General features: G+C 48.7%; 4 protein-coding genes and 2 non-coding genes across 9 annotated transcripts; 5 read left to right on the forward strand and 1 right to left on the reverse strand.

Annotated features, from left to right (window-relative positions):
• The first annotated feature begins 13,151 nt into the window (after positions 1-13,151).
• LOC128416716 (boophilin-H2-like) lies at positions 13,152-21,487 on the forward strand. Its single transcript, XM_053394771.1, has 5 exons — positions 13,152-13,271; positions 16,100-16,276; positions 17,062-17,202; positions 20,328-20,495; positions 21,108-21,487. Exons 1-5 carry the CDS (start codon positions 13,187-13,189, stop codon positions 21,116-21,118), a joined length of 582 nt encoding a protein of 193 aa, XP_053250746.1. The 5' UTR covers positions 13,152-13,186; the 3' UTR covers positions 21,119-21,487.
• Positions 21,488-59,478: 37,991 nt separating this feature from the next.
• Positions 59,479-59,696, forward strand: LOC128416771 (small nucleolar RNA U3). Its single transcript, XR_008331291.1, has one exon. It is a non-coding gene; the product is annotated as a small nucleolar RNA U3 (small nucleolar RNA).
• Positions 59,697-64,192: 4,496 nt separating this feature from the next.
• On the forward strand, positions 64,193-64,410 carry LOC128416770 (small nucleolar RNA U3). The gene has a single exon (XR_008331290.1). It is a non-coding gene; the product is annotated as a small nucleolar RNA U3 (small nucleolar RNA).
• A 35,385-nt stretch (positions 64,411-99,795) lies between these two features.
• On the forward strand, positions 99,796-109,663 carry DNTTIP1 (deoxynucleotidyltransferase terminal interacting protein 1). Of its 3 annotated transcripts, none has more exons than XR_008331280.1 (13): positions 99,798-99,976; positions 100,073-100,143; positions 101,710-101,806; positions 102,077-102,175; positions 103,636-103,704; positions 103,947-104,003; positions 104,815-104,890; positions 105,420-105,465; positions 106,215-106,273; positions 106,635-106,695; positions 107,986-108,057; positions 108,967-109,022; positions 109,293-109,345. XR_008331280.1 is itself a non-coding variant. In XM_053394772.1 (13 exons), the coding sequence occupies exons 1-13, from the start codon at positions 99,833-99,835 to the stop codon at positions 109,429-109,431; spliced, it is 1,032 nt and encodes a 343-aa protein (XP_053250747.1). In that variant the 5' UTR covers positions 99,801-99,832; the 3' UTR covers positions 109,432-109,663. The 3 variants fall into 3 exon arrangements, 2 of the variants coding, with proteins under 2 accessions (XP_053250748.1, XP_053250747.1); XM_053394772.1 differs by having other exon boundaries at positions 99,801-99,976; positions 104,829-104,890; positions 109,293-109,663; XM_053394773.1 differs by lacking the exons at positions 104,815-104,890; positions 106,635-106,695 and having other exon boundaries at positions 99,796-99,976; positions 109,293-109,663.
• Positions 109,664-116,350: 6,687 nt separating this feature from the next.
• UBE2C (ubiquitin conjugating enzyme E2 C) lies at positions 116,351-121,072 on the forward strand. The gene is made up of 6 exons (XM_053394774.1): positions 116,351-116,455; positions 117,346-117,373; positions 118,553-118,639; positions 119,490-119,694; positions 120,210-120,269; positions 120,837-121,072. Exons 1-6 carry the CDS (start codon positions 116,352-116,354, stop codon positions 120,893-120,895), a joined length of 543 nt encoding a protein of 180 aa, XP_053250749.1. The 5' UTR covers position 116,351; the 3' UTR covers positions 120,896-121,072.
• Positions 121,073-122,535: 1,463 nt separating this feature from the next.
• TNNC2 (troponin C2, fast skeletal type) lies at positions 122,536-130,241 on the reverse strand. 2 transcript variants are annotated; one of them, XM_053394777.1, is made up of 6 exons: positions 130,114-130,241; positions 128,661-128,712; positions 127,025-127,168; positions 126,816-126,930; positions 124,238-124,374; positions 122,536-122,817 (listed from the first exon to the last, which is right to left on the reverse strand). In XM_053394777.1, the coding sequence occupies exons 1-6, from the start codon at positions 130,114-130,116 to the stop codon at positions 122,786-122,788; spliced, it is 483 nt and encodes a 160-aa protein (XP_053250752.1). In that variant the 5' UTR covers positions 130,117-130,241; the 3' UTR covers positions 122,536-122,785. The 2 variants fall into 2 exon arrangements, with proteins under 2 accessions (XP_053250752.1, XP_053250751.1); XM_053394776.1 differs by having other exon boundaries at positions 130,105-130,228.
• Positions 130,242-141,270: the final 11,029 nt, after the last annotated feature.

The raw sequence follows: 141,270 nt of genomic DNA on the forward strand, positions 1-141,270 counted from the left end.
GACCAATGCCAGGTTCTGCACTTAGGCAAGAAGAAACAGGTGCACAAATATAAGATGGGGGACACCTGGCTTGCAAGCAGTACATGTGAAAAGGATGCAGTGGTCTTGGTGGACCACAAGCTTAGCATGAGTCCACAGTGTGACGCAGCAGCAAAAAAAACCAATGCTATTCTAGGCTACATGAATAGAAGTATAGTGTCCAGATCAAGGGAAGTAAAAGTACCACTCTTTTCTACCAAGTTGATGAGAAGCCTTACAGAAAGCATGAAATGAAGGCATCTAGAAGGACTGTCATGTATGGAAGTGAGAGCTGGACCATAAAGAGGGCTGATCGCCGAAGAATGGATGCTTTTGAATTCTGGTGCTGGAGGAGACTCTTGAGAGTCCCATGGACTGCAAGAAGATCCAACCTCTCCATTCTGAAGGAAATCAGTGCCCTGAGTGCTCACTGGAAGGACAGATCCTGAAGCTGAGGCTCCAATACTTGAGAAGACTCATGAGAAGAGAAGACTCCCTGGAAAAGACCCTGATGTTGTGAAAGATGGAGGGCACAAGGAGAAGGGGATGACAGGGGACGAGATGGTGGGACAGTGTTCTCGAGGCTCCCAACATAAGGGAGGCAGTGGAAGACAGGAGTGCCTGGCATGCTCTGGTCCAGGGGGTCACGAAGAGTCGGACACGACTAAACAACTAAACAACAACAACAAAGCGCCTTTCTGGAAGTTGCCCGGTGACAGGCAGCCAAAGCGGTGCCTTCAGCGCGGCAGCGGAGGAAGAGGCAAAGGAACGGGGATGCGGGGGGAGGGAGCGGGGGTCAGGCAAGCGAGGTGGCGGTACGGCGCACCGGCACGCACCGTCTCAGAGAAAGCTCTGGCTGTGGGGACGTGGTTTCTGTGACAAGGCGCTGGCTCCCCCAACAAGGCGCGCTGTGGGTTTTCTGATCTCCACATTCAAGCTTAGGCACATAGCTGTCAGCTTTTCCCTTTTCTTGCAAGGAATCCTATTTGGAATAAGGGAATTTTCCTTAAAAAGGGGAAACGTTGACAGCTATGCTTAGGCAACTATAGGAAGTTGAGGACCTTAAGTCCTCAGAACCTCCTCATTGGGGCAAGAGCTGCTGTGGATGCTCAGGTTGAGAACGTGATCCGTGCGGGATGCACCTTCACAACCCGCAGCGTTCGCAACATCTGTGCATGCGCGGGTTGCGATTCAGCTCTTATGCGCATGCTCAAAGCACAATTTAGCGCTCGCTTCTGCACATGCGCGACCACCAAAACCCAGAAGAAACCCGTTCCAGTACTTCCGGGTTTCGGCGGTCCGTAACCTGAAAAAACGCAACCTGAAGCGGCTGTAACCCGAGGTATGACTGTATTGGGAAAATGTGCTCCCTAGGCCTGGCCTTCTGAGGCGTTTGCTTCTTGGAATAAAGAGATAACATCACGGACACTGTGACTTATTCCTGACCTGCTCCAGGCACCCACCCTGGCATCTCCTTTCCCACTCCCTGCACTCCTACCGCACGTAGCCAAGATTGCAGGCGCAATGCAGGTGACGTGGTTTGAATGTCCGACGTGCCGCACCCCACCCTCGGCCACAACATGACACCCACATGACATTTCCCCCTCTCCGCACTCGGGCCTTGACTTGCATCTCACACGCACCAATGCCTTCAGCTAGAAAAGCTGGAATGATGCACTAATTCAGTTAGACAATGATGGCCTGATTCTGGCAACAAAGCACCCAGAGTGCTGCCAACTTAGTTAAAAGGTATTCATCAGATTCATCAGATAAAACAGCAACATCCGCATCTGAAACTGCAAGGCAAATTCCACTTGCCTATCAAGATCTCTGCCCATCACAACGTCTAACTGTCGCATCTGGCGATGGGCACAAAGGAGGCGGGCAGAGGCCCAACTGGGAGCCACGCCAACAGTGTCACCCCAGGAGAAGACAGGCACTGGGTGGGTCTTCCCAAAACTTCTCTTTTCCTAACTTCATTATTAGTATTTAAACTCTCACGAATTATGAAGGATTCCTGAACCAACACAGGCCACTTCCTGGGACCGCCACTTCAGCCCTGACTTCCTCATGATGACGATGATGATGATGATGATGATGGGAAAAAAATCTATCATTGTTTCCCTTCCCCTGCCCTCCCATCATTATCATCACTATTTTTTACTTCTAACATCACCTTACTGTTATTGCTATCGCTATGGCTAGTGTTATTTTTCTTTTCTTTTTTGCTTTTCTGTTTGTTTTTTGTTTTTAAAGGAAAATACACACAGAGAGACTCTTAATGGCCCTACTCTTTTCACCCCATGCCCCTCCTTCTTCTCTTTTTCTTTTTTCTCCTCCCCACAAAACAAAAGAATAAACATTACAAACCTATATGCATGTATCACTTCATCCACTTTCAACAGTGAATCCCCCCTTTTATTTTATTTTCCTTTCCTTTTGGTGGTCTTTTACCTCACACTATAACTTGAATACCCATGGGACGTGGGTGGCTCTGTGGTCTAAACCACAGAGCCTAGGACTTGCCGGTCAGAAGGTCGACGGTTCGAATCCCCGCGACGGGGTGAGCTCCCGTTGCTCGGTCCCTGCTCCTGCCAACCTAGCAGTTCGAAAGCACGTCAAAGTGCAGGTAGATAAATAGGTACCGCTCCAGCGGGAAGGTAAACGGCGTTTCTATGCGCTGCTCTGGTTCGCCAGAAGCGGCTTAGTCATGCTGGCCACATGACCCGGAAGATGTACACCAGCTTCCTCGGCCAATAAAGCGAGATGAGCGCCGCAACCCCAGAGTCGGCCACGAATGGACCTAATGGTCAGGGGTCTCTTTACCTTTTCATAACTTGAATCACCACCACAATTTTTTTATCATTATTACTACTACTTTTTTCCCTTTTAAAAAATCTATTTTTTAATTTCTATACTTTTTATTTTATTTTTTATTTTATTTATCTTGTTTTTTGTTTGTTTTTTAAATATAACATCCAACTGTCACAAATACAGAGCAAGTATTTGCAAATACATCCACGCCAAAAGTAACCGAAGAGAATTTACAACTCCTTAAGGTACCTATATAAGAAGAGCAAGCAAAAGATACCATCACCAACCTTTGAAAAAGGATGGATTTATGGCTCCCTGTTTTAAACTCTGCAACAACAACACCACAATTATGCCACAGGGATAAACCACTCACTGCAACTGAAATGCCTTCTGGCTAAATGGTCAGACGTCAGCCTAACAGTCATTCTAAACCCAAATAACAATCCATCTATAATGCATTCTTACGAATTTTGTAATTAAATCAGAAGAGTTTTACATCTATTCTTGCTACAAGGTAAGATACAAAAATTCCAATATCCATACACGAAGACCAAAAAATAAAAATCCATCAACTTCAAACAGATCTTTTTAAAAATAAAAACGAAAAGAGCAGATTGCCTAGAAATGAGTAAAAACAAACCAATTCAGCAAGCCAGCCATTTGTCTCACTTTGAAACTGGAGAAAGCTTCTCCCTGAGTACAGTGAAGTTTGCTCAGAAAGGCCATTCAAGAACTAAAACGTGGATTGGGCTTCTTTGTAAAGTCCTGAAGTCTTAAATCTATCTATCCAGTCCAGGGTGGCCCATCAAGGTACATTATGCATTTTATTTTTTAAGTGTCCGAACCCAAAGAGTACTCATTAATGGTTTCTCTTTATCCTGGAAAAAGTGACAAGCTGCAGGGTTCTGTCCTGGGCCTGTTGTTGTTTAAACGTCTTTATAAGTGCCTTGGATGAAGGAATTGAGGAGATGCTCATCCAATTTGCAGATGACAACAAACTGGGAGGGGTAGCTAATGCTGCAGAAGACAGAATCAGAATTCAATATTGCCTTAACAGATTGGAGAACTGGGTGCAAGCTAACAGAATGCATTTCAACAGGCAGAAATGTCAGGTTCTGCACTTAGGCAGGAAGAACCAGATTCACAAAGATAGGATGGGGGACACCTGACTTACTAGCAGTACATGTGAAAAGGATCCAGGGGTCTTGGTGGACTACAAGCTGAACATGAGTCAACAGTGTGATGCAGCAGGAGAAAAAGCTAATGCTATTCTAGGCTGCACCAACAGAAGTCTAGAGTCCAGGTCATGGGAAGAAGTCATAGTCCCGCTCTAGTCTGCCTTGGTCAGACCACACCTGGAATACTGTGTCCAATTCTGGACACCACAATTTAAGAAGGATGTTGACAAGCTGGAATGGGTACAGAGGAGGCCAACCAAGACGATCACTGGTCTGGAAACCAAACGTGATGAGGAACGGTTGAAGGAGCTGGGTTTGTTTAGTTTGAAAAAGAGGAGACTGAGAGGAGATATGATGGCCATCTTCAAATATCTTAATGGCTGTTCACATGGAAGATGGAGGAAGCTTCTTTTCTCCTGCTCCAGGAGGAAACTTTCTCCAGAAGAACTTTCTGACAGTAAAAACTGTTTGACAGTGGAACAGACTCCCTCTGTGGTGGACTCTCCTTCATTGGCAGTTTTTAAGCAGAGGCCGAATGGTCATCTGTCATGGATGCCTAAAGTGAGGTTCTTGCATGGATGACCCTTGCATAGATGACCCTTGGACCACGTCCAACTCTACCATTCCATGCTTCTGTGATTCTATAAGGGCTGCTTACTGGTTCCTGTTGCTGGACCAATGGCTACCAGGCGCAACATCTATGCTTTGTCTCCACAGTTGGAGGCAGCAATGTTTCAGAAACCAGGGGCTGGAAAACACAGCAGAGGAGAGTATTGCTCTTCTGCCCAGATCCTGGTTGGACACTTTGAGAAGATGGCCATTGGGTTGATCCAGCAGATGCTTCTTGTGTTATTTTTGATTGATTATCACGGGGAAATTATCTGGACCAGGGAGCCAGCTGGACCCACACACTCAAATCCGCTTGGCTTCTGTCCCAGCCCAACCCAGGAGAGGAGGGGGGAGGGAGCAGAGAGGAGGATATATGGCTGCCAATCTGAGCCTTGAGCACCATTCAGAGCTGCCTCCCAGCGTGAGGTCCACCAGGTTCTCCTTCTTCTTTGCAATGGGTCCCTCGCTCATCCTCTGGGCTCTGCTGCCATCCATACTATGTAAGTTTGGGGATTGCTTGGAGGGGCAAAGACTCAGGAAGGAATGGAGTCGGGGAGTCAGTTTAGGGTATTTATGCCCTGCCTTCTTCACGGACGGGATTCTAAGTAGACACCCCTGCCCTGAGCTGCTGCTGTGCAGCTGGCTCCAGCTGGTGGACCTCAGGGCTCCGGCGAAAACCAAACTAGCCCCTGCAAATCTCAACCCATCTCTGAGCAAAGGAAGGTGGAGGGTGCTGCAGTTGGTGGTGGAAGGACCTCTGAAGGAAGCTTTGAATGACTGATGTTTTAATGTATTTTTAATCTCCTGTTGGAAGCCACCCAGAGTGGCTGGGGAAACCCAGCCAGATGGGCGGGGTATAAGTAATAAATGATTATGATTATGATTATGATTTGATGCTGGTGGTAGTGAAGACATCAGCACCAAGCAGTTGGGCACCATCATGAGGGTGCTGGGCTAGGTGCCCATCAAAGAGGAGCTGGATGCCATCATAGAGGTGTGGAGCATATGGGCATGGCCAGGATTTCGGGGGGCCAGGACTTTTGTTAGGGGGGCAGAACCGAGCTACCTGCGACTTGTTTGGTCAGTTTGCTGAGTATTTTTATTTATTTACTTGATTTGTGGCTACGCCCCGGTGGAGGAGGAAGGGAGGCGTGGGCAGGGGGCTGGAGAGCGCGACCCTCACCCTGGACTGGATTCCTCCTTGCAGGCAATGGAGCCAACGGCTTTGCAGGACGCTTGCAGCAGGGGATATGGTGGCAGATTCGACAAGCCAATGAGGAGGCGAAGGTGGAGGAAGCTGGCTCTGTAAAGGACAGGTGAGGCTAGGACACGTCCACCACATATGGAGGAAATTCCCCTCCTTCTCCTTACACTTCCAACCATTTTTATCTTGTGGGGCTGGACTATCTTTTGAAGAAAACCACCACCACCCCACCGACTCTCCCCTCCCTTCTCCACAGCACCGGACGAGCCTGGTGGCTGCTTACCTGTGCCTTGCGAGCGGCAGAGGCTGGCGGCAGCGGCGGTGGAGGGACGATGAGTGGCGCAAAGGGGCTGGCTCCAGAGAAGGGCTGCGTAAAATGGTGGCACTCAGCCATCCATGGCTCAACAAAGCCCAGCCCCCTTCCTCCTCTAGGCAGGTCAGGGAGAAGCCAGGAGGAGGGAGGGAGGAGCCGCCGCCGTGGCAGTGTGGATGGGGGGAAATGACGAAGCCTGAATGATCAGAATCCCCACGCCGATCACCACAGTGATTCCCGGACCGTCCACGGGCTGGATCCAGAAGGCAATTGGGCCAGATCCGGCCCCCGGGCCTTAGCTTGCCGACCCACATTCTATGCCGATAGCCTTGACAGGACCCTCTTTGAAAGCTTCTTAGGACAGCTGGGCTCTGTCTGGGGCTCTCGAGCAGGGTGCGTTAGACCTAGAGAGTTCACCAACCAGAAAGCGGGGGTCGTCCTTTGCAGTCCCTTCCTGCAATGATACAAAGCAGAACTTTGGCTTCCCCCGCCCCCCAAGCATCCAGGCTGGGGCACCTTAGAGGAGGGGTCAGCAAGGTTTGCCTCGCCTGGGCTTGTTCACTCCAGCAGAGATCTCTCTGTGGGCCAGATTGTCAGCAAGTGTGAGCACGCGCATGCATGATTTCCGGTGTCTTGCGCATGCATAGGCGCGATTTTTGGCACCGCAGCAGCGAGTCCCCACACCGTGCTGCGCTGGTTTATTGCAGTGCGCGGGGACTCGCCGAACAAGCAGCTCAGTTCGGGGGTGGCTCGGGGGCCGGTTAAACAACCCCCGTGGACCACAGGTTGCTGACCTCTTCCTTAGAGCCGAGATTCCCCCTCCCATCCGCTCCCCACACATCAGCCCATCTCAGAGGCGGCCCTCCTACCCAGAGCCCCCAGCAGAGGATGATCTGCTGTTGCCCCGCAAGCCGCCTCTCCTGCAGTCACCTGGTTCCGCTCCATCCCCTCTGTCACCTGGGTTTCTGTTGTTGCTGCTGCTGGAGGTTTCCTTTGGAGCTGCGTTTGTCTCCATGTCTGCGCTTTATTCTTTACCTTTCAGGCTGTTGCCTGAGGGGCAGACCAGAAACACTTCCAATAAGCAAACAGGCAATTATGGGGAGGAACTGGCCCAGGAGGAGGGAGGGTTGGAAATCCCCAAGCTTCAATGTGGAGATCAGAAAACCCACAGCGCGCCTTGTTGGGGGAGCCAGCGCCTTGTCACAGAAACCACGTCCCCACAGCCAGAGCTTTCTCTGAGACGGTGCAGGCCGGTGCGCCGTACCGCCACCTCGCTTGTCTGACCCCCCGCTCCCTCCCCCCGCATCCCCGCTCCTTTGCCGCTTCCTCCGCTGCCGCGCTGAAGGCACCGCTTTGGCTGCCTGTCACCGGGCAACTTCCAGAAAGGCGCTCTGTTGCTGTTGTTTATCGTTTAGTCGTGTCCGCCTCTTCGTGACCCCCTGGACCAGAGCACGCCAGGCCCTCCTGTCTTCCACTGCCTCCCACAGTTTGGTCAAACTCATGCTGGTAGCTTCGAGAACACTATCCAGCCATCTCGTCCTCTGTCGTCCCCTTCTCCTTGTGCCCTCCATCTTTCCCAACACCAGGGTCTTTTCCAGGGAGTCTTCTCTTCTCATGAGGTAGCCAAAGTCTTGGAGCCTCAGCTTCAGGATCTGTTCTTCCAGTGAGCACTCAGGGCTGATTTCCTTCAGAATGGAGAGGTTTGGTCTTCTTGCAGTCCATGGGACTCTCAAGAGCCTCCTCCAGCACCATAATTCAAAAGTATCCATTCTTTGGTGATCAGCCTTCTTGATGGTCCAGCTCTCACTTGGCAATGGTCAAAGGGTCGCGTCAAAGCACCTCCGCGAGGCTGTGCCTGCAGCCATGGGAAGCGACAGCGGTGGGGGCAGTGGGGTGGAGGTGGGAGGGACAGAGAGGGTGGGAAGGCGGGCAAGTAGCTGGGGTGGGCATCACCTAATTTTTCTTGGAAAAAACCACAGCTGCTCCCAGTGGGGTGACCTGGCTTTGATCAGGCAACAGTGATGGGTTTAAGTTGGGAGGAGCTGAGTGCTGCCCACCTCAACACTTTCCTTCCCCCACTCCGAAACAGGGCTCATTATGTCTACCTGGTTGTGCCTGAGCATTTTTTAGAGATCTTACGAGGATTTAATCTCTCCCCACTCCAAAACAGGAATTATGATGTCTTCCTGGGCTTCTGGATTCAGCCTTGGATTGTTTCGGACGTCTCACTAGTACTTTATTTTTCAAGTGCTGACGGTGAGTGGCTCAGCCCTGCCTCGCCTTCTTGGGAGCCGGAGGGGGTGCGTGAAGGCAGCTCTGTGTGCCTCCCACCACCAGCCCCTCAAAGCCCAGCAGGCTCCCTGCGCACTGAACGGGGAGCCCGAGACTTGTCGCCTCCTCACTCTCAATTGGCCCCTGAGCGCAGTGTTGCCTCCCAGCCCTGCTCCCGGGCAACTTGAACCCTGTTAAACTATGGAACTCACTCCAGCAAGAGGCAGAGGTGGCCACCAAGCAAGACAGCTTGAACATGATAAAATCAGGGAGGAAAAGAAGGCTATCAACAGCAGGCAGCTGCAATGGCTGTTCTCCGCCTGTTCTAATGGAGGCAGCCCTGCTTCACAATACCACTTGCTATGAGCCAAAGGAGGTGGGGAGAGTTGTTTTCATGCTTGGATCAGGGCCTTGCAGGTTTCCCTTTGGAGCAGCTGGTTGGCCACCGTGGGAGCAAGAAGTTGGAGCAGAGAGGTTGATAGCTTGATCATAGCTGTCCGCTTTTCCCTCTTCTTGCGAGGAATCCTATTCGGAGTAAGGGAATTTCCCTTAAAAAAGGGAAACGTTGACAGCTATGAGCTTGATCCAGCAGGCTCTCCTGATGTTCAACGTCCTAGGAATCCCAGCTTCCCTCTCACAGGCATGCATGCATAATTTTATTTGTATGACACCTTTCCACAGTTCAAACTATGCTCAAGGCAGCTTACAACATGGAAAAAACTACATGGCAGCAACATAGAAAAATTAGCCACAAACAATCAATGAAACATCCAAAAATGCACACCCAAAGGGAACAATTCCCACAATTCTGCAGGGGAGAAGGAGCGGGAGGCCAAGACTAGTTAGGAGGCTGGAGAGGAGAACCCTAACTCTTGGTCTGATGTCTTGCCTATAGAGCCCGTGCAGCCGGAAAAACGCCAGGTTGATGATGACTCCTTCGATGATGACGCCTATGATAAATTCTTTCTGGAACAGTTGGGGCAGGCCTTTCCTAGCAACCAATCCCGCCCTCTGATCCCGCTGCCAACCTTTGCCTCGCTCCTCCGCGCCTCGTCTCGCCAGGTTGAGGAGGACTCCGTCAATGGGGGCACCTCTAAGGAATCCGAGGAATCCAAGGAATCCAGGCCGGAACGAAGGCTGTGGGTCTTTCCAAGCGGCCAAACCCGCCGTCTCCTGCCTCTGATCCCGCTGCCACCCTTTGCCTCGCTTCTCCGCGACTCGTCTGGCCAGGTTGAGGAGGACTCCTCTAAGGAATTCGATCCGGAACCGTAGCTTCGGGCGGCCATTGCCAGCAACCAAACCCGCCATCTCCTGCCTCTGCTCCCGCCGTCAACCTTTGCCTCGCCTCTCCGCGCCTCGCCTCGCCTCAACGGCCCCAAATCTGTGAAGTTTTATTTTCTTTTAAAAGTAAATAGAAGGCACAAATTGCAGAAAAATAAAAGCAGCAAAACGCATAATGGAAGCCCAGTTTCGTGATTTGCTGGGAGTTTTGCGTATCTGAATTTGATATGTAAGAAAGGAAATCTCTCCAAACAGCATAGAAATGAGCTGAGAAATGATAGCTCTCCTAGAGAGCTGAGAGACCTTGCGCTGCCAAACCCAGTTCTGGAAAAGTGGGCCCTGCAGGGTTCAAGGTGCCTCATCTTGCCCACAGCCCAGATCACTGCAAAGCGGGGCAGGAGGGAAACTCACTCCTCCAGAGCCCCGAGGGGCCAAGGGATCCGCCCTCCGCTCTGCTGGGCTTTGCTCAGTGAATCAGGGCCTTTGTCAAGAGTGATGATGACACAGAAGCCACAGACACCTCACTAATCCTTCTTGGCCCCAAAGGTGCTACTTAGGAGGAAAGGGATTCCGTCAGACGGTGGAGGAGCTGGAAGGGGGATTTCCCCAGAGCCACTCTGCAAGCAGGCGGAGGGATTAAGATGCTGTTGGTCCTGAGCTCAAGGGGGAGGGGGTCCCCAGTTGCATATTCCTGCATTGCAAGGGGGTGGGACTTGAGGACCCCCAGGGTCCCTTCCAACTCTACGTACACTTCTGCTCTTCTATGACCCTCTTTCACCTCCGTTATGCCGCTAGGCAGGAGCTCTGGGCCGTGAGGAAAGAAGGCAGCAGGAAAGGCAGCCCCCACAGGCCTTGGGACTTTGCCCAGGCCAGGCCACGGTGGCTGCGTCCTCCTTCAACGGGCGGAGGTGCCCCACAAGGGATGGAGGAGCAATGGAGGAATCTAGAGGGGCCTTTGAAACACCTCCCCCTTGCAGCTTCTCTCCCACATAAGCCCACTTCTGGTCTTTAGAGGGGGCGCAAGGTTGGGGGTCAAGGCATGGGGCGCTGTACAAACATATGCTTAAGAGAGGCATTGTCCTTGCCACATCTCCAACACTCAGCTCGGGGAAAGCCACAAAGCTGTAATAAACGAAAAATCTGCCCTCATTCCTTTCTGGGGGACACAAGAGCCCTTATAGAGTCCTTTGTAGGTTCTCCATCGGTCGGAGGAAAAACAGAGGCCAACCAGAGAATATTGAGAAGCAAAGCAGCTCGTAAGCCTGATCTTTATTGAACTGTTGCAACAGGGTGCCCCCTTCACACGCAGGAGAAGGAGGACCCAGAAGAAAGGTGTGTCCACCCTTATATAGACATTTTAAATTGCCCACCTTGGAGTCCAAGACCACCCCCAGAAACATCATACCTACATCACAGAAGGGGTGTAGCTCAAGACCACCACCCCAGATACATCATACCTACATCACAGAAAAGGTGGTCTACAACAGAAATCTGAGTGCATTGTTTACCTCCTGTCTGGCAGGTTACTTGTTAATGGTCACTTGATTGGATACCCTGGGGAGCCTGGCCAGTCTTTTGTAATAAGTACTTAGTTCCTGAGCCAGATCACAGGCTCGCCTTATTCGTACACAGACATACCCTTAAGACAGGATTTGTGAAGGAAAAGGCAATGGGGAGGCTCCTCCATTTGACCTTGCAGAGAAAACACCTGGTCAGCCTGGGAGTCAAAATGGCTCCATGGCTGCTCTCCTGTGAAGCTTCAGACACGTGGCCTATATATCTATGTACGTGTTTGCTTGGCACATTTATGAACCTTTATTATATACATAAGACCTTAATTTATTTATTTCATAGCCAGGCAGACATTTCTCCAGATTACACAAGGACCTTTGTGAAGGGAAAGCTGGAGAGTCCTGTGCCGCCCTAAAGACGACAATAGTTATTATGGCAGGAATGGTTGTGGTCAAAAGCCAGATGCCTAGCCTCTGGAAACAGACAAAATAGTTGGGTGGGTAGAAAAAACCTCACTGGGTAAACTGGTGTCTCCCTGATGGGTCATGGAATCATGTACTGTTGGAAGAGACCACAATGTTGCAATGCAGGAATCTTTTGCCCAACGTGGGGTTCAAACCCACAACCCTGAGATTGTGTCTCACGCTCTACTGGCTGAGCTATTCCAGGGATCTTGAAGTTACTCAAGTGCTTTTAGCAAACAAGTGGTGTCTTCAGTGCGGGTCCCTGCTGTCTGGGACAAAGGGTGCTGTTCAAAAGAGCCGTGCTGGGTGCCTCCCCCAGCCCTGAAGGCTGACCTTCCCGTTGACTCCAGCGAATGCCACACAACGTGCGTCATGCAAGGGAATGTGAGGTACATGGTTACAGCCCCAAGACCCTGGGTCCAAATGCTGTTGTTGCTGCTGAGCAATAGCTCCCAATGGCTTGTGGATGACCCACTCTTGGCCCGCGAGGCCCCCAGGGGAAAGAGCTGGCTGGTAGCAACTCTGTCGCAAGAGGAAGTTTGCTGCAAGCAGAGAGGTGGTTGGGATTCTGTCAGGTGAAGGAAACATTTGACACCAGAGGTGATTTTCCAAACAGTTCCTGGCAAGGGGAGTGGAACAGGGCTCCCTGGCGAACTCTCCTTCTCGGAAGGTTTCCAAGGACAAGTTGGATGGCCATCTGCCAGGGATGCTTTAGCTGCGATTCCTGCCCTTTAGGGGGTGGACTAGATGTCCCCTGGGGGTCTCCTCCAAATCCACAGCTCTAAGATTCTATGAGTGCTGATGATCTAAAAAAAAGAGAGGCTGTGTGTGACCCAGGAACCAGTAGTCTTTTCCATGAATTTGTCTTTCAAAGCCATCTAGGGATGGTCCCTGTTCCCTGTAGCAGTGAGTTCCATAGTTTAACTCTGTGCTGCCTGAAGAAGTGAGCGAGGAAGGATGTGCCCTGCTGGGGGCTGATCTTCCCCCAGGCAGACAGTTGCCATGGGGAGTGTTTGGGGTGGGGGTCAGGGAGAGAAGGCAAGGAGGACACCTTGCTGGCAGGACAGTAGCTGCCCCACCCCACCCAACCTCCAGAGAATCCGAGGGGGCCTCCTGCTCAGGCCTTTTTCAAGCAGGCAGGATTCCATCGTTCCACTTCAGAGAGAAATTATACTTTTTTTAGAAACACACACCTTTGAAAGCATGCTTTGACTTGCAATGTTTATTTTGAAGAGAGAGAAAATATCCATCTGGAACTTGCTCCATGTCGGAGCCCCACGTCAGCTTCCTACGAAATAGACGCACACAAACAAACAACATTTTGCTTACTGGTTCCTGGAAATTACCGTAAGTGTCACTGGGAAAAAACGATCTGGACCAGGAGCCAGCAGCAGTGACTGGCTGTGATCCACCCAGCTTCTGTCCCAGCCCAACCCGGGGAGGGAGGGAGGAGGGAAGACTATATCTGGCTGCTGATCATAGCCCTGAGCACCATTCAGAGCTGCCTCCCAGCAGGAGCACCATGAAGTCCACCAGGTTCTCCTTCTTCTCTGTGATGGGTCCCGTCCTCATCCTCTGGGCTCAGCTGCCGTCGGTGCCCGCCCCATGTGAGTTTGGGTATTACTTGGAGGGGTGAAGAATTGGGGAGGTTTGGGAGTTGGGGAGCATGCTTGGTGAGCTGTGATTCCTACATCACAGGGGGTTGGGCCAGGTGTCCCTTGGGGCTCCTTCTATGAGGGGCATGGCCTTAACTGGTGATAGTATGCCAGGATGGGGTGGAGCCCACCTGCCAGGGCTAAGCCTAACCTGAATCTGAGGGATTCCACCTCCCTCCCCAGTCACAGCCCTTTGCCCAACACCCCCAAGAAGCCTGGACATGAAGGTGTCTCTCAGGATCCACAGCACCCTCACATGCTCAGAGAACCTCTCACACACCCTGTTGAGACGCACAGGCCCAGAAGTTTTGCTGGGACTCTGCAGGTTGGGTGGACAAGCCCTGAATTTGAAGATCTACCTGCCTGAAGGTTTCAGGTTGGTCAGTGATGGGCAGCAGCTGGTCAGTGAGCTGCCTCCTTTGGGCCAAACAAGCCAGAAGGCTTTTGATTTACACCCTAGAAATTCACTTCTGTGCATTGACCATACAAAACTCTGCGATGGGATTTGGGCAGGGTAGGGTTCAAATTCGGGAGCTTCAAAGGGGGACTTTGATTGTAGTCCTCAAATGAAAAAGCCCAACCCCAAATTCTGGTGAGAGTGGAGGAAAATCTGGCTCAGGAGAGAGATGAGGCTGACTAGACAGGCAATGGCAAAAGTTTATGATGTCCTTTCTCTCTTTAAATAAGGGTGGGGACAACAAAGGCTCTTTCGCCACCTTTACCCTCTAAGCTGCTGAAAGGAAGGGCTTGTCCACACTTCCGAAAGTCGTGCCTAGAAAGCTCAGCTCTTTAGCACTGAATCAAAACAAACGGCAACTCATGAGAAACTCCATTGCCATTCATCCTGATTCAGTGCTAAACCACAGGTTTTCCTAGAGGAACAGTGGGGCAAGCAGATGTGAGCCCCAAGAGAAGTTTGGGGGCTCATCTAGAAGTGGCGTTTTGTGTAGGAGGCCTGTAGGCAGACTGCATTTAACAAGAATCATAGAACTGTTGGACTGGACCCTCCAGGGTCCGTTAGTCCATCTCCCTGCATTGGAGAAATTACATTTAAAGCATCTAGAGCAGACGGCCATCCAACCTCTGCTTTGAAACCCTCGACAGCTCTTACCGCTAGAAAGTTCTTCCCTAAGGGTGCCACCCAGCTGTTGCTGTGCTTCTGGCTTCCGTCAGTGGACCTTGAGGCTCTAGCAAACACAAAGCAGCCTGAGTTTTTCCCATGCCAGATACAGCCCATCTCTGACCAGAGGAAGGTGGAGGTGCTGGAGATGATGGTAGGACCTCCTGGCAAGATCCGAAGGGTGCCAGCGTCCTGGAAGAGAGAAGCCGACTCCAGCAGCCTCTGACTTCCAAAGCAGCCTGTGCCTGAGTGTCTGCAAGTTGGGTCTTGTGGGGGAAAGGGAAGGTTCAGGAAGCCAAGCAATGAATCACACGGCCTTTGAGACTCTAAAGGGAGAGGGCTTGGGTTAGGGGGTGGTTAGGTGTTGAAATCCTATGCGTCTCCCAAGGTTCAGATGTAACAGATGATGTCAGCCTCCTTGGAGCAAAAGACAAATGACTCACGGATGCCCGGAGCCTGCCCTTTCGGAAGGGTGATGATGCCTAGAAAAACTTCTGGCGGGCAGGGAGACTTCCATACTGGGGCAACACATTCTGGAAGAGTGTTGTGTATCCGCCACCTGAATCAGCTCTGGGTGGCGGGAGGTGTCTACTTTTGCATTCTTACAACTGGTTCTCCTGCATTCCCTGGGCTCTGTGGAGTGTGTGGAAAATCCTTGCTTGTCTAATGGTGCCATGAGGCTGCCCTCCAGGTTGGCACAAACACGTCAAGTTTCCTATTGTTCTCACCTGTGGCCCCTCCCATTTTCCCATGCCTCTGGGGCCAAAAAAAATGAGCTCTTCTCTCTCTCTCTCTCTCTCTCTCTCTCTCATTAGTCAGACAGCCTGATCATGCAATGCCCCACCTTCAAGCCTTCTCCTGCTTTCCTGCCCTGTCCCAGACCTAGTCCCAACTCCTCTCTCTTCCCTTCAGAGCCCTCCTCCCTCTCTGGGTCCCTCTGTTCTTCTCTCCTGAGAGATCCAGTCAGGGGGGTAGGAAGGGGGGGCGGGGGGAGTCGACCGCCCTGGATGCCCTCGCCTGAGGGGATGACATTCAGCACGCCATCCGTCCATGACTCCCAAACCTACCCCAACCCCTCCAGGGTAAGGGGCAGAGCTGTGCCGTTTTGCCAGTGGCATTCCCCGCTTCCCCCTTTGTTTTGACCGCTTGGAGGGGCTTGGGGGTCGTGGGCGGGTGGCGCTGAATGTCCTCCACAGGCAGCTCGCTCCGGCCCTGGCTGCAGGGCGTGAGCGCTGCTTGGGCACCCAGTTGGCTATCCCGCACCTGGGAGGGCACCCTGGGCAGCGCGGGCATATGCTCTGCCGCTGTTGCCAGTCACCTCCAGTTCCTCCATCATTGGATTCCTGAAGGTCTCTCCCTGGAGATATGGCAGGGAAGAGCAATGGACTTTGAGTGTCTCTTAGCAACAGAGGAAGCGGAAACAGAGGAGTCAGCCACGGGTCCATCTAGCCCCATATTGTCTACACTGACTGGCAGTGGCAGTCCATGTTTTCAGGCAAGGGAATGATTCCTAGCCCTACCCAGAGATGCCATTGGAGGCTGGACCAGGGTTTTCTTCACCCTAGCTACATTTCTTGTCTTCCTTGTAAGCTGCTTGGAGGCTGTGCTGCAGTCAAGCACTGTACGAATTCTGTTGACTCAAGAGAGATCAATAATACAGTTTCAGACGTGTGCAGCACCTTTCCAAAGGACTCTGACCGGTGTGGCGACCCCAAACCGCGCTTCTTCTACAACTCCACCTCCAAGGCCTGCGAGCCCTTCACCTACAGAGGCTGCTCGTGGTTCCGCAACCGCTTTTACACCATCGAAGAATGCCAGCGCCACTGCGGAGGGACTGGTGAGTGGGGGTGAGAGGGGGGTGGGCCCAGATGTGGGGAAGGACCCCGACCCTCTTGACTGACAGAAACCCACCCACCCAGGCATCTTGAAGCACAGGGAGCCCTTGGGACCTGGGTGGGGGGAGCGGGTGTCCCGAACTTCTTCACCTGCTCTGCCCCTGTGCCAGGTAGATGTGGTCAGGCATAGATGTGGCTCAAAGGGTTGCTCCACTCATCCCAGCATCCCAGAGTCGAGGGGCAGGCCTGACTGGGACCCATCACTCAGCATCCTCCTAGAAGGCCTTCCTTACGGAGAGGGGTGGAAAAGAGGCGAGGGAACACACTAGGTGTGCGTGAAACTCTGCAGGGTGTGAGAAAGTGGGCAGAGATTGTTTTCTTCTTCTTCTCCAGAACTTCATGGAGTCATTGTGAGAGATTCAGGGCAGACAAAGGGAAGGGTTTTTTTGCACACAGCAAATAGCTGAAATATAGAATTTGTTCCTGCAAAAGGAATTGACAGCCACCAACTTGGAGGGCTTTAAGGACCGAGCAAATTCATGGGGAGGATGACGCTACTAGCCACAAGGTCCATGCACGACCTCCCAGGATCCCTGAGAAATCTTAAGAGGGCTTTTCTCCATCATTGATGAAACCTCCCTCCCACCTCCTTGCACCCACCATTCTGCCCCTTTTGGGAACGCTCCTTGAAGTTGAAGACTCATAATCAGGGGCTGCAGAACAGCAGCCTAAGGTCCCCTCCACATCACCCCCAACAACAACCCTGGTTTCGCTCTCTGTGTTGTAGAAAAGCCTGGCTCCTGCCTCCCCAGTCCTCGAAACATCACCCTGGAGTGCTTGGCCAGCTGCCTTCATGACGGAAACTGCCCGGGGGATCAGAAGTGCTGCTCTTATGGGTGCGCCTTGCGCTGCTCTGAGCCCATCAAAGGTGAGACCCAGAGGTTGCTGGGGGAGGTGGGGGGCTACTGGTACCCTTCAGAGAAGTGGCCTCTGTCAGGGATGATTCAGCTGTCACTCATGGGCTCTCAATAATGCTGTGAGAGCAGAGTGGTGCTTCTGCGGCTGGAGCAAGCACTAGAAGTTCTGCTTTCCATGGAGTGTGAGACTAATTCTCAGGGTTGGGGTTCAAGCCCCACATGGGGCAAAAGATTCCTGCATTGCAGGGGGTTGGACTAGATGACCCTCGTTTCCCAGTCTAAAAAGACTCAGTTCCCTCAATCTGCCCTGAATCTTCTGCCAGTTTGACTGGATGACCCCATCAGGTTCTAGGATTATGAGAGATGGAGAAACCTACCTGCTTTCTCCCCACATTCTGTCGTGTCACCTCTCACTGACTTCCCCCACCCCAAAACTAAACAGCCCCTAACGTTTCATTTTTTTATGATTTTCAATTTTATACATTTCAATAATTTCACAATCATTTTAACATTTTGAAACTTCCTTCCCCCTCATTCCACAGTTCCTTAAATTTATTTTTTATATTTTCTGCATATTCCAAATTAACTTAACTTATTCATTTATTCATCTACTATAATAATAATAATAATAATAATAATAATAATAATAATAACAATAATTTATTATTTCTACCCTGCCTACCTGGGTGGGTTTCCTCAGCCACTCTCGGCGGCTTCCAACAGAAGGTTAAAAATACAATAAAACATCAGTCATTAAAAACTTCCCTAAACTCTTATAAAACTGCAGGTTATTACAGTAATCTTGCCAATGTTCTTATCTGTTTACAGTTTATTTGTAAATATTCAATATACCGTTTCCATTCTTTTATTTAAAAAAAGTTTGTTATCTTGATTTCTTATTTTTCCAGCAAGTTTCGCCATTTCTGCATATTCCATAAGTTTTTGTATCCATTCTTCTTTCGCTGGGACTTCTTCTCATAGAATCATAGAATCATAGAGTTGGAAGAGACCACAAGGGCCATCGAGTCCAACCCCCTGCCAAGCAGGAAACACCATCAGAGCACTCCTGGCATATGGTTGTCAAGCCTCTGCTTAAAGACCTCCAAAGAAGGAGACTCCACCACACTCCTGGGCAGCAAATTCCACTGTCGAACAGCTCTTACTGTCAGGAAGTTCTTCCTAATGTTTAGGTGGAATCTTCTTTCCTGCAGTTTGGATCCATTGCTCCGTGTCCGCTTCTCTGGAGCAGCAGAAAACAACCTTTCTCCCTCCTCTATGTGACATCCTTTTATATATTTGAACATGGCTATCATATCACCCCTTAACCTCCTCTTCTCCAGGCTAAACATGCCCAGCTCCCTTAGCCGTTCCTCATAAGGCCTTTGACCATTTTGGTTGCCCTCCTCTGGACACGTTCCAGTTTGTCAGTGTCCTTCTTGAACTGTGGTGCCCAGAACTGGACACAGTACTCCAGGTGAGGTCTGACCAGAGCAGAATACAGTGGCACTATTACTTCCCTTGATCTAGATGCTATACTCCTATTGATGCAGCCCAGAATTGCATTGGCTTTTTTAGCTGCCGCGTCACACTGTTGGCTCATGTCTAGTTTGTGGTCAACCAAGACTCCTAGATCCTTTTCACATGTACTGCTCTCAAGCCAGGTGTCACCCATCTTGTATTTGTGCCTCTCATTTTTTTTGCCCAAGTGCAATACTTTACATTTCTCCCTGTTAAAATTCATCTTGTTTGTTTTGGCCCAGTTCTCTAATCTGTCAAGGTCGTTTTGAAGTGTGATCCTGTCCTCTGGGGTGTTAGCCACCCCTCCCAGTTTGGTGTCATCTGCAAATTTGATCAGGATGCCCTTGAGTCCATCATCCAAGTCGTTGATAAAGATGTTGAATAAGACCGGGCCCAAGACAGAACCCTGTGGCACCCCACTAGTCACTCTTCTCCAGGATGAAGAGGAACCATTGATGAGCACCCTTTGGGTTCGGTCAGTCAGCCAGTTACAAATCCACTGAGTGGTAGCATAGTCAAGACCGCATTTTACCAGCTTCTTTACAAGAATATCATGGGGCACCTTGTCAAATGCCTTGCTGAAATCAAGGTAGGCTACATCCACTGCGTTCCCTTCATCTACCAGGCTTGTAATTCTGTCAAAAAACGAGATCAGGTTAGTCTGACATGACTTATTTTTCAGGAATCCATGCTGACTATCACAGCATTCCTTTCTAGGTGCTCACAGACTGTTTGCTTAATGATCTGCTCCAGAATCTTCCCTGGTATTGATGTCAGACTGACTGGGCGGTAATTATTTGGGTCCTCTCTTTTCCCCTTTTTGAAAATAGGGACAACATTTGCCCTCCTCCAGTCTGCCGGGACTTCGCCTGTTCTCCAGGAATTCTCAAAGATGACTGCCAGTGGTTCTGAGATCACATCTGCCAGTTCTTTTAATACTCTTGGATGCAGTTCATCTGGCCCTGGAGACTTGAATACATCTAAACTAGCCAAGTATTCTTGTACTATCTCCTTAGTTATTCTGGGCTGTGTTTCCTCTGCTGAATCATTTGCTCCAAATTCTTCAGGTCGGGCATTGTTTTCTTTATTGGAGAAGACTGAGGCAAAGAAGGCATTGAGGAGTTCAGCCCTTTCTGTGTCCCCTGTTTGCATTTCACCATCTTCTCCTCTGAGTGACCCCACTGTTTCTTTGTTCTTCCTTTTGCTACGAACATACCCATAAAAGCCTTTTTTGTTGCTTTTAACCTCTCTAGCAAGCCTGAGTTCATTCTGTGCTTTAGCTTTTCTGACTTTGTGTCTACACATGTTGGCTAGACACAAAGTCAGAAAAGCTAAAGCACAGAATGCTAAAGCACAGAAAAGCTAAAGCACAGAATTCTCCTTTCCATTTTTGGGCAAGTAACATTCTTGCTGCTGTAGTCGCATATGTGAATAAATTTCTATACAATCTGGTTAGTCCTGTCGCTATAATTCCCACAAGGAATTAAAGCCCCAGATGTTTCAACCTTTCTTCACAGGGGAGTTGCTCCACCCCTGTCCTCCTTCCGAATCTTCACCAAGAGCGTAGTTAATGTCTGGGACTCTCTCACTCTTCCTTCCTCTCCCTTTGCCATCCCAGATATTTGCAAGCTGCCTCCGGATTACGGTCCCTGCCATGGCAAGTTCCGGAGCTGGTATTACGACGAGCGTGACCAAAACTGCAAGAGGTTCATCTACAGCGGCTGCCTCGGCAACGAGAACAAATTCAAGAAGCGCAGGGAGTGCCTGGCCAGGTGCAAGCCAGCAGGTGAGCAGGCTGGAGACCCAGCAGGGAAGGGGGCTATCGATGGCTACTAGCCAGGGTGACTAGGCTTGACTAGGTTAAAAGAGGGGAAATGGCCAGCGGAAATACGAGACCAAAATGAAGAAAAGTGTACGGAAGAATGGAAATTCTTTTCGGCCTCTTTTAAAAAGGATTATAGCAAATGAAATTGCAAGCAGGGTCTTGCAGCGTAAGCAATGGAAGGCTAGCAAGAGTGAACTAAATGAAGAAATGCGTAAGTTTTGCATGTCAGGAATAAACATCAAGAATGCAAGGATGGGAAGTCGAATTGCTAAGAAATGTGGATAAATTGATTTGGCACAAAGTTTATAAAACCGATAAAAAAATAAATAAAAAAGCAGAAACTACAAGCAGGAAGCTTTGAGTTAACGTACGGATGCAGGACTGATTCTGAGTATGTTACAGAATGAGTATGTTACAGAAAGTTCTTGGCAGTGACTGGAAGGGAATGATCCACTTCCAGTTGACTGCAGAGAAGCCATTTCTCAAAGGCACAAAAGTGTAGAAGCCGCCTTAGGCGGGAAGGAGTCCCCGCCGATGGCCCAGTGTTCTGACAATGCTTTCCTCTTTTTCCAGGGTCTTCCTAAGTCTTCCTCGCTCACCCACTGCTTGGCCCAAGGCCCTCGACCTGGCCAGCCTGCAATGGCCTCATGCCAGAACAGACGGCCCCTCCGCACGCATTGCACAGACAATCCGGGTGTATGAATGAATCAATGTTTCCGTGAAGTGATGACAAACGTCTCGGCTGCTGCGAGAAACTTCCTGGTGGTTGACGTGTGCTTCGCCCAAGGGGGTGTGGCATTGCTCCCGGTGGGGTGCAAAGGACTGTCTGCATTCTCCAAGAGCTTGCACCCTTCTTCGTATGAATGTCCATGCTGGCATGTGGCAGATGAAACCAGGCAGCCAATGGCGCTTGCAGAAACTCTGTTATGAACTCTCAGAGGAGGAGGAGGAGGAGGAGGAAGAGGAGGAAGAGGAAAGAGAGGTCTGGCTTCCTTGCTGCCACCTCACTTGAGTGCTTCCTGGGTGCTTCTCCCCACCTGCCACCACTAGCCTGTTCTTCCACAAAAGAACACTCAACTGGAGGGCACATAGAATCATAGAACGGCAGAGTTGGAAGGAACCCAGGAGTCATCTATCCCAACGCCATGAAATGTAGGAATCTCAGCTCAAGCAGCCCTGAGAGATGGCCACCCAACCTCTGCTTAAAATCCTCCAGTGAAGGAGTCCACCACCTTCCAAGGGAGTCCATTTCACTTTCCAGCAGCTCTTACCATCAGAAAGTTCTTCCTAAGGTTCAGGCGGAATCTCCTTTCTTGTAACTTGGATCCATCGGTTCAGGTCCTATCTTCCGGAGAAAAAGGAAATGAACCTGGTCCCTCTTCCATGGGACAGCCCTTCAGATATTGGAAGAAGGCTCTCATCTCACCTCGCCATCTTCTCTTCTCCAGGCTAAGCATCCCCAACTCCCTCAGCCGTTTCTCACAAGACTTTGCTTCCCCTCCCTTGACCCTCTTGGTCACCCTCCTCTGTGCACCTTCCACCTTGTTGGGGTCTTTCTGGAGCTTTTTTGCAAATGCGAATGAAGAGCAACTGCTTTGGCCAGTGTTCAAGGAGAAGGTGTAGCAGCCCATGCAGGGCTTCCCTTTCGCGGTCCAAAAAGCTGTAGTGTTCCCAAAGCAAGGAAGGATTGGACTCTGATTAATAGAATACACATGAGGCTTGACCAGCAAGACTCTGGGAGGTGGTGCCAATAATAATTCCTCTCCACCCCTCGGCCCAGGTCGTTTTATTCACGAAAGAACTTTTTACACAGTGTTCGTAAGAACCAATCAGATTTCCTCTAAGCATTTCAAAAAACCCCATGTGGGGACAAAGTTAAAAGTTTAAACTACAAAGAGCTAATTTGAGTATGCATAGTAGTCCAGAGTAAATAAAATAGGAAACAAGGAATGCATTCAGCAACCCTGAAGGTCATAAACAAGCGGTAAACAGGAGAGGAAGGATAGCAAGGAAAGATTAGGCATGTTTATCACCTCCATGTGAAACTATTTCCTGGCCCTAAGATTAACAGAACCAAGGAAAGGTACACCAAAGCCATCGACTATCTTTATGGCCCAGGATGCCTGGTGAAGCAACTGGCCTGTGTATTTAGAAAGCTTATACGTGCCTGTCAGCATAGAGAAAGCAAATGGCAGAGATGAAGAGGCTTGTGGGATTCGATCAGAAACTATTGTCAATGAATCAAACCCAGTCAACGCAATGCTTTCATGGAGGACACAATGGCTTGCTTCATTTTTCAAAATTCCTCATAGCAATCCCACCTGACCCCCACACTGGATATCTGCACCCCTACAAAAAAGCCACAGATGTGAGGAGTGGAGAAGAGGGGTCAGGTTGTGTTGGCAGGCAAGCAAGGCTTGGATCACGACCTTTGTAGGGGGTCCTGAGGTAGCAAAGAGGACACAGGAAGGCAGAGAGGAACAGAGTGACAGCGTCCCCTCCAGCCTCCTTTTGAGGAACCTTTTGGGGGCCACATTCCACCGGGTGTAATCTCTTGGGAGCCACATACCCGGGATGGGAGGAGACTGAAGTTAAATGTGGTCTCTCCCTTCTCCTCCTTCCTTCCTTCCTTCCTTCCTTCCTTCCTTCCTTCCTTCCTTCCTTCCTTCTCTCTCTCTCTCTGCATGGGGGGGGGGGAGGCAGAGCTGAAGGGGAGGGGCATAGACAGCACCCAAAGCTGGTGGCAAGGGGCCCCTGGTCTCTCAGCTTCCTTCCAGGGCCTCTGGCAGAGAGCTGTCCTTTCCCATTTCCTGACATTCATTTTTATTTTTTAAAAAGATATTTATATACCATTCACCAGGTGAACTTTGCAAAGCAGTTTACCTAGGGATATGAAAGCAATAAGCCTCAATAAAGCACCTTTAAGTTATTTAATAAAACAGCCAAGGCAAGCGACAAACAGTCTTTTCATTTATTTATTCTTGGAAGCTCAGCTGTCTCCCTGCAGCCCCGGGGAGTAGCTTGCTGGGAAGGAGAAGCTGCCTCAGGTGGAATACTGGGAGCAGCCGGCTCTTGTGGGATCACAGAATTGCAGCGTCGGAAGGGACCCCCAGGTTCATCTAGTCCAACCCCCAGCAATGCAGGAGTCGCAGCTAAACAATCACTGCTTTTAAAACATCCCGGGGGTGTTCCTGGGACTTTCTGCATGCTGAGCCTGTGCTCTGTGGATGACAAGTAGTCCTTCTCCAAGGCTTAAATGGCAGAGTGGGCTTCATACACTCACCGATCAACTGTGTTTGGGGGCAGGTCAAGGGGGGCTGGGGAACGGGGCAGGCACTTCATTCTGGGTGCTCCCTGGGTGGTTCCATCCCTCAGTCTGGAGCCCCTCACACACCTCAAGAGGTTCCTGGGGGGGGGGCCTCTGCCCCAGTTGCTCTCCTTGTCCCTCCTTCTCTTGCTTCGCCTTATTGGAATCTTTGTTCAGAATTGTCTCGCTTAACAGTGTGATTTTATCATATCATTGTAACATTGTCTTTGGGGGGATTGGAGAATTGTATTTTTGAAGGGGGGGTTCTACACTCAAGCTTTATAAAAAATAAATGATGAAATAAATATGGTGCTTTTATATTGTTGGTATTGTAATGGGGTGTGTGTGTGTGTGTGTGAGAGAGAGAGAGAGAGAGAGAGAGAGAGAGAGAGAGAGAGAGAGCTGCCTTGGGTGATGTGTACCTATCTTAAATAAAACCAATCAGATTCTCCCACTTTTCCATGGCTGCAGGGATTAAACTCCTTATATGTAGTGGAAGAGCCAGTCGTGCTTCTCTGGAGGTCTTTTCATGGAGGAGAGGCTAATATGGAGGAGAGGCACCCACGGCTGCTGGAATGACCACGGTATGGCTGCTGGTGTGTCAGACCCAGGGATGCCACACAGGTGTGGTTTCAGTTTTGCTCTTAATGTCAATCCAGTTTTGATGACTGGCAAAACTCAGTCAGCAGGAGCAGTGAGAAGCAAACGCCTGCTTTGGCCAATACATCAGCAACCGAACAGGAAGGCAATTGAGGTGGCCAGACAGATTCATCAGATCCTGCAGCACCAAAGCAAAGGGTCTGGTATCTGCCAGGCAAGCTGATAGCTGAGAGGTGTTTGAAGTGTGGGGTCCTGCTCCACCAGGTATAGGTTTAGGACACTTACCATATTTTTCCATCTATAAGACGCCCCCAAGTATAAGACGCCCCCTATTTTGGAGGACTCAGATTTAAGAAAATGGGGGAGATGGCCCAGAGTATAAGACACCCCCTAATTTTTGACATTTTTTTTAGGGGGGGAACCTAGTCTTATACATGGGAAAATATGGTAACAGCAACTGATGGGTTTAGGGGAATGCAGGCGGGCTGTTTTTGAAAAGGCCACTGCAGACAGCTTTAGAAAAGGCTACTTTGGTCATTGGTAAAAGGGGGGGAAAGAAATCATGTCATCATCATCATCATCACCATCTAATATTATTTATACCCTGCCCATCTGGCTGGGTTTCCCCAGCAACTCTGGACGGCTACCAAAAGATTAAAAACAGAATAAAACATCACACATTAAAAGCTTCCCTAAACAGGGCTGCCTTCAGATGTCTTCTAAAAGTCAAATAGTCATTTATTTCCTTCACATCTGATGGGAGGGCGTTCCGCAGGGCGGGCACCACTGCCAAGAAGGCCCTCTGCCTGGTTCCCTGTAACCTCACTTTTCGCAATGAGGGAACCACCATAAGGCCCTTGGCGCTGGACCTCAGTGTCCGGGCAGAACGATGGGGTGGAGACGCTCCTTTAGGTATACAGGACTGAGGCTGTTTAGGGCTTTCAAGGTCAGCACCAACACTTTGAATTGTGCTCAGAAACGTACTGGGAGCCAATGAAGGCTAGTCTCTAGAAGAGTGACTAGTGGGGTGCCACAGGGTTCTGTCTTGGGCCCGGTCTTATTCAACATCTTTATCAACGACTTGGATGATGGACTCAAGGGCATCCTGATCAAATTTGCAGATGACACCAAACTGGGAGGGGTGGCTAACACCCCAGAGGACAGGATCACACTTCAAAACGACCTTGACAGATTGGAGAACTGGGCCAAAACAAACAAGATGAATTTTAACAGGGAGAAATGTAAAGTATTGCACTTGGGCAAAAAAAATACAAGAGAGGCACAAATACAAGATGGGTGACACCTGGCTTGAGAGCAGTACATGTGAAAAGGATCTAGGAGTCTTGGTTGACCACAAACTTGACATGAGCCAACAGTGTGATGCGGCAGCTAAAAAAGCCAATGCAATTCTGGGCTGCATCAATAGGAGTATAGCATCTAGATCAAGGGAAGTAATAGTGCCACTGTATTCTGCTCTGGTCAGACCTCACCTGGAGTACTGTGTCCAGTTCTGGGCACCACAATTCAAGAAGGACATTGACAAACTGGAACGTGTCCAGAGGAGGGCAACCAAAATGGTCAAAGGCCTGGAAACGATGCCTTATGAGGAACGGCTAAGGGAGCTGGGCATGTTTAGCCTGGAGAAGAGGAGGTTAAGGGGTGATATGATAGCCATGTTCAAATATATAAAAGGATGTCACATAGAGGAGGGAGAAAGGTTGTTTTCTGCTGCTCCAGAGAAGCGGACACGGAGCAATGGATCCAAACTGCAGGAAAGAAGATTCCACCTAAACATTAGGAAGAACTTCCTGACAGTAAGAGCTGTTCGACAGTGGAATTTGCTGCCCAGGAGTGTGGTGGAGTCTCCTTCTTTGGAGGTCTTTAAGCAGAGGCTTGACAACCATATGTCAGGAGTGCTCTGATGGTGTTTCCTACTTGGCAGGGGGTTGGACTCGATGGCCCTTGTGGTCTCTTCCAACTCTATGATTCTATGATTCTATGAAGGTCTTTCAGGAGAGCAGCTTTGCAGTGCTGCCCCCTGGTGGTTGCCTGCTGCACAATGCTCCAAAGGGTTGGCTGAGTCAGGATGATGATCCAGAAGAGGCCTCCAGAGGGATGGGGAAGCCTCTGGTGGGGCTGGGGGAGGCCACTAGAGAGGAACTTGGAAGCAGGGGGTGGGGGGGTTCCTCAAGCTGCTTTCCCATCTCCTCTGCCCCCCACAACAGGAGCCGGGAATTCCGCCTCCCTCTCTGTCCTCAGCTCCTTCTCTGGGAGATGCCTTCAGAAACAGGATATCCAGCAGAAGTTGGAAAAGAAGGGAACAGGGGGCTCCACCTGGGACCAAGTGGGGAGGGGGTGCCCAAGAGCTTTTCCCACCTGCTTCACTGCTCAACTGCAACACAACACCCAGCATTGCTGACAGTGGGACTTACTCTCCAGTATTATCATTATCATCAATTAAATTTCTATACCACTGCAGCCCCAGAAGCAGCTGGGCATGTTTAGCCTGGAAAAGAAGAGGCTGAAAGGAGATAGAATAGTCATCTTCAAATACCTGAAAGGCTGCCGCATGGAAAATGGAGCAGGCTTGCTTTCTGCTGCTCCAGAGCGCAGAATCCAAACCAATGTATTAAAATTATTTTAAAAAGGAGACTGTGATTATTATTATTATTATTTTTTACTAATCTTTTTATTGATATTTTGGAAACAACATCAAACAATACAAAAAAGAAAAAAGACTGAAAAGAAAAGCAAACAAACAAACAAACAACAACAACAAACAACGCCTATAAACATAAAACAAACAAACCAACATAACATCACTCAATTGACTTCCTTCCATCTCAGTTTAGGCAAAATAAACTCATCGCTTATCTGCAGATTGTATTATATCAGCTCTTTACATCGCAGGTTTAAGATTCCGCCCACTGTGATTTTGGTAATACCTAGATTGATTTCAATGTAACTTACAAATTTACTCCAGTCGTTCGTAAACTTAACGATTTTTTGATGCCTAATTTTTTGTGACATTCTAGCTAATTCTATATACTCATATAATTTCATTTGCCATTCTCTAATGGTGGGGATATTGGTGTTGGCTGTTTACAGTATGGTAGCGCAGCAGAGAGCTTGCTGGGGTGACCATGCATTAAAAAAGTAAAGGACTCAAAAATAACTTAAACTAGGTTTTAATAAGAAAAACAAAAACTCCTTTTACACTAAATACATTAACAACCAAACCAGACCCAACCACCAACCCATCCCCCAGGGTAATGGGAGAGCTAGGTGCTGCTCCTTATATACTACACCCAAATGCTGACACACCTTAATCAAATACAACTCAGCAGCACCTGCTACGTTTCACAGCTGTAAAGCTGGGTCTCGTTATCTTACTCTGGCCCTTGCTCTGGCCCCTTAAAGACATACACATCGGGTGCAACAATGATGAACCTTTACATTTAAAGAAACCATTCAACATTTCCCCTGCGGTTCATCATTGTGGAACAAAAACATAAAGCATACTTTGTACATGTCTTTCATGTGTAACCTTTGGAAGCGCTTTAGTAAAAATGTCTGCAATTTGATTGTCACCTGGAACATATTCAAATACAATCATTTCGTCAGCAATTAGTTTCTTTACAAACTGTAAACGTAACCTTAAGACTCTAGTGCGCTGCGTATTGGTTTCTGAACACAGGATAGCGAGTCCGCTCTGGGAATCAAGGTAAACTTTTACTGGTAGTGTTACTCGCATCTGTAGGTCTGCAAATACTTGCAGATACCATTCTACATCACGAGTGGCCTGAACGCATGCACATAATTCACTCTCTGTTGTGGAGAGACAAATAATGGTTTGTGTCTGGGACTTCCATTCAAATGGACAACCGTTATAACAAAACACCATACCAGACACACCCCTGCAATTATTTTGTTCCACTGCATGAGATGCATTGCAGAAAATTTCAAAACCTTTGTCAATACATGTTGTAAACTGCAACCTATAATGTTTGGTGTGTTTAAGGTAATTTCTGAACATCATTGTAGCTTTTTGGCTCAAAAACTGCCTTATTGGCATACACAGTATTAAAATGTTCATCTGCAAAACGTTGTGGCTTCTGTCTCTTTCTATCTGAACGTCTCAGTCCGGAAGGAGAGTCAGACTCCTCAGACTTAATGGGACTAAGTGAACCACTAGTTTCAGGTTGTAAATCATTGTCAGATTGAAGAGATGCCTGTAGGCTAAGCTCACGATCAGAAAACTCAAGAGAATCTAACCTCCCCTTGGGTGCCTGTGACTTTAAATCATCAAACAAATCAGATTCAACAGGCTTTTTGTCTTTTTCCATTAATTCAGAAGCACCATTTCCTGCTGCTGCTGCTGCTGCTTCTTCCTCTTCTTCCTCAGTATTATCTATACCATCAGTATCTTGGAAGACAGCAACTCCATTCCAATTTACAGTTTGTATCATGCTTCTGGTAATATGAAATTTGCCAGTTGCTGGTATGTAAATTCTTTACGCCCCCTGCTGGTAGCCCATTAATTTTCCCTGGACACTACGTTCACCCAATTTCTGCTTAGCGGGATAATGCATAATTACATCTGAACCCCAAATGCGTAGGTATTTCAGATTAGGGCGTTTTTTAAACAGCTTCTCATAGGGGGTGACATCTAAACCAGAATGATAACTGCGATTTCTAACATAACAAAACGCATTAAGCGCTTCAGCCCAAAAGTCTTTGGGCAGATTAGCATCGTGCAGATAAGTTTTAACCCCTGCCTGTAGGTCACGCTGCACAACTTCAACAAGCCCATTTTGCCAGGGACTTCGGGGGCAAGATAACTCATGAGTAGTCCCCTGCGCTTCCAGGAATTTCTCAAAATCCTCAGAAACAAATTCCCCGCCCTGGTCAGAAAACAGGTTCTTAATTGGTTTGTTAAAGTGCGTTTTTACCCAGTTGCAAAAAACTTTGTACTTCTCAAATGCTTGGGACTTCTCAGCTATTGCATAAGTCCAACAATATCTACTATACTGGTCTATCAGAGTAAGCCAGTACTTAGAACCTCCTAATGATGGTGGGAGTGGCCCAACTAAATCACAATGTACACGCTCAAATGGCTCAGTTACTTTCCTATCTGAGCATCTACCCTTGCGTGCAACCTTAATCTTTTTCTTGCAACAGGATAGACATTGCATAAAGAATTTACATGGTTTTAAGTTGAGGCCATTAACAATATTCTTTGTCTTAATTACATCAGCAAAATTCAGGTGTCCCAGAATTCTGTGTGCCTCATGGACACACCCGGAATGAGGCCTTACATTCCTCAACCCCTGGCTTGACTGTGCTGCTCTGCAGTTTATAGGCAATTGGGAGTAGGTGCGAAAATACAGTCTATATAAACCATCAGATTCCCGGGCATATAATAGACGTTTGTTCCCATCGAAAAACTCACACATTGACTTTAAGAAACGCACAGTTATGCCTTGACGAGCAAAACACCTTACTGATAATAAATTGTCCACTGACGGGCAGTAAATGCAGTTCGCTATTGTAATGTTTAAAGAGTCAAGTTTAACAGTACCCCTGCCAAGCGACTGCAAGACTTGTGAATTGGCTAAATGTACATTACCAATTTCCTCTTCGAAAGAAATAAACAAGCTTCGATCGTTGCAAATATGCTGAGATGCTCCTGAGTCCACAACAAAAGACTTCCACTTGGCATGTTTAAGTCTTTTACGATCTGTTGTCCTAGCATGGAAAACTCGCGGCTCGTTTCTGTCTCTACTATACGATGTCGGCTGCTGGGCTGACGACCGTGACTGACGAACAGAAACAGGCTTGGGAGTACTTTGCTTTCTTTTGGATCTGCAGTCCTTTGCAAAATGTCCTTGTTTATTGCAGAACCAACAACGCTTTGCAGCTTTAAATGCAGTTGTATCACCACAGGTTTGCATATGGCGTTCCTCATTACTTCTGGAAATAGGAGTGCTTATGGTACAAGCCTCCCTTCTATCCGACTCGCCCATTAATCTTGCCGTCACCCCTTCCACAGTTAATTGTGCTGGTGGAACGGCAGATATCTGGCTAGCTATGCCATCAAAGTCCTCGTTAAGGGAACAAAGAATGATAAAAACATACTGAATATCAGGTATCTCCATGTCCCTTCGAATTAATTCGCCGCATATTACCTCCAGACGTCTCAAGTGTGCTGCCAAATCACCACCAGGCTGCAACTTCGTCTGGTACAACTGCTTGAAAAACGTCAATGCAGATGCTGACTCTTTTCTAACATGCACTGCTGCAAGACTGTCCCACATTTCTTTGGCAGTTTTCTTATTTCTTATATAGACTACTTGCTGGTCGCTGACTGCCAAATTAATTATCGCCCTGGCTTTTGCATCTCCTTTTGACCAAGCATTAGTCACAGGGTCAGGAGGGTCGTCAGTTACATAGGTCCATACTTCTCTAGAGGTCAAAAGCGCCTCTACCCGAAAAGACCATAAACTATAGTTCTCATCTGTTAGCTGTGGGAAGACCAGAGCCTTCTCAGCTTCAGGAACCCGGTCAACCATTCTGGAACTCTTCCAGACCTACAGAACTACGCTAACAGGAGAAGGAGTTTTCAAACCTTTCTCAGAGTCCAAAAATATGCAGTCATCCACTCAGCAGCTGGGCCCATAACCAAAGATGTTGGCTGTTTACAGTATGGTAGCGCAGCAGAGAGCTTGCTGGGGTGACCATGCATTAAAAAAGTAAAGGACTCAAAAATAACTTAAACTAGGTTTTAATAAGAAAAACAAAAACTCCTTTTACACTAAATACATTAACAACCAAACCAGACCCAACCACCAACCCATCCCCCAGGGTAATGGGAGAGCTAGGTGCTGCTCCTTATATACTACACCCAAATGCTGACACACCTTAATCAAATACAACTCAGCAGCACCTGCTACGTTTCACAGCTGTAAAGCTGGGTCTCGTTATCTTACTCTGGCCCTTGCTCTGGCCCCTTAAAGACATACACATCGGGTGGAACAATGATGAACCTTTACATTTAAAGAAACCATTCAACAATTGGAAGTTTTCCAGTTTTGCGCTAACAAAATCCTGGCGGCCACCATTGCATATTGAAAGAATGTTTGGTCTTCATTTTTGATCTCCTCTCCGATCATACCTAAAAGGAACGCTTCAGGTTTTTTGGGGAAGGTGTATTTCAGTATTCTTTTTAATTCATCGTAAATTTGTCCCCAAAATCTTTTCACTTCGTCACAGGTCCACCACATGTGAAAGAAATTACCCTCTTTAGTTTTACATTTCCAGCATGTGCTGTCTCCGGTCTTATACATCTTCCCCAGTTTTGCCGGGGTGATGTACCAACGATACATCATTTTCTCCATGTTTTCTCGGAGAGCAGCACATGCTGTGAACTTCATACCTTTCTTCCAAAGTTTTAGCCATCTGTCAAACTCCAGATTATATCCAAGGTCTCTGGCCCATTTGACCATGACTCCTTTCACCTCTTCATCTTTAGTATCCCAGTCTAACAGTTGGTTATACATTTTGGATAAGAGTTTAGTATTACTTTCTAAGATTTCCACCTGGTACCTGGACTTTTTTTCACTCATTCCTATTTTTTTATGATCGTACCATAACGCATTAATTTGGTGAAATTGTATCCATCCAGTTAATTTATCCTTTAGCTCTTCGTACGGTCTAATTTTCCACCCTCTTTCTGATTTAACTAGGAGATCTTCGTATGTCCATCTTTCACATTCCAGATTTAACTTTTTTGTTGTTAAGATATCAATTGGTGAAAGCCACCAAGGGGTGTCTCTTTCAATCAGCTTTTTGTTCCTGTTCCAAACTTCTAATAACGAGCCTCTAATGATATGATTAGAGAAGCTTCTGTGGATCTTTCCTTTATCATGCCACAAATAAGCATGCCAGCCGAATCTAATGTTAAATCCCTCTAGATCCAACAAATCCGTGTTTTTTAAAATGGCCCATTCTTTTATCCAACAAAGACAAGCGGCCTCATAATAAAGTTTTAAGTTCGGAACTGCAAAACCCCCTCTTTCTCTTAGATCCGTGAGGAGTTTGAATTTAATTCTTGCCCTTTTCCCTTGCCATATAAATTTAGCTAAAGTTCTTTGCCAATTCTTAAAACATGCCGTACCTCTAATTACCGGGATATTCTGGAATAAAAACAGTAGTCTCGGAAGAATGCTCATCTTAATCGCGGCCATCCTTCCTGTCCAGGACAATTTTAACCTATTCCAAGTATCTAAGTCTTTCTTAATTTCTCTCCAGACCTTAGTGTAGTTATCCTCCACTAAATTTATATTTTTCGGGGAGATCCATATTCCCAGGTATTTTACCCTTTTCACCACTTTAATACCTGTTTTTAGTTCTAGCTGGTTTTTTACATCTTCGGCCAAATTTTTTGTTAAGATCTTAGTTTTTATTTTATTTAACTTAAACCCAGACAATTTACCGAATTCCTCTAATAACTCCAGGGCATTACTGGCACTTTCTATTGGGTCCTCTAAAGACAATACCAAATCATCGGCGTAAGCCTTTAATTTATATTCTTTTTCTCCAATTCTTATACCTCTTATTTTTGGTGTTTTCCTTATTTTATTTGTGATTATTTCCAAAACCATAATAAATAAAAGGGGAGACAACGGGCACCCCTGTCTCGTGCCCTTTGCAATTGTAAAAGAATTAGTGAGATTATTGTTAATTATCAGTTTGGCCCTTTGGCTTGAGTATATTGCTTTAATACCTTCCAAAAATGGTCCTTCTATTCCTACTGTTTTCATACATTGTATTAAAAACCTCCAAGAAACATTATCGAAAGCCTTTTCGGCATCGATAAAAATCATCGCCGCAGGGATGTCGGTCCTAAGATCCAAGTACTCAATAATGTCCAGTATATGCCGAACGTTATCTTTTAATTGCCTGTTAGGGAGGAATCCCGCTTGATCTTTATGAATAGATTTTGTTAAGTATTTCCTGAGTCTGTTCGCCAAAATATCTGCGAAGATTTTGTAATCGCAGTTAAGTAACGATATCGGCCTGTAGTTACTTACGTCCATCTTTTCAGCATCCGCTTTTGGTATTAATGTGATGTGTGCTTCTCTCCATGAATCTGGAATCTTCCCTCCTTGTAGAACATCATTAATCACTTCACTAAGCACCGGAGCAAGATATTCCCTTAAAACCTTATAATACTTTGCTGACAGTCCATCCGGTCCGGGTGCTTTTCCGGGTTTCATCTTCTTAATAGCCTCATTAATCTCTTCCATTGTAATCTTCTTGTTTAATTGAGCTCTTTCTTCATCAGTTAAATATGACAGGAGAGGCTCAGAACTTACAGGGTTAAGAGTTCTGAGTGATGACGCCTCACATTCTGAGGGCGGGCATAGAACACGGAAAGGGAGTGGTTTCTCTGTGTGCTTTCAGTCTGCGTGTTTAGCTCCATGGAGAAAGGAGCACCATGGGCGAACTCTCGCCAGGCAGGAGATTTATAGCTAGTGTGTTTTGCTAAGGAATAAAGTCTTTAAGATAAGGAGAGCTACGTGTCAGCCTGAGTTATTACCACACGAAGAACGTTTCAAGCTTCTGTTCCGCTGTGTTTTACGCTCTGCTGCGTCAAAGGTCCCGGGGGGAAAGAGCAGAGCTGCGCATGAGGAAGTGTGCCGGACCCCCCCCCCCGGACTAAATTGACCCGAACAAAATATTCCCCTCTATACTCTTCCAAGTATTTTCCTATTTCTACATTATCTTCCTCTCCTTTTTCATACAACTTTTCATAGAATTGGAGAAACTTTTTTTTTATTTCATCTGGATCTTCTATTATCATATCTCCCGATTTTATTCTATTAATCACATTTTGCTTTTTCCTTTTTCTTAATTGCCACGCCAGTAATCTCCCCGTTTTATTTGCTGATTCAAAATATTTTTGCTTCATGGATTTAATTCTCCATTCTACTTCTTGGTTTAGTAATGCTGAATATTGTGATTGTAACACTTTAACTATTTGTTTAGTCCTTTCATCTCCCGAGTTTATTGTTAATTTTTTCTCACAGTCTCTCAGTTGGGTAATAATTTCTTCTTTCTTTTGTTCTCTAAGTTTCCTTCTGTAATTGTTTTGTTGTATTAAAAAACCCCTTAACACTGCCTTACTCGCATCCCAAACTATATTAATTGGGGTTTCTTTATTCAGATTTAAGTCAAAATAATTTTTCAGAGTACTTTTAGCCTTTTCGTTCACCTCGTCAATTTCGAATAGATATTCATTCATTCTCCCCCGGACTAAATTGACCCGAACAGGTTATGGGGGTCAGCAATAAAGATAAGCAACGTTCGTGCGTGTGAAGAGACTGCAGGCAGAATCGGCTGAGGAGCAGCCAAAGGCCAGCTAAGGAGTAACTGGAGCCAGCCGGGAGGAGCTGAGATCTGCCGGACCGGGAGGTACCTGTAAGTAAGCTGGGCCCCCGGGGAGAGATGGCAGACAGCCATGAATCGCGTGCAGTCCCTTTTGAAGAGGCAGACGGGAAGGAGCCCTGGGTCGTTTGGCAGGCACTGAAGAGAGTGGGAGCCAGACCAGAGGGGGCTAGACGCCAGCCTGAGGGACGCCCAGAGGGGGCCAGATGCTGCACAGAAGCTGGGGAACGCCCAGAGAGTCAAGGAGGGGCTGAGGAACGCCCTGGAAGCCCAAAGTGGGCTGAAGCCGTGTCTGAAAGCTGCTGCGATGCTTTGACACGCCAGAGAGACAGGCAGCCGTGTGCTGGAAAGCTGCTGGAAGCAGGGAAGAGGAAAGCAGTGGCTAGCTGTTCCTCTGGAGGCTGTGCACCCAAGTTTGGGGGTGCAGGCCAGAAAGGCCAATCCAAGGGTCTTGAGAGTGCCCAGGCTGTTTGGCAGGAGCTGGAGGGGGTTTGCAGAGAAACCACAGAGCTGGAAGCCAAAAGCCATTTTCCCAACGGCAGAAAAGCCTCAAGGAGGAGGGCTGCTGGAAAGGTTGGGGGGGCACTGACGTCCAAAGGCAAGTTTGAAAAGTTTTCCATTCGTTGCTGTTTTGTTTGCGGTTCTCCGGAGCACCTGCGCCGAAGCTGTCCACAGCGAGACAAAGGGCAGGAAAGTCCCAAGGTCACTTCCCATGGGAACCAGCCGGGTTTCCATGGCCACAGAGGGAGCAGGCGTGAGAACGTTTATCAGCTGACTGCGTCGATGGCGGTTCTGGAGAACACCTGCAGCGAACGCTCCAAGGTCGGGGGCAGCAGGAAGGCAGTTGCAAAGGCAACAAAGAAGGACAACTCCGGAGGGGGGAGAGTGCTACGTTGTTGACTCGGCTGCGAATGCCCATTTGGTCACAGCGCCACCTGATGGACAAATGTGGAACTGCAAGGCTGTTTCAACTGAGAAAACAGTTAGATTTGCTACAGGTTCACAGGGACGTGTAACCCATGTTTCTAATATGTTTGTCTCTTTTTTGCAGGCTGAATTGAAGGTTTATGTTCTCCCTGAGATAAAACATTGCCTGCTGTCTGTACCTTGCCTTTTACAGGAGGGATATTCTGTGAGTTTTGAAAACAATGTTTGCACAATTTCCAGAGGTGGAGAGCAACTGGTACGTGTTGAAAAAAATCAGAACAACCTCTTTGTTCTGGAATCACCTCTCGAGGGTGAGGGGAATGTTGGGAAAGCCACTGATCACACTCATGTGTCGTGTGCTTGCGTGTGGCACAAGAGGATGTCACATGGGTCCTGTGAGGACGTTCAGATGTTATCAGAGTGCACCAAAGGTTGCAAGGTAAAAGAATGTGGTAAACCTTTGAATTGCAAGGCTTGCAGAAAAGCCAGAAACAAGGGATTTAGCCATCCCAGGGTGGAGAGAATGACCACAAGGCCTTTTGAGCTTGTGCATGCAGACCTTTTTGGTATGCCACAGCCAAGTCTGGGCAAGGCCAAGTGGCTGATGGTGCTGACAGATGATTATACGCAGAACGCATGGGCTTTCACGCTGAAAGCTAAGGAGGTAGCAGCGCAACTGATCAAAGATTGGGTTGCAGAGGTGGAACTGAGGTTCTCCACCAAGGTGCAAGGTTTCCAGTTTGACCGAGGTTCAGAGGTCACTGGGTCTGCTCTAAAGGGTTTCTTTCGCCAGAGGGGGATACGTCACAAGGTGACTTCTCCTCAGAAGAGTGGCGTGGCAGAGCTTAGGAGTAAAGCCCTGGTTCGAGCATCCGAAATTCTACTGGATGACTCTGGTTTGCCTCACAGTTTTTGGGGGGAGGCGGTAAAAACGGCCAATTTCTCGATGAACAGGTGCTACAATGCAGTGGTAGGTGACACCCCGTATTTCCTGCTTCATCGGCAGAAGCCGCTTGTGCATTTCTTCCGTTCGTTTGGTTGCAGGGCCATGGTGCCTGTACCAAAGTGGTTGCAGCAAGAGGGTGGTCCAAAATACCAGGAAATGATCTTCTGTGGGTATGAACCTGCGACAAAAGGGTGGAGATTCGCATACCCAGAAGGTGATCAGACCAAGCTTCTGGTCAGTAAACAGGCTGAGTTCTTTGAGCAGGATGGTTGGGCAAGGCGCAAAGTGCGCTCTGACGTTCACTCAGATTGTCTGTACGACTCTGAGGAGGAAAGAGAGCCAGAGCCTGAACCTGCTGGTGGAGACCAGGTCCCTGAACAGAGTAGGGCGTCTCCACAGGTTGTGAAGGGAGTGTCCAAGAGTGAGCCCTCATCTCCTGTGCGCATAATGGAGAAAGCTCACAGACGTGTCAAGTCAGAGGGGGAGTCTTCTGATGAGGAAGACGCACACGCTGGCCCCAGTGGGTCAAGAGAAGAACCCCAATTTGTGCCCAGGCGGTCATCGCGGGCTACAAAGGGAATTCCACCTGAGAGGTTTCAGGTCACAAATGCGTGGGTTGGTTTCGCACAGTGCGAACCTGAGGTTTGTGAGGTTCAACAGGTGCCTAACAACGATGCCAGGAAGGGGCGGAAGGCAATGGGGAAGGTGTTGAACACTCAGAGGTCCTCTCAGAACGTGATTCGAGAGGGGGTGATAGGAGAGGCTCAGAACTTACAGGGTTAAGAGTTCTGAGTGATGACGCCTCACATTCTGAGGGCGGGCATAGAACACGGAAAGGGAGTGGTTTCTCTGTGTGCTTTCAGTCTGCGTGTTTAGCTCCATGGAGAAAGGAGCACCATGGGCGAACTCTCGCCAGGCAGGAGATTTATAGCTAGTGTGTTTTGCTAAGGAATAAAGTCTTTAAGATAAGGAGAGCTACGTGTCAGCCTGAGTTATTACCACACGAAGAACGTTTCAAGCTTCTGTTCCGCTGTGTTTTACGCTCTGCTGCGTCAAAGGTCCCGGGGGGAAAGAGCAGAGCTGCGCATGAGGAAGTGTGCCGGACCCCCCCCCCCGGACTAAATTGACCCGAACAAAATATTCCCCTCTATACTCTTCCAAGTATTTTCCTATTTCTACATTATCTTCCTCTCCTTTTTCATACAACTTTTCATAGAATTGGAGAAACTTTTTTTTTATTTCATCTGGATCTTCTATTATCATATCTCCCGATTTTATTCTATTAATCACATTTTGCTTTTTCCTTTTTCTTAATTGCCACGCCAGTAATCTCCCCGTTTTATTTGCTGATTCAAAATATTTTTGCTTCATGGATTTAATTCTCCATTCTACTTCTTGGTTTAGTAATGCTGAATATTGTGATTGTAACACTTTAACTATTTGTTTAGTCCTTTCATCTCCCGAGTTTATTGTTAATTTTTTCTCACAGTCTCTCAGTTGGGTAATAATTTCTTCTTTCTTTTGTTCTCTAAGTTTCCTTCTGTAATTGTTTTGTTGTATTAAAAAACCCCTTAACACTGCCTTACTCGCATCCCAAACTATATTAATTGGGGTTTCTTTATTCAGATTTAAGTCAAAATAATTTTTCAGAGTACTTTTAGCCTTTTCGTTCACCTCGTCAATTTCGAATAGATATTCATTCATTCTCCACCTGTACACTCCCGATATTTCACGTTTTATTTCCAAAACTATTGGACAATGATCAGAAAGGGTTCTAGGCTGGATCTCACATTTCGTTATTCTTGTCGATAATGCACGTGACACCCAAATCTGATCAATTCTACCCCAACTCTGGTGGGGTTCTGAAAAATGTGTGAACTGCTTCGTTATTGGGTTTTTATGCCTCCATATATCTATTAAATCTAAATTTTCCTCAAGATTACTAAATGATCTTGGGAGCTTCCCTTGATTCGATTTCCCCTTTTTTCCACTTCTGTCAAGTTCTGGTATTGGTACACCGTTCATGTCTCCAAGTAGAATTAATTTGTAATTTTCTAAATCTAGTAATATTTGTTCCAATTTTTCAAAAAACTCTGCTTTGTTTGTATTTGGGGCATAAACTGTTACCACATTGATTTTTTCCCCTTGATGATTAAGTTGTATTCCCAGTATTCTTCCCTCATCGTCTTTATTAAACATAACTACTGCAATGTGCTCTATGCCGGGTCATTGAAGGTGACCCGGAAACTACAACTAATCCAGAATGTGGCAGCTAGACTGGTGACTGGGAGCGGCCACCAAGACCACATAACACCGGTCTTAAAAGACCTACATTGGCTCCCAGTACGTTTCCAAGCACAATTCCAAGTGTTGGTGCTGACCTTTAAAGCCCTAAACAGCCCAGTATACCTGAAGGAGCGTCTCCATCCCATCGTTCTGCCCGGACACTGAGGTCCAGCTCTGAGGGCCTTCTGGCGGTTCCCTCATTGCGAGAAGCCAAGTTACAGGGAACCAGGCAGAGGGCCTTCCCGGTAGTGGCGCCCGCCCTGTGGAACACCCTCTCACCAGATGTGAGAGAGAACAATAACTACCAAACTTTTAGAAGACATCTGAAGGCAGCCCTCTTTAGGGAAGCTTTTAATGTTTGATGCATTACCAGATGGGCGGGGTATAAAGAATAAATTTATTATTATTATTATTATTATTATTATTATTATTATTATTATTATTAACTTTCTGACACTAAGGGCCATTCGACACTGGAACTGACTCCCATGTTATTGGGTGGAAGTTTCTAAGCAGAGGTTAGATGGCCATCGGTCATGGATGCTTCAGTTGAGATTCCTGCATTGGTTCCTTCCGACTATACAATACTATGATTCTATGGTCCCAAGTCAGTGTCCCAGCACTCCACCTACATTTTTGGGGTTTGCTTGGAGCGTAAATGCAGTCTGCATGCTCTCCAAGTTGCTCCCAAATGTCACAAGAGGGAGGAAGCAGGCAGAAGGTCCAAACAGAATGGCAAATGAGGCTGAGCCTTGGGGCTCTACAAGGAGCTATTCCTAGCAAATTCACTACACTCGTTGTTCAGGTTTACTCACAAAGAATCAGCAGGGCTGGTCAGCTTCCCAGAAAATCCTGCCTTGGAATCCCTGGTGCTGGAACTAGATCCCCTGCTGTTGGGCAGAAAACAAAGCTGCAGCTCAGCTTTCTTAAAGGCTCTTTCTGGTCATGTATCTCACATCCCTCAGGCAGGTCCTTTAAGGGCCCTCTTTGAACAGGAAGAGGTTTAGTGGGAAGGAGACAAGGGGCAACTTGACCTAGAGCCTGGTTCTCAAAGGGTGTGGCAGGAGAGGATGGGAAGAGTGGCAGAGAGATTCAAGGACAATCAAAGAAGCATTTCAACATTACAGGGTAGTATAGTATCAAAATTATTCTTTTTATTTGTGGAATATGCATAGATACCTTTTCAAAATGAGACCAAGACCATTGGCTATTCTTCTACTGTTCTCCACGACATATTGTTGTGGAAAGGGATTTTCAACACTGACAAAGATCAGAAAAGAGCAAGGCTTCTTTGTGTTGATGAGGAAATGAGAGTTTGCTTATCTCAAATTAGACCTCACCTAAATGAGATTACCCGGCAAAAGCAATCTCACACCTCTCAAAGAGTTTGAAGGGCCTCGTTTATTTTGGGAAGGATTCCTGTCCTGATGTAGCTCTGCAGGAACATTAAACTTTCTGGCTGTCCCATGATCACATTATGAAGGAGTTGTGTTCTGTGTTACAAATCAAGCCCTGCGAGGAGTTGTTTGTTTTTGTTTTCCAATTTGTTTCATGGGCTTGTCTCCCCAGGCGTCAAAGGCAGGCTTCCCATTATTGAAGCCCCACCCAAACTCATGAGGCCAACTCGCCTCCTCCTCCTCCAAGCCAATGTCTGGGTCCTCAGCATCCTCGTCGCTCCACGAGTCGTGGTAGGCGTACGCATTGTCGGCAGGCCTGTCTAACCCGTAATCCAGTTCCTTGTCAAAGGCATCTCCATCGCCGCCATTGTCCGCATCGCTGGCATCGGAATTGCTGCCCTCATTCCCTTCATCTTCAAAAATGTCGTCTTCATCATCGTTGTCACCCTTGTCATCAACTTTCTCTGGTTTGTCCTCAGGCTTGGGCTTACTCTCAGGGGCAGGTTTCACACTGGACCCTGGCTTTTCATGGGATGCTGGTTTGTCACCAGATGTGGGCTTGGCGTGGTCCACATGCCCAGAATGATGCTCTTCAGATGTGGGTTTAGCATGGTCCACATGCCCAGAAGGATGCTCTCCAGGTGTGGGCTTGGCGTGGTCCACCTGCCCAGATGGATGCTCTCCAGATGTGGGCTTGGCGTGGTCCACATGCCCAGAATGATGCTCTTCAGATGTGGGTTTAGCATGGTCCACATGCCCAGAAGGATGCTCTCCAGGTGTGGGCTTGGCGTGGTCCACCTGCCCAGATGGATGCTCTCCAGATGTGGGCTTGACATGGGCCACCTGCCCAGATGGATGCTCTCCAGGTGTGGGCTTGGCGTGGTCCACCTGCCCAGATGGATGCTCTCCAGATGTGGGCTTGACATGGGCCACCTGTCCAGATGGATGCTCTCCAGATGTGGGTTTAGCATGGTCCACCTGCCCAGATGGATGCTCTCCAGATGTGGGCTTGGTGTGGTCCACCTGCCCAGATGGATGCTCTCCAGATGTGGGCTTGACATGGGCCACCTGTCCAGATGGATGCTCTCCAGATGTGGGTTTAGCATGGTCCACCTGCCCAGATGGATGCTCTCCAGATGTGGGCTTGGTGTGGTCCACCTGCCCAGATGGATGCTCTCCAGATGTGGGCTTGGCGTGGTCCACCTGCCCAGAAGGATGCTCTCCAGATGTGGGTTTAGCGTGGTCCACATGCCCAGAAGGATGCTCTCCAGATGTGGGCTTGACATGGGCCACCTGCCCAGATGGATGCTCTCCAGATGTGGGCTTGGTGTGGTCCACCTGCCCAGATGGATGCTCTTCAGATGTGGGCTTGGCGTGGTCCACCTGCCCAGATGGATGCTCTTCAGATGTGGGCTTGGCGTGGTCCACCTGCCCAGATGGATGCTCTCCAGATGTGGGCTTGGCGTGGTCCACCTGCCCAGATGGATGCTCTTCAGATGTGGGCTTGGCGTGGTCCACCTGCCCAGATGGATGCTCTCCAGATGTGGGCTTGGCGTGGTTCACCTGCCCAGATGGATGCTCTCCAGATGTGGGCTTGACATGGTCCACCTGCCCAGAAGGATGCTCTCCAGATGTGGGCTTGGCGTGGTCCACCTGCCCAGATGGATGCTCTCCAGATGTGGGCTTGACATGGGCCATGGACCCAACAGGAGGAGCTGGCTTCTTGTCCGTTACTGGCTTTTCCCTGGGGCGGGGTCTGCAGTGGGTCTTGTTCCTACCACCCGGAGCTGGCTTTCCTATCACCACCGGCTGGCCAGAAGATGTGGGTTTGCCATGCTGAATATTAGACGCTGGCTTGGCACTGGAGGCTGGTTTCTCACCAGAGGTGACTCCAAAGACCCCCTCCTGTCCCACTGGGGTCTTTCCAGCGGAAGGAAAGACGGCTTCTGTTCTGTTCTCAGCCTGGGGTCTCTTCTTCTTACAGAGAATGGGAGGTCCTGGCTCCTTCGGGAGAAGGGTGCCGCCTTCCTTGGCGATGGGTGCTTCTGGAGAGGAGACCTTTCCCTTGCCCACAGAGGTGCCCTCCTGGCTCTCTGGCCACTTCTTGGGCAAGCAGTTGCTGAGAGACACCTCTGCATCCTTGATCAGCAGACACAGAAGCTGATGACCGGAGGCTTTTTCCCCCTGAGAAGGGGCTCCCCCCTGGCGCCGCATCACTGCATCACCACCACGGGAGAGAGATGCTGCTGCTGCTGCTGCTGCAGAGGTCTCTGGACCTAGAAAGGAGGATACAAGGCACAGACGGTCATGGAATCGAAGAATCAGAGAACTGTAGGGACCCCCAAGGGCCATCTAGTCTGACCCCTATGCAAAACAGGAATGGCAGCTAACAAATCCCTGACAGATGGCCACCCAAGCTCTGCATAAAAACCTCCATGACCTTCTGAGGTGGCGATTATTATTATTATTATTATTATTATTATTATTCATTGATATTCCACTTTTTCCCCAGAGCAGGGCTCAAGGCTTACACTAATTAAAACCAGACAGATGAGATACAAAGCATCTACTTATGTTATGGAAAATGTGAAGTATATAAAGGTTTCAAAAATCAGGAAAAAAATTATACCAAGTGTGGGGAAACTATAAAAACTTGCCGGAAAAGAAAACACCGTTATGGCTTTCACCTGTTGAAGCCATACCAGTGAGAAAAAGAAACATGAAAGAAGAATGGGAAACACACAGAGAGATCTGTTAAGAGAGGTTGGTTACATTTTCGACTGAATGATTTTTCGACGTCCCTGGATGAAAGTGTGATTATAAAGAATGGAAAAATAATAATAATAATAAAGAACAGAGGTTTGTGGTGAGATTAGATTAAGGAAGTAGGAAGAATTAACAGAAAAAGATGATGATTTGGTTACAGCATCACCAACTTAATGAATTATTTAAGTTGGGGAGAAAGAATGATTTTGTATATCAAATTATTCAGTTAGAAAAAGGCCTGCTGAATAAGAATCCATAATGTATAAAATGCTATTAGAGTTGGAAACCTCCCATTGTGTGGGCATCATGTGTGGGTTTTGCCTCAACGGCTGCCAAGGGCCCAAGAGCCGCCATCTTTTCCTTTCTGCGTCTCCCCTAAGGCAGCAACATCCCATTGCCAGCCGGTGGTGGCAGAGTGCAGAGAGGGTCGGACTGGGACACCAGGGGGGACCAGGGCTCCAATCCCTCCTCAGCCAGAAGTCCATCAGGTGTGACCTTGGGCCAGGCACTGCCTCCTCTTGGCCAAATCTCCCTCGCAGGGTTGTGGTGGCGATTCCATGAGGAGCAGGAGAAAACCACGCGTGCCACATCCGAGCTCCTGGGTGGAAAAGGCCGGATATAGCAATGCAACGAACAAGTCCCTCACCAAGGGGGAATGTGCATAACAATTTTTTTCATTTGGAAACGGGCTAAGAGGAAGGCACACTTGGCAAATCCACACCATGATCAACTCCTGCCCGGAAACCAATGTCTCCACTGTGGAAGGACGTGTGGATCCAGAATTGACCTCCACAGTCACTTACGGACTCATTAAAACCGTGTTTATGGAAGACAATCTAACTCGGCTACGAGGGATCGCCGAAGAAGAAGAAGAAGAAGAAGAAGAAGAAGAAGAAGAAGAAGAAGAACAAGAACAAGAACAATTGCCTGGAGCTTGATTGTACCCAACAAGTCAACGGGTGTTTGCTGAAATGTTGGTCCTTTGGCTGATATGGAAATTTAGCAACACCAGGGAATTATTAATGGCAGTCTTAAAGGTAAAAGGACCCCTGACTATTAGGTCCCATCGTGACCGACTCTGGGGTTGCGGCGCTCATCTCGCTTTATTGGCTGAGGGAGCCAGCATACAGCTTCTGGGTCATGTGGCCAGCATGACTAAGCTGCTTCTGGTGAACCAGAACAGCGCACGGAAACGCCGTTTACCTTCCCGCTGGAGCGGTACCTATTTATCTACTTGCACTTTGACGTGCTTTTGAACTGCTAGGTTGGTAGGAGCAGGGACCGAGCAACGGGAGCTCACCCCGTCGCGGGGATTCAAACCGCCGACCTTCTGATCGGCAAGTCCTAGGCTCTGTGGTTTAACCCACAGCGCCACCCGCGTCCCCAATGTCAGTCTTACATCTATGCATTTATAATAAAAATTCAAAAGAGGGGAGAGGAAGAAAGAGCCACCTATTAATTCATGGAAATAAACTGGGGGAGAAGAATCATGCATGATCCATAGCAGCTCAGGTGCTCCATCTTCCTGTCCAGGCAGTGCCAGGCAGCCCAACCACAGAAGCCACCAAATTGCAGAGGCTGCCGGCCAGAGCTATTTCTGATTTTACGGGGCTGCCAAGTCCAGAAAGGGAGTTTCAACAGGCAGAGTGAGAATCCGCTTCTGGTGACAAAACAGCTGGGGCAATTATCCCAGGCGTTTCAAGAACTGGAAGTAATGATGTGTTTGTCGTGTCACAATGACCCAGTTAGCCGAAAAGGTCGTGGGTTGCTTAACGTTATGAGACGGCAAAAAATAAGCCTGGCCTGGTTGCAACATGCCTCTGCCTACATATTCTGTTCCAGGAGGCCCCTGGTGTGAGCCAGGGTTCTTCCCCCAATCTCTTTCCTTCATATCGATGTGAATTTGGTGGGTGAGCCTGGAGGATGCCTGAGTCCCTTCCGATTCTGGGTGGCTCTGTACCCACTAAGGGTATCAGCTGATGGAAGACTCCGTCGCTAAACTGGGCGGTTGTTAAGATAATAGGCGAAGCTTTCCATTTAAGGATCAGCGTTCGCTTTGTGCCAGAGGGCAAAGGCGTGGGGCATTCCTCTTCCTCACCTGGCAGGTAGACAAAGAACAACAGGCGTGAGTTGTGTGTGAGGCAGCGGGAGGAGAATCTGGGACCCAGTTGCTGCAGTTGGCATCCAACTCAAGATTGTTTCTGGCTGGGATCCAAGGCTGGGATTGAGGGAGAAGCAAGATCTGTTGGGGTGTTAATGCTCAGGTGGGATAGAGGTAGAACACAGAGTTGTAGCGCTGGAAGGGAGCCCAAGGGTCATCTAGTCCAGCCCCCTGAAATATGGGGAGCTCAGCAAAAGCATCCCTGCCAGGTGGCCACCCAACCTCAACTTAAGGGAGTCTGAATTTCCTTCCTTGTACCAAACTCCTGCAATTTAGGCAGGGGTGACATTCTGGGAATCATTCCTAAAGCCAAATTTGCATATAGTCAAAGCCCTTTGGCTTCTATGGTGGGGGGATTTGCAAAGCCATTTCCCCCAGAACCCAGTCCCTTCTCTAGAAGGAGGTTTTTCATGTTTGATGTTTTATTATGGTTTTATAATTTGTTGGAAGCCGCCCAGAGTGGCTGGGGAAACCCAGTCAGATGAGTGGCACATAAAGTAGTAGTAGTAATAGTAATAAATTTTATTTATACCCTGCCCACCCTGGCCAGAGCCGGGCTCAGGGAGGCTAACATCAGTAAAATTACAGTAAAAAACATAATGGGGGAGGGAAAAAACCCAATTTAAAATACAGGTTAAAATGCAATTTAAAATGCAGCCTCATTTTAAAAGTAGCCCATAAATCAAGACCACAAGGGGAGGGAAACATAAGGGTCAGACCGAGTCCAAACCAAAGGCCAGGCGGAACAGCTCTGTCTTGCAGGCCCTGCGGAAAGATGTCAAGTCCCGCAGGGCCCTGGTCTCTTGTGACAGAGCGTTCTACCAAGTCGGGGCCAGTACTGAAAAGGCCCTGGCCCTAGTTGAGACCAGTCTAACCACCTTGCAACCTGGGACCTCCAAAGTGTTGTCATTTGTGGACCTTAAGGTCCTCCGCGGGGCAGACCAGGAGAGGCGGTCCCGTAGGTACAAGGGTCCTAGGCTGCATAGGGCTTTAAAGGTCAAAACCAGCACCTTCAACCTGACCCTGTACTCCACCAGGTAGTAGTAGTATCATCATCAACAACATTAATTCTGCACTTTTATTTTTTTAAATTGCCACATGCGTGAACCTAAATGCTCACAAAGTCCTGCCTGGCTTAAGTCCAAGACATCTGAAAGACCTTATTCTCCCCTGTGAACCTGCCAGGGATCTAAGGTCTTCAGGAGAGACCCTTCTCTCAGTCCCTCTTGGTGGGGTTGCAGGAGGGGACCTTCTCAGTAGTAGCCGCTCCCAGATTCTGGGACTCCCTCCCTGGAGAAGCCAGGCTGCCTCTCTCCTCATCATCCTTCCACCGGCAGGTGAAGGAGACCTTCTCATTCCAACAGGCTTTTGGGAACGGACTGCTTTTTGGAAAAGTGCTGGTGCCAGGCAGTTTCATTGTAGACATTGCACACACTTTTGTAAATCAACATAATATTTAATAAATAATAATAATACTGTTTCATTGTAATTATGTGCATGCTTTAAAGTGTGTGTGTGTGTGTGTGTGTGTGTGTGTGTGTGTGTGTGTACACACAGTTTTAACTCTATCATTGTTTAACTGTTTTTTTAATTATTGTTTTCCTCCCGCCTGGGGTCCCGGTCCAGAAAAGGCAGGATATAAACATATGGTCCTGTTCACCAAAAATGCTTCCTGCCCTCACCCATCCCAACTTCCTGAGCTCCTCTCCCAGGCTCACGTGGGCAGCTGTGTGGAGCAGAGGAAGTGCCTGTGAGCAAGACTCCCTGTCATTTCCAATTTGCAATTATGCTAATTAATTGAGCAACTAGCACCTGAACCTGATAGCCATCAGAGTTGAATCAAGCCTGGGAGGAGGAACGTGAGCCGCCCTTGGCAGCAGGAGGCCTGCTGGCAGCATGCCATCCAGCAATAACTGGCACACAAGTGCCCAGCAGGGCCATGGAATCCGAGAACTGGAGAGCTGAGGGGACTCCACCTTCATCGTTCAGCCCGGACACCGGGGTCCATCTCCGCGGCTCTTCCGGAGGTTCCCTCCCTACGAGGTTACAAGGAACTAGGCAGAGGGCCTTCTCGGTGGTGGCGCCTGCCCTGTGGAATGCCCTCCCATCAGAAGCCAAGGAAATAAACAACTATCTGACTTTTAGAAGACATCTGAACACAGCCCTGCATCAGGAGGTTTTTAATGTTTAATGTTTTTTCGTGTTTTTAATATTCTGTTGGGAGCCATCCAGAGTGGCTGGGAAACCCAGCCAGATGGGCAGAGTATAATGTTTATTTTATTATTATTATTATTATTATTATTATTATTATTATTATTATTAAACGGCCTCGGTCCAGTATCTGAAGGAGCGTCTCCACCCCCATCGTTCAGCCTGGACACTGAGGTCCAGCGCCAAGGGCCTTCTGGCAGTTCCCTCCCTGCGAGAAGCCAAGTTACAGGGAACCAGGGAGAGGGCCTTCTCAGTGGTGGCGCCTGCCCTGTAGAACACCCTTCCACCAGATGTCAAAGAGAAGAACAACTACCAGACTTCTAGAAGACATCTGAAGGCAGCCCTGTTCAGGGAAGCTTTTAATGTTTAATAGGTTGTTGTATTTTAGTGTTCTGTTGGAAGCCGCCCAGAGTGGCTGGGGAAACCCAGCCAGATGGGCAGGGTATAACCCCCTGGAGCAGGCATTGCCTGCAAGGAGAAACACGGACAAGGAACTCCTCAGGCTCCCCCAGGGCCTATACAAGCTGTTCGGTGCAACCCAAAACCTCTTGCACCCGCAGGACCCTGTGCTATTCTGGGCAGAAGCCAAGAGCTGCCACTTGGCCGAGGGACCCTGCGCTCAGATGGTGCATAGCAGCCTGGGGGGGTTGCAGGACAAAAGGTCTTGAGCCAGCCCTGCCTGCCAGGTAGAATAAGTAAAGGTAAAGGGACCCCTGACCATTAGGTCCAGTCGTGGCCAACTCTGGGGTTGCGGCGCTCATCTCGCTTTATTGGCCAAGGGAGCCGGCGTACAGCTTCCGGGTCATGTGGCCAGCAGGACTAAACTGCTTCTGGCAGCACACGGAAATGCCGTTTACCTTCCTGCCGGAGTGGTACCTATTTATCTACTTGCACTTTGATGTGCTTTCGAACTGCTAGGTTGGCAGGAGCAGGGACCGAGCAACGGGAGCTCACCCCGTCGCGGGGAATCGAACCGCCGACCTTCTGATCGGCAAGTCCTAGGCTCTGTGGTTTAACCCACAGCGCCACCCATGTCCGCCAGGTAGAATAGCCAGGGCTTTTTTCTCAGTTGGAACTCAGTTCCAGTACCTCTCAGGTGGGCACCATTACCATTATAAGAGAACAAGGGAGGCATCCATTGTGAGTTCCAGGACTTGTTTTTTTCTAGAAAAAGAGAACTGAGAATAGTCAGACCCACTTACAGGTTACACACCAGTCAGGTGTGGGGTGTTACTAGCACCCTAAGGAGCTTCTCCCTTCTCCTCTTCGCAAGGCCTCCCTGCCCCATGAATAGGCCAAATTCCCTCTGAAAGTGCTCCAAATTTGTGGCCGTAAGCACCATCTGGGACTCTACTCCGCAGTTGAGTTATGTGCTGTGAGACGAAATCCTGCTTTGAAACAGCAGCCCAATTTTGATCTCTAGGGTGACGCTCATCACAGTAATATACTGAGCCAAGCCTCTGCCTGGTGATGGTTGGATCCTGTGCTAAATTCCTGTTCCTGAAGGTGCTTCCGTCCTCAGTTCCCGTCTTTCCAATCTTGATTTTGTTCCACCCACCCACTTCTTACGATACAATAATCTTTACAGTGGTACCTCGGGTTAAGTACTTAATTCGTTCCGGAGGTCCGTACTTAACCTGAAACTATTCTTAACCTGAAGCACTGCTTTAGCTAATGGGGCCTCCTGCTGCTGCTGCTGCCGCGCCCTCGGAGCACAATTTCTGTTCTCATCCTGAAGCAAAGTTCTTAACCTGAAGCACTATTTCTAGGTTAGCGGAGTCTGTAACCTGAAGCGTATGTAACCTGAAGCGTATGTAACCCGAGGTACCACTGTATAGTCATTGTCCCATACAGAACAACAAAACTGAAAAAATCTACATCAGACATTCAAAAACCGACAAGCCTGCTTTCCCAGCTATCCCAGCCTGGTTGACCTCCTAAAAACTCTGATACCCCATTTTTAAATACAATATACTCCTATAAAGACTATCTTAAAGGTAAAGGTACCCCTGCCCGTACGGGCCAGTCTTGACAGACTCTAGGGTTGTGCGCCCATCTCACTCAAGAGGCCGGGGGCCAGCGCTGTCCGGAGACACTTCCGGGTCACGTGGCCAGCGTGACATCGCTGCTCTGGCGAGCCAGCGCAGCACACGGAAACGCCGTTTACCTTCCTGCCAGTAAGCGGTCCCTATTTATCTACTTGCACCCAGGGGTGCTTTCGAACTGCTAGGTTGGCAGGTGCTGGGACCGAGCAGCGGGAGCGCACCCCGCCGCGGGGATTTGAACCGCCGACCTTTTGATCGGCAAGCCCTAGGCGCTGAGGCTTTTACCCACAGCGCCACCCACGTCCCAAAGACTATCTTACAATGTGTTTAAAACCTAAATTTGCATTTGGATAGAAACTGTTTTTCAGGCGGCTAGTCCTGGCCTTTATAACCCTGGACCTTCTTCCAGAAGGCAGAAGCTGAAAGAGATCATTTCCGGGGTGCGCACTATCCTGTGCTGTCTCTGCCGCTTTCTTACGGCACCTGGAAGCATAGATTTGTTCCAAGGTGGGAAGAGTGCACCCAATTCTTCTCTCCGCAGTCTTTACAACCCTGGACAACATTGTTTTTTCCCAGACCATGCAGCTCCCAAACCAAACACATAGAACATAAGTTAATGCGCTCTCCACAGTACAATGGTAAAATGCCATCAACAGGTCCTTTGAGAGATTGTTTTCCCAGAGGATTCTCAGAAAATATAACCTCTGCTGTGCTCTCTTCACCAGGTCTTTGCTGTTCTCTCCCCAGGTTAGGTCGTCTCTCAACTCCATTCCCAGAAATCGAAACACCGAGACCTGTTCCACGCACTTCCCCTCAATAATAAGTGCCTGAATATTCAATTTACATTTCCTAAAGTCCACAATAATCTCTTTTGTTTTCTTTAAGTTAAGGAGTAAGTTGTTTTTCCTGCACCACTCCCCCAATTGCTCAACTTCCTTCCTATAGGCCGCCTCCCCCTCTCCAACCGTGATTAAACCAACCACCGTTGTATCATCTGCAAACTTAATGATCTTATTACTGGGGTAATTGGGGGCACAGTCAGCTGTATAGAGTGTATATAAAAGCGGGCTCAACACGCACCCCTGCGTCAATTTGCAAATTTTGTGTTTCACGCTTGTGTTCAACTAACTTTTATTCAGAGTAGACCCATTGAAATGAACCTAAGTGAGTCGTGGATGCTAATTTCAATGGGTCAACTCTGAGTGAATGTCAGTCGCATAAAGATCTGCATTAAAAAATTGTCCCCCTTTTTAAAAATGCTTTTCTCCCCATGGAAACCTTTTGTGTGCAATTGTGCAGTCCTAACAAGAGGCCCCCTGTGCTCTGGGCAAGGAGCCGTATCAGCATCCTTCCCCCCTGGGGAAAAAAACACTTTACAACAATAGCTGCATTAGAAATTACTACCTTTTATGCATCCCAAGCACTTGAAGTGTCTGGAGTGAAGGCAAGGAAAAGGGGGAAAGAATTGCACACTTTTGTGCTGTTGTGCAAGAGGATGGAAAACTTCTCCCACATTAGATCTCGCCATACACAGCACACACTCCATAGTCTCCAGCCGTCTATTATTATTATTATTATTATTATTATTATTATTATTATTATTAAAATGTGTATACCACCTTATACCCACAAGTCTCAGGGCAGTCTACCTTTCTCCCGCCTTGCCTTTTCTGCTACTGCTCAGCTCCCAACTCTCATCTGAACTCACAGCCTTACACAGATAAGTGAAGACAGATTTCTGGGGTGATCATTGTCGGGGTCCCTCAGGCCTGCGCCCCCAAGAGGGGCCGATTTTGCCAGCCCCCAGGTATGCCTCTGGTCCTAATCTCCACAAGCAATTTCCCTCTTATGGTGTACGTTTCTACATTTTTTTCACCAATATGGGCATTTTCGCACACATCCTTGGCAGGAGATTTGGTTCCGTTTTGAGGGATAGCTGCATTTCAGCTTGTGAAAAAGAGAAATGTGAAAAATGAATGTCTCCATTGACATCAGGAAAAGAGCAGCTACGTAGATGGCATGCAGGAGTTCTGCAGGTGAAGCTTCCCCCCCTCTGCATGCTAGGAGAGCATTCCCTGTTGGATTTGTGCCTGCCAAAGTAAAGGCGCATGGCTCCATCTCAAAGAGCAGGGGGGGGTAGTGGCAAGTCAGCCTTTTCCATGCAAGGACCAGAATTGTACATCTAGTCCTTTTCGTCATTGCAAAACCATTCCTTAATTTTCCCCAGGAAAATAAAACCGCTCCTCCCCACACCTGGCAGGCGCCTTGGCTTTGCATCCCAGCACCTGCCAGGACAACAGCTGCCTCTACTCACCTGTGTGCGGTGCAGCCAGCAGGGCAGTCCAGAGGACCAAGGACCCCAGAAGGAGCAAGAGGCCACCTGGCTTCATGGTGGTGGTGCTGAGAGACAGCTCTAAGTGCCGGGGATTTAGCCATACCGGGATATAAGCAATTGCTTGGGTGGAGCAGTTTGCCGAGTGACGTGACCAGCTTGCAAGGTGACTTGCAAGGGCCTCCCGTTAGACAGACCAATTCCATTCTCTAATAAGCTGCTTGGGACTGCCTGCGCCACCTACACAGCCAGCAGGAGCGCGAGAAGGACAAGGTGCCAACGGGAAGAGCAGAAATCAGCCAGTGCCCCAGGGCATCATAGCTGCGTCCCACGGCTCCGCCTGAATATCAACAGCTGATCCTGCCAAATTCTGGAGGAAGGCAGCTCTGTTCTGCTCTGGGGCCTCCAGAAATCAGGCTCCTTCTGTATCCAGGCCACCGGTGGGATTCCTGATTTGTAGGGGAATCCTTTGGAGCCCCTTCCATCTCGGCAATGCTATGATTCCATGAAAAAGATGGTTTCTGCCTGCTTTCCCCTTGGCAGCAAACATGGAGGCTGCCTTCAGTTATCTGTTTACAGGTAGGTAGCCATGGTGGTCCGCCGTAGTCGAAACAAAATAAAAATTTTCCTTCCAGTAGCACCTTAGAGACCAACTAAGTTTGTTATTGGTATGAGCTTTCATATCTGAAGAAGCGTGCATGCACACGAAAGCTCATACCAATAACAAACTTAGTTGGTCTCTAAGGTGCTACTGGGGAGACTCTTGAGAGTCCCATGGACTGCAAGAAGATCAAACGTATCCATTCTTAAGTAAATCAGCCCTGAGTGATCACTGGAAGGACAGATCGTGAAGCTGAGGCTCCAATACTTTGGCCACCTCATGAGAAGAGAAGACTCCCTGGAAAAGAACCTGATGTTGGGAAAGATGGAGGGCACAAGGAGAAGGGGACGACAGAGGACGAGATGGTTGGACAGTGTTCTTGAAGCTACCAGCATGAGTTTGATCAAACTGCAGGAGGCAGTGGAGGACAGAAGTGCTTGGCGTGCTCTGGTCCAGGGGGTCACAAAGAGTCGGACACGACTAAATGACTAAACAACAACAAGGTGCTACTGGAAGGATTTTTTTTTATTTTGTTTTAGTTATCTCCCTTGAGTCACCAATCCCAGAACACAAGAGCGTAAGATCAGTCCAGGGGCCCATCTAGCCCAGGATCCTGTTCTCACAGTGGTCAGACAAAAGCCCCGAAGAGAAACCAACAAGCAGAATCCGAGCCCAGGAGCAACTTTCCCCTTCCGTGGTTTCCAGCAACTGGGATTCAGAAGCCTTGCTGACCCCAACTGTGAAGACAGAACAGAGTTGGTGCTCATCCCTGCCTCCTGGGGGAAAGTCCATCAGGATCAGCAAGTCCGAACCCCTGAAATTTAGGAATCTTTTGCCCAGCCTGGAGCTTGAACCGTCAAGCCCTGAGGTTAAGAGTCTCATGCCCTTGTTCTGCATTCCTACATTCCTGGATTCAACCGCATCCTGCACCACCGAGGTGCACTGGCTGGTAACATGTGCTGTGGATATCTTCTCTCTTGTGATACAAGCTGAGTCACCCACACTCGGAGTGCAAACTCATCTATCTCCAGAATTATATGTTTCTTGATAATGTTGCAGGACTGGTCAGTGCAGTGCTAGAAGCCAGGTTGCATTTCTGCATTGTTACCTTGCAGGTAGTACACCTGAGCATCTTCAGAGAGATGTCTTAATAGCAAGAGCAGGTCAACTCATTTCCTGAGGGTGGGCTCTCTCTCCTCCCTCCCTAACTTCCTGGAGGGAGACATTTGAGGACCATCTGCCTGGGGTCTTGGTCTTTTTCGGATTTCCTGGACCAGAGCACGCCAGGCACTCCTGTCTTCCACTGCCTCCCACAGTTTGGTCCTAGTTGTACTTCTCTCCAATTTAGCAATCCTGTTTATTAGGATTATACCCTGTTTGATTTATTTCTGTTGTGTTTTTAGATGTTGTCTTTGGCATCCATCTGTCTTGGAGGACAATGGAGAACTGGGCCTTTGGGGCTGTAGAGACCAACGTGTATTGTTGCATCTGGGGCAGATGAATGAGTCAGGTTGTGTTGCTCTTTTTAGCTATTGTGATGAAAACTGCCGTGTAATTACTTTGAAGGGTGGTGTATACATTGTGTAAGTAAATAAATAAGTAAATATCCTCCATCGAGCCAGAGCCTGCCCTAGGTGGCCTACAAGGCCTGAACCACCTGCACAATTCTATAATCCTTTAATTATTGACTTGATCTATTACAGTCTAATCCCCCTTTTCCTCAAGAAAGCTGTGGTTCTTCCTGCTCCAGCTGCACAGTAGACATGTGTGCATGCATTTTTGCTGGCCTGGCCTGGCCATGCCATAACAACAACAACAACAACAATTTGTTTATTATTTATACCCTGCCCATCTAGCTGGGTTTCCCCAGACACTGGGTTTCCCTGGGCGGCTCCCAACAGAATATTAAAAACATGATAAAATATCACACGTGATCCATGGTCTTCTTCTTCTTCTTTGCCGATCCCTTGTAGCCGAGTAAGATTGTCTTCCATGAACACGGTCTTAACAGTGAGCCCATAAGTGACTGTGGAGGCCAATTCTGGATCCACATGTCCTTCCACAGTGGGGACATAGGTTTCTGGGTGGGAGTTGATCATTGTGATGGTTTGCCAAGTGTGCCCTCCTCTTGGCATGTTTCTCCCTTGCGTCCTGAGTTTGAGTGTCTTCAAAGCCCAGGATACCTTTGGTAAAAGCTGTTCTCCTACTGGAGCGCTCACAGGCCAGTGTTTCCCATTTGTTGGTGTTTATACTACATTTTTAAAAATTTGCCTTGAGACAGTCGTTAAACCTATTTTGTTGACCACCAGCATTACGCTTTCCATTTTTAAGTTCGGGATAGAGTAGTTGTGTAATGGTTCTAGGGGTTGCTCGTGCGTAAGTTGCCGCCACTCCTGGCTAAGTTACCTGGTTGAACCCTTTCTGTCTGGACAGCCTCTAGCTTCGTGGCTGTCTCAGTCACTGGCAGAATCCGTCAGTGGGCATTTCTTGAACTTCTTCCAGCAAAGAAGTTCTTTGACGCCAAGTCTCCTCCTACTCTCCCTGCACGGAAGTCTTCTGCGCAGGGAGGGTGTGGGCAGCGGAGTACCCGTACTCTCTCCGCTGGTCTCCGGCGAGGAGTCTTGGAGCCTCCTCTCCGATTCCCCCATCTGCCCCCCTTCTTCACTGGTGTTACGCTGATTTCCTTCCCCAGCAGATGGGCTGCCTCTCTCCCTACTGGGACCCTCTCCGGCATCCCTCTGGAGCCTTCCCTCCGCCTCTAGCTCCGATGGCAGTTCCCTGACAAGTTGCTTTGAAAGATGATAATCAGGCGAATGTCCTCAAACACTCTGCACTTCAGTTGGGAGAAAGCCTCACTCGCAGAGCTCAGATGATGCTGGATTTCGGCATCAATGTTGGCCCTTGTGGAAAGACAACTGCCCAGGTAGGAGAAGCGATCAACATTTTCCAAGGTTACACCATTGAGTTGGATTTGTGGCGCTGCAGAGGGGATATTTTGTACTTGTTGGTGCAGCACTTTGGTTTTTTTGGATGTTGAGTGATAGGCCAAGCTTTTCAAGCTTCTGCAAAGATATTTAGGATGGTTTGGAGGTCATCCTCTGAGCGTGCGCACACTACGCTGTCATGATGGAAGTTACGGTGACCTTACTCTTTGCTTTCAGCTTGCACAGATTGAAGTGCTTTCTATCTGTTCAATATATGATTTCGACTCCGGTGGGGAGTTTCCCTTCGGCAAAGTGTAGGATCATGGCAATGAAAATAATGAATAGAGTTGGGGCAATAACTCAACCCTGTTTAACACCTGATCCCACTGTGAATGGTTCACTTTGAGAGCCACTGTTATCTGCGATTGTTGCTGTCATATTATCATGGAGGAGCCGAAGAATATTCACAAATTTATCTGGGCAGCCAGTTTTCAGAAGGACAGTCCACAGGGCATTACGATTTAGTGTCAAAAGCCTTAGTCAGGTCAATAAGCGCCATATACAGGGGTTGGTTTCGCTCTCTGCATTTTTCCTGAAGCTGTCGAAGGGTGAAAATCATGTCCACTGTCCCCCTAGAAGGCCGAAAACCATTCTGGGATTCAGGAAGGGTCACCTCTGATATTGTTAAGAGATGGTTTGCTAAGATCCTTGCAAGAATTTTGCCGGCCGCAGCTAATAGAGAGATGCCTCGATAGTTTCCACAATCAGTTGTGTCACCTTTTTAAAAGAGATTCATAATTTTGGCATCCCTAAAGTCTGCTGGGATCTCCTCTCTCTCCCAGATTTTTTTGATGAGCTTGTGAAGTTGTTGTGTTCTGCCCACTTTGAAGACTTCAGCAGGTATCCCATCAGGTCCGCTGGCTTTGTTGTTTTTCATTTGGTTAATAGGTGTACACAACTCTCCCAGATTTTGAGATATTGCGAGCTCATCTCTATCTTGGTTTTGCATAATTTGTGAGAGAACCTCAACAGCTATGGGGTAGTTGCGGTTCAGGAGATGCTGGTAATGTTCTTTCCAGATCAGTGCAATAGCTTCTTTATCTTTTAGAAGTGTGGTACCATCTGCTGAGCGTAGGGGGCATATGCCAGGATTTATTGGCCCATAGATGGTCTTTGTGGCTTTAAAGAAACTCTGTGCATCATGAGTGTGGGCTAAGTGCTGGATCTCTGGAGCTTTTTTTATCCTCCAGGTGTTCTTTGGTTCTCTGGTTCTTCTTCGAACCTCAGCCTTAGTGTTGGCATAGGGTTTTTCCTTAGTAGCTCAGTTTCTATCTCTTTGCCAGATCTGAAAGGCCTTCCTTTTCTCGTCAATCATGCATTCAATCTCACTGTCATTCTCGTCAAACCAGTCCTGTTGTTTCTTGGTTTGGTATCCAATAGTTTGTTCACAGGCTGCAATAATGGATGTTTTTAGCTTGGTCCAGTGTTCCTCGATGCTATCAGGGAATTCTGAAAGCAGGTGGTCCTTAAGAGTCGTTTAGAAGCAATCCATCCCACTTAATCTTGAAGGGCTTGAGTGTTCATTTTGCGCCTTGGCTTCCTTCCTTGAAGCCTGCATTGAGGTATCATCTTGATAGCCATTGTGGAGCGTATTAGTCGGTGATCTGCCCAGCAGTCATCAGTGCTCATCATAGCTCTGGTAGGGAGCACGTCATGTTGATCTTCAGCTCAGACAATTACATGATCTAAGAGGTGTCAGTGGTTTGACCGAGGGTGCCACCAAGATGTTTTAATTATTTTATTTTATTTTTGTCAAATGTGTTGGTAATAACAAGGTTGTGCGCTGCACATATCATCAAAAGTAAGATTCCGTTCTGGCTGCCATTGCCAGTTCCTTCTTTCCCAATAGTCCCAGGCCACAGATCGAAATCTCGCCCAACTCTTGCATTAAAATCTCCCAGGAGGATAATTTTATCTTCCTTAGGCGTCTCTAATAGGACAGTATCCAGCTGTGAGTAAAATTTTACTTTAATGTCTTCATCAGCATCCAGTGTTGGTGAATAAGCGTTTATAATAGTAGCCTGTTGGTTTTTGGTGAGCTTTATTCGAAGGGTTGAGAGTTGCTCATTAACGCCTGTAGCGACTTCTGACAGGAGCGTCACAAGATCGTTTTTGATAGCGAAGCCTTCCCCATGTATTCAGAGTTCTTGTTCAGATAGACCTTTCCAGAAGAATGTGTAGCCTCGTTTTCTTCCTTCAGTTGTCCCTCGCCTGCTCTTCGAGGTTCTTGAAGCGCTGCAATATCGATGTTAAAACGTCGCAGCTCTCTTGCAATGCATTCTGCATTCAGGACGTTGGCTGTCTGTGTTATCCAACAAAGTCCATATATTCCATGTTCCAAAGTTCAATTGTCTTTTATGACCGCTGGGTGGTGACCCCACTGGGCACGGTCAGGGGGAAAGGGAGGCAGATTATGTTTAGGGCACCTTTTCTAACCCCTCCCCCTTTTCAGGGTGAGCAGAGTGGATCCTAAAAGGGGCTGCTCAGTCATGGATACAGCTGCCGAGCTGCTCAACTGCCTCGTTCATTGAGTCAGAACGACTGAATCTGTATCCACCGCCCATGTGCCGGTTCATGACTAGGGGCTTCCAAATTTGACAATCCTGCCCCCGTTACCATTTGTCAATCGCCATGGGACTTTTGGGGCTTGGGACGGGTTTTTGGAAGACGCCTGTGCGTGAATTTGTTTTATGTGTGTAGATCAGTGCACGCTGACCAAGGCACAGTAAGGCTCTATTCCGATGGCATGAGGATCACGACGACCTCTGCTGCAGCCTCCATCCGCCTTCACAGCCGTTGTAACATACCGCTTGTCATCATCCGCCTGTTCTGCCATTGAGGACTTCATGGATCATTCTGGTCAGGAGTTTCATTCCCTCCCGTGCTGCAGAGAGTGTGTGTGACATTCCATTCTTTGGAAGCGTGGGAAGGGAAGGAACTGTGCGCCACTTCCCTCTTCTTTGTTCTTGGTTCTGCTCTGTTGTTGTTCTCTCTGGGAGGAGAATAGACATGCCGTGATTGCTCTGTTCTTGATTTCGATCCTGTAAATAAACCACTAAACCCAGATGCTACATATCCTCAGTCTCAGCTTCTGCTAAGCTCTGCTGCTTGATTGAACGTCCCAAGGAGTGAATGCTGTGCTATGCTGTGCTATGTGTTCTGGACCGGTGCCGGGAGAGGGCCGTCTCTCACTGAGAAGCACCAACAATTTTGTTATGTACTGAGTTGAATAGGATCCAAAATGCAGCAGTCTGATCGGTCCTAGAACAATAGGATCCAAAATGCAGCAGTCTGATTGGTCCGCAGGAGCCACCCAATCCAGCTGCAGGTGGAAGGGAATCAGCAACCTGATTGGCCTACAGGAGAATCCCGGAATTAGCCAATCACGTGGGGCCCATTGTGTAAATAATGTATATAAAGCAGATACTTTGAGGGGACTTTCATTCCCTCCTCACCACTATGAGCTGAATAAAGAGCATGAAATCCACTCTCGACTCCGAGTATATTTCAAATTCTTTGTCTGGCTCCTTCCCTTTGACCTTACCGCCCTGGGTGACCTGCTGGGAGTACGAGACTCCCGACGGCTTCGCTCACAAGGGTCATAGGAACGTGCAAGCCCACTCACCATGACAAGGTGATGATCCAGCAAGCAAGGATCCATGGTCTACTAACCTCCCAGCCACCAGTTGGATTACTGCAATGCATTCTATGTGGGGCAGCCCTGGAAGATGGCGCTGAGGCTGCACTTAGGGCAGAACTCAGCTCCTGCAGCCAAAGTTGTTCATCTTCCGCCTTCCTTGGAAGATCGACATTCACTGCCTGTTCTCTTCTGAGCCTGACGGCAAATGGTGAGCAGCCGTCTCTTGGTTCTGAGCATCCTGAATCCAACAGTTGGCCGGTGTTGGAAGGTTAATTGATAACAGGTGAAGACAAAGACTATACTTTCAGGGATCATTTCTATAGTTTGTAACTAGAGAAGTGTACTCGAAAGTGATTGGCCGCGGAAACCACGAGGAAGAGTAAAAGTTTTCTCTTCTGAGCGCGAAGCGAGCAGGCAGTGTTGCATTTTGCAGCTGCTGCCTGCTATTGATGACCGTTCCGCCTTCTTTTTGTTAAGGAGGTTGGAGGGAGAGAACACAGACTGAGTGGTTCCTGAAGAAAAAGAAAAAAAAAGAAAAAAAAGGAAAAAAAAGAAGAAGAAAAAAAGATAACAGGTGAAGACTTTCCTCTTTGCCCAGCTTTGGTTTGCTCAATTCTTCCTCTTAGTTTTAGGGGTTTAAATTTGCCTTTTCTCTTCTTGTGTTTTGCTGTGCCCGTTTGTTGCCTCTAATGGTGTCCATATGTTTTGTGTGAATTAGTTCTTATTCACACTTTTGTACACTTCTGCTGAAAGGGGGAGATTTACTGGTTTGTTTTGTTCTTGTTCTTGTATTTATTATGCATTTTGTGATCTTATCTTGTATTTTTATGCTGTGAACCACCCTGAGTCCTCCGGATGAAGAGCGCTATACAGTGGTACCTCGGGTTAAGTACTTAATTCATTCCAGAGGTCCGTTCTTAACCTGAAACTGTTCTTAACCTGAAGCACCACTTTAGCTAATGGGGCCTCTTGCTGCCGCTGCGCCGCCAGAGGACAATTTCTGTTCTCATCCTGCAGCAAAGTTCTTAACCCAAGGTACTATTTCTGGGTTAGCGGAGTCTGTAACCTGAAGCGTCTGTAACCTGAAGTGAATGTAACCTGAGGTACCACTGTACAAATTTTAATAATACTATCGGGACGTTTTTAATGTTTGACATATATATATATATATATATATATATATATATATATATATATATAATAATCTGGAAGCTGCCCAGAGTAACTGGAGAAACTCAACCAGAAGGGCAGGGAATAAATAATAATAAAAGGAGGAGGAGCAGTAATAAACAAATAAATGAACTTGCTGTCCTTCTCTGCCCATTCCAATTGGTCTGTATCCAACTTCAAGTGCAGTGCCTGGAACTGCAAATGACATCTGCCTGGTTTAGAACAAAGTGGAACTATTATTTTTATGACTTGGGAAATCTGGTTCTGCAGCATAAAATCATGTTAGCCTTTCTTGGAGCTGCATCACACAGCTGACTCATGCTCAGTTTATGGTTGATGACAATCCTCAGATACTTTCCGCATTTACTTCTGACGATTCAGGAATCTTCCTCCTACAAATTGTTTCTCTATTTATGCCTACGTGTGGAAATTTGCATTTGTCTCTGTTGAATTTCATTTTGCGAGGGTTTCTTTTCTTCGTTTTCCATTCAACCAAAATCATTTTGAATATTTTTCCTGTCTCCTGAGGTCTCTCCAAGTTCGGTGTCATCTGAAAAATTGATAAGGATTCCCTGCATCCCTTCTTCTTAAGTCACCACTGACAAATGTCTTGAGGAATGGCAGGCCTTGCACAAAGCTCTGAAAATCTCTTTGAGGAACGGCTGATGAATGCCCGGAGGACAGTTTTCCAACCACCTGGAAAGAAAGACAGCAGAAATGTGCCCCCATTCATTCTCCCAGGAGGATAACTTTATCTTCCTTAGGTGTCTCTAATAGGACAGTATCCAGCTGTGAGTAAAATTTTACTTTAATGTCTTCATCAGCATCCAGTGTTGGTGAATAAGCGTTTATAATAGTAGCCTGTTGGTTTTTGGTGAGCTTTATTCCAAGGGTTGAGAGTTGCTCATTAACGCCTATAGCCAGTGGCGTAGCGTGGGTTGTCAGCACCCGGGGCAAGGCAAGTAATTTGCGCCCCCTAACCCGTGGATTTTAGCACTCGAGTGCGAGCGCCCCCCCAGATGTTGTGGCCGGTGCGGCCGGCCCCCCTGCACCCCCCCACGCTATGCCACTGGGGCTGGGGGCGAGCGAAGGAGCCAAGGACCCCCCCCCAAAGGCTCAGCAGGAATTTATTAAATTTATTATTTGCGGAGCCCCCGGGCCGAGGCAGCCGAAGCCCCCTCCCCTCGGGCGCCTCCCCGCCCCCTCCTCTCCTTGGGCTGTAGGTGGAGCCCGCGCTCCGAGGCGCTCCAGATCCGGGCTTGGCGAGCGCCTCTCCTCCTCCCGGCCGGGTCCGGGGGCTTCCAGCCGAGCTCCGTCCTCGCCCCCCCCCCCCCCGCCCCGCGGCTGAGACTTGCGCTGAGAGCCGGAGCCAGCGGCGCCCCCTTCCGCCGGGAGACCCTCGCCCGCCCGCCGGCTTCCTCTCGGAGGGTTTTGGGGAGGGCAGGGCGCGTCGAGGCCCCTCGGAGCTCTCCTCCCTCCCAGTCGGCAGAAGCAGCCGCCACCTGTGGCTGGGCCGAGGGGATGGCGTCGGCGCCGGCGTCGGCATCGGGGTGCGGAGGCTGCCCGTGCCCGGCCAGGCGTCGGTGGCGGCGTCGGCGCTGCTGCAGCGGCTGCTCCTCCTGCGAGCAGTGAGTGGAGCACAGCCGCAGCGGCGGCGGGGGGCGCCGCGCGCGCTAGGGCGCAAGGCTGGCGGTGGCGGCGGGGAGCCCGGCGGAGGAAGGAACTTGTCCCTTCCCTCTGGACTCGCGCCCCCCCAGATGTTGCGCCCGGTGCGGCCGGCACCCCTGGCACCCCCCACGCTACGCCACTGCCTGTAGCGACTTCTGACAGGAGCGTCACAAGATCGTTTTTGATAGCGAAGCCTTCCCCATGTATTCAGAGTTCTTGTTCAGATAGACCTTTCCAGAAGAATGTGTAGCCTCGTTTTCTTCCTTCAGTTGTCCCTCGCCTGCTCTTCGAGTTTCTTGAAGCGCTGCAATATCGATGTTAAAACGTCGCAGCTCTCTTGCAATGCATTCTGCATTCAGGACGTTGGCTGTCTGTGTTATCCAATAAAGTCCATATATTCCATGTTCCAAAGTTCAATTGTCTTTTATGACCGCTGGGTGGTGACCCCACTGGGCGCGGTAATCCAGTCAGGGGGAAAGGGAGGCAGATTATGTTTAGGGCACCTTTTCTAACCCCTCCCCCTTTTCGGGGTGAGCAGAGTGGATCCTAAAAAGGGCTGCTCAGTCATGGATACTGCTGCCGAGTTGCTCAACTGCCTCGTTCATTGAGTCAGAACGACTGAATCTGTATCCACCGCCCATGTGCCGGTTCATGACTAGGGGCTTCCAAATTTGACAATCCTGCCCCCGTTACCATTTGTCAATCGCCATGGGACTTTTGGGGCTTGGGACGGGTGTTTGGAAGACGCCTGTGCGTGAATTTGTTTTATGTGTGTAGATCAGTGCACGCTGACCAACGCACAGTAAGGCTCTATTCCGATGGCATGAGGATCACGACGACCTCTGCTGCAGCCTCCATCCGCCTTCACAGCCGTTGTAACATACCGCTTGTCATCATCCGCCTGTTCTGCCATTGAGGACTTCATGGATCATTCTGGTCAGGAGTTTCATTCCCTCCCGTGCTGCAGAGTGTGTGTGACATTCCATTCTTTGGAAGCGTGGGAAGGGAAGGAACTGTGCGCCACTTCCCTCTTCTTTGTTCTTGGTTCTGCTCTGTTGCTGTTCTCTCTGGGAGGAGAATAGACATGCCGTGATTGCTCTGTTCTTGATTTCGATCCTGTAAATAAACCACTAAACCCAGATGCTACATACCCTCAGTCTCAGCTTCTGCTAAGCTCTGCTGCTTGATTGAACGTCCCGAGGAGTGAATGCTGCGCTATGCTGTGCTACACGTACTGGACCGGTGCCGGGAGAGGGCCGTCTCTCACTGAGAAGCACCAACAATTTTGTTATGTACTGAGTTGAATAGGATCCAAAATGCAGCAGTCTGATCGGTCCTAGAACAATAGGATCCAAAATGCAGCAGTCTGATTGGTCCTAGAACAATAGGATCCAAAATGCAGCAGTCTGATTGGTCCTAGAACAATAGGATCCAAAATGCAGCAGTCTGATTGGTCCTAGAACAATAGGACTCAGAATGCAGCAGTCTGATTGATCCTCGAACAATAGGACCCAGAATGCAGCAGTCTGATTGGTCCACAGGAGCCACCCAATCCAGCTCCAGATGAAAGTGAATCCACAACCTGATTGGCCTACAGGAGAATCCCGGAATTAGCCAATCACGTGGGGCCCATTGTGTAAATAATGTATATAAAGCTGATACTTTGAGGGGACTTTCATTCCCTCCTCACCACTATGAGCTGAATAAAGAGCATGAAATCCACTCTCGACTCCGAGTATATTTCAAATTCTTTGTCTAGCTCCTTCCCTTTGACCTCACCGCCCTGGGTGACCCAGCTGGGAGTACGAGACTCCCGACGGCTTCGCTCACAAGGGTCATAGGAACGTGCAAGCCCACTCACCATGACAAGGTGATGATCCAGCAAGCAAGGATCCATGGTCTACTAACCTCCCAGCCACCAGTTGGATTACTGCAATGCATTCTATGTGGGGCAGCCCTGGAAGATGGCGCTGAGGCTGCACTTAGGGCAGAACTCAGCTCCTGCAGCCAAAGTTGTTCATCTTCCGCCTTCCTTGGAAGATCGACATTCACTGCCTGTTCTCTTCTGAGCCTGACGGCAAATGGTGAGCAGCCGTCTCTTGGTTCTGAGCATCCTGAATCCAACAGTTGGCCGGTGTTGGAAGGTTAATTGATAACAGGTGAAGACAAAGACTATACTTTCAGGGATCATTTCTATAGTTTGTAACTAGAGAAGTGTACTCGAAAGTGATTGGCCGCGGAAACCACGAGGAAGAGTAAAAGTGTTCTCTTCTGAGCGCGAAGCGAGCAGGCAGTGTTGCATTTTGCAGCTGCTGCCTGCTATTGATGACCGTTCCGCCTTCTTTTTGTTAAGGAGGTTGGAGGGAGAGAACACAGACTGAGTGGTTCCTGAAGAAAAAGAAAAAAAAAAGGAAAAAAAAGGGAAAAAAAAGAAGAAAAAAAAAAGATAACAGGTGAAGACTTTCCTCTTTGCCCAGCTTTGGTTTGCTCAATTCTTCCTCTTAGTTTTAGGGGTTTAAATTTGCCTTTTCTCTTCTTGTGTTTTGCTGTGCCCGTTTGTTGCCTCTAATGGTGTCCATATGTTTTGTGTGAATTAGTTCTTATTCACACTTTTGTACACTTCTGCTGAAAGGGGGAGATTTACTGGTTTGTTTTGTTCTTGTTTTTATTATGCATTTTGTGTTCTTATCTTGTATTTTTATGCTGTGAACCACCCTGAGTCCTCCGGATGAAGAGCGCTATACAGTGGTACCTCGGGTTAAGTACTTAATTCATTCCAGAGGTCCGTTCTTAACCTGAAACTGTTCTTAACCTGAAGCACCACTTTAGCTAATGGGGCCTCCCGCTGCCGCTGCACCGCCAGAGCACAATTTCTGTTCTCATCCTGCAGCAAAGTTCTTAACCCGAGGTACTATTTCTGGGTTAGCGGAGTCTGTAACCTGAAGCGTCTGTAACCTGAAGTGAATGTAACCTGAGGTACCACTGTACAAATTTTAATAATACTATCAGGACGTTTTTAATGTTTGACATATATATATATATATATATATATATATATATATATATATATATATATAAAAAATCTGGAAGCTGCCCAGAGTGACTGGAGAAACTCAACCAGAAAGGCAGGGAATAAATAATAATAAAAGGAGGAGGAGCAGTAATAAAGAAATAAATGAACTTGCTGTCCTTCTCTGCCCATTCCAATTGGTCTGTATCCAACTTCAAGTGCAGTGCCTGGAACTGCAAATGACATCTGCCTGGTTTGGAATAAAGTGGAACTATTATTTTTATGACTTGGGAATTCTGGTTCTGCAGCATAAAATCATGTTAGCCTTTCTTGGAGCTGCATCACACAGCTGACTCATGCTCAGTTCATGGTTGATGACAATCCTCAGATACTTTCCACATTTACTTCTGACGATTCAGGAATCTTCCTCCTACAAATTGTTTCTCTATTTATGCCTACGTGTGGAAATTTGCATTTGTCTCTGTTGAATTTCATTTTGCGAGGGTTTCTTTTCTTCGTTTTCCATTCAACGAAAATCATTTTGAATATTTTTCCTGTCTCCTGAGGTCTCTCCAAGTTCGGTGTCATCTGAAAAATTGATAAGGATTCCCTGCATCCCTTCTTCTTAAGTCACCACTGACAAATGTCTGGAGGAGTGGCAGGCCTTGCACAAAGCTCTGAAAATCTCTTTGAGGAACGGCTGATGAATGCCCGGAGGACAGTTTTCCAACCACCTGGAAAGAAAGACAGCAGAAATGTGCCCCCATTCATTCTCCCAGGAGGATAATTTTATCTTCCTTAGGCGTCTCTAATAGGACAGTATCCAGCTGTGAGTAAAATTTTACTTTAATGTCTTCATCAGCATCCAGTGTTGGTGAATAAGCGTTTATAATAGTAGCCTGTTGGTTTTTGGTGAGCTTTATTCGAAGGGTTGAGAGTTGCTCATTAACGCCTGTAGCGACTTCTGACAGGAGCGTCACAAGATCGTTTCTGATAGCGAAGCCTTCCCCATGTATTCAGAGTTCTTGTTCAGATAGACCTTTCCAGAAGAATGTGTAGCCTCGTTTTCTTCCTTCAGTTGTCCCTCGCCTGCTCTTCGAGTTTCTTGAAGCGCTGCAATATCGATGTTAAAACGTCGCAGCTCTCTTGCAACGCATTCTGCATTCAGGACGTTGGCTGTCTGTGTTATCCAACAAAGTCCATATATTCCATGTTCCAAAGTTCAATTGTCTTTTCTGACCACTGGGTGGTGACCCCACTGGGCGCGGTAATCCAGTCAGGGGGAAAGGGAGGCAGATTATGTTTAGGGCACCTTTTCTAACCCCTCCCCCTTTTCAGGGTGAGCAGAGTGGATCCTAAAAAGGGCTGCTCAGTCATGGATACAGCTGCCGAGCTGCTCAACTGCCTCGTTCATTGAGTCAGAACGACTGAATCTGTATCCACCGCCCATGTGCCGGTTCATGACTAGGGGCTTCCAAATTTGACAATCCTGCCCCCGTTACCATTTGTCAATCGCCATGGGACTTTTGGGGCTTGGGATGGGTTTTTGGAAGACGCCTGTGCGTGAATTTGTTTTATGTGTGTAGATCAGTGCACGCTGACCAACGCACAGTAAGGCTCTATTCCGATGGCATGAGGATCACGACGACCTCTGCTGCAGCCTCCATCCGCCTTCACAGCCCTTGTAACATACCGCTTGTCATCATCCGCCTGTTCTGCCATTGAGGACTTCATGGATCATTCTGGTCAGGAGTTTCATTCCCTCCCGTGCTGCAGAGTGTGTGTGACATTCCATTCTTTGGAAGCGTGGGAAGGGAAGGAACTGTGCGCCACTTCCCTCTTCTTTGTTCTTGGTTCTGCTCTGTTGTTGTTCTCTCTGGGAGGAGAATAGACATGCCGTGATTGCTCTGTTCTTGATTTTGATCCTGTAAATAAACCACTAAACCCAGATGCTACATACCCTCAGTCTCAGCTTCTGCTAAGCTCTGCTGCTTGATTGAACGTCCCGAGGAGTGAATGCTGTGCTATGCTGTGCTACACGTACTGGACCGGTGCCGGGAGAGGGCCGTCTCTCACTGAGAAGCACCAACAATTTTGTTATGTACTGAGTTGAATAGGATCCAAAATGCAGCAGTCTGATCGGTCCTAGAACAATAGGATCCAAAATGCAGCAGTCTGATTGGTCCTAGAACAATAGGATCCAAAATGCAGCAGTCTGATTGGTCCTAGAACAATAGGATCCAAATCGCAGCAGTCTGATTGGTCCTAGAACAATAGGACTCAGAATGCAGCAGTCTGATTGATCCTCGAACAATAGGACCCAGAATGCAGCAGTCTGATTGGTCCGCAGGAGCCACCCAATCCAGCTCCAGGTGGAAGGGAATCCGCAACCTGATTGGCCTACAGGAGAATCCCGGAATTAGCCAATCACGTGGGGCCCGTTGTGTAAATAATGTATATAAAGCAGATACTTTGAGGGGACTTTCATTCCCTCCTCACCACTATGAGCTGAATAAAGAGCATGAAATCCACTCTCGACTCCGAGTATATTTCAAATTCTTTGTCTAGCTCCTTCCCTTTGACCTCACCGCCCTGGGTGACCCAGCTGGGAGTACGAGATTCCCGACGGCTTCGCTCACAAGGGTCATAGGAACGTGCAAGCCCACTCACCATGACAAGGTGATGATCCAGCAAGCAAGGATCCGTGGTCTACTAACCCCCCCACCACCAGTTGGATTACTGCAATGCATTCTATGTGGGGCAGCCCTGGAAGATGGCGCTGAGGCTGCACTTAGGGCAGAACTCAGCTCCTGCAGCCAAAGTTGTTCATCTTCCGCCTTCCTTGGAAGATCGACATTCACTGCCTGTTCTCTTCTGAGCCTGACGGCAAATGGTGAGCAGCCGTCTCTTGGTTCTGAGCATCCTGAATCCAACAGTTGGCCGGTGTTGGAAGGTTAATTGATAACCTTCCAATGGCCCTTGTGGTCTCTTCCAACTCTATGATTCTATGATTCTATGATAACAGGCGAAGACTTTCCTCTTTGCCCAGGTTTGGTTTGCTCAATTCTTCCTCTTAGTTTTAGGGGTTTAAATTTGCCTTTTCTCTTCTTGTGTTTTGCTGTGCCCGTTTGTTGCCTCTAATGGTGTCCATATGTTTTGTGTGAATTAGTTCTTATTCACACTTTTGTACACTTCTGCTGAAAGGGGGAGATTTACTGGTTTGTTTTGTTCTTGTTCTTGTTTTTATTATGCATTTTGTGTTCTTATCTTGTATTTTTATGCTGTGAACCACCCTGAGTCCTCCGGATGAAGAGCGCTATACAGTGGTACCTCGGGTTAAGTACTTAATTCATTCCGGAGGTCCGTTCTTAACCTGAAACTGTTCTTAACCTGAAGCACCACTTTAGCTAATGGGGCCTCTCGCTGCCGCTGCGCCGCCAGAGGACAATTTCTGTTCTCATCCTGCAGCAAAGTTCTTAACCCAAGGTACTATTTCTGGGTTAGCGGAGTCTGTAACCTGAAGCGTCTGTAACCTGAAGCGAATGTAACCTGAGGTACCACTGTACAAATTTTAATAATACTATCGAGACGTTTTTAATGTTTGACATATATATATATATATATATATATATGTGTGTGTGTGTGTGTGTGTGTGTGTATATATATATATATATATATATATTATTCTGGAAGCTGCCCAGAGTAACTGGAGAAACTCAACCAGAAGGGCAGGGAATAAATAATAATAAAAGGAGGAGGAGCAGTAATAAACAAATAAATGAACTTGCTGTCCTTCTCTGCCCATTCCAATTGGTCTGTATCCAACTTCAAGTGCAGTGCCTGGAACTGCAAATGACATCTGCCTGGTTTAGAATAAAGTGGAACTATTATTTTTATGACTTGGGAAATCTGGTTCTGCAGCATAAAATCATGTTAGCCTTTCTTGGAGCTGCATCACACAGCTGACTCATGCTCAGTTTATGGTTGATGACAATCCTCAGATACTTTCCGCATTTACTTCTGACGATTCAGGAATCTTCCTCCTACAAATTGGTTAACTATTTATGCCTACGTGTGGAAATTTGCATTTGTCTCTGTTGAATTTCATTTTGCGAGGGTTTCTTTTCTTCGTTTTCCATTCAACCAAAATCATTTTGAATATTTTTCCTGTCTCCTGAGGTCTCTCCAAGTTCGGTGTCATCTGAAAAATTGATAAGGATTCCCTGCATCCCTTCTTCTTAAGTCACCACTGACAAATGTCTTGAGGAGTGGCAAGCCTTGCACAAAGCTCTGAAAATCTGTTTGAGGAACGGCTGATGAATGCCCGGAGTACAGTTTTCCAACCTCCTGGAAAGAAAGACAGCAGAAATGTGTCCCCATTCATTCTCCTAGCTTTCTAGTTCCTCTTTTTCTTGGATTCCCATATTCTTAACCAGTAATTTCGTTTTTCCACTGTTAGGTTTGATCCACAGGACCCATTCCTTATTAGCATGAATTGCAGTCATGCTTCTTAATTTAAATAATTTTTATTGGAATTTTATTTACAACATAACATAAACACCCCACCCCACCCCCAGTACACAACCCACCCTCATTAAACGTGAACATAACATACAGTGAGCATAACATACAACAATACAAACAACAAAATAAAATACTTCCTTATTCCTGTATCTGGCTTCCTTATTTACTTATAAACTGTTTATGAATAATTATTTTTACACTGCAATATGAATTTGCATATCTCTTTTTGCCATAATCTAAGACTTCCAATTCCTCCAATTGTCGGTATCATTTGGAATAGATGCATCAGTTTCGGCAACACGTTCATTTTAACCACCTGCCATTCTGCCAACAAGTTTTTATGTACAGTAATTATCTTTGAATAGATTACTATTATTATTGGTGAGCCAAATTCCTAAATACTTGGTATCTCATTAGGGAAAAGGGAATATAAGATCAAAGCATTTGCGGATGACCTGATTCTGACCGTTGAAAACCCCAAAGAAAGCATACTACAGATAACTGAAAGAATATTAGAATTTGGGGAAGTAGCCGGCTTCAAGTTAAACAAGAATAAAACCAACATGATAGTCAAAAATATGACCAAGCAAGAAAAGGAAGAACTCCAGGAGATATCAGGATTAATAATAGTAAAGAAGACCAAGCAGTCATGCTTCTTATGCAAAACTTCTGCATCCACTTCTCCCTTCAGGAGCTGAGCTGCCCCACCTGGGACCATTACACCACCACCACCTCCTCATCCTCTGCCTTGCCAGCCTCCATGCCAGGGGTCAGCAACTTAAGGCCCATGGGCCACAACTGGTCCATGGGCATCATTTAACCAGCCCATGAGCCGCCTCCGAACTGAGCTGCCCGCTGGCAAGTCCCCGGGTGCTGTGCTAAACCACTGCAACACAGCACAGGGACTCGCTTTCGCGGTGCTGGAAATTGCATCTGTGCAGACACAGATGCCAGAAATCACAGGCCGGTGCTCTCACATAGGACCGCGATCCGGCCCATGAAGGGGGCTCCGCAGCAGTGAACCGGCCCAGGCAAGGTAGGTGTTATGTACTGAGTTGAATAGGATCCAAAATGCTGCAGTCTGATTGGTCCTAGAACAATAGGATTCAGAATGCAGCAGTCTGATTGGTCCTAGAACAATCGGGTCCAGAATGCAGCAGTCTGATTGGTCCACAGGAGCCACCCAACCCAGCTCCAGGTGGAAGTGAATCCGCAACCTGATTGGCCTACAGGTGAATCCCGGAATTAGCCAATCACGTGGGGCCCATTGTGTAAACAATGTATATAAAGCAGACATTCTGAGGGAACCTCCATTCCTCCTCACCCTATGAGCTGAATAAAGAGCAGGAAATCTACTCTCAACTCCGAGTATATTTCAGTAAGCCTTGCCAACCCCGCTCCATGCCCTCTCTGACCCTTTTGCTTCCCTGACATGATCCCAACAGCTGCAGGCTACTCATCTGTGCTCATCCTTCATCTCCTTCCTCCCTTCCCTTTCTTCCTTTGTCAACTGAGCTCCTCATCAGTTCCCAAAGCTTTTTGCAGAGCCAGGCTTCCCTGGCAAGCCCAGGCTAGCTGATTTCCTTGTTACTTCCTTGGCCTCCCAAATTAAGAAGCTGCTCGCAAGGCACAGAGGCTGAGGCAGAGGAAGCCCACCCCCCACCCCCCCGGGGGCCCCATCCGTGCTTCCCTGAAACTTTCAAGAAAGCACCACCCACAGCCCATAGTCAGCTCTGACCACACTCTGGTTTTCATTTCCTTCTCTGTTTCTTTTTCACCCGGAACCTAACAAAGCCACACTTTCCAAAGCAATGCAAGAGCTGGAACACAGCCGTCCTTTGAAATACTCACGTCTCCAAATTTTGCAATGCAGTTTTCCAGCCAAGTCATGTATACAAATATGCAAATGCCAGGATGGATAAAGTGTGTGTCGAAATGTTGTCATCGTCATTGTTGTTATCGTTATCATCGTTATTATTAAATTTTCTTTACTGCCCTTCATTCGAGGATCACAAGGCGATTCACAATATAAACATCAAAAGAAAACATAATTTAGTAGCAAACAATAACCCTTATAACATACAAAAATACATTAAATTGGGGGGGTTGCAAAAACATGCACATTAGGCTAAACAGCATGCACATTTGTATAGGAGAAATTTGCACTGAAATGCTGGTTACGAGGATTTATTTCTCAGATTGCTGTAGGAAATGTGGAGAACTGAAGATTGGGAAAATGAGAACCAAAACTCCTCTTCTTCCTCCTCCTCCTCCTATTCGAGGATCAAAGGGCAGTTTACAATATAAAAACACAAAATGCATAAATTAGTAACAAACAAAAACAATACTCTGCCCCCAGTTTAAAAGGCCATCGATTGTTTAATTCGCCAAAGGCCTGAGAGAAGAGGAATGGGTTTTTTCCTGGCACCTAAAGAGATGTAGGGACACGGGTGGCACTGTGGGTTAAACCACAGAGCCTAGGGCTTGCCGATTGGAAGGTCAGCAGTTTGAATCCCCGCGACGGGGTGAGCTCCCGTTGCTCGGTCCCAGCTCCTGCCAACCTAGCAGTTCGAAAGCACATCAAAGTGCAAGTAGATAAATAGGTACCGCTCCGGTGGGAAGGTAAATGGTGTTTCCGTGCACTGCTCTGGTTCGCCACAAGCGGCTTAGTCCTGCTGGCCACATGACCCGGAAGCTGTACGCCGGCTCCCTCGGCCAGTAAAGCGAGATGAGCACCGCAACCCCAGAGTCGGCCACGACTGGACCTAATGGTCAGGGGTCCCTTTACCCTTTAAAGAGATGTAATGAAGGCACCAGGCAGGACTCCCTGGGGAAAGCATTACACAAGCAGGGAGCCACCACAGAAAAGGCCCTTTCTTGTTCTGCTACCCTCTGGACCTCTCATGGAGGAGGCACACGAAGAAGGGCCTCAGGTTATAAGCACAGGGACCGGGTCAGTTCACATGGGGAGAGGCAGTCCTTGAGGTCCAAACCAGCACTTTGAATTGAGCCTGGAAACTCACTGGCAGCCAGGGCAGCTGGGCCAGGATCCCTGTGAGATACTCAAGCCACCTTACCCCAGGGAGCAGCCTGGCTTCTGAATTCTGCACCAGCTGAAGCTTCTGAACCGTCTTCAGAGGCAGCCCTGCATGTAACGCGTTGCCGTAACCCATGAGTAGGCAACCTAAGGCCCGGGGGCCGGATCCGGCACAATTGCCTTCTCAATCCAGCCCGCGGATGGTCCAGGAATCAGCATGTTTTTACATGAGTAGAATGTGTCCTTTTATTGAAAGTGCATCCTTGAGTTATTTGTGGGGCATAGGAATGAATTCGTATTTTTTTTCCAAAATATAGTCTGGCCCCCCACAAGGTCTGAGGGACAGTGGACCGGCCCCCTGCTGAAAAAGTTTGCTGACCCCTGTAACCTAGAGGCTACCAGGGCATAGACCACAGAAATTAAGCCATCCCCGTCCAGATAGGGGCACAGCTGGGCCACCACTCAAAGCCTGCCCCACCCCTGCTCTCCCAGAACCACCTTTTCCAGGCCCTTGCCTTTCTGCAGAGGTGTACGCATTTTGGATACAGAATCATAGTACTGGGAGGGACCCCATTTGAGATCTGGCTTGCCTTGCCACTGTCATCTATGTCAGTGTTCCCCAACTCCCGGGCAGAGGACCCGTGCCGGTCCGTGGATCAATCGGCACCGGGCCGCCCGAGGAACTTCAAATCATTTCACTGTGGCGGGTCCTCCCGCTTCCTGATTGGCCGAAAGGCAAACCTCACGCCACTGGCCGAGGAGGAGGCGCCACGGGAGGACTGAGGACTCGAGGTCTGAAGGGGACTGAAGAGAAGCTGCCGTGAGGTAAGTGCACGGAGGGGGGGACTCAGCACTATCAGATGGAAAGAGGAGCAGCAATGGTTTTATTAGAATGCCCTCTCATTCACCCAGGCCTATTGCACTTATTTAGGTCAACAACTCCTGGGTCGAATGTGTTTGTGCGGGTTCAGGCATAAGTGCACGGAGGGGGGGGCGGGGGTTCTCTGCTATTGAGGAGACTCAGCACTATGGCGCGATGATCTCTGTGTTGAAAGGGGGCACAGTCATCTTTTGTGATTTATATATATATTTCACAGTTATTTTGATACACTGGTCATATATTTAAAACACTGATCACATTTTTGCGTTGATAGTTTTTTGATTTACATTCGGATTTAGGTGACATCTGGAGCTGAGCGGTTGCAAGCAGCAGTGGAGTGAAGAGAAAGAGAAGGTATCACTCTTCTAGCTCTTCTATCTGTTCACCGGTACTCGTGTGTACTGACGTTAGTGTGTCTGCTTTAACCCACAAATTAGCAAAAATGAGTATGAAACAGACATCGTTAGAAAGTTTCCTTGGGAAGAAAAAAAGGCCCAGTGAACAGACAGAAGAAGAGCCTTCAACATCAAAGAAACATGCAACTTTTAACAGACAATACCATGAGTCCTATTTGAAATATGGATTTATCGGGACAGGGGATTCCCACGCATCAAAACCGCTCTGCATAGTTTGCGGCGAGAAGCTCTCTAATGAGGCAATGAAACCTTCAAAACTGCTTCGCCACTTGACCGCCAAGCACCCTGGCATAAAAGACAAGCCCCTGGAGTATTTTGAAAGAAAAAAACGGGAGCACGAAGCACAGAAGATATTTATGAGGGCCACCACATCAATAAAGGAGAATGCACTGAGAGCATCATATTTGGTGGCTAACCGCATTGCTAAGGCTAAAAAGCCATTTACTATTGGTGAAGAATTGATCTTGCCCTCCACTAAAGAACTTCTAGGAGAGGCTGCTGTGGAAAAGATAGCACATGTGCCTTTGTCAGCTAGCACTGTGACTAGGCGCATTGAGGAAATAGCCGAAGACATTGAGGCACAATTGTTGGAGAGGATTAATACATCACCGTGGTACGCACTCCAGGTTGACGAATCTACAGAGATCAACAACAAGGCACTACTACTTGTTTATGTGCGATATCTATTTTTATATATATAATAATATTTATTAACATTTCAAAAAATTACAAACATAAGAGAAAGAACAAAGAAGAACAAAAAAATAATAAAACAAAAAATTACAATAAACTGTGCGATATCTATATCAGGAGGATGTGCATGAGGATTTGTTATGTGCACTATCTTTGCCAACCAACACCACAGGAGCAGAACTGTTCAAGTCACTGGATGGTTATATATCAGAAAAACTGAAATGGTCCTTTTGTGTCAGCATATGCACAGACGGAGCTTCTGCCATGACCGGACGACTGTCTGGTTTAACTGCTCGGATTAAGGAGGTTGCACCTGAGAGTGAATCTACGCATTGTTTCATTCACAGGGAAATGCTGGCAAGCCAAAAAATGTCACTGGAATTTAACAGCATATTGATGGACGTCGTTAAAGTTATTAACCACATCAAAGCACACGCACTTAACTCGCGCCTGTTTGAGCAGCTTTGTGAGGAGATGGACGCAGAGTACAGATGCCTTCTCTTATACACACAAATAAGATGGTTATCCAGAGGAAAATCGCTAACCAGAGTATTTGAATTACGAGAGCCATTGCAAAGATTTCTCTCAGAAAAGAAGTCACCGCTGGCAGCACATTTCAGTGACAAGGTATGGGTCGCAAAACTGGCTTACCTGTGTGACATATTCAGCCTGCTCAATGAACTCAATCTGGGCCTTCAGGGGAAAATGACAACTGTTTTCAAGTTGTCAGACAAAGTAGCTGCATTTAAAGCCAAACTGGAGTTGTGGGGACGGCGCGTGAACAGAGGCATTTTGGACATGTTTCAGACATTAGCAGGGATTGTAGGCCAGACTGAGCTTGAACATTCATTCTGCCAGTTGGTGCACGATCACCTGTCTTTGCTTTTAAAAGAGTTTGAGCGCTACTTCCCAACCACAAAAGACCCACGAGCTGGTAAGGAATGGATCCGCGACCCATTTGCCAACAAATCAGGTGAATCTAGCATGTCTATGCAAGAAGAAGAAGAACTGCTGGAGATTGCAAATGACGGTGGCCTTAAAACTACGTTCAAGACAACAACTCTGCCGATGTTCTGGATTAAAGTCATGGCGGAATACCCTGAGATTGCCACCACAGCACTTAAATCCCTATTGCCATTTCCGACAACCTATCTGTGTGAAGCGGGGTTTTCTGCAGTGACAGCAATCAAAACAAAACAACGGAATAAACTGGACATAAGAAACACACTTCGGGTGTCATTGTCCCCTATTACCCCCAGATGGAACCGTCTTGTTGCAAAGAAACAAGCTCAGGGTTCTCATTGATTTGTCATTCTAGTGAGTTAAATAAAATAAATCACTTTATATTCGTTTTTTGGTGTAGCTGTATTTTATTTTGAAGGCATGTTTAATTACAATTAAATTAAAATTATTAAATCAAAACAAGCGGGCCACGGAAAAATTATCAAACATTTACCGGTCCGCGGCGATAAAAAAGTTGGGGAGCACTGATCTATGTGCTAGGAGATGAGAGGCTGGACAGCTGCAAAGGGCTGTGTTTGGGGCTGCCCCCCGAGGCTGACCTGGAAGCTGCCACTGGGACGAAATGTGCCAACTCGAGCCCGTGTTTTATCAGCCCAAAAATGGGCTTTATCAGTGAGGTCCCAACTAAAGAAGAATGGCAACTGATGGAATATGCCCAGCTTGCAGATTTAACATATAGAATAAGAGAACAAGAAGAACATAAGTTTAAAGAAGATTGGAAAATGTTTGTTGAATATATGGGAGGAAATTGTGTACACTTGAAAACGTTGGCAGCATTAAGATAAATTCAACAGTGTAAACAAGTTTCGATGGATGGAATAATGGAATACTGAACGCTTTAGTTTTTGTAAAATATGCAGGGATTTAGGATACGCAAAATGAACCATGGACAGAGAAGAAGGGAAGTCATTGATATTGTTAGGATGTTTAAACAGGTATTTAAAATTGTAAAACAGAAAACTTAATAACAATTATATATATATATATATATATATATATATATACACACACACACACACACATACAGTATGTGTCTGTGTCTGTTTGTGTCTCTGCGTGTGTGTGTGTGTGCATGCGCATGCACGCCAACTCAATTGCTCATGGAGGAATCCTGTGACTCCGCTGCTGAAAGAATCCCGCCGGCTGCCAATAAGCTGCAGGGCTGAATTGCAGGTGGGTCCTGCTCCACAGCGCTCTCTGTAGCCTGGGACCAGGATAACTAAGAGGTAGCCTCCCCCATTATAAGCCCAGGCAATCACTGGGGAAATGTGGGGCAGGGCATGAGAACAGCAGCATAAATTTGCTCTCCAGTTTTTTCTGGCTTTGGGGAGGGGAGGCTAAATAAACAAATGGTCCACTATTCCTGCCTCCATCTTGCAATGGGGAGAGGCAAAGGTAGCATTGCTGCAGGAAGCTGAGACAGGGAGTCGCTTACGACAACCTTGCAGTGCAGTGCAGTCCAGTGTTCTCATCTTCGCTCTGCAGGTTCTGCTGGGAGGGTGGGTTGAGAATGAGTAACTTGCAGCAACCTCACAAGGCAGTCCACAGCCATCGTACGGAGTTACGACAACTCTATTCTACGGTTGCAACATCTCAGACGCTGGTGCCGTAGTCTGACAGAGAGTGGTTTTCAAAAGATCCCCAATTATAAGGATTGCCGCCTACACAGTCTTTACTGATGATCAGAGTGACAGGTGCCCTCTTTGCTCCCGTATTGCATTATCAATGTATGTTATCAGGATGCAGACAATAGAAACATTATATAACAGCTATTATGCATGGCTATTACAAGTGAGTGCTTTGCATGAGATTTTCAGCTGACATCATCGCAATCATGCTGAAAACAAAGAGAACAGCAGAAGAGGTGAGAAGGCAGAACAACTCCTGATGCATCAGAAATAAATCTGCAGGGAACTGGGGGAGAGGATGGAGCCCTGAGGCACCCCTGACAGACCAGATTTGATGAAGTGAAGGGCTGTGAGGGCCAACCAAAGTTGTTGACTTTTTTTAGGATTTAACTTGTTGGGCTTTTTTATGATTTTACCCCAGAGTTGTTGAACTTTTTTTAGGATTGAAGTTGTTGTGGTTTTTTTGTGATTTGTGGGTTAAACCACAGGGCCTAGGACTTGCCGATCAGAAGGTTGGCGGTTTGAATCCCCAAGAGCCCATATAGAGTCCTTTTGTAGGTTCTCTATCAGTAGGAGAAAATAACAGAAGCCAGAGAATATTGAGAAGCAAAGTAGCTAGTAAGCCTGATCTTTATTGAACTGTTGCAACAGGGTCCCCATTCCCCTCACGCAGGGAGAAAGGAGAGGAACCCAGAACATTGGTGTGCAAGCCCTGATATAGACTTTTGAAATTGCCCCCTGTAGCTCAAGAGCACCCCCAAAACATCATACATACATCAGAGAAAGAGGTGCTCCCCAGCAGAAATTTGGGTGTGTTGCTTCTCTCCTGTCTGCCAGGATACCTGATCATGCCTTATCTGATTGCCTTTTCTGGGTAGCCTGGCCATTCCTTGGAGATGGTAAATACTTAGTTCCTGAATCTCTTACGCATATTGAGAGTGTGCTCAGCTTAACAGATACTTGCCAGGCTGTATTTGAAAAGGGAGGTGTAAGCCCTACAGTCCAAAGACCATTAGAAAGCTTTCCCCGTTTCCTTCCTCCCTGCAGAGAAATATTTGAGGTCAATTTGGGAGAGTCAAAATGGCTTCAGGATTGTTCTCATGTACTATTTCAGACACGTGGTTTGTATACTTGTGTATGTGTTTGCCTTGTACATTTATTATATATATATTATATATATATGACCTTAGAATTCCTATAACACGCCCCACAGAGCCAGAATTGGGGTCATAGGAGCCATGGCATACAGGATTCCAAAAGAAGGGTGCTGAAGACATCAGAGTGATCTGTCCTAATGCTTTATTGAAGAAAGGTATAGACTTCTAGCAAGCCAGCCTGCCAGTTCTTTAAAGTCCTGGGAGGGCCTCTGCGGCAAGGAGATGGCTTATCTGCGCCTGTGCAAACTTGCAAACATTCTTCATAGAACAGAGCAACATACGTCAGCCACCTGGCCAAGAGTTTGCACATGACAAATACCCAAACAACGCGCAGCTTGCAGACTTAACATATACTGTAGAATAAGAGAACATGAAGAACATATATTTAGAGAAGATTGGAAAACGTTTATTGAATACATGGGTGGAAATTGTGTGCACTTGAAAACGGTGGCAGCATTCAGATAAATTCAACAGTGTAAATAAGTTTTGATGGATGTAATAAGGGAATACTGAACGCTTTAGTTTTTGTAAAATATGCAGGGATTTAGGATACGCAAAATGAACCATGGAAAGAGGCGAAGGAAAGTTATTGATATTTCAAGGATGTTTAAATGAGTATTTAAACTCATTTAAATGAGTATTAAACAGAAAATTATAGAGAGAGGGAAAGTATCTGCAATGTTTGGGTATTATATACCAAACACTGCAGAGACTTTCCCTCTCTGGGCTCTGGGCGCAGTATCTCAAGCCCCTAGATAAGGGCACCATCAAAGCATGACAATTAGCTTATATCAAAGCAGGCGAATATAAACATAATTAATTGTGGGGTCCCTTCCAACCGCCACAGAGCTTTGCTTCTATGCTTCATTGGGGGTTTTAAGGTTGGATGACCAGCAGTCAGGGTTTCTTGAGCGGTATTTTTCTGCCTTGGTTGGACTAATGTCCCCTGGAGGCCCCCTCCAGCTGTACAATTCCATGATTATATTATGCCAAACAGATGTTTTGTAAAGGTATGTGTAATTTTACTGACTGTCAAAACTCAGTTGGCAGGAACATTGAAAGGCCAAAATCCACTTCATCCAGCTCATCATCATCTGAACAGCAAGACAGTCGAGGCCTTCGGGAAGGTGGATTAGATCAACCTTTGCAGCACCAAAGCAAGGGAGCTGGTATTTGCCATGCAAACAGGTGTCATTTTAAGAACAGCTGGAATGTTTGCTTCTGAGTTTTGCAAAAGGCCTGCCAGTGCTGCCCTCTGGTGGCCATGGTGCTGCACAACAGGCCAGTGAGGCTTGCTGGTTCATAAAACCCACACGGGGAGCCCCTGAGTCCTGCACCCCCAGCCGGTGGGAGAGTGTCCCTTTGGATTTCAAGAGGCAGCTCTGTGGGACCTCCAGCATGAAGCAAGGTTCAGGGCAAACACTGGAACACTTCCCCCCGGGAAGCTCATAGAATTGTACAGTTGGAAGAAGAAGAAGAGTTTGGATTTGATATCCCGCCTTTCACTCCCTTTAAGGAGTCCCAAAGCGGCTCACAATCTCCTTTCCCTTCCTCCCCCACAACAAACACTCCGTGAGGTGAGTGGGGCTGAGAGACTTCAGAGAAGTGTGACTGGCCCAAGGTCTCCCAGCAGCTGCAGGTGGAGGAGCGGAGACGTGAACCCAGTTCCCCAGATTAGGAGTCCACCGCTCTTAACCACTACACCACACTGGCTCTCAGTGGGGAGGGGGTCAACTAGCCTTCCCCACCCACTTGCAACACAGGCACCACGGCTAAAGTTCTCCAGCACAATCCCTGCTGAGATGAATGTGAGCAGAGAGTTTCCCAAGGGATGAGGCTGAGGGCCTTTTCCGCTGAGCAGAGAAACTGAAGAATCTCTACTGCCTACACGCCAGGATCAGAGCTCGAAGACTTTGGCCACCTCATGAGAAGAGAAGACTCCCTGGAAAAGACCCTGATGTTGGGGAAGATGGAGGGCACAAGGAGAAGGGGATGAGGTGGTGGGACAGTGTCATAGAAGCTACCAACTGTGGGAGGCAGTGGAAGACAGGAGTGTCTGGCGTGCTCTGGTCCAGGGGGCCACGAAGAGTCGGACACGTTAAACGACTCAACAACAACCAGTTGTAGAGGAAGCAGCGCTAGAAGGGGACCCCTCCCTGCCTGCATGACTGTGGGGTTTCCCTTGAGGGAATCGGGGGGGGGGGGTCCAATCTATGGGAACAGGAGGCTGGGCCAGCTAGGCCTTGCGTCTGCTCCTCTTAGCTATCTGTCTATTTATCTATCCATCTATCTATCTATCCTCTTCCAGAGAGGCCAAGGTCTGTGATGCAGCAAGAAAGATGCCCCAGCATGTGACCCAGGGATGGAGCAAGTTCCCTCTCTGCAGTTTGTGACGTGGCGAGAACTCTGCCCATGCAACTGCCCATGCGCTACTTTGAGGAGCTTTATCTTTCCCTATCTCACACGCTGGGGCAAGGCGCTCTGCCTGCGCTGCTTCCTTCAGGCTGGCCAGGGACCCCAAGGATACAGGCCGGGGTCAATCGCCATCACCACCACCATCGTCATCGTCATCATCATCGTCATCATCGTCGTCATCATCGTCGTCATCGTCATCGTCGTCGTCATCGTCATCATCGTCGTCATCGTCGTCGTCATCATCGTCTTCATCGTCATCGTCGTCATCGTCTTCGTCATCTTCATCGTCGTCGTCACGGTCGTCCAGTTCCTCAAGGGGGGGTGGCCTTGCAAGCTTTGCTGGCGTTTCCCCACTGGGGAGTCTGCCCAGTTCAACACCAGCCCCTGCCCCTTCTCCGTTTCCTGGCTGCCCCCCAGAGGCAGCCGGCCCATCATTGGCGACACGTCCCGCTTCAGACAGTGGCTTCCCAGTGGTTTCTCCACTCGCTGACTTTTCATCAGAGACGCCTTGCAGCTCCTCAGCCACAGGGCTGTTCTGGGCCAGATCCGCATTCTTTCTCACCTTGGCATTCTTCCCGGAGGCTTCTTTGCACTCGGGTGTGGCTTCCGTCTGGGCACAGCGAGGGGCAAGAGATGCCCTTCCTGGTGTCTCTGAAGACAGAAAATATGAAGGGCATGCAGTTAGTTAACTTCCTCTCAGTTCCCACAGTGGCTATTCCCAGTCCCCTGACATCCTCATAATGTGTGCGTGTGTGCATGGGAAATGCAGGGTGCCCATCCTCCTTCTGTTGCCCAGGTGCAAACACATCTTTCATAGACAAGAGCCAAGTTGAGATGGGTAAAACGTGAGCAGCCAAGATGCCCCATTTTGCACTAGCTGGAGCTTGTGCACCAACTTCAGGGGCAGCCCCACATAGACATCATCATCATCATCATCATCATCATCATCATCATTTATTACCTACCCCCCCCCCATCTGACTGGGTTACCTCAGCCATTCTTGGCAGCTTCCAGCATACCAGAAACACAGTGGGACATCAAGCATTAAAAATTTCCCAATACAGGGCTGCCTTAAGATATCTTCAGAAAGTCATGTAGTTGTTTATTTCATGTAGTTGTTTATCTGATGGGAGGGTGTTCCACAGGGAGGTTGCCACCACTGAGAAGGCCTTCTGCCTGGTTCCCTGCAACTTCACTTCCCACCAGAAGGCCCTTGGAGATGGACCTCAATGTCTGGGTTGGATGATGGGGTTGAAGACACTCCTTCAATAATCCAACCTGGAGATTACCAGCACACATAGTGGTCAGGTTCTCCTGGTCCAGAAATGGCCAAAGCCGGGGAAAGGCACTCCTGGCTACTGAGGTCATCTGTGCCTCTAGAGATGGATTTGATGAAACATGGAACCTGTTCTTCTCCCCATCCAAAGGAGGCAGCTGACCAACTGCACCCCCCCAGCACCTCCATCTTGCCAGGATTCAGGGTCCCTTTGTTGACCTTCATGCAGCCCACTGCTGAGTTCAGAGACCAGTCCTAGAACAAAGGAACCTAAGAAGAACCTGCTGGATCAGGCCAGTGGCCATCTCACCAGCATCCTCTTCTCACAGTGGCCAACCCACAAGCAGGATCCAAGCATCAGAGCAGCTCCTTCCGCCTGCGGTTTCCGGCCACTGGAGAAGTATTGCTGTCTCCGACTGCGGAGGCAGAGCAGATCCATCTTGCCTTGGAGCCATCCATAGCCCTCTCCTCCTCCCTGAATTTGTCCAGTCCTCTTCTAAAGCCACCTAGCTTATTGCCCACCACTGCTTCCTGTGGGAGGGAGTTCCACAGTCTGAGCCGTGTGAAGGAGGACTTCCTTCCCTCTGTCCCAAATCTTCCAACCTTCAGCTTCACCTCTGATCTGATCTGCAGGACGTGCAGCAGTTTGGGCGAAGTGAGGGAGGCAACACCCTCCGCCCTCCTGCCACAGGTGTGGCTCCCGTTTGTGACAACAAGGTGTGTGAGGCGAGGGAGGTGTACAGCTTTGGAGCTGTTGCTCCATGTGGGATGGGGCTGGCGCTCAGTGAGGCAGGGAGGCTGCAGAGGGGTTTGGTGCGGCCAGAGCCCCTTGACCACGCTGCAGAAAACCTTTGCCCCAGAGTGGCTCGTGATGCACCAGGCACCAAGGTCCAGGCAGGTGAGCATGAAGCTTCTTCCTTCTCTGTATCTTGGCCCTGGGCATCGCTGGGCATGAAGCAATCCCAGGAGCTGTGGCAGCAATTAGCTCCCCAGCCATCTCTGTTTAGCTTGGATGGGCTCCAGCCACCGCATTCCTCCTCCTGTCTAGCCACAGAGAGTAACAGAATCTCTCACACTGGGTAAAACTCTGCCAGGTTCTGCTCACTGATAGGAAGCAACTGGGCATCAAAGTCTCTCCCTAGCCAAGTGCAGAATCGTAGAGTTGGAAGGGTCCTCAAGGTCCCCTACTTCCACTCCCAGCAATGCAGGAATCCTAGCTGAAGAATCAAAGAATCCTAGAGCTGGAAGGGACCCCAAGGATCATCTAGTCCAGCCCCCTGCAGTGCAGAATTTCAGCTAAAGAATCCCTGACAGAAGGCCACCCAACCTCTCTTTGGAAACCTCCAATGGAAGGAGAGTCCACAACCTCCCAAAGGAGTCTGTTCCACTGTCAAACAGCTCTTACTGCCAGAATATTTCCCAATATTTAGTTGGAATCTCCTTCAGATATTTGAAAACGGGTTTCATATCACCTCTCAGTCTTTTATTCTCCAACTCCCTCCACTGTTCCTCTTATTGCATCTCATGTTCACCTGCTTGTATTGATTTGTACTAGCTCAGGGATGATGGGAGTTGTAGTCCAACAACATCTGGGGACCCACAGGTTGAGAACCACTGTACTAGAGGATCCCACTCCCCCCCCCAAAAAAAATCATGCACCTCAGCACAAAATCTCAGGCTTGCATCCCGGGTGGCCATCCAGCCCAAGTCCATTTGCTCTGTAGTTCTTTGCAGCTTGTGGCCCCTGGAGAATGTGCCAGTTCCGGCCCACCTCAGCCCCTGGGTCCCCCTTGCTCCTCTCTCCTCAGCCTCCATGCAACAACCAGGCTCCCATTTTGCTCTGTGAAGCCAGTTCTGCTCTCAGAGCCCAAGAGAGGGCACGCTCAGCATCTGCCCAATTCAGCTTCTAAATTTTCAGTCTTGACTTTGGCTCTCTCTCACACACACACATTTCTGCATCGGTCTGCAAATTTTGTTTCAGAAATTGTGCACAAAACTGAATGTCTGTATTTCAAGCACATTTCTCGTAAGATACAGGTTTTGTATACACGTTTCTGCAAGCAATTTCCCCCAACATAATGCCCTTTGTAAATTCATATTCAGAAGATTGGACTAGACAATCTTCTGAGGACCTTCCGACACTTCTATGATTCTATGAATTTTTGGGTTGGGGTACTGCATCACCGAATTCAGAGATGTGTGACTTTTGGAGGACAGGGGCATTTCAGTTCACAGAATGGTTAGGGAAATGTGAGCTATGCAATCCTGTGGATTCACTTTCCTGCTGCAGAAGCTGAGCAGCTCATTCTGAGCCCTGCAGTTCCCTCCGGCTACTCTTCCTTCCCATCCCAAAATTCCCACCCACCCACTGCCCGATTCCAAATTTGAAACCTGCCTTTGTCATGCAAGTCCCAGAACTGCATGTCCACTCTTCCTCATTGCAAAACCATTTCCTGATTTCCTCCACCAGAAGAAGAAATCCCACATCCTTTCCTTGCCTAGATGGTCCCAGCCCATGAGGCCGCTGGCTTTGCATCCCAACAACTGCCTCTCCTTACCTGTGTGTGGTGCAGCCAGCAGGGCAGTCCAGAGGACCAAGGACCCCACAAGGAGCAAGAGGCCACCCGACTTCATGGTGGCGCTGAGAGGCAGCTCCTTTGGACCAGGACTGAACTATCCTAGTTTATATACCCTCTCTGGGTGGAGCCGGAAATACTTTTGCATGGTGACTTATGAGAACATCTCGTTGACAGCCAAATTCCATTTCCTAATATGCCACCGTGCCAACTACAGGGAACCTGCGTTTTACCTGTAACACAATCGCATCTATCAATGCTTTGACCTTGATTGCAAGGTTGCAACATTTCTATTTGCAGAGAGGATGGAATTCTTTGTGGATAAATTTGTAATGCAAAGCCAGGTTTCTAACAGATTACCAACACAAGCTGGATAGCTGAAAAGTACCCAGTATGACATATTTGGCACAGTATGAAGGAACTGGGGCCTTCCTGCCTTCCGTTGGTGGTGAGAAGTCTTTTGACAGGATAGGGTGGCCACTTACAAAGAAAGCTTCGAAAGGCTTGCTGTCTCAGACCAATTATTTTAACCCGGCTACATATAAGATCTTTAGTAAATGGACAGCTATCAAGACAGGTAGTTTTTAAAAGAGGAGCAAAACAAGCATGTTCTCTTTTTCCAGGAGAATACTCTTTCAGGTTTATTGCATTCTATTATGCTAGCCAAAGGCCATGGCAACATGCAAAGAAGGAAAAGAAAAGAAAAGAAGACACACAGAGAGAGAGAGAGCAGTTGCTACATATGCAGTAAAACCATGGTCAAATCCACCAAAATTTCTTATTACACAGAATAAAAAGCAATTCTCAAATAAAATGTGCAAATTAGATCTCGGAGTCCCCTTTGCAACTGACCGCTAGCCCATCCTGTTCTTTCTTCCTAATCTTCCTAGCTGCCAAAGCACAGAGAGCCACTTTATAAGTCACAGAGTCATCAGTAACAGCAGCCATTTCACCTTCTCCGCCCTGGTTAGATTTCTTGGGTCTGTATATAGTAGACATTGTAGTAGGTAAGAATACTCTTAAATAGGTATCTGACGATGTTTGCTATTGCACCTACCGTGGTGCTATAGAAGTAAACAATGAACAAAGGATACAAAATATAAGTTCCCCATTTATATTGAAGATGTTCTGTTTTCCTATTATTATTATTATTATTATTATTATTATTATTATTATTAGGATGCCCATCTGACGAGGTTGCCCCAGCCACTATTGGCGGCTTCCAACGAATTAAAACAGGATATCGTTAAGCAGAAAGATTAATCAAAAGATTAAGAGAATCTAGCAGGGTTAGGAGATATAAAATTAACAAAGGAAACCCAGAGCTGCTCTGTATTGATATAGACTAGAACACTAAAGAAGAAAATAAGATGAGTGAGGAAAGTCAGAAGTACGATAAGTATAAAAGTATCGGATAATTTTGGTAATCTCTCTAAAGGTGCTAAACAAACGGTATCTTTTATTGCTGCTCTTATTGCTGCCTACATTAAAAAAAATATTGTGCCTGACCTTAATTTGTTTTATTCTTTCTTCATAGCCACCTTGAAAAGCCTAGCAACAAAGTGACACGACAAAGGGATGGTATCCGCAATATACAAAATATTACTCCAAAATCCTACAAACCCCCTATACATAATCAAAAAAGAATGGGAAAACAACATAGGCTATGATATTAACCCACTCAGTGGACTAGAATGTGGTCTAAACCCCTCCTTTAAATCCATATCAACAAAAAGAAAATAACTAACCTTGAAACTCACTCACAGATGGTACCTAACACCAAGGAAACTAGCGCTAATACGCCCAGGAACCTCACCAAAATGCTGGAGAGGGTGCACCTCCACAGACACAAACCTCCACATGTGGTGGGAATGCCCCAAAATCCAACTATTTTGGACAACAGCCATACGAGAAATATGCAAAATAACTAAGCAAGTATTAGAAATTACCTCAGAACTGGCCCTACTAAACACATTCCAAGACAATAATGCCCACTCACATCACAAAGAACTCATAACCCACCTGCTCTCAGCAGCCAGAAACACCATAAGCAGACACTGGAGAGACCTGTCAGGAGTAAGCATGGACCAATGGTACCAAATAGTATAGGAAACAGCCTTAGTAGAAAAACTAGCCAATAAACTGAAACCGACACGGGGACAAATAGAAGAAGATGCCTTCACCCTGTATGGCTCCCCTTTATCACATCACACAGCCCAACAAGACAATGACAAGAATCCGCCAACAGCATATGAAAAATCTGGCAAACCTGATTTAAAAACACCCACCCACCCCACTCACACACGAAAAAAAGTTCACCAAAGCTAATCACAAACAAGCAACCACACCCATGGCCAACCCCAACTTCTCTCACCACCAAAGGAACACAAGTGAATAGTAAAGAGAACCCACACAAGCGATGCTCACACAAAACCCACACATACTTTTGTCTGCCCCAAATCTTTCAACACTCTGCTTCATGATTTGTCCACAAGTTCTAGCGTCAGCAGAGAAAGAGAGAGAAACTTTTATCGGTCCACTTTCCCCATGACAGGCATCATTTTATAAACTTCTATCATGTAAAAAACTACAGGAGTGGACGTTTTAAAGAAGAGGATTAATCTAGGGGTGTATGTAGACCAGCAGCCAGCATGTTGTGCACATAGAACGAAAGAAGAAAGAATAACATCATGAGAAGGATTTTTAAAACCCATGTGGACATGGCAAAGACGAGTTCAAGGGATGAAATGGACGTGAAAGAATAAACTCCCTATTTGGGCATCTTGAAATATTATATGTTAAATAGAATTGCGGGCAGGATTCAATTTTGAGCAATGGTTGGTGGTGGATTTGTTGGCAAGTGAAAGAAGGACTATGGCAAGAAACAGAGGGTGTCTTCTGGAAGCATAAACTGTGGGATCCATAGAGGAAATCATAGGATTTCCTCTTCATGTGTAAATCAAGGCAGGTAGAGGAAGACTGTAGTTTTGTTGTTGTTGTTTAGTCGTGTCCGACTCTTCGTGACCCCCTGGACCAGAGCACGCCAGGCACTCCTGTCTTCCACTGCCTCCCCCAGTTTGATCAAACTCATGCTGGAAGCTTCGAGAACACTGTCCCACCATCTCGTCCTCTGTCGTCCCCTTCTCCTTGTGCCCTCCATCTTTCCCAACATCAGGGTCTTTTCCAGGGAGTCTTCTCTTCTCATGAGGTGGCCAAAGTCTTGGAGCCTCAGCTTCAGGATCTGTCCTTCCAGTGAGCACTCAGGGCTGATTTCCTTCAGAATGGAGAGGTTTGGTCTTCTTGCAGTCCACAGGACTCTCCAGAGTCTCCTCCAGCACCAGAATTCAAAAGCATCCATTCTTTGGCGATCAGCCATCTTTATGGTCCAGCTCTCACTTCCATTCATCACTACTGGGAAAACCAGAGCTTTAACAAACTGTAGTTAGAAGGGATAATATTCTAGGGAGAAGAAAGCCACGCGGAGACTGGCCTGAAGTTCCGCTGGAGCTTTAACCCAGTTCATGTACATGGCTGGTTTGGTCTCCCTGTAAGGGAGCTGCAGCTGCAGGTCCCTTCCTAATCTAAAATACTATGATTCTAACTTTACAACATCTATATTTTATATATTTTGGCATGATGTGGGGAGATTTGTTTCAAGGCAGTCCTGAGAGGCAAGGATTTGTTGGATGCCAACAGGAAGAGCCCAGATCAGGCAGTTCCCAGGGGCTTCACAACTAGAATCCACAGAATCATAGGCTTGGAAGAGCAGGAAGAGATGCCAAGAATCATCTAGTAGTCCAACCCACTGTGATGCAGGAACCACTGGATCCACTTCCTCCTGGGAACCAGCAGCTGATCCAGGGATATTCCAGAGGAAGCGAGCTCTGCATTGCTTTGGGACCTCTAGAGATCGTGTTCCTCATGTGTTTGGAGGAGCCCCAAAAGAGAATTCCTACATGTTTTCCCCTTCACAGACTCCATATCTAGCAGCACCAGGTAGGATTCCATGGTGTATTCTCATCCCAGGAAACTCCCCATTTCCAGGCCTGTCCAGCTCCTTCCGCCAAGACAGCATAACTATAACTGGTAGCACTAGAAATGTCATCTCTGGAAATACCCTGCCTATTGTTTTCATCCGGTACATTCCTGGATTTAGCCACATCCTGTGCTGGTGAGTTCCACCTGCTGGTAACATGTGCTATGGATTTTTACACTCTTGTGTTGCACACTGAGTCATCCACACCAGCACAGAAAGCAGTGGGTCACAGAAGCACAAAGTTGGTCTAGTTTCTCCCTAGGCAAGTGCAGAATCGCAGAGCTGGAAGGGTCTTCGAGGTCCCCTACTTCGACCCCCAGCAATACAGATGAGCTGAGAGTTAAGAAGGGCATGTATAAGAAATTGGAGAAAGGGGAAATCACTAAGGAAGAGTATAGACGAGTAGCCAACAGTTGCAGGGGGAAAGTCAGGCTGGCTAAAGCTCAGAATGAGCTCAGGCTTGCAAGAGGTTAAACATAATAAAAAATGGTTTCTTTGGCTATATCTGAAGTAAGAGGAAGAACAAGCAAGTGGTAGGTCCTCTGTGTGGGGAAGACAGAGAAAAGTTCTTGGGTGACAGAGAAAAGGTGGAACTACTCAACCCCCACTTTGCCTCTGTTTTTACCCCAAAGGAAGGTGATGTTCAACCTGGTGATAACAGAATAAACGATTTAAGGAGGGAGCTGCAGCCCAGGATAGGAAAAGAGGTAGTAAAGGAACACCTGGAGGCTTTAAATGAATTCAGATCTCCAGGGCCTGATGAGCTGCATCCAAGGATCTACTAAAGGATCTTGTGGACGTAATCGCAGAGCCCCAGACACCATGAGAACTTGCTCCCACACTGGGCATCCAACATGTGTGTGTGTGTGTGTGTGTGTGTGTGTGTGTGTGTGTGTGTGTAGGCAGTCTACATAAACCCAATCAACAAACAAATACATTATTGGACATTGCCAATTTGCCAGGTTGTTTCCCAATCTCATTTAGGGTGATCTGGAATGTTCACCCCCATTTCTCTAGGGATAATTGGTTCCTTGTGGGATCAAGTGCTTGATCTGCCAGACAGCCCATTTTGGCCACTGACTCAAAGGCCTCTTTCAGCACCCTGTGATAGGGAAGCGCAACAAAGCAGGTTCCCCATCAGTTCCCTTCCTACCTGGCTGTTATCTCACCATGCTTGCCTTTCAGGCCACCTAGAGAGCAGTTAACTGGCTGTGAAATATCTGGGCTGGGAGCAGTGCCAAAGTCCCATTACAATAATTGCTGTAGCTTTTCAAGTGCTGCACCTTCTTCACATCCAGCCCAACAATGGCGGCAACATCAAGCCCGGTTCCCTACGCAGAGAGTCAGGCGGAGAAAAACAAAGCGGCAAGCAGGAGGAACAGTGTGGTGTTGTTTTGTTTTTGTTTTTAACATCCAGCATAGGAAATGCCATCACGCTTTGCTCAGGGCTGCCAGGGCTTCTAGGTGACAGATGATGTCAGCAAACCTAACAATGGGACTGTGCAAGAAAAGCTCTTGCATTGCTATTATCCTAGCTCTCCAAGATTTCACAAGTGAAAATATCGAGACCTGAATATTTCTGCCAGCGCTTCAAGGTCGTATGCAAAGTGTTTTCATTCATGTGCGCTTGATGCAAGAGACATCTTTCCCCATGCCCAGACTTGAATGGCGTGTCACCTGCCTACAGGAGGCAAAACACCCTCACAAACGCTATGCCCTCCAAGTGTACCAGTTTCCCAGGGACAGTCCCAGAATTACAGAAGCCGTCCCAGTTTCTGATTTGATCCCAGAATGTCCCCATTTTCCTTTTTCCTCCCTTCCACATCTCAGAGAGCAATTAAAAGTGATGGAGAGATCAGCCCCACCCCACCCCCGGTCCTTTTTGGAAACAGGAGCCTTTGCTTTGTCTGTGTGTGTCCCTATTTTCCGGGGACAGTCCCAGATTTACAGAAGCTGTCCTGGTTTCTGATTTGATCCCAGAATGTCCCACTTTTCCTTAGGAGGTCCCTATTTTCATCAGAGAAATGCTGGAGAGTTTGGATACGTCCTTTGCCAGCCACAGTGTGGGTCCGAGAGACATGAAAAGGGTGGCATAATGCTAAGTTCATAAAAATGTGTAGCAAATACATTTCTGGAACTTTGTGTGAAAAAAGTAGGCGGAGAGTTGGAGGGGAATAGGAAAAGAGTATGCACTTCTTTCTTCTCCCACCCCGTTCCTCTCTCAGCTGCAAATTGCCCCAGCCCCGTCCCGCTTTGCCTAGACCTGCAGGAATGTGTGTATCTTATAAACAATATAATTTATCGTTTGCATGAATCTGGCAGACACAAAGAGCCCTTGCGGCACTGCTTTGCTTAGAGCAGCCTTGCAGGTTTATTACACACACTAGATTTTCAGGGGGTGGGCAGGACTTTTGTTGGTATGTCAAATGTACTTCTAGCCTCTGATGGTGACTTTCTAGAGATCTAGCATCCCTGTGTATGCCAGCAGGATTTTGCTCTCAACATTGTTGTAAACAAAATCTGCCCTTTTTCCCTTATGTAGAGTCCTTACATAGGTTCCCTATTGGTAGGAGAAAATAACAGAGGCCAACCAGAGAATACTGAGAAGCAAAGCAGCCAGTAAGCCTGATCTTTATTGATCTGTTGCAACAGGGTGCTCCCCTCACACGCAGGAAAGGAGGAGGAACCCTAAAACAAAGGTGTGCCTGCCCTTATACAGATATTTTAAATTCCCTGCCCTGGAGCTCAAGACCCCTCCATACACCATACATACATCAGAGAAGGGGTGTAACCCAAGACCACCCCTCCAGATACATCATACCTACATCACAGAAAAGGTGGTCTACAACAGAAATTTGAATGTTGTTGTTTTTCCTGTCTGCCAGGTTATCTGATAATGCCTTATCTGATTGCCTTTCCTGGTAGTCTGCCCATTCCTTGAAATGGTGATTACTAAATTCCTATAACTAGGAAGGTTTTTTCACCTCCTCCCTCCTTGCAGAGAATCATTTGGTCAGCTTGGGAGTCAAAATGGTTTCAGGACTGTCTTCCTGTGCTGCTCTAGACACGTGGTTTGCTTGGTACATTTATGAACATTTATTACATATCTAAGACCTTAAAGTTCTTATAACAACTTCTTTCTCAAAAGCCAGAATAGTAAATAGGGATTGCCCCTGTCAACAGAAACAGCTGGAGCATATGCAAGTCAACCCACGCCAAACACTGGGTGCTGAGGTTTGGGGAAAATAACTGGTTGCAATTCTTTGCAGTATTCTTACACTTTGGTTGAATACAGGCGCTTCAGTTCCTTCCACCCAAAAGGATTCCGGGGGGGGGGAGGGGGGCTACAAAGCACATGTGATCCAGAATACTGGGCTTGTGAACTTAGAGCTGGAGGACCACAGGTTAACCACCCGACCTTAGAGGGTCCCTGGTTCAGGAACAGAACATGGCATTTCCTTCTTCCTTAATGCCTATGATTTGCCTTAGCAACAAACTGCACAGCCTGTGAAAAAGAACCTGCTTTCCTCTAAGGCAGGGGTCAGCAACCTTTTTCAGCCGTGGGCCAGTCCACCATTCCTCAGACATAGAATCATAGAATCATAGAGTTGGAAGAGACCACAAGGGCCATCGAGTCCAACCCCCTGCCAAGCAGGAAACACCATCAGAGCACTCCTGACATATGGTTGTCAAGCCTCTGCTTGACAACCACAAGACCATGTGGTGGGCCGGATTATATATTTTGGGGGGGAAATGACCAAATTCCTATGCCCCGCAAATAACCCAGAGATGCATTTTAAATAAAAGCACATATTCTACTCATGTAAAAACACCAGGCAGGCCCCACAAATAACCCAGAGATGAATTTCAAATAAAAGGACACATTCTACTCATGTAAAAACACGCTGATTCCCAGACCGCCCGCGGGCCAGATTGAGAAGGCTATTGGGCTGCATCCGGCCCCAGGGCCTTAGGTTGGCCACCCCTGCTCTAAGGAACTGAGCACCATGGCATGCAAATCCAGCCTGGCTTTCAGCACCGCACAGTCCCTTGTAGGACACTCAGCACCAGCACCAGTGCCCAATCCACAGGAGCTGTGAGTTTAACAGCAGGAAAGGGTCACTGGTGCTTATTTATTTGTAACAGTTACACCCAGCCTCGTTCCTGTTGATCAAGGTGGTTCCCAGCAGCACGAGGTCAGACTCAGCCACGCTTCTGCCTGTCCCATGCCAAGGAAGGTCAGAAAGGTCTTCGGTTTGTCCTGCTGCTTTTCCAGGGGAAACTCACACTTTACCACTGAATAGGAGCAAGCATCGATCCACAGAAAACCCCACTGGTGTTTGCTTCGCAGTAAGCAGCATGTTCGAATCCCCACGACGGGGTGAGCTCCCATTGCTCGGTCCCTGCTCCTGCCAACCTAGCAGTTCGAAAGCACCTCAAAGTGCAAGTAGATCAATAGGTACCGCTCTGGCAGGAAGGTAAACGGCTTTCCGTGCGCTGCTTTGGTTCGCCAGAAGCGGCTTAGTCATGGTGGCCACATGACCCGGAAGCTGTACACCGGCTCCCTTGGCCAGTAAAGCGAGATGAGCGCCACAACCCCAGAGTCAGCCACGACTGGACCTAATGGTCAGGGGTCTCTTTACCTTTACCTTTTTACAGTCTGCCCCAGATCCCTTCTAATGCTTGAGATCCTGTATCTGTGGGGGTTGAATGGACAAGATTGCCCAACTAGTCCCTTTGTTTAGGTAATGGCTGTGGCTGACTAGCTAAGTACCGTACCTCAATTAGCATAGCCAAAGAAGTTGCTCTGTACCAGAGGGTAAATGGCTGGGCCTTGCCTCCACCCCCTCACCTCCCTGTTAGGTAGGAGAACAATGGCCAGGATGGTGTGAGAGAGCTGGGCTGGAAGGAAAGCTGGGAGATGGAGACCAAGAGACCTGCTTGCTCTGTGCAGGATCCAAAGCGGTGACTGGTAGAGAAGCAAGATCTCCTGGGGAGTCGATGCTGTGAGCTCCTCCATCCTATGCTCAGGTTGTATATCTCTGCAAGTAAATCCATACACAGGTAATACTAAAAAAATTAGAATATTGTGGAAAAGTTCCTTGATTTCTGTAATTCAGCTTGAAAGGTTAAACTAATATATGAGATACACTCGTGACATGCAAAGCGAGATATGTCAAGCCTTGATTTGTTATCATTGCGATGATCATGGCGTACAGCTGATGAAAACCCCAAATTAACAATCTCAGAAAATGAGAATATTCAAGGAAATCAGCAAAACAAGGACTGCAAATCAAGCAAGATTGGACCCCTGAGAAGTAGAAGCACATCTTGCTTTGCATGTCATGAGTCGAGCTCATATATTAGTTTCACCTCTTAAGTTGAATTACTGAAATAACGGAACTTTTCCACAATATTCTAATTTTCCGAGTTTCACCTGTATCCTAAAGACCCCACAGTTTCCTTTCTTGAACCTTACCCAAAATAACTGTTTGTGCCAGGACTTTGTTGAACAGGCACTATATAAATGACGTAAACAAAGAAATCACTGACACCCAAACCTTTCAGCACATGCAAAACCTAGACACAGAGCACATCAAAACCCAGGCTTCATCCTTGCATGAAACAAGGGTTCCTGCATTGCAGGGGTTGGACTAGATGACCCTTGGGTCCCTTCCAACCCTACAGTTCTAGGATTCTAAGGGCGCAAAGACATGTCTGGAGAGCTGGAGGGCGAGGAGCTGCTGGAGGCGGTTTCTGACGTGAGCCTGCTGCTTCCTGCCCTGGTTTATCCCTCACAAGGCTTGCAACGTTTGGGCGCCACATGTCAAATTAAATCCATCTCACATTCTTCCCGCAAGGACAAAAGGCACCGACTGCCGAAATGCAGAACAATGTCACGTAAACAAATTGTACAATATGCAGGGCAGAAAGAGCTTCCGGCCCAGTTATGTCTGTTTCTGCCATTTCATAACAGAAACGCTTCGTTGAAACTTGGGGGTTTTTTTAAAGCAAATTTGATGTCAGTATTCATAGATGTTGTATTAATGTCCATTCTTGATGCTGAAAGACAATGGGTTGTTGTTAACTGTTATAAGAAAAAACTGCTCCTTTTCCCTTGCGGGGTACCCAAGAGCCCATATAGAGTCCTTTTGTAGGTCCTCTATCGGTAGGAGAAAATAACAGAGGCCAACCAGAGAATATTGAGAAGCAAAGCAGCTAGTAAGCCTACTCTTTATTGATCTGTTGCAACAGGGTCCTCACTCACCACCCGAAGGAGGGAGGAGGAAACCCAGAACAATGGCGCACAAGGCCTTATATAGATATTTTAAATTTCCTGTCCTGGAGCTCAAGACCACCCCTCCATACATCATACCTACATCACAGAAAGGGTGGTCTACAGCAGAAATCTGAGTGCTTTGTTTACCTCCTGTCTGCCAGGTTACATGTTTAACGGTCACTTGATTGGATTGCCTGGGAAGCTTGGCCAGTCTTTTGTAATGATAAATACTTAGTTCCTGAGCCAGGTCACAGCCTCACACCCTATTCATATCTTAGGATTTGTGAAGGAAAAGACAATGGGGAGGCTTTTCCATTTTCCTTGGACCTTGCAGAGAAAACATTTGCTCAGTTTGGGAATCAAAATGGTTTCAGGTCGGTCTTCCTGTGCTGATCTAGGTACGTGCTTGGCTGGTACACTTATGAACATTTAACATATACCTAAGACCCCAAAATTCCTATCACATAACTGCTTGTTACTAAGAGCACACTTACTTAATTTAATGGTCATGGCTAACTTTGGCCCATTAATTTCAGTGGGCCTACTCTGAGTAACGATCATATACCCTATGCAGGAAGGGTGGTTCCATAATGGATGGGCCAAATCATGGGGGGTGCAGGGCGGCTGCCCTCCTACCCAGAAGGCTGATGGGGTCTCCTCCCCCCTCCTTCTTGAAGATGGAGACAACATTTGTCCACCTCCAGCCCATAGGGACATCTGAAAGGGTCCAGCTCTGGACACTGAAGTTTAAGAAGGATGTGGAGAGGCTAGAAGGTGGGCAGAGGAGGGTGACTGAGATGGTCAAGGGTTTGAGAATCAGCCCTTAGGAGGAGCGGCTGAAAGAGTTGGGCATGTTTAGCCTGGAAAAGAGGAGACTGATGGGTGACGACAGCCAAATTCAAATATATGAAGGGCCATCCCATAGAAGATGGATGTTATGTACTGAGTTGAATAGGATCCAAAATGCAGCAGTCTGATTGGTCCTAGAAAGATAGGACCCAGAATGCAGCAGTCTGATTGGTCCTAGAACAATAGGATTCAGAATGCAGCAGTCTGATTGGTCCTAGAACAATAGGATTCAGAATGCAGCAGTCTGATTGGTCCACAGGAGCCACCCAATCCAGCTCCAGGTGGAAGTGAATCCGCAACCTGATTGGCCTACAGGAGAATCCCAGAATTAGCCAATCACGTGGGGCCCATTGTGTACATAATGTATATAAAGCAGACATTCTGGGGAACTTCCATTCCTCCTCACCACTATGAGCTGAATAAAGAGCACGAAATCCACTCTCGACTCTGAGTATATTTCATCAATATGTCAATGGAGCAAGCTTGTTTTCTCCTACTCTTCGAGTCACAAGAAAGGAGATTCTGACTAAACCTTAGGGGAAACTGTCTGTCCTGGCCATCTGTCCTGGCCATGCTTTAGCTCAGATTCCTGCATTGCAGGATACCACTGAGTTGGACTGGATGACCTCTGGGGGTCCCTTCCGCCTCCACAACTATGACTCCATGGAAAGCAGAGTGATGCTGTGCATCTGACAGTTCTTGCTGGCATCCGTCCATCTCGGGAGCCAATGGAGGATGGCACCTTCTGGGGTGAAGTCAAACCCTTAGGCAGTTGTGGCACCTGCTGTGGCTGTGGAAACTGATAGAGACATGTTTTGCTGCAGCCAGGGCAGAGGATGGCGTCTTGTTGGGCTGCTGCAGATGCCACCATCCTTCTCTCTGCACTCCTCCCAGCGGCCATTCCTCCTCTGCTCACTGCGGCAGACGCACAACCGGACAGTCCACATCTACCATTCTCCAAGTAGTGAAGGCTGTCTTGCTGTGCCCTCTGCCAGGGATGCTTCAGCTGAGATTCCTGCAATAATAATGATACGGAAGGAGGGGGGGTACCTTTCTTGGCCCCTCCACCAGCATCAGTGGACCCGAGGCGATGACCTCGACGGTTCCCCAACTCCTCAAACCCCCACACTGTCGCACAAGCACCACACTGCACCCTAGTCCTGTAAATAAAGGACTTTTTTTCTCTCTCTCTACGGGCGAAATAAGCCCACCATCTTTCTTAAAGCTTCCCTCTCGCTCCATTTCTAACGTGGGTAGACCGTGTCAGATTGTATCCCCATTGACTATAATGGCCGCGCTTTGGCCAATCAGCACCGTGCATTCGCCGTGCAGAGGTAGCTCAGCTAGCTCTGCACGCCTCATTTAACCTCTTGACAAGTTACTGACAGCTCCCCGCTGGGGGAACAATGGAACTGAAACCCAAGTTGCAACAATGTATCCATCTAACAATGGAATTGAAACTCCTGGACCCCTGACAGTATCAAGAACTGCAACAATGTATCTATTCACTTCCGACTTTGATTAATAATGTCAGAATGGACTTGAAAGGAGCTGAAACTTCCAAAATTCATATAAAATCAACCGTAGCACCGATTTCCTTCGTTCTGGTGTCAATCGGCTCAGCCTTTTCAGGACTCTACGACACCCCACTTGCTTCCATAATCCCCTGAGCGGCAAGTCACGTACTCAGGAAGACCCTAATCCTGTCAGATCGTTCTGCCAAACCCTTCCTCCGGGCAATGCCAGGTGGCAGACGGTGCATATCTGGACTATTGTTTTATCATCACCGGTACTCAGGAAATGCTTATCTATGTATATCTCTTACTCCGCACACTACCCCTCCCTTCCCTGAAATGCTAATGTGTGTAACTCCACCTTTCCATAATATATTCATGATGTAAGTTGTCAAACCCAACCTTCCCATAATGTATTCATGACGTTTCTTGCACTGTATTCTGGGACTTGGAGGGAACTTTTAAAAGTTGGTGTCACCCATTTTCCCGCGGTTCAATCTTGCCTTGAACCTGTTGCGCAATAAACCTTGGATCTCCGCATCTTGCTCCTGTGTCCGGCTGAGCTCATTTTTCCGCTAGGACCCGCGGACTTAGTCCGACAAGCCGGGAGGCTGAGCCGACTCGCACCCGGAATTTTTCCGTAACAAATAATAATAATAATTACAGTGGTACCTCGGGTTAAGTACTTAATTTGTTCCGGAGGTCCGTTCTTAACCTGAAACCGTTCTTAACCTGAAGCACCACTTTAGCTAATGGGGCCTCCCGCTGCCGCCGGAGCACAATTTCTGTTCTCATCCTGAAGCAAAGTTCTTAACCCGAGGTAATATTTCTGGGTTAGCGGAGTCTGTAACCTTAAGTGTCTTGTTGCAGGAAACACCCCCCCCCAATCATTCAGTTTGTACAAACACGACACTCACACATGACATACGCGACGCTTCTGTTATAAATTAATAGAAAATCAGCCATACATCAGATCTGTACCGTTCCACTATTATTTTACACCATGAAGGAAGGACTATCAAAGGGGGAAGACTTGACACAAGGCAGCCAACACATCTGCAGGGAGCCCTACCCAGTTGGTATGCCAACCTTGATGGTCCTAGACAGAAGATCACTACATTCACAAAGGACCTGCATATGGAAGTGGATTCAGTACGGACTGAAACAAAGGACAGTGATCAGCTCTTCCCTCTGGGGACAGGAATCGACAAACTCCCCTTTGTCCTCTGGAAAGTATTCATGGGGAGGGGAAAAGGGGGAACCAGCCAGGTGACAGGACACTCAGGTTACCACCACAACTCCTCCCTGAACCCCTCCTCTTTGTGATGTGTCAATGATGTAGTCTTGGGGGTGTAGCATGGGGATTATCAGCTAATAAAAGTTTGGGTCTCCTTTTGTTCTGGGCTTCCATCTTGTTCCACCTGGTGGCAGGTGGGAGTCCTGTCGCGACAGTCTTCAATCAAGACCAAGCCTACTGGCTGCTGTTTTGCTCTGGTCTTCCTCGCTGGGGTCCTTGTTTTTGTTTTTTGTCCAAGGGAGCCCTCAGATTTCTCCGTTAACAGTCTGTAACCTGAAGTATCTGTAACCCGAGGTTGTTTAGTCGTTTAGTCGTGTCCGCCTCTTCGTGACCCCCTGGACCAGAGCACGCCAGGCCCTCCTGTCTTCCACTGCCTCCTGCAGTTTGGTCAAACTCTCCTTGTGCCCTCCATCTTTCCCAGCATCAGGGTCTTTTCCAGGGAGCCTTCACTTCTCATGAGGTGGCCAAAGTCTTGGAGCCTCAGCTTCAGGATCTGTCCTTCCCGTGAGCACTCAGGGCTGATTTCCTTCAGAATGGAGAGGTTGGATCTTCTTGCAGTCCATGGGACTCTCATGAGTTGGGTTCTCTTTTGTTTGGGGCTTCCATCTTGTTCCACCTGGTGGCAGGTGGGAGTCCTGATTGAAGGCTTGGTCTTCAATAAAGACCAAGCTGACTGGCTGCTGTTTTGCTCTGGTATTCCTAGCTGGGTTCCTTGTTTTTTGTCCAAGGGAGCCCTCAGATTTCTCCATTAACAGTCTGTAACCTGAAGTGTCTGTAACCCGAGGTACCACTGTATTTATTTATACCCCGCCCATCTGGCTGGGTTTCCCCAGCCACTTTGGGCGGCTTCCAGCAAAAGATTGAAATACAATAACTCATCAACTATTAAAATGGTTCACCAAATGTTAAAAGCTTCCCTAAACAAGGCAGGGGGTGGGACTAGATGGCCTCTGGGGGTCCCTTCCAGTTCCAATTCCAGAGAAGCACATAAAAGTCTTCCCCTGGAGGTGAGGGGGGTGGCTCTGGGCGGGGAGGCGCTCTGCCCATGCTCAGGAGCGCCCCGTCTGCCTGCCCCCTCCCCCATCGGGGCCTGGACGCCGTTGCCCAGGCGACGGCGCTCCGCTTCCGGGTTCCGGCGCCCGGCGATGACGCAGTTCCGGGCGCCTCTCCTTCTTCCCGCTTGCTTCTCCCTGGAGGATGGGGGCCGCCCGGGAGGCCGAGCAGCAGCCGGCGCCGGAGCCCGAGCGGGGCGAGGAGGAGGACGAGGAGGACGAGGAGGCGGCGGCGGGGCAGGAGGAGGCGGAGGAGGAGGAGGCCGGGCCCGGGGGGTCGGGCGCCGCGGTGAGGGGAAGGGGAGGCCGGGGGGGAGGGGAGGGGGACCCCATTCCCGGGGGGGGGAGAGGGAGACCCCCGACTGAGGCGCCTCTCGCCCCCCAGAGCCCCTGGAACATCATGATCAAGCACCGGCTGGTGCAGCGGAGGGGACGGAGGTCGCAGGTGATGACCAGGTGAGCGGGGGGAGAGGGGGGAGAAAGGGGGGTCGAGGGGAGAAGACCCCCCCCCACACACACACGCACAGTGCCCGATTTACGTGTAGGCTAAACAAGCTTTAGCTTAGGGCCCCACTCTCTGGGGGCCCCCCAAAAAATAATTAAAGGGGGGAAATGGATGTACGTTTCCAAAATATAAGATAGAAAACAAAATAAAACCTACCTGCAGCAACAGTGTTTTGTTTGCTCCTGTGATGTAAGTCAGGCATAGGCAAGCTCGGCCCTCCAGATGTTTTGGGACTACAACTCCCATCATCCCTAGCTAGCAGGACCTGTGGTCAGGGTTGATGGGAGTTGCAGTCCCAAAACATCTGGAGAGCCGAGGTGGCCTATGCCTGATGTAAGTAATGGGCCGCACCTGCTAGCCTGCTCACTAAAATAGCACATATTTTGTTACGTGCAAATGGCTTGAGATACCTGTTAGGTCCGTAAATGACCATATAGCATATATTCAACACAAAAAAACAGCGACGATTTGTTGTTGACAAAGGACAGCTGGACACAGAAAGGGCCCCATTGCCTTCAGGAGCTGAGGGCCTCATCAAACCTCAATCCGGCCTGTACAAACCCCACATGCAACAGTGGCAGGAGGAGCCCCTCCTCCAGCACCTGCCCTTCGCTACCAGCTCCAGCCCCCCTGAGCTGAGGATGCTCATCACCTGGAGGCAGAAGGGAGAACAAGAGAAAGACCTCTCTCTCACACACACACACACACAGCATAGGAAGCTATGGGGCCGATTGGACCCAATAATCCTTTTCACTCTTTCTCTCTGTCTCTCACACGCGCGCACACACAAATACACTGCAAGCAACCGAAGGCAATCCTCCAGGCTCTGGGCTCACCATCAAAAATGAATAAGCAAATTAGGAACCTGTTCACATGACACAAAAACTCTGCAGGTGCACTATGCAAAAGAAGGAAAGGTCATTATCCTGTCCTCCCCTCCTTTGCCTTGCCCTGCAGGTCAGATTAACAATGAAGCTGCAGGTGGGAAGGTTTGGGACAGGGAAAGCAAAGTCCTTCTTCACATGATGCAGTCTTGAACTGCAGAATTCACTCCTGCAGGAGGGAAGAGATGGCTGCCAAACCAGATGGCTTCAAATTATTACTATTATTAATTATTATTATTTTGATTTGTATGTCACCCTTCATCCATAGATCTCAGGGAGGTTCACTGCATATAAATGCAAGGTGAAAACACATAATAAAAAGAACAAAATAAACCACATGCTTGGGACTGATTAACAGAGGAGAGGCTATCATTGGCCACTAGCCAGCAATACTTCTGAATACCAGTTGCAGGAAACCACAGGAGGGGCGTGTTGCTCTTGTGCTCAGATCCTGCACGAGGGACCCCTCTAATGGGCACCTGGTTGGCCACTGTGAAAACAGGATGCTGGACTAGATGGGCCATGGGCCTGATCCAGCAGACACTGCTTACGTTCTGCTGCAGAGCCCAGGGCTGGCCTGTGTCAGGGGTGTGCATGTGTTTGCTGGCTGCATCCGGCCATCTCTCGGTCCAGTTTCACAGACCCCGTGGTTTCCATGGACCTCCTCCGAGCCGTCCTGCAGCCCAGCATCAACGAAGAGATCCAGGCTGTCTTCAGCAAATACATGAAGGTAAGAACAGCAGAAAGGCCCGTGCTGGACCTGCCAGCCTTGTGAGGCTGCGCAGGAGTCCTGCCCATACTCAGCCTCAGGGTGCCTGGGGAGGGCAGACCTTTCCCCCCATTCAACCCATTGGGGCTTCTGTGGGCAGCAGGGAGAGGGAGCTGCTGGCCCAGGTTTCAGCCGCCTTGCAGTATGCCGAGTCGGGTGAAGCTTAGGAAGGGATGGGTGGCACTCTGAGGAGCAGCTAATTTGGTCTGCGCCATGCCTGTCGTTCCCAAGTTCTTCCAGAAGGCCGCGGGGAACGTGCGGGAGAATGTCGGGGAGGACGTGGACACGGAGCAGCTCATCCAAGAGACGTGCCGGAGTTGCCTGGAACAGGTGGGTGCCTGAGGGTCTTCCTTCTTTCAGGAATGAGTTCTTCTGGGGGCAGAAAGCAACACCAGCAGGTCTCAGGACCTCCCAGGATGAAGCCACCTCTGCCTAGCAGGATGCTGCAGGGGGAATGAGACATGTCGTCGCTGCTGACGACTTCTGGCCGTGTTGGCGATGCGTCCGCAGGCAGTGATGCTTCTGAATAGCACTTCCTGGAAGGCCCAGGAGGGGAGAGTCCTGCCGTGGTGCTCAGACCCTGCTTGAGGGTCTCCCAGAACTGCTTGGCCCTGAGAGAAGAGGATGCTGCGCTAGAGGGGACCACTCTTGCCTGATCCAGCAGGGTACCTTCCTTTGTGCCAGACGCATCTCTGCGGGGTACGAATTCCACAACGTTTCGAGGTGCCTGATTCCCCGCATGCTGCTGTTGTTAAAAGTAGGGTCCTGGTGTCCTTGTGCTCTGCTGGCAGAGGACCATGTGGGGGGTGTTGCATTCCCCCCCCCAGTCTTTTTATTTATTCATTCTTTTCAGGTTTATGCATTGCACTAAATTTACAATCATTTTCACATTTCAAAACTTCATTTCCTTCCCCCTCTTGTTGCAATTCCTTAAATTTATTTTTAATATCTTCTACATATCCAAATTAACTTACCGTAATTTACTCATTTATTCATCTACTTTAAATATATGCTATTATAAAACTGCAGGTTATTACAACAATCCTGCCAATGTTCTTATCTGTTTACCATTTATCTGTAAATATTCAATAAACCATTTCCATTCTTTTATAAAAAGTTTGTTATCTTGATTTCTTATTCTTATGTTAAGTTTCGCCATTTCTGCATATTCCATAAGTTTTTTTATCCATTCTTCCTTTGCTGGGACTTCTGCTCCTTTCCACTTTGGGGCGAGTAACATTCTTGCCGCTGTAGTAGCAGACATGAATAATTTTCTGTACAGTTTTGGTAGTTCTGGCCCTATAATTCCCAAAAGACAAGCTTCTGGTTTTTTTAACAAACGTTATTCTAAACATCCTTTTCAATTCATTACATATCCTTTCCCAGTAAGCTTTAACCTTACTACAGACCACCACATATGATTTCTCTCTACATTTCCAACATTTATTTGATTTAGATTTATACATTTTTGCTAATTTACTCGGTGTTAGATACCATCGATATATCATTTTCATATAATTTTCCCTTAGACTATAGCATGCTGTACATTTTATATCCATATTCCACAATCTTTCCCATGGTTCCATATCTATATTATGACCAAGTGTTGCATTGCCGCACCAAACCATCGGCTGCTTCCCAATGGCCATCCTCAGAAGCCTTGAAGCGGCTACAATTGGCAGTTGGCATAAAATTCCTAGGATCTTAAGGGTTCCAGCAGGGGGTGCTGAGCACAGACTGGGTGCCTCGGCCATCCCTGCTGCACTCCTGACCCTTTCCTCTCCCTGCAGGCCAAGCTCCTCTTCTGCGACAGCAAGAAGTCTGCTGCCAGGCTGCCCCATGAAGTGCCAGCGATGAAGGTAGAAGCCCTTTTCTCTCCTGCGAGGGACGGGGCTGGTGCTTTCTCTCCCGGGCGTGGGACCTTCGGGTGCCTCTGAGCAGCCATCGGCTATCAGCCCTGTGCCTCCTCCTGAGGAGGACTTGGGGAGTGCTGGCTCAGAGCAGGACTGCCCCAAAGGGCCCTGCTGGCCAAGGAGCATTGGAGCAGGGAGAGACGAATGCTTCTCCCTTTTCCAACTGATCCTCTCTTCTCCCTGACCAGCGTGCCAAGCCGATGGAGGAGGAGATGAGCCAGCAGGGAAGCCCCATCCCCAGAAAGGTAGGAGACCCTGGGGAGCTGTTAGAGAAGCAGCAGCGGCGGGGGGGGGGGTCGTCACTCTGGAACTCAACTCCTGACCCTTCAAGATAGGCCAGGGCTGAGGGTCACCAGGCAGAGGGCCTTCTCGGTGGTGGCGCCTGCCCTGTGGAAGGTCCTCCCATCTAATGTCAAGGAAATAAACAACTATCTGACTTTTAAAAGTTACAGGTAGGTAGCCGTGTTGATCTGCCGTAGTCAAAACAAAATAAAAAAATTCCTTCCAGTAGCACCTTAGAGACCAACTCAGTTTGTTATTTTGTATGAGCTTTCGTGTGCATGCGAAGTGTATCTGAAGAAGTGTGCATGCACACGAAAGCTCATACCAAATAACAAACTGAGTTGGTATCTAAGGTGCTACTGGAAGGAATTTTTTTATTTTGTTTTGACTTTTAAAAGACATCTGAAGGCAGCCCTGTTTAGGGAAGCTTTTAATGTCTGGCGTTTTATCACTTTAATTATTATTATTATCATTAATTCTGTTGGGAGCCGCCCAGAGTGGCTGGGGAAACCCAGTCAGATGGGCGGGGTATAAATAATAATAATAATAATAATTATTATTATTATTATTATTCAGGCCCCTCCCTGTGCTGTGCTACTTCTGTGGTTGTGGGCTGGGGGGAGGTCTGCTCCCAGTGGGGGCAACGCTTGCACCACCAGGAGGAGCAACTGTTGACCAGAATAATAATAATTATAATAATATTTTTTTATTTATACCCCGCCCTCCCCAGCCAAGGCCGGGCTCAGGGCGGCTAATAAGACACTGTAATAAAAGATGTCCTTTTTCAGAGGAAAGGGAGGCCTCCAGGACAGAGCCAGGCAAACGACCGAGCAGCTCCAGTCGGGAGCACGTAAGTGTGGCGTCCAGCTGGGCTGAGGGGGCTCTGTGCTGCAACCTCCATTTCCCCCTCCCAGTGCTTTGGAGAGCCCCTGCTGAGACGAAGGCAGGAGCCCGTTCAGCAGCAGAGAGAGCAAAGCAGCCAAGCCTTCATAGGAAGCAGCCTTATCCTGAATTGGTCCAGCTAGCTCAATATTGCCGACACTGACTGGCAGCAGCTCTCGGAAGGCAGGAAGTCTCTCCCAGCCGTACCTGGAGATGCTGGGGGTTGATCCAGTGACCTTCGACATGCAAGGCAGATGCTCTGTGACTGAGCTGCATCCCTTCCCTGATTGAGCCAGGAAGGGGAGGGAACAGGCCTTCCCAAATGAGGGCACTTCCTGAGGGTGGCGAGGCTCTGGCTTGAGACCAGGCTATCAGCCTTGCAATTGATCCCGCTGGGCTTTGGGTAGGGCTGAGTCTCCTCAAAGCAGAGCGCCCGGCCCTTTCAGATTCACCTTTTGTTGCATGATTCTCAGCTCCGATGCCTTCTCTCCCTTCAGGTGGAAAACCAAGTCCTGCGAACAGGTGCAGAGGGATGGTCCCAAGGTAGGCTGTGCCCTGCAGCCCCCACCCCCCTTGCTAGGCGGAGCCTCCGTGGGGAAAAGGGGGGGAGGTGGGGGGGACCTTCCTGCAGGCAGGGAGCTCTTTTGCCAGATCCAGTTCTATTGGACTTAACCTCCTTCCGCAGGGCCTGTAAAACAGAGCTATTCCGCCTGGCTTTCAATTTAAACTTAGCCTGATCTTTTATTCCCCTTCCTTCCCTCCCCCTCCTCTTTTTATGAAGATCACCCGCTCTGAGACCCCACAGCTAATTCTCCCCTGGTCTCCTCGCTGGCCCAAACAGGACTAACTTAGCCAGCTAACCCTGGTGATCATCTAACGTTTATTGGATGGATTCCCCCCCCAAATTGATTTTGGAATTCTGCATTTATTGTTATTCACGTTTTATACTGTATTTTATGCTGTTTTTTGTTGCATCAATTAAGTGTTTTAAATTTGTTGTTAGCCGCCCTGAGCCCGGTTTTCTGAACTAGGAAGGGCGGGGTATGAATAAAAATTTATTATTATTATTATTATTATTATTATTATTATTATTACTGAACACCAGCTGTCAGGGACGGGGGGACACAGTGGCAAACAGCAAGGGAGGGCTGCTGTGTGCACATTACCACTAAGACTTCCCCAGAGTATGACCGAGTCAGCAGCAAAACCTGAAGCGGGGATGTAGTGGGGGGAGGCAGGAGCAATCTAATTTCTCTCCTTTTCCTTTTCCTCCTGCTGCTCCTGCTTTGCAGTGGAATCCCTCTCGGATCACAGACACCACTACCTTCGTCCTTGGATCAAGGGCCAACAAGTAAGCAGTGCCAGGCAGATGGGCACAGGGCTGGGGGGGAGACCAGGTGGATTTTTGCACACACGCCCCTTGGGGACAAGCAGAGCACTGAGCTGTTAACCACAGACAGGCCAGTGCTTCTTTGAGGCGGGGGCTGAGGTGGCTTTAGGCCAGGGGTGTCCAAACTTTTTTCAGAAAGGGCCAGATTTGATGAAGTGAACATGCGTGAGGGCCGACCGCCACAGGTGCTGGGTTAAACCAGATTAGGCCCCTGGAACGGACTTTGGACTTCCCTACTTAGGCATATGGCTGGGCAGCAAAGATGGGGTGCAATTTACCAGGTGCAGAATTCTAAACCCCCCACTTTTTGTCCCTGATTCAGAGCCCTCGGGATGGGAGGAACCAGAGGCAGGCTCTACATCAAGCACCCCCACCTGTTCAAGGTCAGTCCTTTGAACCCTCTTGACTCTGCCCCTCACATCCTCTGCCCTTGGACCACAGGGGAAGCGAGCTGGCGGCATTGTCAGAAAACACACGTGTCAGATCTTGACAGGCCTCACCTAGGAAAGCAGACGTGGTTTTCTCTCCCTGCCTATAACTGTCCTCTGGCTCCTGAGTATATGTGTTTTGTGCGCAGAGCTTTGGTTGTGGTAGAACTCACTGATCTTCCCTGGTGTACATGGACCACTGACCCTAGTGTTTCCTCCCCCCCCCCCCACAACTCAGACCTCCTTTTCCACCCCTGAGCAGCAGAGAAGTCTTAGAATGTGAGGAGACGTTTGCACAGCAGACCCCGAGGGTGGTGGCACAACATCTCTCTGTTTTTCATAGAATCACAGAATGGTAGATTTGGAAGGGATCCCAAGGGTCATCTAGCCCAACCCGCTGTAGTGCAGGAACCACAGTTGTCAATATCCTCCTTAAACTGATTCTGGGAAAATACAATGAACTGTTTAGATTTTCATTTGGGGAAAAAACCAGAATCCTTTCTCTTAGGTATCATGTCAGAGGAAGTAAAAAGAATGGTCAGACCAATATTTATCTATGCAACTACGGCGGCAAGGTTATTGATTGCCAAAAGTTGGAAAAGCAGCAGCGTCCCAACTAAAACAGACCGGTTATCTAAAATTATGGAATACTTCCATATTGCCAAACGAACAGGGAGGATAAGAGGAGATATGGTACAAAAAGTGAATAAGGAGTGGGCTATCTTTAAGGAAGACATCAAAAATTATGTGGAAATTTTGTAGAATTTCAAAATTTATGTGGATATTTTGTAGAATTTCTGACAGATACTGAGTGAATCCAGAAAATGATTAGAGTGAAAGGAGAGTACAGTTAAGATAAAAGAAGAGATTAAAGAAATAACGAAATGTGTTTAAGCTAGTTGGAAAAATAAAGTAGTGTAACAAGAACGGCTGGAAGTCAAGTCACTTGGTGGGTGTCCATGTGGGGTAGGTGTGTAGGTATGTTGATATGTATAGTATAGGTAGGTAGGTATTATATAGAGTAATGTAGGTATGTTTTATGTTATGAACATTAGGTATGTATATGTGTATTGTGTAAATGTATATGTATGTGTTTTATATGTTAATAAAAAAAATATCCTCCTTAAATTGTGGTACCCAGAACGGGACACTCTTTTCATTCAGGAGGTCTCTCACAGCCCAGCCTGCATTGCTTCATTGCAGTTTGCGTCACCCGCATCTTCTTGACATCTGTCTCTCTTCCAGTATGCAGCTGATGCTCAAGACAAGCACTGGCTGGCCGAACAGCAGCACATGAGAGCCACAGGGGGCAAAATGGTGAGCACCCCAAAGCCCTGAGGAAAGCAGAACTGAGTGCACTCGGAACAACATGACAGACTTAACGGCGTTTATGAGACCTTCTGCTGTCTAGGGCCTCTGCTGCTTCCTTTATGCAGTTTTCATAGAATTCCTAGAGTCAGAAGGAAACCCAGGGGTCATCCAGCCCAACCCCCTGCTGCAATAATAATAAAATAATAATAATAATAATAATAATAATAATAATAATAATAATAATAAAAAATATTTATATCCCACCCTTCCCAGCCGAAGCCCGGCTCAGAGCAGCTAACAACAATAAAAGTAACACAGCATTCTAAAATCAATTCATTTTAAAATCAATTCAAAATCGAATTAATGGCAACCATTGGGCTAGCGTTCTATGAGGATTACAGAAGGAGGGGGTCAGACTGTGCCTTGGCCAAAGGCCAGGTGGAACAGCTCTGTCTTGCAGGCCCTGCGGAAAGATGTCAAGTCCTACAGGGCCCTAGTCTCTCGTGACAGAGCGTTCCACCAGATGGGGGCCACGGCCGAAAAAGCCCTGCAGCAACCACAGCTAGAGCATCCCTGACAGGACCGCCCAACCTCTGCTTCTAAAACCTCTGATGAAGGAGAGCCCACACCTACTGGAGGAGTCCGTTCCCCTGTTGAACTGCTCTTGGCCCCAGACAGTTCTTCCAAATGTTTAGCTGGCATCTCCCTTCTTGTCGTTTGAATCCACCAGTTCGGATCCTCCCCTCTGGAGCAGCAGAAAACAAGCTTGCTTTGCAAGCACCTGAGAGCCGTGTGGTGGGCCTGTCCTGCTGGGCTGGGCTGGCTTCTCCTTTGCAGGGGAAGTTGGGGGCTGCAAACTGCCATAGGGTTGCCATAGCCAGCAACTTCTTGGTCTCTCTCTCTCTCCTTCCCAAGGCGTATCTCCTCCTGGAAGAGGACATCCAGGATCTGGCTATGAGCGATGATTACCGGTGAGTTACAGAGCAGGCCCCGCTTGGGGTGCGGATTCTGCCCCCGTGCACAGCTGAGCTTTGTGCCCTGCGCAGGGCGCATGGGTGTGCGTGAAGCCAGCCCCCCAAGTCTCAGAGGACCCACACGGTCCCACGTACCTGGTCTTGGGGGGGACGACTGTTTGGGGGGCAGGTAGGCAGGCAGGCCAAAGTCCTAAGCTGGCTTTCCTGTCCCGTTGCTCCCTAAGAGCTGCCCCCTCTTCACGGGGTCTTCCTCTCTCCTTCCTCCAGTTCTTCCATGGATCTGAAGATGGACGAACTGAAGCCCTTCACTCCTCCGCCGTGGATGACCGCCAAGATGCGGAGGTTCATGGAGACCCTTCGCAGTGAAGGGGAGCCGCCGCTGCCAGAGGGGACTCAGGACACATAGGGCCTCATCCTGTCCTCACCCGCTTCCTCCTCGAGCCGCCGGGCAGTGATGGGCTTGCGCTGCCTGCTGGGCTTCCTGAGGGCAGGCGAGAGAAGCCACCAGGTGCAGCCTGGTCACCCTTGGGCAGTGATGCAGCACAGGATCCTTCCCAGGGGCTCACCTGCTTCCCGTTTCTGTACTTTAATGGTCTTCTTGCTCTGAGGAATAGTTTGGAAATAAACACTTCCGCCTGGCCCTGCTGTGTCTCTGTTGAAAGGCTGGGAGGACGCAGGGAAAAGGTCTGTCCCTGAACCAAATGTGCAGCAAACTGGTGGATCCACAAGTCCATGGGGTGGTAAAGGTAAAGGGACCCCTGACCACTAGGTCCAGTCATGGCCGACTGGGGTTGCGGCGCTCATCTTGCTTTACTGGCCGAAGGAGCCGGTGTACAGCTTCTGGGTCATGTGGCCAGCATGACTAAGCCGCTTGTGGCAAACCAGAGCAGCGCACAGAAATGCCATTTACCTTCCCGCCGGAGTGGTACCTATTTATCTACTTGCACTTTGACGTGCTTTCGAACTGCTAGGTTGGCAGGAGCAGGGACTGAGCAACGGGAGCTCACCCCGTCGCTGGGATTTGAACCGCCGACCTTCTGATCGGCAAGTCCTAGGCTCTGTGGTTTAAGCCACAGCGCCACCCGTGTCCCCTCCCATCTTGGTGGAACTTCATGCAATAAGCCTCTTTTTTGAAAATGTGGGGTTTTTCCAACAGCTCTCAGGAGGGGGGAAGCAGCAGAAGCTGCTCTCTTCTCCCCTCCCTTCCACTGAGCACGAGCTTTGCAAATTCCCTTGTGGGTGGACACAGGAAGGAAGCAGGCAGGGGGAATCTGATGAGCAATAATAATACTTATTACTATTTCTTATGTCTTAAATTTTATACAGCGCTTGCTTGTAAAAACCTCAAAGCAGTTTGCAAAAATTATAAGGTAGTAAAATTAACAATAATTTAAGGCTTTCCAAAAAGTTAAAATAGCACTAGACTGAAAACAGATTAAAACTGGCATTAACTATGTAAGCATCTGGACAGGCATGTCTAAACAAAAATGTTTTTAGCAGGTGCTGAAAACAGTGAAGGCTCCTGCCTGGTGTCAATAGGCAGGGAGTTCCAAAGTGAAGTGGCTGCCACACTAGAAGACTTGAGTCCTTACAAATGCAGAAAAGGGGTCTTAATGTGCACCTGTAACACAGCCACTTCTGCCAATCATAGCGGGGTGGGGAGGACGATGACACACCCTATTCTCAAGGATTACTGTGCAAAGCACAATTGGGGAACCTGTGGCCTGCTGGACTAAACTCCCTAAGCACTGGGCCTGCTGGCTGCGGCTGATGGGACCTGGAGTCCAAGGACACGGAAGAAAGAAAAAGAAGCCATAAAAACTGAAGGGAATGAGAAGCAGTGCTTGAAGGTGTGGAAAGCAGGGTTTGGGTTTCAGGGAACAAGGAAGCAGGAAAGAGAGGAAAGTATTGGTGGAGAGAGGAGGAGGAAAAGAAAAGGGAGGAGTGTAGCAAGGTGAACGGAACTGGCTGGAGGGGAAACAGCAGAGAGAAGAAGAGAAGGCAAAGGGTTAAGGGGAGCAGCCCAGTTGCCTTGGGAGGAATGCGACACAGGCCTGTCCACTCTGCACCCCAGCATCTCACCGGAGCACCTGATCCCTTTCCACTCTAAACCCAAAAGTCCTTTCCTCGTCAAGGAGTTGCTGCACTCCCTTGATCATTTCGGTTGCCCTTTCCTCATAGCTGTCAACTGTCCCTTATTTGGGGGACAGTCCCTTATCCCAGCGTCGTGTCCCGCTGCTGTCCCTTATTGATGGGTGTCCCTTAAATTTCCCGCGAACTGAGCGTCTCTGCCTGGGGCCTCCCCTCTGCCTGCCACTCCCGCTAGGCCATACTGTGGCTGTGCCACCGAAGGACCCGAATGAGATGGGCAGCCTGGTGCGCCCTATGAATTGCTGAGGAGCCTTGAGAGGAGAGCGAGGGCAACCATAGAGAAAGCAGTTCAGAGAGGAGGAGGAGGAGGAGGCGGAGGTGTGGGCAGGTGTTCCAAGGGCTACAAGAGAAGGACCGCAAGCGCTTCTCCCACAGATTTGTAGTGGTAGACTAGCATAGATGGTCTAATCTGTGGTTTTACTTTGGGTGCTATCCCCCCCCCCTTCCTCCCGCCCCGCCTGATGGAACTGAGAGCTGCAGATGGAGCACGAGAGAAAAGATACAGAACTGCAGCAGCATCTTCGTAGCTTGGACTTCGTTTTGCGCGAAAAGTGGTTACTGCTTGTAGTTCTTCAATTGCAGTGTTTCATCAGCTTGAGCAGCAACCTCTGGAAATGAAGGGCTAAAAACCGGCGCTGCTCTCCCAAATTATCTGGTCCCTTTTAACTTCGTATTTCAGCTGGTTGACTAAAATCCCTTATTTTGGCTGCTGGTCCCTTATTTTCAAATCTGTCAGTTGACAGCTATGCCTTTCTTGGTCCTTTCGCAGCTCTCTTAAATCCTTTTGGGAGGTGAAGCAACCGGAATTGTGCACAGGATTAAAAAAAACACCTGTGCAGTACACCCCTGCGAGGTAGAATCATAGAATCATAGAATCATAGAGTTGGAAGAGACCACAAGGGCCATCGAGTCCAACCCCCTGCCAAGCAGGAAACACCATCAGAGCACTCCTGACATATGGTTGTCAAGCCTCTGCTTAAAGACCTCCAAAGAAGGAGACTCCACCACACTCCTTGGCAGCAAATTCCACTGTCCAACAGCTCTTACTGTCAGGAAGTTCTTCCTAATGTTTAGGTGGAATCTTCTTTCTTGTAGTTTGGATCCATTGCTCCGTGTCCGCTTCTCTGGAGCAGCAGAAAACAACCTTTCTCCCTCCTCTATGTGACATCCTTTTATATATTTGAACATGGCTATCATATCACCCCTTAACCTCCTCTTCTCCAGGCTAAACATGCCCAGCTCCCTTAGCCGTTCCTCATAAGGCATCGTTTCCAGGCCTTTGACCATTTTGGTTGCCCTCCTCTGGACACGTTCCAGTTTGTCAATGTCCTTCTTGAACTGTGGTGCCCAGAACTGGACACAGTACTCCAGGTGAGGTCTGACCAGAGCAGAATACAGTGGCACTATTACTTCCCTTGATCTAGATGCTATACTCCTATTGATGCAGCCCAGAATTGCATTGGCTTTTTTAGCTGCCGCGTCACACTGTTGGCTCATGTCAAGTTTGTGGTCAACCAAGACTCCTAGATCCTTTTCACATGTAGTGCTCTCAAGCCAGGTGTCACCCATCTTGTATTTGTGCCTCTCATTTTTTTTGCCCAAGTGCAATACTTTACATTTCTCCCTGTTAAAATTCATCTTGTTTGTTTTGGCCCAGTTCTCTAATCTGTCAAGGTCGTTTTGAAGTGTGTTCCTGTCCTCTGGGGTGTTAGCCACCCCTCCCAGTTTGGTGTCATCCGCAAATTTGATCAGGATGCCCTTGAGTCCATCATCCAAGTCGTTGATAAAGATGTTGAATAAGACCGGGCCCAAGACAGAACCCTGTGGCACCCCACTAGTCACTCTTCTCCAGGATGAAGAGGAACCATTGATGAGCACCCTTTGGGTTCGGTCAGTCAGCCAGTTACAAATCCACTGAGTGGTAGCATAGTCAAGACCGCATTTTACCAGCTTCTTTACAAGAATATCATGGGGCACCTTGTCAAATGCCTTGCTGAAATCAAGGTAGGCTACATCCACTGCGTTCCCTTCATCTACCAGGCTTGTAATTCTGTCAAAAAACGAGATCAGATTAGTCTGACATGACTTATTTTTCAGAAATCCATGCTGACTATTGGTGATCACAGCATTCCTTTCCAGGTGCTCACAGACTGTTTGCTTAATGATCTGCTCCAGAATCTTCCCTGGTATTGATGTCAGACTGACTGGGCGGTAATTATTTGGGTCCTCTCTTTTCCCCTTTTTGAAAATAGGGACAACATTTGCCCTCCTCCAGTCTGCCGGGACTTCGCCTGTTCTCCAGGAATTCTCAAAGATGACTGCCAGTGGTTCTGAAATCACATCTGCCAGTTCTTTTAATACTCTTGGATGCAGTTCATCTGGCCCTGGAGACTTGAATACATCTAGACTAGCCAAGTATTCTTGTACTATCTCCTTAGTTATTCTGGGCTGTGTTTCCTCTGCTGAATCATTTGCTCCAAATTCTTCAGGTCGGGCATTGTTTTCTTTATCGGAGAAGACTGAGGCAAAGAAGGCATTGAGGAGTTCAGCCCTTTCTGTGTCCCCTGTTTGCATTTCACCATCTTCTCCTCTGAGTGACCCCACTGTTTCTTTGTTCTTCCTTTTGCTACGAACATACCCATAAAAGCCTTTTTTGTTGCTTTTAACCTCTCTAGCAAGCCTGAGTTCATTCTGTGCTTTAGCTTTTCTGACTTTGTGTCTACACGTGCTGGCTATTTGTTTGAATTCCTCTTTGGTGGTTTCCCCCCTTTTCCATTTTTTGTACACATCCTTTTTTAATCTTAACTCAGTTAAAAGTTCTTTAGATAGCCACCCTGGCTTCTTTAGGCACCTTCCATGTTTCCGTCTCATTGGTATTGCCTGAAGTTGTGCTTTTACTATCTCCCTCTTAACAAACTCCCAGCCATCATGAACTCCCTTTCCTTTTAGTATTACTGTCCATGGGATCTCACCCAGCACTTCCCTAAGTTTTATGAAGTCGGCTTTCTTAAAGTCGAGAAATTGAGTCCTAGTATGCTTGGCTGCTCCTTTCCGCTGTATAGTAAACTTCAGAAGAGCATGATCACTCGCGCCTAATGATCCTTCCACTTCTACCCCACTAACCAGGTCATCAACATTGGTTAGGACCAGATCTAAAATGGCTGTTCCTCTTGTAGCTTCTCCCACTTTCTGGACAATGAAGTTGTCTGCAAGGCCAGTGAGGAATCTGTTTGACCTTATGCTCTTGGCTGAGTTTGACATCCAACAAATATCCGGGTAATTGAAGTCCCCCATTACTACTATCTCCCTTCCTTTTGCATGCTTGGCCATCTGTTCCAGGAAGGCATCATCTATGTCCTCCGTTTGGCTTGGGGATCTATAGTAAACTCCCACAATGAGGTCACTGTTATTCTTCTCTCCCTTAATTTTGACCCAAATGCTCTCACTTTGGCTTTGAGGTTCTAAATCTTGGATCTCTTCACAGGTATACACATCCCTGACATATAACGCCACTCCTCCTCCTTTCTTGTCTGGTCTGTTTCTCTGAAATAGATTGTATCCCTCCATTATTACATTCCAATCGTGGGACTTATCCCACCAGGTTTCAGTGATGCCTATTATGTCATATTTAGTTTGCTGTACCAAGAGCTCAAGCTCATCTTGTTTATTTCCCATACTTTGCGCATTAGTGTACAGACATTGAAATCCATTAATCATTCCCCCGTGTCTCTTATTTAAGGATTTTTTCCTCCCACCACTAGGTCTGCGTGCTGTTTGCTCCATTCGGTCTATGACATTTGGATGATCATCTTCATCAATTGATAGACTCCTACCTTCAGGAGCACTGTCTCCCTCCCCCACATTAGTCAGTTTAAAGCCCTCCTGATGAGGTTTCTGAGATTTTTTGCAAAAACATTCCTACCAACCGTTGTGAGGTGCAGCCCATCGCTTGCCAGAAGTCCATCTTCAAGAAACTGCATTCCGTGATCTAAGAATCCAAACCGTTCCTGTTTACACCATTTGCGAAGCCAGTTGTTCACTTCCACTATTTTTCCCTCTCTCCCTGGGCCACGTCGTTCAACTGGGAGGACAGATGAGATGACAATTTGTGCATTTAATTGCTTCAATTTCCTGCCCAGAGCCTCGTAATCTCTTTTGATCTTCTGGAGGCTATTGCTTGCAGTGTCATTGGTTCCCACATGAACCAAGAGGAAGGGGTATTTGTCAGTGGGTTTTATGATTCCTTGCAGTCGTTCAGTTACATCTTGGATCTTAGCCCCGGGGAGACAGCACACTTCCCGAGACATCTTGTCAGGCCCACAGATCACTGCTTCTGTTCCCCTCAGTAGGGAATCCCCTATCACCACTACACGCCTCCTCTTAGGTCTGGTCGGGGTTCTTCCGTGAGCTGTCCGTTCCAAGGTCGCCTGCACATTCCCTGAAGACTGCCTTTGCTGCTCGTCTTCATATACCTGATCGACTGTAATGAGGGAGAGATCCTCAAATGGAGTCTGCTCTTCGTCTTCCATGCTAGGGGAAAGGACCTCAAAGCGATTGCGTATTTCTAAACAATCAGAGCGAACCCTGGGCCTCCTACTTCTTTGAGTCACGTTTCTCCATATATCTGGCTCCTGTGTTGGTGAACTAGCCTCCTTCTCAGGGGAGTCCCCTGTCTCCTCCTTGGTGGAGACGGTGTGCTCTGTTGCTTCCAAGAAGAGCTCCAGCTCTCTAATTCTTTGGAGCGTAGCTACACGTTCCTCCAGTTGCTGGAGGTAGGCCAGTGCAAGTCTTGAATAAGGGCAAACTGCACGCCATGCATTTTAAACACATCACTTCCACGCACACACATCCGAAAAAATCCGGGGAAATGTAGTTGAGTGAGAACTACAGTTCCCGAGAGTCCTGGGCGGGCGGGGCTCTGTCAATTCCCGGTCGCGGTCCCTTTAAGAACCCCGCCCCCGGCTTCCTTCCTTTCCGAGTCGGAGCCGGGCAGCCAATGGGCGGCCTCCTCCCGCCGCGCCCGCCGCCCGTTTCCAGGACGCCCCGCGGCGCGCGCGCTCCCATTGGGCGGATCGAAGGCGAGCGCGGCGCTGATTGGCCGCGCCGGGGGAGCTTTGCAACATTCAAACTGGGCTTTGCCGGCGAGGAGGCGCCGCCCGAGCAGCTCCGCCCGCCATGGCCTCGCAGAACACCGACCCCGCCGCCGCCAGCGCCGCCAACGCCGCCAGGAAGGCCGCCGAGCCCGGCAGCGCCGCCGCCCGCGGCTCCGTCCGGAGCAGGTAGGGGGGCGCCGGGCTCCTGGGCGTGTACAGAGCGCCTCGGTGCTGCTTCCTGTCTGCGGGGGTAGGGAGCTCCTCCGAGGCCCTTCCTGTAGGGGGAAGGGGGCAGGCCGCCGGGCTCCTGGGCATGTGCAGAGTACCTCCGGGCTTCTTCCTGTTTGCGGGGGTAAGGGGGCTCCTGGGCGCGTGCAGAGCGCCTCGGCGGCCCTTCCTGTCGGTGGGGGGAAAGGGTAGGCCGCCGGGCTCCTGGGCGTGTACAGAGTGCCTCTGTGCTGCTTCCTGTCTGCGGGGGTAGGGAGCTCCTCCGAGGCCCTTCCTGTAGGGGGAAGGGGGCAGGCCGCCGGGCTCCTGGGCATGTGCAGAGTACCTCCGGGCTTCTTCCTGTTTGCGGGGGTAAGGGGGCTCCTGGGCGCGTGCAGAGCGCCTCGGCGGCCCTTCCTGTCGGTGGGGGGAAAGGGTAGGCCGCCGGGCTCCTGGGCGTGTACAGAGTGCCTCTGTGCTGCTTCCTGTCTGCGGGGGTAGGGGGCTCCTCCGAGGCCCTTCCTGTAGGGGGAAGGGGGCAGGCCGCCGGGCTCCTGGGCATGTGCAGAGTACCTCCGGGCTTCTTCCTGTTTGCGGGGGTAAGGGGGCTCCTGGGCGCGTGCAGAGCGCCTCGGCGGCCCTTCCTGTCAGTGGGGGGAGAGGGTAAGCCGCCGGGCTCCTGGGCGCGTACAGAGTGCCTCGGCGGCCCTTTCTGTAGGGGAGAAGGAAGTTGGCCGCCGGGCTCCTTCCTGTCTGCGGGGGCAAGGGGGCTCCTGAGCACGTGCAGAGTGCCCCCTGCGGACTTTCTCTTTCCGGACCCCGCCCTGTTACTGCCGATCTAACCCTCTTTTCCCATCTCCGCCCCACAGGCTGCAGCAGGAGCTGATGACTTTGATGGTGAGTCGCCCCTTCAGCAGCCCTTGAACTGCTGCTCTGCTTCTGGCTGGAGAGGGGGGGGGATCTTCCTGCCTTCTGCCCAGCCCAGGATGGATGCCCTTTAAGGGTCCCAGCCGAGTAAAGGGGGGGTGAAGATCCATCTTGAATGTCTTGAGCACCCCAGAACAGAGCCAGCGCCCCTGGGGGCTCCTTGGCTGGGGCGTCGCCTTCCATCTATTTCTTTGCTTCATTCAATTTATACCCCCACTTGATTGTAGCCAAAAACCTCAGCGCAGGTTAAGAATTTGAGATGTATGTAATGAACGAAAATGAAAAGTGAATAAAACAAATTTAAAAAATAAAATAAAAACCTCAGCGCAGTACAGGAAAAAGTCAAAAGAACAAAAGATCCCTCAAAAGAGAGTATAGCAATAAGTTAAAACACAAAAGGTTACAAGAACAATGTGCAGGAAAAAACTGAAACACATCCACTTGTCTAAACAGGCCTGTCTAAGCAAGAACTATGTTGCTGTTATTTGTTGAAATTGTTTGTCACTTTATCTTGCTCAAGGGCAAACCAAACAAAATACAAAGCCCACATGGATGCAGTAAAACCAGGTGTGGGGGATAAATAGAAAATATTCCACTCAGGCAGTGTGCAGTGAAGGCACCTGCCTCATCTCAAGTGGCAGGGAGTTCCAAAGTGCAGATGCTGCCCTGAAAAACCGAGTTCTTACAAATGCAAAATGGGCAACGTGGGGCGCCTGTGACAGGGCCCGATTCACAGTCCGAAGCGGTTGAGTGGGCAGATAGGAGGCAAGGCAAACTCCTAGGTAAACTGGCCCCAAGTTGCTGAGGGTGTTGTGGGCAGTAACAATAATAATACATTTTATTATTTATACCCCGCCCATCTGGCTGGCTTTCCCCAGCCACTCTGGGCGGCTCCCAACAGAACACTAAAAACGGAATAAAACTGCAAACGTTCAAAACTTCCCTAAACAGTCCTAATGGAGGGGCGGCTTGTGAGGCTGTGCGCCGCCTGAGGGGGGCGCCCTGTTGCCCCAGGGGAGGAATGTGGGTCGGCCGGCTGGGGCGGTTTTCCTTCACCCTCCTGGGTGAGGCAACCCAGTGCTTCCAGCAAACCGCCAAGTGTCTCCCAGTGCCCCCTTCTGCAGCCGCTCTCGCCTGTTTCTCCCACAGATGTCTGGGGATAAAGGGATCTCGGCCTTCCCAGAGTCAGACAACCTCTTCAAGTGGATCGGGACCATTAATGGAGCAACTGGGACGGTGAGTTGGGTCGGGGGGGAGGAGGAAGCCTCATCTACACCGGCGGAAGCAGCAGCAGCAGCTCTGCAGGGTCTGGGGACAAGGGGGGTCTCCCCCATGCGCAGTATCAAACCCAGAACCTTCCATGCGCAAGGTGCAGCCACCCTGCGGGGTGAGAATTGTGGGGGGTGAGGCAGGGACCCCAAATGAGTCATGCTGCTATCATCTCTTTGTCCTGGGAACAACAATGTCCATTGAGGGTGCTTGGCGGTGTCTGGAGTGCTGTGCAGACCTGGGAACATGCAATGTTCCCAGTGTACTCCAGTGGAGTCCAGGGTCAGGTTGAAGGGGCTGGTTTTGACCTTGAAAGCCCTCGGACCCTCGTACCCATGGGGCCGCCTTTCCTGGTATGTCCCACGGAGAACCTTGAGGTCCACAAATGACACACTTTGGAGATCCCAAGTCACAAGGTGGTTAGATTGTTCTCAACTAGGGCTGGGGCCTTTTCAGTACTGGCCCCGACATGGTGGAACGCTCTGTCACAAGAGACTAGGGCCCTGCGGGACTTGACATCTTTCTGCAGGGCCTGAAAGACAGCGCTGTTCCACCAGGCCTTTGGTCTGGACTCAGCCATGAAGCTCACACTGAGGACTAGTCACCTGCCTCTCAGCCTAGCCTCCCTCACAGGTCTGTTGCAGGGATTAAATGAGGAAGGGAAGAACTATGTACACTCCCTTGAGCTCCTTTAGAAAAGGTGAAATATAAATGTAATTATTTCTAATTAGACGGAATGCAGGGAAATCCCACCCCAGTGTCTGATTTATGCCTCTCTGCTCTTCTCCTAACCTCCGCTGCCCCCCCCCAAAAAAAGGTGTATGAGGACCTGAGGTACAAGCTGTCCTTGGAGTTCCCCAGCGGGTACCCTTACAACGCGCCCACCGTCAAATTCCTCACCCCCTGCTACCACCCCAACGTGGACCTGCAGGGGAACATCTGCCTGGACATCCTCAAGGACAAGTGGTCGGCTCTCTACGACGTCCGCACCATCCTGCTCTCCATCCAGAGTCTGCTGGGAGGTGAGTCAGAAGCACTCTGGGCTGGGGGGCTGCTCCTGCCCTCCAACTCCAGGCCTGGCCTGGGGTCCAGCCAGGACCCTCTGGCCCCAGTGAAACAACCAGCACACAGCTCTACCTGAAGAACTCCTACCCGGTCTTGTCCTGAGAATTGAAGGTGGGCTTGCATGATCTTTCTTGCATGAAAGCCATTCTCTGCGCCCCATTCGTTTTTCCTTCAGCAGCGGCGCTGAAAACCCCAAACTGATTTAGCCACGGTTGGGCTGGGCTGGATGACCCTTGAGGGTCCCTTCCCTCCTTTGTCCCCCACCCAGAATAATTCCTGGGGCTGTGCTCAGAAGATCTTCCTGGCTGCAACTTCGGCCGTGGGATCTGGTGGGGGTTTCTGAGCTGGGAAGAGTTCCCTGGCCTTTTTCTGGACCATAGGGGGTGCAGTTGAAGGATCTCCCCCCCCCCCAGGCAGTCTTGGGCCTTTGCCAACCACAGCCCCCGCCCTGACAGCAAATCTCTCCCCTCAGAGCCAAACGTCGAGAGTCCGCTGAACACGGAAGCTGCAGAGCTCTGGAAGGACCAGGCAGGTGGGTGTCTCGAAATTCAGATTATGAATCAAGGGTGGGAGGCATAGCGATGGGGGGGGTGTCTTTCTGGATCTCCTTTCCTCTCCTCCCCACATCATTTTGAGCCCCAGAGGATGCTGCGAGGATCTGTGCCTTGGAGCATGCGCAGAGGGCCTGTACACAGCCCCCCCCCAGGGGACAGTCCTCTGGAACTTGGAGGCAGAGAATGGGCCAGAGGCACCTGAGACTGGGGCGGTGGAGGGAGGTCGGGGGCTGTTTGGAGGCCCAAGGAAGCCCCCCGCTTGAGTCCTCAACAGAAGTGAGCCTGGGGGTGGCTATGGAGAAAGAATCAAAGCCACAGCGCCGGATCCTTTGCCCCCACCCCACGGAAATTGGGGTGTGTGGTTGTCTCTTCCTCCAGCTCCCGACTACTTTTGCAGTCCCATTTGACATGGCCTCGGGAGGGAAGGGGGGTGTCTTGGGGTTTTTTGGGGGGGTTGCTGTTGCTCAGGATGCAAAAGCCATTCAGAAGCCCCCGCCGCCTTCTCCTTCTCCTGACCCGCATTTCCGTGTCTCTTCCCCCCGCAGCCTACAAGAAGTACCTTCACGAATCGTATGCAAAGCATATGAAGAACCAGGATACCTGATGCCCCCCCCGCCCCCTCCTGTCTTCCGTCTCCACCCTGGTGTTGTGTCTGTCTTTGCACCGCTGTCTCTGTGAATGCCACTGTATTATAGACTTGTTTTTAAATTTATTTGGCATTTTGTCCTGTGGATTAATGTATAAATAAACCTGTTTCCTTTTTGGGGTTTTTTTTTCTAAACGGGGGCCTGGTTCCTGCTCTGCTTCTGCTGCTCACCTGGGCCCCTATATTGAAACCCAGAGGTGGGGGGCTGGCCACTGGGCCGGGGGGGGCACACCTCATTCTACACGTGGGAGCCCGGATGTGGGTTGCTGGCTTGGGGAGGAAGTTTTGTAGGCAGCCCAGAGAGTGGCCTTGGCCAAGATAAAGAGACTAGCAAATTTAATAAATAGTAATAATAATAATAATAATAATAATAATAATAATAGCAGGGGCTTGCTAAGGGTTCTTGAGACTGCCTAAGAAAAGCCCTGCTGGATCTCCTACTCTTCCCGCCCCTCCCCGGTTAGATTACCTTACTTTTCCATGTATAAGAGATGGGGTTTTTTCATTAAAAATTACGCTAAAAAGTGGGGGTCGTCTTATACATGGAGCCATCTCACCCCCATTTTCTTAAATTTCACTCCCCAAAATAGGGGGGGTGTCTTATACACAGAAAAACACGGCAGTTCCTTTGAAGAGGCTGCCATTCGCTGCCTCTTGCAGCTTTGAATTCCAGGATGGGCTGGGAGAAGACGTCATCGCAATGTGGGCTTGGGAGGAACTCCCCCAGGATCATCCTCTAGCCCAGCAGTTCTCCACCTGTGGGTCCCCAGATGTTGTTGGACTACAGCTCCCATCATCCCTGACCACTGGCCCTGTTAGCTAGGGATGATGGGAGTTGTAGTCCCAAAACATCTGGAGGGCCGAGTTTGGGGATGCCTCCTCTAGCCTAACCCCCTGTAATGAATCCCTGGCCAGTGGCTACAACAGCCGCTGTCTAAAACCTCCAATGAAGGTCTGTCCTGTTGTGGGTCCTGAATGTCGCTCCGGTTGCTCTTCTGAAGCAAACTGGCCTTTCTCTCTCGCCTTTTTGGAGCCTTCAGCTGAGACCTCCTCTGCCTGCTGGGGTCTTTGGGGCCAAAGAACTGTGGGTGTTTGCCTGAGATTTATGGTGGAGTGGAGTGACGCAGTTTAAAATCTGCAAGCAGCCATTGAGAAGGGAACCTCGATTTGTCTTCCATACAAACGGACTGACTCTCTTGCAGATGTGGCCCCCGCGGTGTGCAGCTGCCCCAGGGAAAGATCTCTGTATGTCCCACCAGAAGACTCCACCCCTCCCATTTCTGGTTGCCTGATTTACAAGCCACTCCAGGGGGCTTATTGGAGCCAGAGGGGAGAGGGTTCTGTGCCCCCCTTGAAGTTGCTGGACTCCAGTTCCCCTCATTGCCAGGAGCCAGCCTGGCCCAGAGGTCAGGGCTCAGGAAAACGGGATTGTAGAGTTTGAAAGGGACCCCAAGGGCCATCTAGCCCAACCCCCACAATGTGGGGTGGGGGGGTGGGATTCGTGGTTCACCCACACCCAGAGGCCCCCGCCATCTGCTCCCATCAACTTCCCCCCGCCCTGAGTCTGGATCAGGTCCCCACTGCAGACAATGCTCAGCTCCAGTCCTTTGCTCTTTATTGATGTGTTGAGTGCTATAAACAGAGCATCACAGGCTTGGGGGGTCGGTGGGCACCCCCAAAGCGGAGCCGAAACGAGTCTCTGAGCTGTGTTGGAGCAGCAGGCCGGAACAGGACTGGAGGGGTGGGGGCAGCTCAAAGGCGAGGCTTGGCGGCTGGAGCAGAGGCAAGAGGGGGCCGGCTTGGCGGCTGGCAGCGGCCCCCAGCTTTGCAGGAATGTATTGAGTCGCTTTACTGCACACCCTCCATCATCTTCAGGAACTCTGTAGGGGGAGACGGAAGAGGGGTCAGTCCCAAAACAGGAGGGGGCAAGGAGCGCGGACTCCACACACCACAGTCCTGAGCAGCAGGATCTCAGGGGGGCAGCAACCTCACCCAGATCGGGGCTGGCTGTAACTCTAAACCCCCCCCCCCAGATGAAGGGCTCTGGCCAGGTTGCCAAGAGCCCAGAATCGACAGCTGCCAAAGCCCAGGAAGGAAGAGGGAAGCATACAGTGGTATTATTATTATTATTATTATTATTATTATTATTATTATTACAGTGGTACCTCGGGTTAAGTACTTAATTCATTCTGGAGGTCCATACTTAACCTGAAACTGTTCTTAACCTGAGGCACCACTTAGCTAATGGGGCCTCCTGCTGCCGCCGGAGCACAATTTCTGTTCTCATCCTGAAGCAAAGTTCTTAACCCGAGGGACTATTTCTGGGCTAGCGGAGTCTGTAACTTGAAGCATCTGTAACCCGAGGTACCACTGTATTTCCATCGAAGCTGGGAATTGATTTACTTGTTTAGATAGATAGATGATTTATTATGGTCGGAGACCAGCTTATAAAACACACTTGGGGGTTCAGTCCCAGAAGGAAAGCAAACATTTAAAACAATGTTCAACAATAAATTTAAAATTTATAAATGAGATAAGCATCTAGACACTTAAAACTTTTAAGATAAGCTACCACAGAGAGATGGCCCAGAGTCACCCATGGAACCGAGTTTGGGGATTTTCTTAAAAAACTAGTTTGGGTGGGGGATGGTCTGCGCCTACAGATCTGTACACAGAATCTGGCGATCATCCAGGTCGTCTTACTATCTTTGCCTAACAGAAAAGGGATTAGGGACGCGGGTGGCGCTGTGGGTTAAACCACAGAGCCTAGGACTTGCGGGTCGGCGGTTCGAATCCCCTCGACGAGGTGAGCTCCCGTTGCTCGGTCCCTGCTCCTGCCAACCTAGCAGTTCGAAAGCACGTCAAAGTGCAAGTAGATAAATAGGTACCGCTCTGGCGGGAAGGTAAACGGCGTTTCCGTGCGCTGCTCTGGTTCACCAGAAGCGGCTTAGTCCTGCTGGCCACATGACCCAGAAGCTGTACGCCGGCTCCCTCAGCCAATAAAGCGAGATGAGCGCCGCAACCCCAGAGTCGGTCATGACTGGACCTAATGGTCAGGGGTCCCTTTACCTTTACCTAACAGAAAAGAGCCAAATTTTTGCTTTTCCAGGACGTCGGGGAGCCTCACCAACAGGGATTTACTTGTTTGTATATAAAATTCATATTCTGCTTGAGCAGGGAGGCTGTGTGTGCCTTGAGGGCCCTCCCCAGTGGGACTGTGGGGCTGGTGGAAGGGGCACAGAGCTGGCCGGACACCCCCACCCTCTTCAGCTCCAAAGAAAGGCTGGCTGCCCCACTCACCGTCAAAGTCGATCCGGCCATCGTTGTTTTTGTCTCCGTCCTTCATGAGCTCCTCGATCTCTTCTTCAGAGACAGGCTCTCCGGATAACCGGAAAATCTCCACCAGCTCCTCTGCGTCCAGGAAGCCATCGCCATTCCTGTTTTGGGGGGGGGCAAGAAGTGTTGAAGGAGGCAGCCCTGAGCTCCTGATCTAAACCCATCACTGCAGTCTGATCAGAGCCAGGCGTGGGCACCCCAGTTTGAGAAGGCTATCGAGGGGCTGGAACGGGGGCAGGTGACCCGCTGGGTCCCTTCCAACTCTATGGGAACAGCTGTGGGGACGTGGTTTCTGTGGTCGTCTCCTAAGGCGGGTTATGGCTTCTCTGCTCTCCAATCCTTGGGAAGACCAGAGAAGTACTTTGAAAGGCAAGAAAGAGTCCCTAGGTGTTTCTTGCCAGGGATGAAAGAAGAAGAAGAATGGAGGATGAAATTAATGGACTATGCAGAACTAGATAAAGCAACAGGAAGGATTCGAAATCTGCGGGACCAGAAATTCACAGAAGACTGGTGTAAATTTACAGACTATTTGAAAAGTAATTGTGATGATCAGACTACGTTTGTAGGTTTGCAAGAAGTTTTGTGAGGTGAATTATTGGAACTATTGCAAAAATGGATAAAGGGGAAGATGGTTAGTTAAGATAATTAAAGGCAATATGAATTTAAGAAATGCATAAGAGGTGGTCAGAACGGTGGATCATCAGAGGTGCTGACGGAAGTCTAAAAAAAGATTGTATAAGTGGTGAAGTTTTATGGTATGTATTATAATTTATATGTTAAAATTAATAAAAATTATATTTTTTTAAAAGCAGTCCCTAGCAGAGAACCTCCTGCAGATCTTAAAATGCAGCCAGCTTCATGTGGGAAGAGGTGTTCCTTCAGCCTTGACGCCCTAAAACAGGCCCAGAAGACAAGAAGCAATGGGTGCAAATTGTTCTCAGAGTTGATATTCTCCCTGCCAGGAAGTCTCCTGCAGAAAGCATTGCAAGAGCCAGCCCTGAAGTAGCACTGGAGCCAAGCTGTCTCTCCAGGAGTGGCCAAGGGTGGCACAGTGGTGCAGAGGCCACCTGCCAAAGGCGATTCAAGGAGCACCCCCCCCAAGCTACGCTCCTGCTTCTTTGAGGGCAGTGCCATCCCGTCTAGAACAAAATGCCCCACCAGCGCCCAGATCGGAGAGCCGATCACCCACAGAGCCTCCGTCTTGTCTGGATTCCATTGGTTTGTTGGCTGCACAACCGGCATGTGGGGTGGAACCGGGCAGGTGCCCCCTGCCCCACTTCTCTGGATGGAGCCAATGTGTGGGTTTTGGACGGGTTGGCCCGTGGCAGACTGGTGGTGAGGGAAGGCTCCCCACTGGCGTGCCAGGATGAGACTGCATGTGGCCTTCTGATTCCACACAAGCACCCCAGGGTTGGTGACTCCCAGCTCTTCCTTCCCCTCCAAGCCTGGCACCAGCTGGGCAGGGACCAAGCAGTGAAGGGAGATGGTGTCTGGGCAGCCAGGATCGCTGGGTCCCCTGATGTTCCGGGACCCCCTCCTGCGCCTTTCACCCTTAGCTCAGCCAAGTCCTCTGCCTTTGCAGGGGCAAGAGGAGCTCCTATCCTTTGTGCCTGGTATTCGCCTAGTCAGGCTCCTCCTTCCTCAAAAGCTGCCAGTGTTTGCCGGGAGGTGAAAAAGGAGACCGGACAGAATTAGCCTCCAGGTAACAGGAGAAGAGGCAGCTTCTGTGACAACTGCAGCTCACTCTCTGTTTGGACTCTGGGTGCGAATGCCGGCTCTGGGAAGAGCTGCAAGTGGGGAAATCTCAGCTCTGTGGTGCCCCAGCTTGGATGGTTGGAGGAGGTAATATTCTCCTTTATCTAAATGCAGGCGAGGACAACAAAGGGTGCCCCCCCCTTCCTGGCTTGCAATCCTGACCCAGGGAATTCTCCTAGTCTAATCCACATCAAGAGACCCAGAGTCCCACAGACAGAACTTATATACTGACTGCACCTGTAGTCCACCTTTCTCCTCCAAGGAGGACCAGGTGGCCTACGTTGTTCTCCTGCTCTCCATCCCCACAACAACCCAGTGAGGTAGGTCAGGCTGAGAGGCAGCAGCGAGCCCAAGGTCACACCCGGGGAGCTTCACAGCGGAGCAGAGGGAGGATTTGAACCCTGGTCTCCTGGGTCCTCACCCGACACTCTAACCGCTATACCATACCACATTTGTTTTGACAATAAGGGTCGTTTGATGGTGGAGCGGACTCTCCTTCGCTGGAGGCTCTTGTGCAGAGGTCGGGTGGTCACCTGCCAAGGATGCCTTAGCTACGATTCCTGCGCTGCAGGGGGTTGGACTAGAGGACCTTTGGGGGACCCTTCCAGTTCTGTAGTTCTGTGACTTAGTGCCAGTCCAGCTGCCATAAGGAGCTTTGAATGGGGAGTCCTGTCAAGACTATTGGCAGAGCATAAATATCTCTGTGTGTGACCTGAACATTGCCCCAGCTGTTCAGGCCCTTCTCCAGGTAGGAGGGGCTTCTGCTGCCCCCCCATCTCGGCCTCACCTGTCAAAGATGCGGAAGCACTCGGCCAGCTCCTCCTCGCTTTTTCCCTTGGCATCCTCTTTCATCTGGCGCACCATCATGACCAAGAACTCCTCGAAGTCGATGGTTCCGCTGCCTGCAGGGAGGGTCCCCGGGAGAAGGGTGAGGGCTGCCCCCTCCGCCCCCCCCCAGCCTCCCTTCACCCCCCCCCCGATGCAGCCCCTCCTCACCATCCTCATCCACCTCCTCTATGATGGCGTCCAGCTCCTCTTTGGTGGGCGTCTGACCCAGCATCCTCATGACGGTGCCCAACTCCTTGGTGCTGATGTCGCCGCCCCCGTCCGCGTCAAACATGTCAAAGGCGGCTTTGAACTCTGCGGGGGGGAGAGAGAGCGGGGGGGGGTTAGGGGGGAGCCTGGCAGGAACCAGAACAAAGTTTGGGCCAACATCCAAGTCAACTCGGAGGTTTCCCAGATCCTGCAAGCCCTGTGTGGCAGGGGGTTGGGCTGGATGACCACTAGGGGTCCCTTCTGACTACAATTCTAACTGTTTTCATTCTTTCTAAAGGGCCAAAAGAGGAGGAGAGGGGGAAGGGGCTTGCCAATGGGCTAAAAAGAATAACAGAAAAACCATCCACCCACAACGCAGACCCCTCTCCTTTTTAGCCGGAAGGTGTCATTCTGTGGGAAATCTCATGGAGCTTCTGCAGGTGGGATCAGCTCCTTTGGTGGGGGGACCCCAAAACAAACCCCCCCCCAACGCATGCACACAATCCCTGCTCTGCTCAGGCAGAGAATGGAATGGAGAAGGCCCTCGATAATGCTTCAAACCTCACACAACCCACATGCCTGGCCTTTGCTTTGGACTCGGTCTGACCCTTATGTTTCCCTCCCCTTATGGTCTTGATTTATCGGCTACTTTAAAATGAGGCTGCATTTTAGATTGCATTTTAACCTGTATTTTAAATTGGTCTCCCCCCCCCCTTTTCCCCTATTATGTTTTTACTGTGATCTTATTGGTGTTAGCCACCCTGATCCCGGCTCTGGCTGGGGAGGGCGGTGTATAAATAAATTTTTTATTATTATTATTATTATTATTATTATTATTATTATTATTATGATGATGATGATGATGATGATGCAGAGGTCGGAGGGAGTCCTTGGCCAGGGGAGGTCTAGGGTGGGGAAACTGCTAAGCACAAGGTCAGAACTGCAGGGGGCAGCAGGCCCACACTTAGGGGCAGCAGCAACCGCCTCTCCGCCCTGGACCTCCCCATTCCAGACCTTCCCCTTCTGTGTGCGCAGCTGGAGATTCAGAAGCCACCCAAAGGAGAGGAAGATGGTTGCTTGGTTGCAGTTTAGGGGTCCATTTTGGAGGGGCTTGGCAAGATTTTGGGTGCCTCCCCTCCTCCCCCACCCTCATGGGATCTGTTAATCCTCTGAGCCTCCAAAGCCACTTGTGGAATGGCTGGGCATGGGTATTCATTCTTACTAGTCTTACGTTTCTATCCAACCTTTTCCTTTCTTTCTCCAAAGAGCTCAAGAGGGTATAAATGGCTTCGCCTCCCACTTTTATCTTCACAACAACCCTGTGAGGCAGGTCAAGCCGAGAGGCAGTGACCCAAGGCCACACCCAGGCAGCTTCATGGCTGCGTAGGGAGTTGTACCAGGTCTCTTCCAGGTCCTCATCCAACACACTAACCACTATACCACACTGCCTCTCAGGGTGCCAGCAAATAAAGTACTAGTTTATGACGTTTTGTGGTTACCCCGCCTTCCTCCCTAGTTGGCACACGGCCACTTTGCCCCTCGGCCGAGTCAGGGTGCCCACTGTGCCTGCGCCGCCCGGGGATGCCCCTCAACTCACCCGCGATCATTTCCTCAGTGAGGAAGGACCGGGCTTCCGCCTGCTGGTCCGTCTGCAAGGCAAGGGGAGGAAGTCACCAAGGGAGCAGAGTCCGGCCCAGCCGGGGCCATGCCCAGGGATGCCCTCCCCACTCCTGGCTACCTGCAGTCCACTCTGCCATTGCCGCTGCTGCCAACTCCTCCTCGGTGTTTGCTTCTCTCCCGATACTTTCTTTCCCCAGCCCACAAAAAGCCCCTTCTCTGGGCATCACCAGAAAGGTGACTGCCAGCCACTGGTGCGCCAACCCAACCCTGGCCGTGTCTTGCTCCGCCTGGCATTCTGCAGGTGGCGCAGCAGAAGGGGATTCATGGCACCCAACCCTCTGCGGCCGGAGTTGCTAGTGCCAGGAGCTTGCAACAGGAGACAGGAGGAGCGCTGGGATTCCTGTTGTGGCTCCTGCATTGCGACAGGGTTGGACAGGATGACCCCGATTCCGTAAGAGCATCCCTTGCTCTCGAGAGGCTGGGTGGCCCATCTCCACAAAGGCAGTTGCTCCTTGAGCAGCCCCATGGAAGGCCTCTTGCAGTGCCAAGTTCCCAGTGCCCCCTGGCAGAGGCGGCCCGCTTTGGCCCCAAGTTGCACAGCAGCCCCAGGCTCCTTTGGACTTTGCCAGGGTTCCTGGGTCCTGAGAGAGGGGTCTCCCGGTGGCTGGCCAGAGGAGAGGATGGTGCTCCTTGACCGCCGGATGCTATTCTTAGCAGCGCCCGCCGGCTGCCTCCTTCTAGGGTGCTCAGCGGGCCGCCAGCCAGCTGCTCCAGCACCTGTCGGCTGGGTATTGGGTTACTCCTTCGAGCCGGGTCTTGCAGCTCAGCGGCCGGCAGGCAGGCAGGGTTCCTGGCCGGTTCTCATGACCGGCAGCTTGGCTTTCTCCACGGCCATCCGGCTCCATGCTTCGTGTCCTTGGCCAGCCTTTGCGAGGGGTCCAGTGCCCCCCAGGGCAGCCCACCACCCGCCCAGATCCAAGGAGATTCCCCATTTGCCCCCATCTCTCTTCCAGCAAAACCCGCCCCCCAACACCCCGAGCCACAGTTGACCTCTCCGCCCTCCCTCTCCACGGAGGCAGTAATAAAGAAGACCCCCATCTCTGCCCCCGGCCTTTTGCCTTGCCCCCGCCCAGCCCCCCCCAGTCTCCCCTGCAGCCTCAGCCAAAGGGCCACTCCTGCCCTTCGGCCCCACACAGGGCAGCTCCGCCGGGAGCCGTGCTTGTGTCCTGGCCACGTCTCCCGCCACGGTCTGTGCTGGTCCTGGGCCCCGGCGCCGGCCTGTCCCATCGGACGCGCGAACAACCAGTCCATCTCACCACCTGCGCACGATCCGCGGCCCGGTCCGGCATCCCGGGAGGAGATGTGTCTCCCACCGTCCTGGGCGCCGCCGTCAAAAATGGGCACACGTGCCCATGTCTTACCATGCTTACCATGTTGGCAGGAAAGACCCCACAGCAACCCACAGAGAGAAAGAGACCCGGTGCGTCCGCTCCACTCCACTCCCCGGCGGACGACGGAAGAAAGCTTCTCCGCAGCTCCTGGCAGGGCCATTTGTACTCTGCCCGCTGGGCGGGGCCCTGCCCAGGCCCTCGCCATTGGACGCTGCCGGGAGGCGGGTCTCCGGAGAGCCAATCGCCTCCCTCCCTGCCTGCTCATTGGCCGGCGAGGCATTTTAGCCAAATTTAGCCAAGCCACTCCTGGCTGCGTCCGTCCTGAGCTGGAGGAGGAGGAGGAGGAGGCGGGGAGGGTCTGGGTGCCCTGGGGGGAGAAACCCAACACCTCCCCAAGAGAAGGATAAGGAGCTGGAGGCAGGCTGCCCACAGGCTGTACATGCCCGTCCGCTGAGCGCACCTGTCCCAGGCCAGCAGGGGGTTAAAAATAGCAACGACAAAGCTGCGGGTGTCCTCCTCCGCCTCCAGACACAAGCATCCCATATACTGAGGATGGAGGGAGGGCTGGGAAGTCCTGAAACTGCTCTCCTGAGTATCCTCCTGGCCCATCCGGGGGGAGGAATGGCCTGTTCTGGGGGTGGGGCTCCCCTCCCAGGTCTACCTAGGCTAAGTCAGCAATGTCTAGGCAACACGGTGACCATGCACATACACAACAGACAATCTTTTATAGAATTCCTTCAAACCATAACAAGTCCAGAATGAAATCTTTAGTCTCAAAGTCTCTGGAAATCTTTAAATGAAGCGAGGTACCAGACTTTGTACGATGAAAGACAAGTTGTGAAGCTTTGTGTATTCAGCAAATATAATGTCCAACACTGAACAGTGATTCCGGATATTGACTGCTGTTTTGTAAAATTCTTCGTCAGCGTGGTGGGAGGATGTAGAATTGCTTCATAAACTGAAAATAAAATTTTACAGACGATGACCTGCATGCACATATCACTTTACAAAAATTATAAACTATAATACAAACAGCAATGAAAAAGAGTACATACCCCATCTCATTTCGAATGAATGTATGTAAATGAAAATATCAAATGCCTAAACTAAGGGCTGGGAGCACACTTTTTCTTTTGCTAAGCTGCTGAGCACCCAAGCAGTGGAGGCCCCCTGCTGTCACTTGTTTATAAAGGGATCCAGTTTCCTCCGTGGCTCCGAGGGAAGTCGTGTGTGAAATAGGAAGAAGGCCAGAGAGCATGGAATCTGCGGGACCCTTTCTCTCTCCTTCCCACACTTCCCAGCCTCAGCCCATGGGAAGCCACTGACCACAAGACACATCAGAAGAGCCAGAGGCCCACCTGGTCCAGCATCCTGTTAAGGGTGGCTATTATGGGAAACCAGCTAGCAGGATCTGAGCAAGAGAGCAACTGCCCTGTCCTGTGGCTCCCAGCAGTAGGGATTCAGGAGCCTTTCTGTGTCCAGCTGCAGAGGCAGAGCAGAGCCATCCTGGCCAGGAGCTCTCCAGAGCCTTCTCCTCCCGCGTGAGTCATCCCTGCGTCCTGCAGGAAGGAGTTCCAGAGTTTAATTTCCGTGCTGCATGAAGAAGCCCTTCCTTTCATCTGCCCAACATTCAGCTTCATGGGAGAGAAGGAGAAAAGCTTTCCTCCGCCCCATTTCTCCAGGCTGGGCATCATGTTATAAACTTCTCTGACGTCGCCAGGGACCCACGTTGTGGAACGGTCCTCTCCTGACGGAAGGGAGCAGCTGGCTGCCCCCGTCCGCATCCCCTATTAATAGACATTCCTAAGGAAAGCTGCTGAGGAGGCCAGCAGAGCAGCTTCCTAAATAAGGCAGAGAAGTGGCGGGGGGGGGGTCTAGTCTCTCCCCCCCCCACCAAATACACCTTGAACCCTCACCAGATTGAAGGCACAACAAAGGAACCTGGCAGAGTTGCAGGGTTCTGGCACCAGAGGGGATTCGCTTGTTGGCTTCTTGGAAAGGCGTTTAAAAAGTTTTCAGGACTGGCAGGGCTTGTGTTCTGGAAATGCCACCTCCCGCCCCCCCCCCGGCTCCTGCCATGTGCCCCAGAACAGCCCCTCACACACACACACACACACATTGCAGGGGGCTCAAGTGTCAAAGCACTGGCAGCTTCCCCATGTGGCTCCTCCAGAAAGTTTGCTTAAGAAAATTCACAGGAGGAAAGTTTGCCATCCTCTCCTCCACCTTGAAGGCACCTGAGATGACCGAAAGCCTCTCCGGAAGGGCACAGAATAGTAGAGTCGGAAGGGGCTCCAAGGATCATCCAGCCTGACCCTCTGCAATGCAGGGGTCACTTCTAAAGAATCCCTGATGGATGGCCATCCCACCTCTCCATAAAAGCCTCAAGTGAAGGCTTGATTCCTGAATCCCAGGGGGTTGGGCTAGATGACCCTCGGGTCCCTTCCAGCTCTACAATTCTATGATTTGACCCAGGAGAGCCCACCACCTTCTGAGGGAGTCCATTCCACTATCCAATAACCCTTGGGTCCTCCCAGACAAAGTGGCCTTGGGGGCTAGGAGGAGGCGAACTCTTCTCCCTTAGCTTAACCTATACAGTCATACCTCTGGTTACAGACGCTTCAGGTTGCGTTTTTTTGGGTTACGGACCACCGAAACCCAGAAGTAGTGGAACAGGTTACTTCCAGGTTTCAGCGGTCACACATGCACAGAAGCGCTAAATTGTGCTTTGCACATGCACAGAAGCACCAAATCGCAGCCCGCGCATGCGCAGATGCGCAGCTGCGGGTTGCGAACGTGCATCCCGCACAGATCGTGTTTGCAACCCGAGCGTCCACTGTATTAGGATGCAGGCCAAGCATGTTCCTGAGCGCAGCATGCCTGCAGGAGAGGAAGAGAGGTCAATCCACAGTGTGGGGCTCTCAGGACGGATTCTACCGGGAACCCACCCATCCTGCTGCCCGGCAGTCTTCCTTCCTTGGCCAAGACATCGAGGCTGAGCCACACTGGCTGGCGGTCACTCCAGAGATGACAGGGCTCCTAGAACCACAGGGTTGAAAGGGACCCCCATGAGTCATCCAGTCTGAACCCAAGAACTTTTGCAGGGAAAGGCAGAACTCCACGACTGAGTTCCAGCCCCTCCCAGGACGCTGAGCTCCCTTTGGGCAATTGTCATTCAAGACAGATAGCTCAGCAGTTCCCAAACTTGGTTCCAGAAACTCATCCCCAATGCCCCCTACCCTATAAAAACATGATTCAGAATAGGGGTTTGCACAACCCACCGGGCAATAACACAAGGAAATTCAGAACGCGAACAATTAATTGCACTTTTATTCAAAATCTAGTTACATTGGACAACAATTAGAAATGGATGGAAATTTAAGAAGAGAAGATGTGGCATGAGGAGGAAGAGGTGGACATATGTTTGCAACAGGAGTGGGAAACCTGATATTAAGAAACTGTATTAAATTAAAGTAATTCAGATGGATTTGTAATAATTCGGAAAACTAATAAAAATAATATAAAAAACAAAATCCAGTTTAAATGATTTAGATTAATTAATGCAGCAAAATGGATCAGTTTGGTCCAGCGATATCAGCTATTCAAAGTCTGAATAACCTCCTGCTCCCCTTGACCCTTAGCTCCCCTCTAGGTCATCTCAGGGAGTCAGAGGGAACCAGCCGGGGGGAGGCTGCTGTAGAAACAGCTGGGTGGTCCAGTTGGGTAAGAGGCCAAATGCCCCATCCTAATCCTTGCCTTGCAAACAGTTTGCAGGGCTGACTCCAGCTCAACCTCGGGCTGGTGGTTTCCCGGATGGCAACCTGACCTCCCAGGCCCCGTCCCCATTCACACAACCACATCCCAACCTGGTTAGAAGCCTTTCCTCTTTGGCGCCAAGATGGCAATGGAGTGAGCGGCGGCTGCAGGGGGCCTTCCTGGGCGAGGACTGGTCCAGGTTGCTGACCTTCCGCACACCGGTGAGATGTCCGCCCTGCAGATAGCAAAAATGTATAAAACCGGGTCAAACATATGTTAGAAATGTAAAGAAAAAGAAGAGACTTTTCATCATATGTGGTGGGAATGTAGAGAACTTAAAAAACATTGGGAAATGATATACAGTGAATTGAAAAAAATGTTTAAAATGACATTTGTAAAGAAAACCAGAAGCATTTTTGTTAGGGATTGTAGGACCTGCCAAGAAAAACAAAGAACTTATTTATGTAGGCAAGAGTCTTGAAAGCACAAGGATGGAAGAATGAGAAATCCCAACGAAAGAACAGTGGCAAGAAAAATTGATGAGCTACGCAGAGCTGGCTAAACTGACATACAAATTGCGGGACAAGGACAACTATGACTTTAAGGAAGAATGGGAACTTTTTACAAATTATCTGAAAAAAACACCACAAAATCAAATGGACTCCTTGGCAGGTTTTGAATAAACATTCACAAATTTATTGGTTGATTACCTGATAGATAAGGTAAGTATATGTATAATTTTATAACATGCAGAGAATAATATGTGCAGAGAAATCAGGGAGAGGAGCTGAGGGAAAAGGGGGGGAAATAATGTATGTGATAATATGGTTTGATAATTTGTTATGCTGAAATTGTTTTATAAAAACATGTTTTTAAAAAGAGATGTCCGCCCTGTAGGGGCTGGCAATGGTCTCCCTTTTGCACCCAAGGAACTGAGCCTGCAGCCGTCACCACTTGGCAGCTGGTGGGTTCGAAGAAGCATCGTGGCCACAGGGATGAGTTTTCTGTGGATTCCAGGTGCCTCTGCAACATCTGCTTATGAAGGTGAAGGCGCTCCCAGAAGCAGGCGCCACGCTTGCAAATCCCCAGCCTCCGATTCCCCAAGGAATGGGGGCTGGTGGAACCTCCATGTCCAGCCGCAGTGTATCTCTACATGCCAGTCGCTGCAGAGAAACAGGAGAAAGGCCTCCTTTGCGGGCTTCCTGGAGGCGTCTGGTTGGTCCCCATTTGAAAGAAGAGGCTGGAATTGGCAAACTGAACTCTGAAAATTAGAGAAGAGGTAGGCTTGAAGGAGGAGTGGAAACCTTTTATTGAATAATTAGATTTTTTTTAAAAAAAGAGGAGGCTGTGCTGGGCCCTGCAGGGCTCTTCTGGGGGTTGTAACTGCATTCCAAGGATACTCTCACTCACTTTGCAGGTCTCAAAGCGACTTACAACACGGGCTCAGCACTAAAACAATTGCCACGAACAGGAAATAAAACGCTTAAAAATACACCCATGTAAACAGAAGAAACAGAGGCCAGATATAAAAGAACTCCAATGGAAGCTGGCTAAACATGAAAGCTTGGGCGCATCCACATCAGGGCTAACCCAGGCCTCATCCTGCAAACCCGTGCAAAGAGGTCTGTGTCCACAGTGAAACAGGATCCAACCTGCTGGCCTCAGCCTCCCTGGAGGCCAGTAAGACCTCAGCAAAGCTGCATCAGAGACAAAAGCAGGCGCAGAACCACTTCTGGCCCAAAAGGCCCAAAGTCACAGGCAGAACAGGCGTCACACTTGCTATCCAATCTAAAACCTTGTCTTCTTACTATTAGGTTCCCAGAACCAACTCACTATTTCATTTTCCAGCGTCCTCTAGTAGTACATAGAGCAATTTCCTGCAGAAATTCGCAGAAGTAACAGGACTAAAAGCAAAAGCAAAACGGAAAGGAGCTTTGCGCAGAAGGAAGGTGGTGCTCCCAGAATAGTCAGGGTGCTCAGGACTGCAGCCCAGTACCTAGAAGCAGCTACTTCGTTGATGACTCCTTCCAGCACTTTTTTCCTCCTAAAAAGTAAGGGGAAATGTCTGTGCGTCTTACAGCAGGAATGCGTGGTCCCTGGAACCGAATTGCCCAGGGGCAAAAAGCAGGTCGTGCTTTTTTCTTTTTTTAGAAAGAGGGAAGGGGGTGTTGAAACAAAGCCGCTGAGCAGCTGAGCAGCAAGCGATCGGAGGGAGATAAGGGACGCTAGCGATAAAGGAGGCTGCCTGGGAGGGGGGAGGTAAAAGCCCATGGATCCTCAGGATTTTTGCATTGGGTCACCCCAAATTCTCCATCAGATCACATAGCATGTCCATGGCTACAGCCTACACCAAAAAAATCACGCACCCACGGTTTTGTGGGGCCACAATGGGGCAACAACGTGGTTACAAAGCACGGATCCACATGGATTCTCAGGATTTTTGCATTGGGCTACCCCAAACTCACCATCAAATCAAACCATCATCTCACATCTGTGGCCACAACATGAACCACAAAAATCATACATCCACTGTTTCGTTCAGAATATTTATTTTCTTGTTTTCCTCCTCTAAAAACTAGGTTTTTAAACATTAGGAAGAACTTCCTGACAGTAAGAGCTGTTGGACAGTGGAATTTGCTGCCAAGGAGTGTGGTGGAGTCTCCTTCTTTGGAGGTCTTTAAGCAGAGGCTTGACAACCATATGTCAGGAGTGCTCTGATGGTGTTTCCTGCTTGGCAGGGGGCTGGACTCGATGGCCCTTGTGGTCTCTTCCAACTCTATGATTCTATTCTATGATTCTATGATTCTTCAGTGAAGGCCAGGGCGAATGCTTGGAAGAATCTGACCTGCTCCTCAGCATCCAGGACACCACCAAGATTCCTGCCATTGTTTGGGGGGAGGAAAATGATGAGCTGGGAACCCCTGAGATCTTCCAGACCTAAACCTTTCACTGCAGCCTGATCACAGCTAGGTCACCCCACTGGGAGCAGCTGTGCGGACGTGTTTTCCATGACTAAGTGCTGGCTCCCCCTACATGGGAAGTGACTGTGGCTTCCCTGATCTCCGAAGGCCCCCCCCCCCTGCCTACACCTGCCTCTCCTAGGGTTGCACCTTCCCAGAATTGGGAATGGTTTTTAAAAAGGTCTCTTTGGCTCTGTCTGAACAAGCAAGTTGTGGCTCCTCTGCGTGGGGAACAAGGAGAAATGCTCTTGGGTTCTCTGAAGAGGAACTACTAGGGTTGCCATATTTGTTGATTTCTTTTCTCTCTCTTTTGCCCGAAGTTGTTTATTTTTTTATTTTTTTGGACCAAATGGTGTTTTTTGGGAAAAGCTCCAAAAAAAGAAAAGAGTTCTAAAGCTTTTTTGACATTTTTGGCACAACACCCCCCCCCCCGCCATTGCCATACGTCCAGGTTTTCCCAGACATTTTGCCGATTGCTGAACATGACCCCTGGATGCCATTTTCCAGGGCTGAATCCCAGATATGTCTGGGGAAACCCAGACGTATGGCAACCCCAGGAACTACTCCACACCTGCTTTGCCTCTGTCTTCCTCTAAAAGGGTGAAGAAGATCCAGGGTCTGGAAAGCAAGCCTGATGAGGAACGGTCGAAGGAGCTGGGTATTTTTAGCCTGGTAAAAAGGAGTCTGAGAAGAGATATGATAGCTATCTTCAAATATCCCAGGGTCTGTCACATGGAACAAGCTTGTTCTCTCCTGCTCTGGAGGGGAGGACTCGAACCAAAGGCTTCAAGTTACAAGAAAGGCGATTCTGACTAAACATTAGGAAGAACTTTCTACAAATGAGACAAAAGACCTTTGAATCTGCAGACAAATGTGGCAAGTTATTGGCTTGGCAAATAAAGAAGAGACAAAAACTCAACACGGTAACAAACATAGAAGTGGAGGGAAAGAACATATGTAACCCAGTGGAAATTAGGAATTGTTTTCAGAGCTACTTTAGACAATTGTACACACAAGGGCCGCAGAAAGAAATGGACATACAACAATTCCTCGAGAAAAATGGGCTGAAAAAGATTTCGCAGGAAAGTAAGACTATTTTGAACCAGGAGATATCAGCACAGGAAATAGAAGATGCCATTCAAAGCATGACGTTGGGCAAATCACCTGGACCGGATGGACTGACTTCCAAATATTACAAAGTTTTGAAGGAAGGGTTGATACAACCTTTGAAGGAAGTCTGCAACGAGATCATGGAGGGGAGGAAGGCACCCGATACGTGGAGGGAGGCCTACATTACACTTATACCAAAGACAGAGACTGAAAAGACCCAACTTAAGAACTACCGACCCATCTCGTTACTAAATGTGGATTACAAAATCTTTGCTGACATTTTAGCAAAGAGATTGAAAAGAGTTTTGATGGAGGAGATTCATGGGGACCAAGCGGGCTTTCTCCCGAAAAGGCATTTGTCGGATAACGTAAGGAATATAATTGACATTTTGGAGAAGTTGGAAGTGAATATAAACACTAAGGCTGTTTTGATATTTGTGGACGCTGAGAAAGCCTTTGACAATATATCTTGGAGTTTCATGTTGAAGAACCTCCGGGGGATGGGGGTAGGCCAAGGGTTTGAAAATGGTATAGGTGCAATATACTCTGAACAGAAAGCAAAATTAATTGTAAACAATGTGGTTACAGAAGAGTTCAAGATTGAAAAAGGGACACGTCAGGGGTGTCCTATCTCCCCACTACTTTTTATATCGGTCCTGGAGGTTTTGCTTAATATGATTAGGAGGGACCAGTTGGTTAAAGGGATCCAGGTCGGAACTAAACAATACAAATTGAGAGCATTTGCAGATGACCTAGTACTTACATTACAAGAGCCAGAAGCTAGTACGAAAAGAGTTTTGGAAATAATTCAAGAGTTTGGTCAAATGGCAGGATTTAAATTGAATAAGTTAAAGACTAAGGTATTGGAGAAAAATTTAACACAGGTTGAAAAAGAAAGGTTTCAGAATGAGACGGGGTTGACTGTGGTTAAAAAAGTGAAATACCTGGGTATAAATATGACAGCTAAGAATGTGAACCTATTTAAAGACAATTATGAAAAAACTTGGACAGAAGTGAAAAAAGATTTGGAGATTTGGTCAAATTTGAAGCTTTCCTTGTTAGGTCGAATTGCAGTTATAAAAATGAATGTATTGCCAAGAATGTTGTTCTTGTTTCAAGCATTACAAATAATGGATAAAATGGATTGTTTCAAGAAGTGGCAGAAAGACATATCTAAATTTGTCTGGCAGGGCAAGAAGCCCAGAATAAAATTTAAGATATTAACGGATTCAAAGGAAAGAGGGGGGTTTGCCCTGCCAGACTTTAAACTGTACTATGAAGCGGCAGCTTTCTGCTGGCTAAAAGATTGGCTGCTTCTTGAAAACACAGACATTTTGGATTTGGAAGGTTTTAACAATATTTTTGGGTGGCATGCATATTTGTGGTATGACAAGGTTAAAGCACATAAAAGTTTTAAAAACCATATTGTCAGAAAAGCACTATTAAATGTCTGGGTCAGATATAAAGATTTGCTGGAAAACAAAACCCCAAGGTGGCTGTCGCCAATGGAAGCTAAGGCAGTTAAAAAGTTAAATATGGAGTCGAAGTGGCCAAGATATTGGGAAATTCTGGAAAAGGAAGGGGACAAACTGAGATTGCAGAGTTTTGAGAAATTAAAAGAGAAGGTGAGAGATTGGTTGCACTATCACCAAATAAATGAAGTGTTTAAATTGGACAGTAAAATTGGCTTCCAGGTGGAAAAATCAAAATTGGAGACTGAATTGTTAGAATCCAGTACTAAGAATCTGTCAAAAATGTACAATTTGCTGCTGAAATGGAATATACAAGATGAAACGGTTAAATCAACTATGATTAAATGGGCTCAGGACATTGGTCATAATATTTTGTTTGCTGACTGGGAAAAGTTGTGGACCACCGGGATGAAATTCACGGCATGTAATGCCTTAAGAGAAAATATTATGAAAATGATTTACAGGTGGTACATAACCCCAGTCAAGCTTGCAAAGATTTCACGGTTTTGACACTATAAGAAGATTTACTGGAGGATAAAAAGAATCTTGGGAGCTGAAATTTCACCCCCCCCCCCGAGACCCGGGAACGTCCTATGAGAAAGCCTGTTGCATTGAAGATTTTGACAGCTGTCAAGTGAGCTGCTAGTCAGCTAGTTGTCAGCTGGAAAAAGAGAACATTGTTTCTGCTGTTTTTGCTGGTTTACTTGGTATAACTTTGTTGAAAATAAGGAGGGCTGATACAAAATAACTGGACTTTTGGTTTTGAGCTGAAAGGAACATTAAGGAACTAAAATCCCCCTAGAGGGGTAATAGGGACATTACATCACAAAAATGGCTGGAGTATGTAAAATCCAAGCAGAATTGGACAGAGCACTCGTTCTCTTGGGAAACTTGCAAGATGAGTACAATGTTTTGTCTACAAAGGTATCACTACTACACTGGACAGTAAACAACAGTTTTGAGCCTGATAAGGACTTGAAACAGGAAGCCCATTCAATTGAACAAATAAATGAAACTGAAAGTGTAGATACGATGGAGCAATATGTTGTTTTTGAAGAAAATGAAGGAGGAGCAGGAGATTTGCAGGAGTCAAAGGAGAGTTACAATATGAGGCCTGACATGATGATAAAAAAGGACAATAAAAACTGGATGTGGAAAGCCTGGTCTGAATGGGAGTCTGGAAAATGGAGAGATCCCTTTTGGAGGAGATCTGAAGACCTGAGGATTACAAATTTGTTGGTGAAAGCTGGAGCTTTGGGGATATCTGGATCTGAAAGAAATTTGAAACAAGAGTTGGAGCACCCCATAGGCTTTGCCTTTAAGTATGGAGGACTGGCTGGAAGCGACATGGATTCTGTTGGGCCGGAGCCCCTCCGAGACTTGGGGTTTAACATCAAGGACTATCAAAGAGACCGGCAGAAAGGAACTGAGAGAGATATAAGGGCCTCGGATGTGAGATCTCCAGGCTAAATAAATAACATAAAGACTGATGGATATTGGTTGGGGACTGGAACCGGGAAAAGGGTGGGTGGAGGTTGGGAATCCAAAGGGTACATAAGGATAATTTGCTTTTTATATTTTTTGTTAGTGGTAAGGAAATTGGGTAAATCGTAGAAGGGAAATTTTGGTCGACTTTAGGAAAAAGGTTTAAGAATAATTAATGAGGTATAAGTGTTGATGTGTAATTTTAATAAGGTAAAATTGGTTTCTTTTCTTTTTAAATTAATTGAAAATAAGGCTGTTAAAAATAAATTGAAGAAATGGAAAAAAGAAGTAAAGTAAAGCAATAGTATGTTAGAACAAATGTTTAAGCTAAGGTAAAGAAATAAGTTAAGGACTTGCTGAACTGACAATTTAAATTGGAATACAAGAAGGGGAGGTGTGAGGAAGTCTGAGAA

Source organism: Podarcis raffonei, chromosome 6 (genome assembly GCF_027172205.1).
Source record: "Podarcis raffonei isolate rPodRaf1 chromosome 6, rPodRaf1.pri, whole genome shotgun sequence".
Taxonomy (NCBI): domain Eukaryota; kingdom Metazoa; phylum Chordata; class Lepidosauria; order Squamata; family Lacertidae; genus Podarcis; species Podarcis raffonei.

Coding starts and splice junctions, on each gene's coding strand:
- TNNC2 (XM_053394776.1), bottom strand. Junction 127,169..128,660: donor CACTGAGGAAATGATCGCGG/GTGAGTTGAGGG, acceptor TCCCCCCCGCAG/AGTTCAAAGCCGCCTTTGAC. Junction 122,818..124,237: donor TGGCCGGATCGACTTTGACG/GTGAGTGGGGCA, acceptor CTCCCCCTACAG/AGTTCCTGAAGATGATGGAG.
- UBE2C (XM_053394774.1), top strand. CDS start 116,352: ATGGCCTCGCAGAACACCGACCCCGCCGCCGCCAGCGCCGCCAACGCC. Junction 116,456..117,345: donor CGCGGCTCCGTCCGGAGCAG/GTAGGGGGGCGC, acceptor TCCGCCCCACAG/GCTGCAGCAGGAGCTGATGA. Junction 120,270..120,836: donor GCTCTGGAAGGACCAGGCAG/GTGGGTGTCTCG, acceptor TTCCCCCCGCAG/CCTACAAGAAGTACCTTCAC.
- DNTTIP1 (XM_053394772.1), top strand. CDS start 99,833: ATGGGGGCCGCCCGGGAGGCCGAGCAGCAGCCGGCGCCGGAGCCCGAG. Junction 102,176..103,635: donor GCCGGAGTTGCCTGGAACAG/GTGGGTGCCTGA, acceptor CTCTCCCTGCAG/GCCAAGCTCCTCTTCTGCGA. Junction 106,696..107,985: donor AGCACCCCCACCTGTTCAAG/GTCAGTCCTTTG, acceptor TCTCTCTTCCAG/TATGCAGCTGATGCTCAAGA.
- LOC128416716 (XM_053394771.1), top strand. CDS start 13,187: ATGAAGTCCACCAGGTTCTCCTTCTTCTCTGTGATGGGTCCCGTCCTC. Junction 16,277..17,061: donor GCGCCACTGCGGAGGGACTG/GTGAGTGGGGGT, acceptor TCTGTGTTGTAG/AAAAGCCTGGCTCCTGCCTC. Junction 17,203..20,327: donor CTGCTCTGAGCCCATCAAAG/GTGAGACCCAGA, acceptor TTGCCATCCCAG/ATATTTGCAAGCTGCCTCCG.